Source organism: Zeus faber, assembly GCF_960531495.2.
Source record: "Zeus faber genome assembly, chromosome: 5".
Taxonomy (NCBI): domain Eukaryota; kingdom Metazoa; phylum Chordata; class Actinopteri; order Zeiformes; family Zeidae; genus Zeus; species Zeus faber.
The window spans coordinates 21,240,146-21,384,324 of record NC_137192.1 but is presented as its reverse complement, the minus strand read 5'-3'; the positions used below and the strand labels follow the sequence as shown (position 1 = coordinate 21,384,324).

The following is a 144,179-nucleotide window of genomic DNA, read 5'->3' as shown; positions in this document are numbered from 1 at the left end:
CTCTTCATCTCTCTCTCTCTCTCTCTCTCTCTCTCTCTCTCTCTCTCTCTCTCTCTCTCTCTCTCTCTCTCTCTCTCTCTCTCGACTTGCTAATGAACACACAAGACCATTTCTGTTTACCAGGATGGACACTGATATAAAATGTAATGACCCGGAGAATGAGAGTTGCTTCACAAAACCGTTGCAAAGCATATTAAAACCACTGTTTTGCACATATGCATAGAAAAATAGGAAATTACTTTTGCTAATAAATAAATATTGGAAAACTTAGCAAACAGCAAAAGGGCATATATTATCTTAAGGTAAACAGATCAAATCGTGAAAGTCTGTACGGTAGCAAAATAAATGAAAAAAATAAGGATATTGTTACTGGCTTGGAAGACCCTGAGCTTGATTAATATTATCTCCTAAATTGTTATGGCAAAAGTGATCTTCATTTAAGAAACATTATTCTCACTCAAATTATTCAGAAGGTACATGGAAAACCATGTAAACAATATTTCCTTGTCCGTACTTAAAATATGTTTTAAGTACGGACACTACTTACTCAACCATCAATTGCAATTTCAATGACATGCACGCACGCATGCACGCAGGCACACACGCACGCACACACAGTTAACAGTATACAGTAAAAAAAATTATTATTCAGACCCTAAAACATCCTTTTAAATCATGAAATAAAACAGCAGTGGCATTGACAAAATGATTGACTCCCTAGCGCGGCCTTCTGAGAAAATCAGTGCAATCAAGCGCTTCTTAAAGCGCTTCCTCCACCCCTCCACGGGCGGTTTGCCCCACTCCCAAACTGCTGTTTTCAGATCTCTCCACAGGTGTTCAATGGGATTTAGCTCTGGACTCAGCTGGCCACTTCAGGACAGTCTAGCATTTTGTTTTCAACCATTCATGGGTACTTTTCCAAGTGTGTTTCACACAGCTTTCTGACGCTGAGTTCAATGTCTTCATTCGGTTTTCTGTTAACCTAGATGATGTGATTTACCAATGGTGTGAGTTTAAAGTGTGCGTCTGAAGGTCAGCTTGAATCTGTTTTGCAGTCGTCTGAGATTCTTTCTCCATCGTTTGAATAGTTCCTCACTGTGAAATTTGACCAACTTCTGTCTTTTCGGCCACGTCCAGGGAGGTTGGCTTCAGTGCCAGGGGCCTTGAACTTCTTGAAAACGTGGTGCACAGTGGACACACGAACATCAAAGTCTCTTTGGACAGCTTTTCAGGAAGAAGTCCTTTTATGCTTTTAGATTTATCTCTGAACTCAAATTATTACTTTCACACAGCTTTTTTCTTTCTCTCCATGTGGCCCCTAATCCACTTCTATAAGAGAGGCGGCGGGAAAGAGACATGAAAAAATCCCAGTTCCATTTTCATGACTGAATTCCCCGGGGAATACAATCACTGTGAGAGCCAAGATGTCAGACGGATCCCACCGAAGCATTACATGTTATTTATCGTCTTGGTTACAGACGATTCGATGATTGGGCCCCAATGTTTACTTTTCCTCCATGTATATGTATTTTACATTATTAAGGACATTTAACTATTCAGACCTGTTCCTTTGTCTGCCAACAGCAGATAAACTGGCCCCATTCTGTACTTATTCATTTATGTCTGGAGCTGAAAGCAGCCAAAGAGAGTCTTTTTATTTTATCAGTCTGGGATGTTAAATGTGAATTATTAACTCTGGCAGAGGCTGAAATTTCAAGTGACAAAATACATTGTGGGTCTGGCTCAAAGCACAAGAGAGGAAGAGATTTGACTTAATATCCCCCTCAGAAAATCCCACCTGCCTTTTCGTTGCTCAAAATGGGACAGTGTGAGAGAAATGAGGGTCCGTTTCCCTCCAAAACTGACAACCCTTTTAATTCTCTCTGAGTAATGAGGCAAGGCTTTTTCTGTCTGTTCAGATGGCTCCCAGGCCTACGCTCGCAGATCAATAGAGGCAGAGAGATCGATTGCTCATCCATTGGCTGCGACCCCTACCAGTGCAGAATCATTAGACTTTGGCATTGCACTTTGTCCATCGCTGCAGCTCTCATGAGTCATGGTTAAGGCGAAGGTCATTAATAATACTAGTGAAGTGCAGTGCCAGTTCAAAACACACCCGTTCGGAGAAAAACACACCCAAGATGCGCTTTTGGAGAAGCCCACTGTTCGCTTGTTTATTCAGAGTTTATTAATATTACATGTGTCGCGCGTCCACACCAAACATGCCTGTTTGGAACATGGCGATAACTTTGACGTAAAAGCCCCGCCCCCTTGCTGGCTCGCTGTTTCTCATGGGAAATGGGAAGCCCCGCCCTCGCTGGCTCGCTGTTTCTCATGGGAAGCCCCGCCTCCCCGCTGGCTCGCTATTTCTCATGGGAAGCCCTGAACCCCACCAGTTCGCTGTTCACTGTTTATTGAAATTTTATTAATATTACACATGTCGCGCTACCAAATTTCTACCGAATTCGAACCTGCACGTCCTTGGGTCCCCAGCAATACACTCGCCAAGTGTGAAGTAGATTGGATGAACGGTTGTCGAGAAAAGTGAAGGACATACAGACATACAGACAGAGATTCCTTCCATTGTGAGTTTGATGAAAACACTTTATTTACCATGATAATAATTTGAAGCGGCAGACAAAAGGGGAATTTAAAGGGAGGGAAGTCTCTTCTAGATAAACAACAGTTGATAAACTACACCCAATTTATAGATATCAAAATAACTCATACAAATAAATGTATTCAAATGCGGATATGCATTTCATTGCACATACATCACAGAGGGAATTGTGCTCTTATGCAAGAGGATTGAAATAAAAATACTTTTTTTTTTTAGCTCTATGGTAAGTAGGCCTCCGCAGCATGTAAACAATGATACACACTGCCACCACAGTGACGGAGATTGGCTAGGGAATAAGTCCCAGCATCTCATCAACCTGTATATTGTGTTCACAATATGCACCACACACACACACACACACACACACACACACACACACACACACACACACACACACACACACACACACACACACACACACCAAATCAGATATGGAATTATGCATGTGCATCTTCTAACCCACGGTCGTGCAGTATATGCAGACCATCGCATACAGCATAACATTACACCATCCCTCCCGTTGTCTCTACACTGATCAGAATGGGAGCCGCATAAAACAAAAAAACAATCACGTAAAGTCACAGTAAAGGTGAACGTAGAACGCCTCTGCTCAACATTATTTGCCCTTTAGGTCGACACCTACTCTCCTAATAATCTTTTTTTTTTTTATAAGGGCATCCACGAACGGAAGCGAGACATAATCACCGTCCTGGGTGTATTAGTGATTTACAGCAGCAATCTCCCAAGGCTTGTGACGAGACGGGCAGCCAGCCTGAGGATATACAGCTCTCCAAATGCTCCGTGATGCATTACATGTTGGCTTGCTATTCAGAGGGACACCATGGCAGTTAAATGTGAAGGTCACAGGCAAGCAGAAGGCGTGCGCTGGGTTAAAAGATCCAGCCTCCCGGATTAGAGATCCCCTGGGAGAATGTGCTCTCGGGCGCCCCCCCCCCCCAGCCCCCCTTGGCTGCTGTCACAGTTATGGATCACCCGGGCTGGACATAAAGACTCCCCCGAGCATTGGGCCCACACTTTATGTTCGGCCATTAAGAAGTTTGTTTGCTGCTGCTTGGAGACCACAGGTATGATCTGGGATGATCATAAAGTCTCTTGAATTGATTGCAGCCCGGGAAGTTGATCATATACTGAATTTCATCTGCAGTGAGCGGTGCCGGACAGAGGACTGAGTAAAGTGAAGGGGTGCTTGGATTTTCCCCTTTCTCACTCCTGTAAACCACCCATGGGTATGTATGGGTGCTCTGTTTGGCATTGAGTATGTTGACATTCAAAAAACTACATTCAAACTTTATAACAAACAACCACTGACAAACATCCGAACACCTTTGTCAGTTTTCTCAATACAAACGGTAAAACACAGTTGATCAACCATGACACAACCAACCATGTGATGTTTTGGGGAGGTCTGAGAATTGTTGCCATTCTGGTGAACAGGTCACTGTCACACTTGCATATGCCGACCTATTGAAACACACTGACATTTTTAGATCACATAGTATCTCCTTTTACTAAACTGTCTAATATAAGTCATAGTATTCTATGTATTATCTGAAAACAAAACCTGCGTTCATGTGAAAGATGTCTGGGTTTGCCTTAAATGGATTATTATGATCAGATCATTAACGGCCGTGAAAACATGCGCAATGAGAGTCAGAAGCAGAATTACAATGATTATCAAAACATATAAATCATAAAGTACGGTTCAGTAAATGTACAGTAATTTGTCTTTGTGCAGGTACATGAACTGACATGGTTAAACAAAAACAGCAAGATCTTCCATGCCGTGCAAAGCAACAAACATACAGCAGATAGTACTAATGCATAAAAACCCCCTAGTCGGTAGAATTTATTCAGGGTCCCCACAAGTCAACTAGAAAACCTGTGGTGATTATAATCATACGTTCTACAAGTACACAAGCTCGCTGTACGGCAGAGGCCAATACGTGTAATGTCTTTGAAGTGTGAATCACAGTTTGTGAGCAGCAGATGGTCTGGCTAATGTAACACCTCACTGGAAGGAGCCTCGCTGCCAAGCGCTCCATGAGAGATTGTGGAACAGTTAGTTTGACAGCCTGGAAGGCTGTGACAGGCATGACCAAGAAGGGGAGTAACTCAATTCAAACAGGCATCACATAAAAAACACTGGGCTTGAGTTAGCCAAGCTTCATTCTTCTCAGCCTGTTGACGTGCTAGTCTCATTTATCGGACAATTTCAAGTTCAAGTTCTAACTCACTTCCACCTGCTTTCCATTTCGAAATACGAAATGCATCCAAAGAAACATTCAAGACATGAATCAACAATGTTATATGAGTGCACGCCCGGCGTCAGGATGAAGAGACTGAGAGGGGGGTGGGGCATGCTGTCAATCACAAATAAAATATATTCAATACAATTGATTTAATATAAACAGTTATATCTTAAATTGAATCTTGCAGCAGGAGTGATTGTGCTCTTTGCTCTAAATATTCTGTTTAAAATATAATTGTTTATAACATTTTAAAATTTGAGGGTGGACCAGCTGCCAGCGGGCAAGGAGTTGAAGTGGGCAGGCACAGCCTGGTCTGGCCCACCCCTAACGCTGGGCCTGTAGCAATGTCATATCAAATGTAATTTAGCCTGAAGGCAAACTAGACACCAGTCTTAGAGCGCTGATATTTCCCTTTCTTCATTCCCAGTAGACCAACAGTGCACATGAGCAAGGCACTGTATTCTGTACTCATGCATCATAAAATGACCATGAGATAAGGAACTCATTATACATATCTATTTAAATACCTAAATCAGCACTGATATTATCCTCTACTTTGCCATATAAGTGATCAAAATAATATTACAGAAGCAAACCTAAGGAAAGAATGAGGGAATTATACTACATGCAAATCTACATGGAATTTATACAGTATGTGGATGTGTGTGTTTTACTTTTTTTATAAATAAAAAAAAGAAAATGCAGGCCAAGTCAACCACATAACTGGCACGGTATGAAGAGTAAGGGAGAGGCAGTGCCTAGCAGTAATGTGCTCTGGGAATGCTACCTGTGAGTGTAACCATGGTAAAGAGGGAGGGGTAGGCTGAAATGGGGATGCCTTGAAATGGAGATGCAATAAGATTTTTCTTTTTTTTCATGCCCCAGTATTCTAGGGTGGGAAATGAGCACCTATGGATTAATTTTAGCTGCCTGCTGGCAACCAACACATTTGCTCTCCATGCTGAATGCAGGCATTGCCTACCACACATATAGATATGTGCAGATGCATGAACACAAATACACACCAAGGTGTAGCTTGCGATGCAAAACTACTAATTATATTCTCCGAACGTGCACAGTGAGATTATGCACACGTGTGTATGTTCACTCCCAGATATGCAAATTAGATTCACCCACTTATAGCGTGCAAGAAACCACAAGCCCACACACAAGGGAAGTTACACACATCTGCATGCATGTAGGGCAGCACCACCCCAAGCACATAAACACACCTTGCATAAATAACATCCGGACAACACAATCATTGGGCTCAGTTGACGATGTCTCACTCTTTAAAGTGGAATTGTTTTCCAACCAAATGCCGCTCTGCTGTTCCAAGGTAGAATAGGTTGTAATTATGTTCCTTCCACGTCTGATTCATCGGCTTGACATCAAACCACTGACAGTAAGATTATTAAAACAACAATTATGCCATGAACCAGCAGCTGCTCCCCCTGAGACCAACATGTCATTGAATACATGCATTATTGTATAATGTGTGAACTTTCAAGGGCAAAAGTGAACTGTTTTGTTGTGGCCATGTCAGTTTGCTGCAGTTGCAGTTTGTAGACGAGTGACCACTTTACGCTCTCCGAAAAATGGGTTTGACAACCATGCCCAAAATGATAGGTTGCTGACATTTTATGCAAGCTTTTAATAGACTTTTCAACACTGCAATCCATTCCACTAATGTCAAATGGGATGTACCACAGGCGGCTGACTGCGTTGACCTTTCCGAAAAGCCCAGACAGGCAAAACAAATGCCGTTGTATCCCCGTTACAATGACACCCACACGGGTAAACAAACAAGAAAAAAAAAAAGAGCCCCCGCACCACGCGAGTGTTGATAGTGAAAGGATCCTGAAATGACTCCAACAGCGCCACGTGCCCCTCCCACAGCATCGCTCTGCATTTAAATAATTACCAATAACACTGTGAGGGTCTGACTGAGGTAACGATCCAGGTCAGTGGAGATGATGAGAGCGTCTGCATGGGCGCGTCAGTGGGAAAAGACCTCCCTCCCCAACACCAAGAGAGCGCTGGAGGCAGCGCCAACTGGGAAGCCCGGGCGCTGGAAGCGTGAAGACAAACAGTGTTACGTAACGCAATGTATCACAGGTGTTGACAAAATGTAATTCACCTTAATTATTTGACTTTGGATGATATACTGAGCAGCTACAGCATACGTCATGTACAAAATGAGGCTACGCTGCATGAGCATATGACCGTACACCCCAAAACCCCACGCATGAAATCTATGGAAACTCATCCAATCCAGCAGGAAGGGATAATAACAATACTCACGTTTCCCCCCCATTTCCTTTTCATTTTTTTTTTTTTTTTTTTTTTTTACTGTCACTGGCTGAACACTATATCTGGTCACATCCAAACCACAGTAACAAAGCAGGGCAGAACACATGACGAGAACAGACTTCAAAGCACAACGCCTAATTAGCTGTCGTGGGTTTGAGCAGACACTGGCAGCCCTCGTTGCGAAATCACAGATGGATCACCTCAATAAGCCTCTCGCTCCCACTGTGGCTGCTAAAATTACACACACATTAGCCATAACGCATTGGTTTGGGCTTTGTCTGCGCAGTACTCGCGTGCTACGATTACGACCGCGGCGTCAGTTCTATGAGCTTCTTTAACCGATCGGTGTCATTAATCTTATCTAATGCAGCGCAGTGTTGCATCTATATAAATCTTGCAGAGCTCCTGTAAAATGGCTCCATTTTGACAGACTTTGGGTACGGCACTTGTAACAGCATTGACCACAGTGTAATTTGTCTGATGCGATATAAATTAGGGCAATTACATTACGCCACTGAAAGAAATGGGTCAATAAGTTAAATGGTGGAATGAGAACATTATTCATTGCCAACAGCTTCATTGCCGTTGTATACAGCGGGCTATTACAAAATCAGCCTAATAAGCTACAGACAGGCAACCCCGAAAAAACTAATACAATTCAACTGATATATTTCCAAATAAAATGTGATTTCAATTCTAAGAAAGCTAGATCTGTCTCACTGACATGTCAACGTTGGACTGTCATGAGATTGGAATGGAGTAGGTAGTAAGTGGTAACAAGTAAGTCAACAATTATTTAGAAATAAGAAATTAATTGGAAATTACTTCTTAATCACAAGTATTAACAAAAGTTGTATACTTATATGTATACTACTGTGGCGCGCTCACGCACACGCGCACACGCACACACACACACACAAACCTCCATGCCCTTGACACCATTTGGCCTTTGTTAAAAATATCTGTATTTGTGCCACTTTGACAGAACCTCAACTTGGCCATTAAGCTTGGCGTGTTTAATGCCAAGCAGATGAGAGTCGTTGGAGCCAGAGGGGAGAGAGGCGCGAAGAGAATGGCCTGTGCAATTGCCTTAGCTCATTGATTTAAGAAAAGGACAACGATTTGCAAATACGGGCGATGGGACACGGATATAAATATTTTGGGCTCCATGCTTCAGGTGATCTATGGCGAGGCACACAGACAATTAGAGCCGTGCAGGCGCCCGGTAATGGCTACCTATACAGTCCCATTGAGGGCTGAGAAAAATCATTAAATGAATCAAGGTGTTGGTGTTTTCTTTTGTGTGTGTGTGTGTGTGTGTGTGTGTGTGTGTGTATCTGTGTGTGTGTTTGTGGGGGGGTGTATATATATATTTTTTCTTTATTATTATAATTATTATTATTATTATTATTATTATCATTATTATTATTATAGTTAGTCATTTATTTAGTCATTTATTTATTTATTTATTTCATTATTGGCTAAATATATTTACCTCATATACTGTATATGTAATTATATGTAATATTATGATTGTTATGCTTTGGCAATGTATGTATGCTTTGCCATTTTCAAAGCAAATTGGAATTGAACTGAAAGAAAGAGAAGTGGGAACTTTGCCTGCGTTCATCCTGCATATGCGCATGTTTGTGTGTCGCCTTATCCGCAGGGGGTCGAGTGTGTTTGTGTGCGTCTCTGAGTTCATACGCACACGGGCAGCCAAAAGCGGCTATCACCGATGATGTGTACGTTGTGTTTTATTTTCCGACGGCACTGATAGATGTTCACGATGCCAAATGCAGATTCCGACCCCTGTCTCTCACACGCTCTTTTCTCTCCGCCGGCCCCGGCGTTTCAAAGCGCCCCACACCTGATCCAGCGGTGGAGGAGGCAGCTTGTCGAGCCACATTCTGCCAGCTTTGATGTAATGGCTCCCTGTAGGACTGAAGCAAACCTTTTGTGATGAACAAAAAGAAAAGCACACCATGCACGCAGAGAAGGCTTCACTGCTGCCGCTGCTTTAAAAAACATATATATATAACCATAAACATAGCTATTATTTCACGAAGGTTTGTGTCAAAATGAGGCACGTATCAGTTTTAAAACATGAACAATGCTTGCTTGAATGAAAATAAAACTGTCTGATGAAGTAGATATCCCAGTTAGGGTCATTTCCTATACTGGCCGGTTGTATCACACATCACTCTAAGAATCAGAATTAATCAAGAATCAAATTAACTTCCCATTAGCACACGCAAGAAATGATCACAATTGAGGTTTCAATGGGAATTTCGATGAAAAAAAAAGGAATCAATGGCCGAATTATACTCTACAGCCCCAGCCCCCCACTCAAGCCCTCCACAGGCTCTGAACAACACTAAATATACATATTTTTAACAATTATGTCACTTTGCACACATGGCTTATGGTGTCATGAATAAATCAGTTTATTCAAATGTAGTTATAAATTATGTTTTTATGCCTTTGTTTTTTTTCTATTAGCATGTCCCTGCGTTTGATCCCACCCGCTGCCATACCTCCCTCCTCTAAATCTAGCACAAACAAACAAACAAACAAACAAACCAAGCTGGAGTCTCAGCCGTGTCTTTGGACGTCATGCTGTGTGCCTAGTTATGCTTAAGTTAATGCCCCCACCCCCCTCCTACACTTGACACCGGGATGTTTCTCAGGTTACACCTTTCACAAAATAAACTAAATTAACCGATTATTTGGAGTGTACGGGCAGCTGGTATGTACATCTGCTGTTGTTGGCATCGCATAGCGCAGAGGATCCTATGAGGATTAATTTGCACTTTCTCCTAATGAGCTGTCAGACAGGCATACCTGCCCCATACATTTTCCTTTGAGGATATAGGCATCAAAACAGGGCGTCTGCTATATGTTTGCTGGCAGGGAAATATGGAAGAATCAGCGGGAAAACAACTGCTGTGCGGTTTCACATCAAATGCTGCTTTGTTAATGACATGTTAATTCATCTGAAGGTCTTCTGTCGGCCACAAGAAGCTGTAGCGTCGTGAAAGGCGGGAACAACATACTGAATTGTGTTCTTTATTTTTCACCACATGTTGAGAGCTTTGGTTAACTTGTGAATGTCATCGGGGGAGAGAAAACGGCAGTCCTGACTTGTGTAATGATAATCAGAAACGGAGTATCTAAAGTTCAGTAACTCAAGTCAATGATTCACTTTTGGCCACTGAGGCTACTGTTGCTAGGTAATTTGTAATTTGTGTTCCATAAACAATTTCACTCTGCAGCCACATGAGGGCAGGAAGCAGATTGGAACCAGATAAGCCTCCCATTTCTCGGTGGAAAATTTGGAAACGTCCTTTGAGGCATCTTGTTTCAATTCTGAAGACATCCAACAGCAGCCCTGCTGGACTGAATCAGAGGGACATGCGTTATATTGGGAATAACAAGCAAAGCTTGATTGTCATTCAACAAAATTTGTTTTAACAATGTCACACAAGTAACTGGCCCAAACAGCTTAGCTCGCGATTAGATATTTGAACTGCAAACCGCAAGTAAAATCCCCACTACAACCGCAGAGTTAGGTCGTCGGAGGTTGTATCAAAGGCACAACCGTGGCAACGCTGAATCTGAGGGTGACAAAAATGCCTCTTGGTCTGTTAAGGTCCGAGATGGAACTGCTCACAGAATTTCAGTGTGTTCAGCTAACTGTGTGTGTGTGTGTGTGTGTGTGTGTGTGTGTGTGTGTGTTTATAATGTATATGTATAACGTATAATGAGACCTATGTGTATGTGACAAATAAACTCTTGAATTTCAACTTGAACCATAAGAATGTAAAGGTAGATCTTACAATATATACTCTACAATGAAAAAGACCCATTATGTATAAACTGGGTTGGGGGGAAAAGAACAACTCAGTGATTCAGGCTGTGTTCAAATGCCAGTTTTGCAGGATTACTCCAAAGGTATACATTGGAGACATCTGGTGTCCAGACTGAGGAACACTAGGACTGGAACCCGGGATGTCCTCGCATGCAACAGCCCAGATCAGGCGTATTCGCAAGGTGGCTCACGTGGTAGTGGATTGATTAGAAGATACACACACACACACACACACACACACACACACACACACACACACACACACACACACACACACACACACACACACACACACACAGTTTGATATTGTAAGGTTCCATATCGCACTAAATTGTGTAGAGTTATGGCGGATAGGGACTAGTCGTCTAAAATCAGTTTTGTTTAATTTGGATGAAAATAACTGAAGGATCTTTCATCCGTGGGGCATTCTATGCACATCCTGTATAATTCAATACACCTGACCCTCGACATATGCAATTTATCACTCAGAACCTGATAAGGAGTGCTGGAATGTAACCGAGGAGAGGGACCAGCCCCAGCCCAACTGTTCCACCGGGGGAGATCAGCGAGACGCGCCGCGGGAAATGTCATCACGTCTGAGCGAAGGAAATACAGAGGGAATATGGCACAAGCAAGCGGAGAGCGAGAGGAGCAGAAATCTGAAAAAATTAAAAAAAATTAAAAAAAAATAAAAATGAGATAGCAGAGAGAACGAGAGAAAAATGCCTCATGCTTTGGCTCCCAGATGCAGCGCGCGGCCCACGGCTTGGAACACAGAGCCGTAACCTTTGGCAGGACGTTTCTGGAGGAAAACAGGGCTAATTACCCAGGAATTCTCCCCTCCCACCTCCCAATGGCCGCAGCAGAACAATGAACAGAAAGGGGGGAAAGGTAGTGGGGGGTCCCGAACGAGAGACGGGGCGGGCCAGTGAAAGATAGGACGCGGGACGCGAGGGATAACCTGAGTCCCTCCGCTTCCCACGTGCCGCCGAAGCAAACACCTCTGCCTCGCCTCGGAATCTCTAGGAAAAGAAGAAGCTTGTAAAGAGCGAGTTAATCTAAAGTGAGGAGGAGAAAAAGCAGCACGGTTTGGTGCTTTGATGGAGCCAACTCTATTTTGCCGGCTGGTTCAGGGTCTGAATAACAACATATTTTTTTTTGTTCTTCTTTTTCGGGAATTTTTCTCTCCAACTGAGTGTTTTTCAAAGTCTGGGTCGCAGGAGGTTTTGAAGAGGTTGCCAAAACAAATTTGCAGAATTTCTTCCTCTGTCTTTTAAAATGATTATATTATTATTATATTGCTACCCACAATCCAAAGCTACTTTATCTACCAATGCGATGTTCAGTGTTGGAAAATACACCAATTTGCTGAAAAGAATTACAACATGCATTTAAAAAGAGGTTTCCCAGAATTAAAAAAAAACCCCACTGTTTTAACACAGACAAACATTCATTCTCATGCTGGCACAAAACAAATCTCACATGGGCCAAATCTCTAAACACACAGCTGTAAACACAAGGCAAGTGACTTTATTGCCCCAAGACAATTTACACTTATTTCCCAAACAGTGTTCTCGGCCTTGGACTGTGAGTAGCTTTAGCAGCATGGGAGTGAGGAAAAGGAAAAAAAAGAGTCATCTTTTGATTCTCAGTCAGCTACCTGTGTTTCGCTCTGGGGAACTACGGCCACGCAGGTTTCCGGATGTTTGACCGCATCCACAATTTCAAAGGGTTGAAGGGACACCCGATCCTCTTGCTGGAGGTCCGGCAGAGGTGGCTCGGGTCTGTGCGCTCCTCTCGGTCCTTGGGGAGCCCGTACAATAGCTCCCTGCCGCTGGGGGTAACCTCCTCGTCCCTCTGGAAGCAAGTGTCCCGCCGCCCCCCCCCCCCCGCTGCCATATTTAATTTCAAGGGCCAATCTATGAATTGATGGTTGCTGGACAATGTAGTTGGGAACGCAGCGCTTGAGTTCACCCGTTGGAGAGTAACCTTTGTGTTTTCTTTCTCCACAGCTTGATGATCAGAATTTGGTAAATTCTGAATAGATTTTCCCTAATATACAAAATATGTAATGCGGTAGATGAGACACTCTTTTTGTTTAACTGACAGTGTGTACACCAGTAGGGGTTCCCAAACTGGGGTATTCGGCCCCATAGGGGTCCTCAATGGAATTGCAGGGGGTCCACATCAAAATTATGTTTTTATTTCTATTTGTGGTAAACCCCCTTACAGTGTAGAACAGGCAGAGAAAGTGTGTACTCCTTTTTACCCAGCCAGAGTATGTTCAGCCAGAGTATGTTCTGCCCCCCTTGGCAGAACATACTCTGCTTTGCTGTGAAAAAGTTTAGGAACCCCTGCCAGCAACATATTCAAAAGCGAGCCCAACGGAGAGCAAACCGGCGTGAAGCAGCATTCCAACTACAGCTTGAATGCCATCTTCTAAAAAGCTGCCAGGGAACACCAGCAGAAACTGTCGTCCACTATATATATATATAAGACCTGTATATCGTATTGTGAAGACTAGATGAACCTGTTAAAGTTACCAGTGACTATGAGCTATGGAAGCAATAACACACAAATGTTGCAGTGCTGCTATACCATCAGCACAGGTTGGAGGCACAAGGCTGCAAGGTGCATGCCGAACACACCTTATTGCTTTTATGAAACAATTCATCAAATAATGGTAATTTCGAACAACATACTGTGATTCTTTTCTTCATACTGTCCAATGGGGCTTGTTTTCAGTGCTGCCAACAAAAAGAGTATAAGAGTGTAAAATAGCACATGTCACACATAAAAGGTTAGCGACAGTACTTATGGAAGCAAATACGTGCCATAATGTTTTTGAATATTTAAAGCCATTGAATTTAAATCATTGAAATTTAAACTACTTTTTGAATTTATAACATTTAATATTTTCAGTTTTATAAAAAAAAAAAAAATCGATTTCAAATATATATATATTTTACAATGTTTAAAAATTCAGATCCAAAAATTCAAGTTGGATATATTTGTAAAACTAAATTCAGGTTGCTCGAATTCAAGCGATCAAATTCGCAATCAGAAAAATTTGGTTCGGAAAAATTTGAGTGCAGCATCTGTAATATCCGATTTAGAATTCAAAATCAGAAAACCAATAACGGGCTGTTTGTCGTCGTTTTGATTTCGTTCCGAAGTTAAAAACAGAATATAGGATATTTGTTATTTTCAATGCTGTAAAGCAGCACGATGCATATATATATAAAAAAAAAAAAACCTTGCAGTTGATGTGTTGGTGTATTATACTCAACCAACACCTGTCGTTTAATCTAATCACTAGACCGCAACTAACTGTTGTATAAATAGTAATTGTAGCCTGGATGTGCTATGGCACAGTTTCAGACTGTGAGTTGATGTCAAAACAGACACAAAATACTTGACGGCTCATATTAGCCACCAACCATGACAACAGCGCGTTAGGAGACAGCAGCTGTCTGTCCCGACTTCACACAAAAACGCTCAACCTCCCACCAGCCGAGCGCAGACAGACAAGCACCCACTAGAGACAGTGGATCCCCTGGATCACCACACAGCTGTAAACACAGATGTTCCTGAGGAGCAACAGTAGCATTCAAGAAGAAAAGAGACAGGATTCTCTCAGGATTTACTGGTACAGTATGTTAAAGAAGAATTTCGATTTAAAATACAAATTACAAATTCCAACGCTATTATTTTATCATGAAAGAACATGATAAAACATCTGCACTGACTAGTGTGTTATTTAACATTATCGGAAGATGATGATGATGAAGGGCTATGGTGCACAATAATGATTTAATATAATTGGGCTAAATGAGCCATGGGTATCCTGGGCTGTGTTCATCGCATGCTTACATTAATCCGACTAAAAATCAAGTTGGATCAGCAAGTTGCCATGGTAACCAAAGAACCAAACAGGCTGATTTAATGTGGAATAGACCAGTGGACAGACTGTTTGAATTCTTCCACACCATCAGAGATTTAGGCTAGTGTAGAAATGGTCCCTTCTGTCGGCGACGACTTAAGATCTTTGTCTTCAAGAGCCGGGCAGCCTTACCTGAAAGGTTACCTGCCCGCGAGCCCCAGGCTAATAGGGTCTGAGTGAGTGTGTGTGAGGGGGAGAGGGGTGGGGGGGTCAGAGGGCAAATGCTCGGCCTGGATTTAGCCGGTGGTCTAAGAACAAATCCTTCAGATCATCACTTTGGTCGGGCGCTTTTTTCAAGTCAACTTTTCCTGTTTGAGTAGGAACAGGTTGCGACTGGCTAAGAGCCGCCAATGTTTCGCGGGGCGGGTTGAACCCAGATTCAACCACATTTTCATGTTGAAAGCTGAGGTCAACGACATGTTTTTAAAGCGGAACTGTGCAAACTTTGGTCTCAAATGTAGGAAAATCAAATGGAATGGCTGAAAATGCATGGTTTAAATGACCCCACCCACACCTCTCCCCTGTAGTACCTCCCTGTCGCTCTGCCTCCATATTTCATCAAACTAGTGCGTGCCCGTTCAAAATGTAAGACTTCCTGAGAAATATTATTGTCACAGTTGAACAAAATGTCAAGGATTCAGTCCTGTGTTCCACAATGGAAGATGAAGCTCGCTTGCGTCTGTGACACGGGGGGTCACGCCCGTGCCCCGCACTCTGCCCTCATGTCAGCAACGCACGCGCGTCTCGTGTTTCACATTTGGATGATGATGTCACAAGTCGCCCCGCTTAGTGGAATTGGATGATGTCACAAGGCGGCCCAGCGGCACAGAGCGGCTTGCTGTTCGCTCTTTAGTGAAAGTTTATTAATATTACGCGTGTCGTGTGTCCCAAATTGCGCCAAATTCGACACTGCACGTCCTTGGGTCCCCAGCAATACATCCACTTTTGCCAACATTTCAAGATTCAAGATTCAAGATTCAAGATTTTTATTTGTCACATACATATACATACTTCCATACATATATGCAGTGAAATGTAATGCAACGCACCCGGTGATAGCACACAATAAGTCCTAGGAAAAAGTACAAAAATAAAATAAAGTAAAAAGTAGAAAATTCCTTTCTAATAGACCGACTGACTGACTCCTAAAACGTAATACAGTAAGTGGAATACTTATAGAATAAGATAAAAAATATATAGAATAAAATACAATAAAAAATAAATTGAAATAAAATGGAATAGGTTGAAGGAATATGGCTATGTATATACAGATATGTGCATTTAAAGTGGCATGTGAATTAAAGTGGCATGTGAATGTGAATAGTGTGAGGTAGTGTTTGGGATAATACAGCACAGTATACAACAGTACGGCGCAGCAATACGGCATCACGAACAACCCTGAACAGTGATACAGTATGCGGTACAGTATGCTACATACAGTACAGTAGGTAGTGGAGCCTAGTGCATGGCTCAGTTAGGACCCCTGGTGAGGTCAGCGTTGACAGTTCTGATGGCTTGAGGGAAGAAACTCCGTCTCAGTCTCTCTGTTCTCGCTGTGTGACTGCGGAGGCGCTTGCCTGACCGCAGCAGCTGAAACAGTCCGTTGTTGGGGTGATGAGGATCCTTCATGATCCTACGGGCTCTGCTACTACACCTCCTGGTGTATAACTCCTGCAAGGGGGGGAGGGTAGTTCCAGTGGTACGTTCAGCTGAACGCACCACCCTCTGCAGGGCCCGCCTGTCCTGGGCAGTACAGTTCCCAAACCAGGCAGTGATGTTGCCTGTCAGGATGCTCTCCACTGCTCCAGAGTAGAAGGACTTGAGGATCCTCACCGAGACCCGGAATTTCCTCAGCTGCCTGAGGTGGTAGAGACGCTGCCTCGCCTTTCTCACCAGAGAAAGGTTTAACAAGGTTTAACAAGAAGGAAACTGTGTTGTTGCGGAGAGATGACTGTTGCCTCAAACAACTATGTTTGTGTTATTTTACATAAAAAATCATATAATGTAGATTTTAATGCTAAATGACAAAGTACCAAACAGTATGCATATTCAAGAGTCAGTCAGAGCATATATGTGTATTGTATACTACAGCATAGAAACCTTAGAGGCATACAGTGTAGATTTGATGTTTTGAAGTCTATGTGCCATCAGGATATGAAGGTGCATGTCTATTATTCTGCGTATTAGTCCGAACATTTCCTTTATACAGGGCACCTGGAAGGTGAAAATATGAATACTATGTGCATGTAAATGTACTCAGCTTTGACTAAACTGAACCCTCGACAGGAAGATCACTTTTTTGATCTTGCAGCGCTGTGTGTCTTGGAGTAATTTCATCTGAATGTTTACTAGATTCAAGATCAAGCCCTTTGTTCCTGCCTAGTTCCACCACGGCAGTTGTCTTTTCAACCCCTGGTTCCGATCCGATTAGGCTGATGAAGGCCAGATGTGGCGCAGCAGAGCACATTTTCTCTTGTTAGGAACATTAGGAGATGCCAAGTAGTTTTGCAGACTGGGTGAACTGTTTCATATCGAAGCTCATATTTTATTTAATTCCTCCTTTAAAGTTGCATTATGGAACTTTGCAAACGGCGCCTGTGGCTGTGAGTGGTCACTGATTTTTCAGTACATTGCTCTGAACCAGTGATAGAATCTGATGTATACAGGGTTTGTGGCTATTTATTTTCGGGTATAACATATAAAGAGTGCCTGACAACATTGTGACCATCGGTCATTCCTGACAAATCAGCCTCTAGTGGTGAAAGCCTCGAGGCCACTGAATGGTGGATGGATGGGTTTCTGTGTTTACTGTTAGTACTTATACTGGAAATAATTAAGAGAAAGCACATTAAGAGAAAATGTAATATCACAATGATATCTTTAAAAACGTGTAAATCTTTTCCTACCTTACCCAGTCATTTTCTTTTACCATTGAGCAGTTGGAGAAAATTGTTTGCGACTTTTAACCGCTATCTTTGTAAGTTCGTCTGGATACTGTCATCAGTAAAACAAACCAATATGTTTCCATTTAAAAACAAGATTAGTGGTTGCAAGCACGAGAGATAGAATCTTTTTCCACATAATATCCTCCATCACCCTCGGCCCCACCTCACCGCTCATCCCCCTCCGGAGCTACTGTATTTCTACTTTATAACCCTCTTCCTGTCCCACAGCATTTTCCACTTGGTGGAGGCTCAGCAGCCCCTCTCCCCAAAGAGACGGACCACGTTGCAGTTTATACAATGGAAGATCTGGAGGCTTGAGTTTCAATTCTTGTCAGATCAATAAAGGCGTGTACAATCTGTATTGCAAGTAGAATCTCCCTTTGTGAGTAGTAGTCTGATGGAACACAATAAACCGGTGACAGATCGTTTTCCACACGGAGGGCCTGGATCGACTTCGTAATCAGGCTGCCAGAAAAGACGTTTCAAAACAGCTTTCTCAACGCCTGTTTGGTACAATACTTGGCATTATAAGCTGCAGTCCGCCTGTGATCAAATGAATGCGAGGGCGACCGTGTGCTATACATTCACATCGGATCCCAGAGCACATTGATCAAATGAAGCCCGTCCCCGTGTACCAAGGATCATCCTCGTATGACTTATGTTTCCTGGCAGTTACTCCCGTTCCCAGCCGTGTCGGAGCGTTCTGAAGCTTTTTGATTAACAACAGGCTGAGTCGGACTGCCTTGGTTCCACCAAATGTGTTTCACAGGCGATCAGTAGGGGGTGCAGCCTTCAAATCCCCAGGAGCCCCCGAGTGCCAAGGCAGGAAGAATCCTCCGCGGTGCCTCGCCTCTCATGGAGGTCTGATGTGTGAGCGGCTCCAGACTTGGGGTTCTGAAAGGGATAACAACCACCACCACCACCACCACCACCACCACCAGACACCCCTCAGGTGCCCTAAAGAGAGGTCCAGTCATTATAGCTATAACGGAAGGTGCAGTTGACAAGTTGAGTCTCATCCATTATGTAGGAGACGGCAGCTGTGAGGGGGTTCCTGTCTGCTGAAGCGTCAGCAGGAAAGAAGAGGGATGAACCTTGAAATGTGTTGAATGCAGGAAGCGCGATGGAAAAAAAAAAAAAAAAAATCGCTGTGAACACCCGTCCCCGTATTACGGGGGTGTTTGTAACTGCAATCTAAGCATAGTGTGATCCTTGTGTAATATGGTAACCTCATTGTGCCTTCAGATGTTCTCACATGGATCCAGATGTTAGTCTGGTAGTAACATAAATGGAAACACACTGAGACCTTTATCAGAAAAAACATAATCCAATACTTTACTTGTAAGGCAAGGGTTAGATGTCTCCCAGTCTGCCCATTGACCCTGTGTTCAACTTACAGCAATGTGGCGGTTGACACACACACACACACACACACACACACACACACACACACACACACACACACACACACACACACACACACACACACACACACACACACACACACACACACACACACACACACACACACACACACACACACACACACACACAGGTTCTACAATATCTCCACCTGGAATAGTTTATGTTTGCAAACCTCCAAGCTTCAAATGACTCCTTGAAACATTAGCATATTCGCTTGCACACAATCACAGTGCCCTTCACAAAAATACACCCGGTCACTCTATCATGAGAGAACTCGGCGGAGACGCGAGGCGAGCTCGGGTCCATGAGAACTGGAATACTATTTGGGAAGAAAGCAAACACCTGGACTGGATTCTAGAAAAGAATGCAAAAGCTATTCAAATAATGGCTGAATAAATGAAGTGATTCTGTTATCCAGATGTTTTGGATTAATTTACAGTGGAGAAAAAGGAATCTCTACACATGTGACTGGCAAGTTCAGCAACTCACCTCTACCTTAAAGGTTTATTTTAAGGACACTTATCTTAGTAACAAATAAAACCCATTAGATCCCTGGAATAGCTCAATGACCTCACAAACAAGCTAGAGCACAATCCCAAATAGCTCCATTAACATCATTATGTTTTTATTTCTTTTTTTTATGACATCATAAACTCCTGGATAATAAGCTTTTCTTCTATAACAAGTTTTTGAGGGGTCGGGTCATTTTATTGCTACATAATTTATGGTGACAACACTACAACCCAAACTGCAAAACCAAGTACTGTACAAACATAATACTGTATTATGCAAATGGAATGTATCATCATTGTACATCGATATCCAACCTATCTCAATATTATTTTTCCAATACTCATGTTTTTACTCTTAAGCTAGATTTCCCTTTTTCTCTCATTACATTACATCATGTCATTTAGCAGATGCTTTTCCACTAAACAACTCTCAATGACTCAAATCCTGCCATTGACATTTTTTTTCCACAATAACAAACCTTAACCATTACTCTGCCGTGGTAAAATCTATTTCAGTAATGGATTTTTCACATAATAACAGGAATTAAGGCCTATTCACTGGGGCACTAGGACCTGCAGGATCCCCTGCTGGAAGGGGCCCCAGCTTCTAGGACTTCTCTCATCTACTTTCAGAAATATCAATTTCCTAACAAGTGGTCCAGACCCATGAAGGACTGCATGGGACACATGACAAGGAATTGGGTCTTGGTGACTCCCTCTCACTGGCAATTTTAGCCGAATTGGACCCACACTGGAATATCTTCTTAAGGTTTTTTTTTTAAGTAGACCTACTCCTGTAGAGACCAGAGGGAGCTGTTAAAGTGGTAGGAGACTACACCTTCACCCTCTCTGCTTGAACTATTTGGAAAGTCAGAGGCGTGCCTTGTCTCTGCACTAACTTAGCAAAACTATTGTATTCTCCATGATTAAATCATTATTAAGTTGTCAGATAACAGATTAAAAGTATATTGTTTCATAATCATGAATATTTTGATGTGAATGGTATTTGTGTTAAATCTATACAACAATGATGTTTAACATAAATTTTTAATGCATACATTATTTCAAGTGCATTCCAGTGCAAATATTTAACTCATCTTTGATTTAGTCATTTAATGCATGAGGTGGGTAATGAGTAAAGTTGGTTGAAGATCCGACTTTGTGGAAATTGATTATCTTCTCCATCCACTCAGAGACTGTTGAAGTTTAGTCTCAGGCTCATCAGGTTACAATGGACCCAACAGACCCACAGTAAAGCCTCCTCGGGCTATAGGTACTTTTCAAGGCATTCCTTGGATTAACTTATTAGCTAGTCCTCATGTATTTTTCAAGGTTTATTTTGGTTCTTGGCTCTTATTCCAAAAATCACTTTTAATTAAAAACAAAAAACAAAACAAAAAAAAACACACAAAATGTAATTGCACACATTTTGAAATAAACTGATTTTGATTATCTAAGTTTATCAGTTAATGTAAGACTTTGGACAATAAAGTTATGCTACCCTTTACACGCCCGCTAGATTATATTTTTAAAGAATTTGAGCAAAGCTTAACAATTACAGGGATTATTTTATTAGGATTTCAAACGGCCATCCAAATATTTAATTTGTATCGGCCACATTTGGCCTATATATGTTGATTGGTACAAGGAGAAATCAATTTATTGCTCATTTGTTAGTCAGTAATTCCTACGTTGCAAAACATATTATATATGTGAGTATGTTTGCTTACAATGCTTACTCGAGTAATCATCTACTTAGAGACCATTGAGACAAAATGAGTTGGTGCGTTGACTCCGCCTTCTGACTTACAGTAAGCGCTTCATTCAAAATAAAAACAGTAGGGCTCCATGGGGATTCACTGGTTGAATTAATGACTAGTTTCTTATTGGCCAATGGGAGTTTTTTCTAAAAAGTCAACCTCTATGAAGTTTCATTTCGACACAATCGGTGATCCATGTGTAGCCATATGCAATGTTAAAAAGAAAGACCCATAGAAAGGTATAAACTCAGATGTTATGGGGGTTTTAACACCAACTCATCGTGGCTCTGAACCCTTCAGGGTAAATAGCAGCCAAAACTGAATTTTAATTTACGGTAAAAGCCTTTTAAAGGGTTCCTCTGCTTGATCTCTCGATAACAGAACAAACCTTGGGTGGGGGCGTGTAGCTCAGGAGCAATCGATCAACAAAATAACAGGCGAAAAAAACGGTAAGTCTGTTACTGAACTAGTATGACGCTGCAGCAGACCTCTGAGCCACTTTATCCCAACCATCCAATGAGTTGATATCCTTGTTGGGAACTCTGGAGATGTGCATAGTAAGTAAAGTCAATTATTAATGTTTTATTTTTGCTCCTTTGTATTAAAATATATTTGAATGCAGCACTGCAATCTGTAATGACTACAAATTTCAGATGTAGTGGATTCGACTGAAACGATTTTGTTGATGCTCTGTTTACAGGGATTTTGTTCCGCTGTCGCTTTTGCTGAGCGAGCCCACTTGATGTATTCAATGTGCACCAGCACACTAGATTAACCAAGCCAAGTGAGTGGGGAATCAATCTATATTTGATTTGCTGAGTATTACAAATTTTAGGGAATTATGCTGCTTCGGTGAAGGTCAGCCCCGTAATGAGCGCTTTCTAGTGACTTCCAGAAAAAGGCTGTTTGTATTTCTGCTTGTTTGTAAACAAACTGTGCAAAAAAAAATGCATATATTTCAATCAAATAGTGTGAATTCAATTAAATTTGAAGCCCTTCATTTGTAAACATTGTTTTAAGTAGGTCTGTATGTATTTCCCCCAGCATTGGCTGCTGTATTAGTCGCAGCCACTTCATCCAATAACGCTACTACCAAAACAAACTGTACCTTTGAAATGTCTAAAGCCTGTGTTTAATCAATTTTATTTAACCCACCAAGAGGGAATCACTTGTACCATTACAAATGATCCATATGGACTTCATCGCGGTTTTATCATTTTCGATATATAGGGGGAACTAGAGGTAGTTCATCTCCATTGTCAGTGGAATAATGTCAATCTGAATATCTATAGGAATGAGCAGCCATTTGTAAAGACAAAACAGGTCCGTGCTTGTCACGGCTCTCCAGTACCACCCTTCATTGAAGTGGCCCTGCAGCTAAGACTCTTACAGCTCCCAAACTACTGCTGGGCCACACACACTTCCTATGTGTGAGCAGACCTATCATTCAACCTCTTCACCCGGGGAAGCTAACAGCAACCTCAACTTTCAATTATTCAGTTCTCAATTCAAGAAGACAATTGAACTTTGCCTTACGGTGCAAATGCTTTTCAATATTTGGAAATTACGCTGAAGGTAAAATATTGAAGGGAAAAAAAAACAAAAAAAAAACGTTCCAAATCTCCAATTTACCACTTTGTTGGACCTCTCTTGAACAGCAATTTAGATTTCAAAAGCAACAGAAAGTTAGATTATAATATATAGCTCAACATATTTTTTTACTGGACAGATTATTTTTGTGCTACCAAAAATCAGCCAAAGTCCAAAATACCACATAACATATCCTAAGACCCTAAGATTCAAGGCTTGAGTTTTAACTATATCCAAATTGAATATTACAATGTTTGGTAGCGTCATCATGTATGGTTATGAGGAACTCATTGTTGGCAAGTTTGGAAAAAAACCGACACAAATACAATGTCAACAAAAGTGCAGATTACTGGGAGTAATTACTGGGTAATATCTCCAGAACATCCCGCCCCTAGGACGATCATGTCCAAGGATGTGCATAAATGCGTTGCAGCATCAGGACTCTTACGGAACACATGAATTATGTTTTTAGTCACTGCAGTCAGAAACAAACAAACGTTAAGTGTTTCTTAAGATGCATTCCATGTGCAATATAAAGTTATGAACCATCTGTTTCAACTTTGTAAGTCCCTGTTTATGGATCTTATGGGCATTTCTGTGGCAAAAAGGGTTGTTCAATAGAGATGAAAAACAAAATGATTAATGACATGTTAACATATTGACACATAAGAAAACATCAAGACTACACAATATCTCACAAAATACCATATATCAATATATTTCACATATCGGCCAAATGAAAATCAAGGTAATCAAGCTGCTGTCCACATTCCGCATGTTGAAACATCTATCTGATCTGGCATCTTCCATTGAAATGCCGTCCAAATGCTGAATCATCTTCGTGAAAGGCCGATACCGTTATGAGTCCCTGAGGGTTGAGCAAAGGTCAAATACATCTTGACCAGAAATTGCTGATAAATAGAAACCTTAAGTCGGATTAACAGCTCATCTTGGACTGACGGGAAAGCCAAGGTTCAAACAAGCCGCTCAAGAGCTGCGTAAACCTCCACCAAATTGTTGAGTACGAGCCACTGGAGCCAACGGAAACAGAACAAAACACCATGCGCATCAGCCCTTGAGACAGCGTCCCAGTTTATTTAATGAATATGAAGTGCTGCAGCGAAATGTGTGTCTGTGTCAGTCGGATGTGCAAAGTGACTTTGTGTACACAGACCGAGAAGCTGCAGTTTGTCACCGGGGCGAGACCGAAAACAGCCCTCGGTGAATAATGAAACTGTCCTTGTTAAATGTGCTGTTTACCTTCCTCCCGCGCTGGAACTCGGATTTCTGTGCCACGGGCAGTGAGGTCTGTCTCCGGCTGCTGGATGCTAGATTGAGGGTGAGCCATCTTCAATCAAGGGCCTGGTTTGAAGACGTCAGATCAAATGGAATGACTTTGTATTCCACATCGGTGCAGCCCACCATCAATTGCGGGGGCAGCCATTGATTCCCTGTTGATATTTTGTCAGTAGGAAGTAGATCAATGTACTATCTGATGGATAAGATCAGAGTTTATTGATCCCGAGGGGGAAGTTCAGGGTCTGTAATTTAGGGCAGCTCTTAAGGGATTGATCATCTTAGCAATAAGGATCAAATACTGCGAGGACAAAATAACAATGGGATGAAATTGTAATTTATTTATTGACTGGCACTTTGTATCAGACGCCAGCAAATCCTGATGAACTCCATTATATTACAATTCACAGTCAAATCCAGCATGTCTTTACAACAACTACTTCAAATGCAGGTGTCTAGCTGCTGATTAATAGTTCTTCCTCGACCTTCTCTTTGGCTTGAGTCAGTTTGGCCCCAGTTTGGACCAGATTTCAACCACTGGTCTCACACATCTGTATTAAATCACGACAGTCTGCCAACAAAATCTGTTTCTTAACGAGAGATCACATAGTACTGCTTTTTAAAATGATTTCCTGCATAGCTGTCTGATAACAGCCACATAGAAAATTGCCTCAACGAGATGCAACAGGACAGCTGTCAGGTAAATGGAAAATTATATGCTTCAATTGGCACGCGATCATCCTGTTTAAAGGGCTCCTTTTGACTAGAGGCCAAAAAACGAAAAATCAGGACATTTCAATTTCTGGGACAAGCAAGGGCAAGCACACGTCTCAAACCTTGAACGTGCCGCCGCTGTGTCCTTGAACAGGGGAAAGTTAATAATCATATTATTTTCAATTTGAACCGCGGCTTGTGCTGCTCAGCCTCGATGCATACTGTACGTTAAATCTGACGGGGGTAATTTGTCTGGTGCTTTTTTTATTTTTTGTTACGTGCCAAGGTATGCTTATTTTTTATATTAGCCATGGTTTCCTCAAAACAAGTGCCATGAATTCTGTGTCTCGTTGCATCATATAATCACTGTTAACAACTTTAACTGCAAATGACTGTTGATGGCTGTAGATAATAACAAAGAAGGATCAGTTGTTTCTAGCCTTTGTACAGTAATAATTAAAATGATTATAACAATCAAAATGAAAGACTTATCCATCCAAGCAGCTAGGACTATGTGGTCGATCATATGGGTAGAGCATAAGAGATAAACATAAGTATATGCAATTTATTTGTGAAAATGTGTGCATGCAGACATTTTCACAATAGGATATAGATCGACACAGACAGATCTAGTATTCTCAGATTTCATTATTCAATTAAATTAAACCATCAGAGCCATTAGACAATGCTGTTGGTGCTGATGCGAGAGTGCTGTGGGGTAATTATTACGTTGGATGAATGCACACAATTTGTGTGTGTGTGTGTGCGTGTGTGGGTTTGTGTATATGACTGTAGGTGTGTCGTGTGCAACTTTTTGTGTCTGTGTGGTCTTTGTCAAAAGAGACGCCAACACAAACAAACTGAAACAGGACACAAAGCTCGTCATTCTGTGAAAGGACGTTGTCTTGCCAATGGTAGTATCAGTGAAAGGCCCCCTTCCTAAAAAGAAAAATGGGAATATTGTGCTCCTGATGTAATTCAACTCCCTGTATGACTTAGTGATAGAGCATGAATACAATACAATACAATACACGTGGGTACTTTTAGAGAAGATTTCATTCGCACCTAGACCTATTTTTTATTGTGTTATTGTGTTTGTTCTCATTGTTTGTTATTGTGTGTGTGAGATAAAAGAGCTTTTGCTCCTTGACGCCACTAACAATTTTCGCCTCGTCAAAATAAAACAAACTCAACTCCAAAAGCGACATGTGCGTACTCTTAGAGATTTACAATGTAGCCCTCCCACTCTACTCTGTCCCGCTTGCCGCAGGGTGAAATATATTGCTTGGCTGCTATGACGACCAAGCCATAATCTATAGGTCTTGAGGATAACGACTTCTGGGATAGGCATTGCCTGCCGGTGCATCTGGTTCACCCGCTCCCCGGTTATAGACCATCAAACTTGAACCTCGATTCCCCTCTTTTTTTTCCCTCCTTTCTGCATCCTGGAGGCCACGCGTATTAGTAATTACAAGTGGCTTAAGACAAGAATTCGGAGAAGCTGCAGCCACAGGGTTGAAATTCATCACCGATGCCAAATTCCCAAATGGTGTGCACTACTGACTTTACAGAGTGACACGCCGTTGACATCCATTTTTTTTTTCCCTTTACAGTAAATCCCTCGAGTAGTACATTGTTGTCATTCCTATAACCTAAACCTATAAGTACGCGGGGTGGGGGAGGGCTCAAATTCAGCACAAAGCTCTGTTTCATCCCGGTGAGCAGTTTCGCACGAACGCACAGAATAACGCAATGAGCAACATGTCATTCAAAGCCCGGCGGTGGCTCTAAGATGGAGTCACCCACGGCTCCCCTCGCCTTTCTCTGAGAACTGAGCAGAATGGATCAGGTTACGGTGGAGGACTGTGTGACTTTACCATATGAATGAAGCCAGCGTTTTGTTTTCTTTTAGTTGGGGGGGGGGGGGGGGGGGTTGATCCTGGCCTGCAGACGGATGGATTGTGTGTGCCTCTCTCTCGGCAGCTTGTCAGTCAACCCGGGAGGGCTTCATTAAACTGACTCCATCAGGGCTAATGACTTGTAGGTCAGTGGTTGTGTGTGTGCCCCCCGCTATTCGGGGCCAGCGGACCATGTAACCGACTGGCTTTTTGATTCACTTAACTCTGGCTCGCTGTAGGGACGGGAAAGGAACTAGAAATAGTGTGCCTGTGGTTATTTACCGTATCATGTTTGTGAGATATACCCTCAAAGCCTCACCCATAGGGTCTTGGCGATTTTGGGACATTTGTTTCACGCATTTTCGCGCTTGGCTTTTTATTTTTCTGAGATATTTTGAGACGCTCAAAGGTGAGAGTGCAGTCATACAGAAAGACACACACACACACACACACACACACATTTACATACGCACACATACGTAGCAAGAGAGAGAGAGAATGAGAGAGAATGCCAAACTAAAAGTTAACCAGTGTGTTGGTGAAGATGACGATGAATCAGACTGTGTGACAATAACAATCTGAGAGAGAGAGAGAGAGAGAGAGAGAGAGAGACAGACAACAGTTAAGCTGTATAACATGACAGTGAGAGCTGTCATATTGTATCAGTTGTAGGCACAGGACCAAAGATAATCACCCGCATGTTGTATCCAGTGGAACAGTATAAAAATATAGAGTATATACGTAGCAGCATATTGTTTACATCCAGTACAAGAGTATATAGTTGATATCCATTAAAGTAGTACAGCCTGGACTGTGAAACAGCTTTTATACAAGTTTGATAAACAGGGCTGTTCTTTCAAATGGGACATTCTTGAAGAATGGTCAACAGTTTTATGATCTTTACCGTCGATTTGGCACAGAGATGGAGAGTTAACAAAACCGTTACCGAGAAACATGTAAAAGGTCTCCTGTCTGGCGGCGGCTGGCAAGCCAGTAAAGTAGAGTGATACATGTAGTAAAATGTGCCGTTGTGCTGTATATCATCACTCGTAGCATGCCTCTTGTCCAAACAAATGAATTAACCGGAACTACCTGTTGTATAACTTTCTTGTGACAATATGTGTTATCTGGTTCCTGACGAGAAAGAAAACATCCTAAAAGGTATCTAAAGTTTATAAATCACTAGTTGTATTCCTGTCTTTTAAGGTGACAGAATAACCTTGAGATTTTTCCACATTCGTAAAGCTGTCACGCCCCATATACAGTATCCCAGCAAGACGCTGAAGGCAGAAGAACATTACCATGGTGATGTTCGATTGAAAGAATGTTCCCCCTCTTTCACAGTAACCTGCATTCCTGCTTTTTCAGTACGCTCAGAATGTGCCTGTTATATGTGCGCTGGAATAAACACCTTAACATTCTCGCCCATTACCAGCCGAGCCCGTAAAAATATTTACAATGTCTTTACAGGGTGGTTGAGCCGCTCGTTGTGCCTGTCTCTCAGCAGATCGTACGAGATATCAGGGGAGGACGGAGGGGGACCCAGTGGAGGCCGCAGCCGGGTCGAATGGCAGCACTCCGCATCACCGCCTCCTCTGAACACATGCTCTAGCCGCCCGCCCAAGGGTCAGAGTTCGAAGGTCAAAGTGGCACAGGTATGATACTAGTGGTGCATCTGGAATGCCGTACTACATACTATATGTTTGTAATATCGTGCAGCGTACTTCAGCCATACTACATCATCATATCTAGCTATCATATCATATATAGCTCCATTTCCTTTCAGCACATCGAGGGTTTATGACGACACTGCAGAGACACTTTTACCAGCGTCTTGCCCTCGCAATGCATTGTAGGATACGCTTGCCAGCAGCTCTGAATTAAATTTGATTACATTTATTTAAATGTATTTAATTACATTTTATTTAAGCTGTGCAGCAGTTGTGCAGGGTTTGCATGCTACAGCATCTCACCAGATGTAGTAGCATCCTGATACATTTTCACATTATATTTGAGCATGCTTTGGCTTTGGACGTTGGACTAAACACTCATTTTGGCATACAACTGTATATAGTGTGCTCGTACGCCATGTTGCACATAGCGTAGGACTGTGGTGACTGAATACATTTTACAGACATTTTCCAATCTATTTGCCTCGCATTTCTAGATCATTCTAGGTTTTCCAACCTAGAATGATCATATGGATTTCATTTTAAATAAATATAATTCAGACCACAATACAGCACAGAGGAGGCATATGAGAACATACAGATGAAGACCTGACAACCTCATACATTTTTTGCCGTATAATCTTAACCACCAATCTACTCTTAGTATTACAATGTATGAGAACATTTTGAAGCAAGACAAGGAGTATTGGGAAAGAAAAGCTTTTCCCAGCTTTCCTTCTGGGCTCTATGCCATACATTGTTCTTTTCTTAACCTGGTAAGATGCATTGCAATGAAACAGCCTTATGGGTAAAAGGCAGAGGATTTAATGATGACTAAAACACATTTTCCATATGTTTTGCTTTCACATTGGCATCGATTGTTATTATATACTTTATATAAATAGTCATGCAACATGCTCAGTGTCAGCCCAAGTGTAAAGTGTTCAATACTAAATTGGTTGTCGTTGTGCCTCAAGGTCAGTATACTGTAGATTGCCATTACAGTGCTTGCCATTGTGCATTTGATCATACGAAATCACAACAGTGTGACTCTGATCACGTCTAATCTCTATCCTGCTTCGAGTCCAAAAGCTCTATGACATGGCTCCAACCGGAAAATAAAATAAACAATTTTCAAGATATGCAGCAGTTGAGCAAATCAGCAGATCACCAAACAACATATGTTGTTTTTGAATTCAATACTTCATACATTAATAGTACAGATCAACTTCACGGCACTTTGAGGATACTGTGCACAGCTTAGATTCACAGCAATGAACGACTCTATATACAGTAGGTTGTCTCTGCTCTACTGTAATGTTTAACCAAAGTACGAACATCATAACCCTGGAGTCAAACAAAACTCTGTTTTTCTTAGACTTTTTTTTTTTTTTTAACAGGTTTTGTGCCCATGAGGTCGTCTATGCTGGTCTTATTCCTCTTCATCAGCGCCCAGGCGGTGGCTGCCATCGGAGGAGACCCCTGCGGCAGGACCCCCATCTCCGTCCCCATGGTGGACCCCAAGCTCTTCACCAAGCGCCGTCAGCGCTCCCCCCGGGTGCTGTTCAGCGCCCAGCCTCCCGACACAGAGCCCATGGGGCGTCCGGGCCCCGCCGGCAGGATGCGCGGGAGACGGTCGGGAGAGCCACAGCACCGTGGGGTGTACTCGGTGTGCGACAGTATCAGTGTGTGGGTGGGCAACAAGACCAAGGCCACGGACATTTCGGGCAACGAGGTGACGGTGCTCCCGGACGTGAATATTAATAACGTCAACAAGAAGCAGTACTTCTTCGAGACCATGTGCCATAGAGAGCACACGGACAGGGGTTGCCTGGGGATCGACAGTAGGCACTGGAACTCCTACTGTACCAACTCACACACTTTTGTCAGGGCACTGACCTCCTTCAAAAACCTGGTGGCATGGAGACTCATACGCATCAATGTGGCCTGTGTCTGTGTGCTTAGCCGCAAATCATGGAAACAGTGAGTGTGAAGGCCCATCACCACACACACACACACACACACACACACACACACACACACACACACACACACACACACACACACACACACACACCTTATTGTGGCAGTTTCGCCTACCACACGCCACCCCAGTGGCGTTTCCAGGACCCTCTGGCACGGATGATCTGATCGGGCTCTGCTCCTGTGTGTGTGTCTGGGGTTGGGGGGGGGTTTACCTGTTGCTTGTTAGACCAATCAACGAGCAACAGGTGTACAGCCACACTGATCCTGGGCCCCAATTACCTAGACCCAGGACAGGTGGCTGCTCAAACCACACAACATACCCCCAACACTAAACTGAGGCCAGGGAGAATCCTTGGCTGACGCCTTTGCCCAGGCAAAGAAAAAAAAATAGATTAAAAAAAAGGCCTGGACTCGGAAACAGGATTCCCATACCTAAAAGACAGGCCAACACGGGGTTACAATACTTAAAACTACAGACTCTGCCACAGGGTTCCAATACCTTCACATAAAACACTGAACTCTGAAACAGGGTTCCCATACCTCAAACCAACAAAAAGGTCAGACAAAAAAAGAACTAGTCCTCTAGGCCTAGTTGCCACATGCGGCACGCCACACGAGTGGCACTTTCAGGGACCTCCACCACAGACACAGACGATGGGGTTGAGAAGATACCAGTTTATTGTAGAGAGGGGGCAGGGTGGAACAAGCCCCGGAGCAGATGGACAGCATGTGACGACGAGGGCTCCTCTCCTGTGTGTGTGTGTGTGTGTGTGTGTGTGTGTGTGTGTGTGTGTGTGTGTGTGTGTGTGTGTGTGTGTGTGTGTGTGTGTGTGTGTGTGTGGGGATGGGGGTTTTACCTGTTGCTTGTAAGACCACTCAACGAGCAACAGGGATACAGCCACACTGATCCTGGGCCCTATTACCTAGACCCAGGACAGGTGTGGCTGCTCAAACCACACCATCCCCACACCACACTCACCATACAACAGCCTCTTAAAGCTAGTTCTCTGCACAAAGTAAATTATTGTTATATTTCACAGTATCAGGGCATGTATATAAACCAGACCTGGGTCAAATAGATTTTATACATTTGATTCGTCTTCTGTTTGATTTAGACTGTTTTCAGGGTAAATTGGCGCATGTCACCAGCACGGGGATCCCTTGCATTGTCCTCTAACATCTGAACCAAACAGACCTATCTGATATCATTGTTGATATCGTTATTTATTAAACACTGAAGTACATGCACTGTGTGTGGTTTGGAATTCATTCTCTCAAAGCCCGTGTTCACACATTGGGACTGAAAAAGACTTCCCCATGACAGAAATACAACAATGGCAGAAAAATGATGTTTTATCACTTTTTTTTCCCCCTTTAACTCTGCAAAACACCCCCATGCGATCATAGATATATTTATATATATATATATATATATATATAATTTGGTTTAATTTAAGATTTATATTGTAGCTTTTGCTACTTGATTTGAAATCAGTTTTTTTCAAATTGTAGAAGTACTTGTAAACAATACAAAACCATTACAAAAGTCAAGATTACCTAATACAAAAATGACCAAAAAAGCCGGCTAACTAACTTACAACAATGATAATAAAATGCAGTCAACTCAACCCCTCACTAGTGACCGCCTTTGTTCGTTTCTGTTGTTATTTCACATGTTTTTCCTGGCAGCGCTAAAGCGGATTTCCGACCGACAAATACACAAAAACAGACAAACGATGACAGAATCATGACATTTCGAGCTGTCACTGGGGGTCGTCTTTGTGGAAGTTAAAGGCACTTTCGGGGCCCAAAAAGCAACCCCTTCCACACCACAAACGTGATTAGAACTTACTCTCGACGTTTCCTCGAAACCCCCAAAAACACAAACAAACCTTTCAGACTTTCATTGCGCTTCACTGACACAGGAGCCAAACCAAAATTCAACACCGCCCCCTAGCGGTGTGGCACTGACTGACAGCGCTTTAGCGCAAAGAAAACCCCGGATCCTACTTTGTTGTTGGATGAAGTACGTTGCATCTTCGTGATCTGTGTTTAGGAATCGATAAAGATTAATTAATTCTGCGTAACATAGCAATTGATGCAAAAAATGTCAAAATATATTTCACTTGTCCTGACTACACTGACCAACAGCTGTAATGTATCTGTGTTCACATTGTATTAAAATGTATAATTACTTAAAAATATGTTATTATTTATTCTATACATATATATATATATATATATATATATTTATATATATATATATAAATATTAGTAAAATAGAGAGCAATACAGCCTGCACCCCTCATCAATTGCAATAAAATGCTTGGAGCATGCAAGCGTAAAAATATGAAAATGAGTGGATACAAGAATAAATAAGGAAATATCGATATAAAGGCTTATGGATAAGGAATTACACTAACAGGATACATAAATACAAACTATACGCATAAAATTGCTCAAAAGTGAAAAAATTAGAAAAAAAATCCAAAAAACAATTACTGTAAGTATGGATTATATTATTAAAAAAAATAATGCAAGTACGCAACAGAACAGGAGCAGGCCGTGCAAATATATTGAATCCAGGAATAAAGAAAAAATTATTCCAGCAAAGCAAATTTATTTTGAAACAATATTCTTCAGCAATGGAAGTGCCATGCAGAGAAAGAGAGAGAGATTGGTTATCGGTGTATGTGAAGTATGTGAAGGAGAGTGTGTAGGAGTGAAAACAGAGGGGTGATTGCTGTGAGTGCTGCACGTGCGTGTGCGTGGGTGATGGGAATGGAATGTGTGTGTGTGTGTGTCTTAAGTTGGAACTGGGGCAGATTTCAGGAGTTCAAGCACGCCTCATGGAGTATGGGAAGAAGGTCGTTGAACCTCTTGGCTCGGGAGCGAGTACTGTTGACTGAAGGGTCTGTTTCCGGGGTAGCAGCAGGGCCTTCCCCCTTCCACACCTCCTCTGAGTGAGGAGGGCCAGTATCACTCGCAGCTAAAGTATTAGTCCTGGTGATGTGCAGCACTATTAGGACCCCCCTTTGCTGGATGAGGGTCCCAGGTTCCAAGCCGAAACACTCCAGCATGTCCTTCATGATGGAGGATAAGACCTGTTGACTCTCCATCCTGATGACAATCCCTGTGCAATGGTAAAAACCAGGTCAGGTTCTGGTTGATGTGGTGGAAGAAGCACTCGGACCTTTTCACCTCGGTAAGAGTCTGAATACCCTGATGAAAATGACTACGGTGAAAGTGAAATCACCACTTTGACACTTCTACTAAGGTGAAATATGTAAATGCTTGCTTTTAAATTTACTTGGAGAACTTGTCGTATTCAGTGCAATGATACACCGATCAGGCACAACATTAAAACCAGCCCTAACAACCACTTATGTTGTGCTCCCATTCGTGCTGCCAAAACAGCACTGACCCGTGGAGGCATGGACTCCACAAGACCTCTGAAGGTGTCCTGTGGTATCTGGCACCAAGACGTTAGCAGCAGATCCTTTAAGTTTGAGGTGGGCCCCCCATGGATCGGGCTTGCTATTCCAGCACATGCTCGATTGGACCCTAACCCCGGCCATCCACATGATGTACATTACATTACATTTACATTTAGTCATTTAGCAGACGCTTTTATCCAAAGCGACTTACAAGGGAGAATAACATTCAGCTACATTGCGACAGAGATTAGTGTAACAACAGTATTGTAGAAGACAACGTGATTCCTCAGACCAGGCCACCTTCTTCCACTGCTCCATGGTCCAGTTCTGACACTCACGTGTCCATTGTAGGGGCTTTCGGCGCCGGACAGGGGTCAGCATGGACACTCTGACTCACATTCTCTATAGTTAATCAAAATGCAAAACACACAAACAGGTTCAGAGTAGCAGCAGGGATATACAACAACAACAACAACAACAACAACAACAACAACAACAACAACAACAACAACAACAACAACAACCCTCTTGCTTCCCACACTGCTTTCCCACCTGACTAATCTAGCCCAGGTCCCCACCAACACCATTAGTGGTGCACCTAGACTTCTTCAAACCACATGTTACAAACACATTTCCAACATTTACATCTACACAATTCCATTGACTATTACACCAATACAGGTCAAACAATTACACACAATAAAATCAAGAAATTCCAAACAAAAGCCAAATCCAACAAAAACCCCTCCACCAACCGCCCTCTTTTTCTTTCCAACTTGGTCCAGCCTAGAGAGAGAGAGTGATTAGTAGAGGTTCCAAAATAAAAGCACAACATAACAAAATAAACTGCCTGTATATGTTAATTATAGTCAATATTGGGCCCCCGGTAGTTCACCAGGTAGCGCGCACCATGTACTGTACAAGGCCTTACCACAGAGGTCCACGGCACGTGGCCATTTGCTGTATTGTCGTCCCCTTCCCACACTATCACTGTCAAATAAAGCATGAAAAATGCCCAAAAATTATAATCAGTATTGTGTATTGTCACCTTAGTGAGGGGTGGGACCTCCAACTCCCTCTAACTGATATGTGCTGGGTCCAGGCTGCAAGGCTAATGGCACTCATGGCTCTTCCCAGAACAAGCCACGGCCCTGTGTGAACACGGCTTCCTCTGCTCCTGTCCTGATAAGTAATAGAAAAATAATGACGAATCTGCTAAGATACAGGAAGCACCCGACCCATTCACAAATTATAAAACATTTTTGCATCCATTCCTTACCAGCCACAGCCTGTCCCAAAAAAACGGGAAGTTAATGCTTCTAACACACTCAATCTAGCTTCATTAAACATTTGGTCTTTGGTAGGGAAAACATTTTTAATTAATGATTTTATTATCAAGCACAACCTTGACTTTATGTTTTTACCTGAAACGTGATGAGACCTAGATAACAGTGCAGCTGATCTTATCAATTCAACCCCTCCCAACCTCGGCTTTATGAGTGAAGCTGGAGTGCATAAGAGAGGAGGTGGAGTTGCCATTCTCTTTAATGATTCCCTCAAAGGAATGCAGATATCTTATGGACACTTTGCTTCTTCTGAATGTGCGGCTCTTCAGTTGAATTTGGTTTTTTTTGATGACCTTGCTGAACCGCTGTCTATAATCTGTATTGACTTTGACCGCGTAGTTATCGTTGGTCATCCATGTCGACAGCCCCCAGGACAAAGGGTCCAAAGAACTGTGTTGTGTTCTTGATAACTATGGAGTAACTCAGCTTGTGCCGGAGCCCGCACACAACAAGGGCCACACTCTCGCCTTAATCACCTGAAAAGGGTCTGAACATTTCAATGGTCGTGGTGTCTGATGTTGCTCTCTCTGATCATTCCCTGTGTTTTCTTTGAGAGTATTACCTCGATTCTACGATTACAAATGTTATTGATGCCATTGCACCCACTGAGGTGAAGGTGGTCTCTGGTGGGAAAAGAGCTCTCACGGAGAAGCGCCACGCTGGCAAGAATAGAAAAAAAAAAAGGGTGTCAAAAAGCTTAACGCAGTTGACAATAAAACAAAACTTCACGTTCATTATGACGTCTATAAAGAGAGACTTTTATCTCAGAGAGCATTTATAATTTGAAATTGAGAAATTCAAGGCGCTCCTTCTCCTCAAACATACCCGCCAAAAACCGTAATAATGCACGTGCCTTGTTGATTTTTCGAAATACTACCGTCGGTTTATAAAGTAAAGAATGTTTTTCGTCCAAAATACATTTCTGATCTTCTGCTACATTAGGAACCATCCACTCCTCTCAGGTCGTCCGGGACAGGTCTGCTTTCTGTCCCCAGAGTCAAAACTCAACATGGAGAAGCAGCGTTTGGTTCTTATGCACCACATATTTGGAACAAGCTCAGCAGAAAACTGCAGGTCGGCTGCACCTCTCACCCCATTTGAATCAAAGGCAGAAGACTTTTATGTTTGCCGCTGCATTTGACTAAACTAATATATCTTCATTTGATTTACTTGATTTTATGCATTCCATTTCTTAATTCTACAATGTGTTGTTCCTTTAATAATGTGTTTCTTTGCACTTTGTCTCAATGCTATTAATATTTTATGTAAAGCACTTTGAATTGCCTTGTTGTTGAAATGTGCGATACAAGTAAACTTGCTTTGCCCTACAGTGCGACAAAGACTTCACTCCCCACGCGCATCAGTGAGCCTTGGGAGCCCATGGCCCTGTCGCCGGTGCACCGGTTGTCCTTCCTTGGACCACTTTTGGTCGGTACTAACCACTGCGTACCAGGAACACCCCACAAGACCTGTTGTTTTGGAGATGCTCTGACCCAGTTGTCTGGTCGTCACAATTTTGTCCTTGTCAAAGTCGCTCAGATCCTTACGCTTGTCCATTTTTCCTGCTTCCAACACATCAACTTCAAGAACTGACTGTTCACTTGCTGCCTAATATATCCCAACCCTTGACATTTTCCACTGGAACCAGATGATCAATGTTATTCACTTCACCTGCCAGTGGTTTTAATGTTGTGGCTGATTGGTGTATAACAGAGTCTATAATACAGCATAGAGTGACTACTGTATATCTTTTTTCCATGTGATATAAAAATTTAAAAAATTGTGTAAGTCGTATTATTGTCATTTACGTAACTATTAATAATAATGTAACTGTTTTAGGAGTAAAAACTTGATATTTGTCTTGAAATTAAATGGCGTAAAAGTGGAAAGTCTCTGAAACTAATTGAACTTAAATTAGTAGAGATAGTTGAGAAATGTACTTAAGTCCATTCACAAGTAAAGTACTTGTACTTTATTACTTCCCACCCAAATGCCCGCTCTTGTTGATGTGTTTGGGGCCCCGCCCACTGCAGCTTAATTGACCTGAAATAGAGTTATCATATTAATATTACCACATACAGTACATGCACACATCTCCACCGATGCATTTAGATTCGATAAGGGTTATTCACAGTTGTATCATATGTAAATTAGACCTCGATATTGCACCAAATTTACATATCAAACCCAAAGAGACACGGGCGGGCCCTTGTGGAAGGATAATTGGATTTTTCTTTAACTAAATTATATCCTGTGGATATCAGTTAAATTCAGATGTTAAGCCATTTTGATAGACATAGCTTTAAAACATAATCAGTGAATAAATAAAATTGATAACATTGTATGATGTATGAAGTTAAATGGAAAAATGCAAAAGGTTGTCCCTACATTATTGGCTGTATTTGTATTGAAAGAATTGAAAGAAGGGAAGAAGGGAGGATAGAACAGAAACTGACTTAGGATGATGGTTAGAAAAATTGTATGCTTAGACAAGAGACAACATCCTCGTTCTTCAATATTGTGTACTTTCATTGAGGTCAACGGAATGACTGACACATTTGTTTTCAAGTTTGATTAAAAAAAAAAAGACCCAATCATGCTTGGTTTTGAAATAAAACAATAAACTTAACAGAGCTCCTATCTAGGAGAGAGTGTCAAGAAACAAACACTGAAGTGATGAAATACGGCAGTACCCTTACAATCACGCATAATCTCCATGAAATCATTGGTTTTCAGTTAGATGTGAAACAATTGGTCCAAAAAGTAATGTGTTAGAGTTTTCGTAAATTGTATTCTTTTCTATTCTATAATTGTTCTTTCAAATTGTTGCCCTGCTGCTTGTTCCATTACGGGTTTTAACCTAATAAAGACAAGAAGCGGGGTGCAGTTCTCATGATCTCCATAAGAGGTCGTCGTTTCCCCAGTGCAGTAACAAAGGGACACCATGAGATACTCAAACTCTATTTTGACCTTTACAGCCCGAGGAGATGACACTGTGAGCCCAATGTGTCTCTGAGAAGATCTTCATTCACAGGATTAAAACCCCCTTTATTGTCTTCTCTCAATGGTATTATATGGCATTTTAAAGATATTATTTTCCTAAGATTTCTATATTGGCAAAGATATGAGAAATATGTTCGATAATAGGGCTATTATGAACTCATTTACCCCGGTGAATATTCATTATGTCTTAATGTGCTTCCATCTATGTGACACTTGGTTATATTTTATTTACTGACATGAGAATATGGCACAAGGCAAGCGGTTCCCAGCACAGTGTACAACCCTTCCAAATAAATGCTCGGGCTTTGTTTTAGGTACCTACATGAGATATTTTCACAACAAACAGAGATTCAACCTTTTGATAAATATGACACGCATGAAGGAAAAAGAAGAAGAAGAAATTGTTCTGCTTAGCACTGGTGTGATATGATTGAGTTGTGAAAATCTGAAATCAAGAAAATAATTCTGGACAGTGGTCACACCCGATTAAAATGCTCAAGAAAAAACACGGGAAAATATACTCACCAAGTATTTTCAATTGTAACCTATCCGACCGAGACAAAAAAAAAGGAACTAAATACTACTACTACTATTACTGCTACTACTGATAATACTACTACTACTACTACTACTTCTACTACTACTACTACTACTAATAATAATAATAATGACAATAATAATAATAATAATAATAATAATAAAAATAATGATGATGATGATGATGATGATGGTGATGATGATGATAATGATTTTGAGAATATTATTATTATTATTATTATTATTATTATTATTATTAATAATAATAATAATAATAATAATAATAATAATAATAATCCTTGTCTCAAAGAGCAACCACAATGGGGTTTACACAGCGCAACCCTACTATTTTTAAAACAACCGTCCATGTTTGCCTGTAAACCAGAACTTCCCATTGTTACAACTCACCGGGTTGTCTGCGGAAATAGAGCATGGCCTCTCAGTGGCGGTTGGCCGTTTGGTGCCGTGTCGGGCATGTCGTTTATTTGTTGAGTTTGAGTTGAGTTTGTTGAGTTTTTACTTGGATCGCATTTTTCAGTAAGTTACGTTTCCACGAAAGATGAAAACGTTGTGGTATTTCTGTGGGTAATTACCATTGCACGCCTTGCTGGGACTTGAACGCATCACTCAGCCGCATATTTGAGTGTTGTCGAGGGATGCTTTGACGACATTTTAAGGATTCGTTTTTATCATTTCTTTAATCAATCCGGCAAAGTAATGTGGACCACCCATTTCAAATATCAATATCGAATAACAGATCGACTGACATCAACCAGGTGCGATATAAATATACAAGTGTATAGATAGTTTGGTGACGTCTAAAGACTACAGAGTGTCACAGTCCACGGTCTAACCGGCCGTTCTCATCGGAATCTGTACATTTATAGTAAATAATATGATGGCGTCATAAAGCGTCTTACTATAAATCTCATCTCGTTCATTTTAGAATGAGACGTGTGACGTGTTAACCCGAGACCAACCTTTTTGTTTATAGCTGTTAGGTTTTTCATGTCTGCTCCGTATGTGGACATACAGTCGAGGTTTAAACGACACCTCAACAGTGTTCGTAGCTAATGCCGAAGTATCGTGCCAGATCGTTTTAGCCGGGTTGGACATATTTCAGCATCGGATGTACAGGCTAGTCCGTGTAATATCTGCTCTGTATGTGGATTGATTTGGACTGAACTTCAACCACGAGGTCTTTGTGACAGGCCGGTTCAAAAAAAAAGTGTGTTCGTGTGTAACGCCGAAGTTGGTTTTCCAGATCGTTTTTGGCTTCAAAATGCAGGTACTTTTTTTTTTCCTGAACAACAACAATACGGGGCTGCCCAACAATAACAATAACAAATAACAAATAACAGATAACAGATAACAGATAACAGATAACAGATAACAGGTAACAGAATACATATAAGGGCAGGGCCGGTGCCAAAACAACAATAACAATTGATAATTCTGATGACAATGATAATAATAATAATATTGATGATAGTAATGCTGATAACAATGACAATAATGATGGTGGCAACAATAATAATAATAATAATAATAATAATAATAATAATAATAATAATAATAATAATGAATCAAACAATGAATAAGAGGGGGGGGGGTGTACAAACACTAAGTCCCACGGGAAAACACGCACTACGTCCTACACGTTACACACTGGCACTGAAATGGGCGGCGCTTGAGGGGCGCACCCGCAGCGCCAGTGTTTCGGTCCTGCGTGGCGGTGCCGCTCGTTCATAGTCCTCCGCCTGAAGCCTCCAGGACTTGGCTGCACCCTCCTCGAGTTTCCTCAAGGATTGTACCTCGTGTTCGGCGCCATGGGCACGGTGCGGGGTGGGATGAAATGCGTGAAGTATCTGCTTTTCGTTTTCAACTTCATATTCTGGGTGAGTCGCCCTGCGGGGAAGGGGCTTGCAGTGGCGCTCGGCACAGGGACGCTGTCGCACGGAGAAGCTCAGGACGCTCCATTGTGCCTCAGTGCTCACCTTTGTGTTGCAGGGGCAACCCTGTTGAATCCCGCCCCGCCGGGATGTTTGGGCTGGTTGTTATTTGCTGTTATTATTTGCTGTTTTTATCTCCCCCCCCCGCCCCGCGACTCCTCCGTGCGGTCGTTCTGTAACGTCTGTCGTTTTGCATTTTTGAATAATGTTTGTTATTGTTGTGAGGCGGCGCGGTGAATACGATACTAACAATAATGATAACTGGCCATTGTACCGAGATGGAATGATGCTTGGAAAACATCTATCGACCTGCACCCCTCTCCCACTCCCTTTTCCCCCCTCCACTATCTATCTATCTATCTATCTATCTATCTATCTGTTTCTGTCTATCCATCTATCCATCTATCTATCTGTCTCTATCTGTCTCTATCTATCTATCTGTCTCTATCTATCTATCTATCTATCTATCTATCTATCTATCTATCTATCTATCGGTTTCTGTCTATCCATCTATCCATCTATCTATCTGTCTCTATCTGTCTCTATCTATCTATCTGTCTCTATCTATCTATCTGTCTCTATCTATCTATCTGTCTCTACCTATCTATCTATCTATCTATCTATCTATCTATCTATCTATCTATCTATCTATTTATCTGTCTCTATCTATCTATCTATCTAACACACGACTGTTATTCAAACCCTCTTGTACAGTTATCCTCATTATTTAATTTCCTTATTCAATTATCAGCTTACATCATTTGTTCTCTAAGCTGTGTTCGGTTTCCTTTTGTCTTCCTCTTTTGATTCATGGTGCATCTACATCCTGGCGAGCCCACTGCTGGTACTCAATACGACTTTGCTCGACATGGCCTCACGCTGCAGTGCAGGCGTTAAAATCAGCTGCGGCCCCCGTTCTCCATTTCCATTTCCATTTCCATTTCGCCACCAGAACGACAGCCCTGCTGGAAACGTGTGGCGCTCCAACGCGCGACCTCGTTCTGTCTTGACCACGTCACGCACACTTTCTTTTCGTTTTTACCGTACGAGGCGGAGACAGCGAGGCCGTTACCTGTGGCTCTGGCTTGGCAGGCCATTATAAAACGACTTTAAATCGTTTAAATTAAGCGCAAATAACTTCTCGTGGTCCACTTCAAGGAAACGCTCGGTGTCAACCTGTCTGTTGTCGGGTCACAATGTGAGAAAACTAGCTGTGAGTACATTTGGAAACGCGGTTTCCCCTCAGTCTTTGTGTTGGGCTATTTGGAATGCATTTAAAAAAAAATGTAGTTTTTCACTTTTTTTTTTTTTCTTTACACGGTACACGGTTCTGTCAAGGGAGGAGCTCATGCTGTGTCACCAGAAGATAAATTTAAAAAAGAAAATCCAGTTCCAGTCATATGTGGGGTGAAATAATATGAAATGAAAGGCCAAACAAAGATGTACAGTCGGCCTGACAGTGTACGTTGACGTCATCAACTCAGACCGGCTTCAGTGGATTCGTTTACGACCAATTGATGGAGTATCGTCTCGATCCGTCTGCATCTGATGATATCTTCCCTGCTATAAAACGGCCATTTGTCTTTCAGAGTGGTGTCACCCAAACAGACAGTTGCCTTTTTGTTTTCGTTTTTTTTTTTTTTGTTGTTTTTTTTTGTTTTCCGGGGAGTGGGTCGGGGACTATAAACAATGAGTTGCGAGCTCGGCCAAAAGGGGCGTACAGTTCACAGCCGTTCTGGGAGCTCTGTGCCAACGGGAGTACGTTGCCAGCGTGACTTACATCACCCGGACCCAGTGAGACGGCGGCTCCAATGCACACAGGACCCTGCCGCGAGCGAGTGACGCTGTGGAAATCCATACTGTCACGATTGTTTGTTATAGAAGTCCCCCGCCCCATTTATTCACTATTTATCTAAATGTATTGGTAATCAATATTCCTCTCAGAGTGGATCCCTAGAGGCTCGGTGTAGGACGAGTGGGACTTTTGTGGCTGCACCTGATGAACCAGCGAGCTTCCCTGATCCCGAGCAACGCGGGCGGCTGGAGGCGTTTTTCCGTTCGGCGAACAACTTGCTCGCGCTATTGTCAGTTAAGCGCAGAGCGAAATTGATCGGTTTGCTCTGAGACGCGAGAGGACCTGCCGTCGTTCTGCTCACCCCGTTTATGCAGCGCCGTCGAATTATTATTCCCCCGGATTGTAGGGCTTTTCCAAACAGAACTTGCATCTTCGGTGGCCGCCGGAAGGACACGGGCGTTGCGTTTCTCCCGCCGACGCCGCGTCCCCCTACCGGATTTCAATCGATGGGTTTATTTCTGGGAGCGGTGCGTCAGAGCCGCCAGGAGCATCGCACCTGACAATCTGCTCCTCGCTTCCTGCCCGCGCGCCGCGCCTTCGCCCACCAGATCAAAACTCACCGTGACTCATCAGCAAAACCCTGTTTCTTTTCTGCCCACAGATGTATTTCTATTTAAAGCCACTCAGTCCTTCAGAGGTAATCGTGACGTGTGTGTTGGTTTCCTCCTCAGCTGTCGGGCTCGCTGGTGCTTGCCATCGGGCTGTGGCTGAGGTTTGACCCGGACACCGTGCAGCTCCTGGCGGGCGATGGAGCTCCCGACAGCTTCTTCATCGGTACGTCACCATCCGGCAGGAACTCTTCTTGGAGCTTTGCACTGAGATCAGTGAATGAGTTGAATCCTCTTTTTTTTTTTAAAGCTGTAATCAGCTTTAATATCAGCTGTAATAGACCTCATTCCATGAATTAAATTGTCTTAAAAACCACCTGCTCAACCTGGATTAACCTGGTGCTAAAATGCAGGCCCGTGCAGAGACCTTAAGAGGGGCAGGTGCTCAAAGTAAAAAGAAGGGCACATGGGACACAATTGGGGCGGGGGTTAAGAGAGTGACCGAGCCCCCTTCGGGATGGCAGCCTTGGCCTACCGGAAGCGCCGGCCCTGCCCATATATGTATTCTGTCCTTCAGTTTCTTCCCACACCAGTTCCACCAATAAAGACTCGTTTGGACTTGCGCTCAGAATGCATACCTCATGAATTCATATCTTGCCCCGAAATCAATCCGCTACCTGCTTGTCGTCTGGACTTCTTCTTTCTTTTTTTCCCTCCCGGCAAAATAAAGTCATTTATTCTGGAATATTCAACTCGTTAAATCACTTGTTGCCACGTTATTTTCCTTCCGTGATTATAAAAAAAATAAATAAAAAAAAATTTTTAAAAATCGGGAGAGGAGTTATTGCCTTCTTTTTCCCCACGAAAACCACACGGTGGCTTTAATTTGGGCTTATATTATTCTATTTTTTATCCAAAGATGACAATTAATATTTGAATTTTGCAAAAAAAAAAAAAAAAAAAATACATAAACTTGGCCATAAACTTACTCTAACCCTGATTTTCAGTCAGTTTTATTCCATGTTTTTTGTTTTAAATGGCTTCAGAAAATATTATTTTCTCATATCAGTTGATGGTGGCACCATCAGAGCAACAGAAATTAGACAACTGATCTGGGGTTGGTTTGATTGTCCATAAATAAGCAATTATTAATCCAGAAGCTGAAATGTTCAAACAGCTTCTGGCACAGCTGCAACAATAGCTTGCACTGTATTTCATAACGCTGTCATAATGTTCTCCAACAATGTACGCAGTCGACCATAGACAGTCTCCCACGCAGGTTGTTGTGAACCGTTCCAGATTTCTGTTCCCGGTGACTGCTTGGCGTTCGGTGCAGCGTGCAGCGTTCCGCACAATAGGCCTTGTCTCTCCCTGCTCGTAGGCCGAGGAGACTGAGAATGAAGCCTCTTCTTGTTCCTCCCGCTTGGAGCGTGACCTAAAACGGTGACTTCACTCTATCAGCTCACTGTCTGGTCGCTCGCGCGTCCTCGGGGTGGAGGCGCTCGCTTGGGGCGTGGCAGGTGACCGGCGATTAACGTCGGCCGGCGTGCTGAAAGGATGAAAGCAGCAGTTATGATATCGGGCGTCGCAGCCAAATATGCGCGACTGCTCACACATTAACCAGCCGGTAATTCAAATTAAGCCATGGGATTCATTTGAATTCCATCATCCGATTTAAAGTCTGATAATGACAATTTCACTATATATTGATAGTGTGTGCTTATTTTGGTAAAATTTCACATGCAAAATTTAATTTCATCTCATATCTCTAAACTTCCCGGCTTCGGCTCTCAATAAGGTGGCATCTGCCCTGCAGCCACCCTCGTGTTCCGGCTGCAATCGACTGTAGAAGTTGACTCGGCCCGAACAATTAATTTCTATTTTTTTCCCCCCGCCGTTTTCTCCGAGATCGGTGCTGAGGGTTGATCGCAGCGCCGCGCGCGCGTGTGTCCCTCCAGAGCGGCCTTGGCAACAAAAATAAACATTAAGAACCTCGGGCCGCGCAAAACGGTGGCGTGGGACTGACGATATGAAACGTCTCGCAGGGAGACGTTTACGGGACGCCAGACAGAAGAGCGATACCATAAGAGGACAAGATGGCAGCATTCTCTCCGGGTGATTCACTTTCCATGCTGTCACCTCCGCGCTTGTATACAATCCTTAAACCGAACTGTGTGTGTGTGTGTGTTTGTGTGTGTGTGCGTGTGCGTGTGTGCGTCACACTAATGGATTTGGATTTCAACTGATACCTTCCCCTCAGCTTCAACAAAAAAAATAAAAAACAAGAACAACAAAAAACAAAAAAAGTCACATTCATCATCGACCGAAACCAAATGTGAACGCACCCCCTCGTGCATACAACCACCACACAGATTACGGTGTTCTTTCCATCTTGCGTCCGGACGACTCTTATTCGAAGCAGCGCGTCTCATTCTCGCGGCGTACTCACAGCGGACATGGTCTTGGCGGCGTCTCTGCTCCGTTCAGCCGAGGCAGGAAAACAACAGCTTGCCTTCGCCCCCCCCCCCGTGTGGGTTAATTAAACTGCGGCGTCGGTTACCGCGGCCCCGTGTTCGGGGCCCGGGGTCCTGAACGCGGGCCTCGGGGACGGCCCCGGTGTAGGGTTACGCTCTGAGCAGCTCGGTTGCCAGGGCCGGGAGCGAGGGAGCAGCAGATGAGGTAATGCCATCCCCGTGTTTGGGGAGGTGGAGAAAACCCAGCGGCTGGTAGCGGGGCACCGAACCCCTGACCCTCCACTGAGAAGACCAATGAGGTGCCGGATGCGAGGCTTGCACTGTTGCAGTGACGGTGAGGTTTAGAGATGTATTTTTGTTACATATAAAAGGTGAACTTATTTCTGCGATAGATCCATAAATGATGACACTTGTGAATGGCCCTTGTTCAGCGACTCTACATTACATAAATACGGCCAAACTCTTCATACTTCTCCCGGACAGTCAGACATGGGCGGGGTTCAGAGGAGGGCAGGGCTGTGGGATCAGCCACACGAGGCCCTAATCATGTAGTCTGATGTCCCTCGGCACCAGTGGTTCTCAACACGTGGTGCCTGACCCCATCAGATGTATGTCATCAGAGACGGTTGTGAGGGGTCGTGAAGCCTCCTAATAGTCAAATATCGGTTCAAAAAGCCCACGTGAGTATTTGCACAAGCACTAAACTAAAGTTACCGCCCACCGCGAGGAAATATTTTGAAGAAATGTACATATATTATCAGCTCTTGAAGAGTGGGTTCTCAGGTTCAATCGGGTTTGATTTCGGGGGGGGGGGTATCTGCAGGGGGGAAAAAAGGTTGGGAGGCTGGGTGGCGATTACAGGGGTTTCTCGTGTGATTGTACAGCATGGTCCGTTGACTTCTCGTCTCTTGAACCAGTAAACCACAAAGATGCACTAAAAGAGGTTGATTCCTTCACGGATTTAACCCAGATCCTTCTCAAAGTTTAAAATAAAAATGAAATAAAATAAAAACTAACGCCTCATCAAAGGAGACAAGCTGGTACAGAGCGATTTGAAATGGAATACATATGAGGGAATATATACAATGCGATTGTAAAAAAAAAAGACTTGGTGCACGGGGCGTAAGAGGGATTTGAATACCTTTTGATCACATCGGATACGATCTTTAATACCTTGATTTCCGCCTTCCCAGTGGTCTGCAAACCACCTGCATTCTGCTGCCACCGTGAGCTTCGGCTCCGAATTGCAGTCACCCGACGGGGCATCACGGTCCTCTATTAGGAGCGGAGCGGTTTCCCGTGAAGCGGTGTTTGACGATCTTAACGCGGGTTCGTTTAACATGCTGTTACCGGCCAATCGGGCGCTGATCCCCTCTCGCCCCTTTCCTCTCCTCTCCCCAGCCGTCTACATCCTGGTCGGCGGAGGCGGGCTCATGATGCTGGTGGGCTTCTTCGGTTGTTTCGGTGCCGTGCGCGAATCCCAGTGTCTCCTCGCATCGGTGGGTGGAAGCGTTTTAAGATTCTACGGTCTGAAGTGTTGTCCTCCAGTGTGTACGTGTTAAGACTCCTGGACGTGCTGTTTTTTGTTGTTGTTGTTGTTGTTGTTGTTGTTGTTTTTATAATGTTATCAGAAAAGACAGGTGTTTTTGTACACTGCACCGCCAGATGTTACATTGGAAAAGTGCAAATCCCAGGTTCACCTAAAGGTTCACCCGTTGTTGTTGGTTTTCAAGTCACTGGACTCCCCACGAAAACGGTTTCCCGACATAATCACCCTCACAGCTTGCGAGGCTGCTGCACACAAACCTCACGCCGTTCAAGCTCTCTTCTGTTCCACAGTTCTTCGTTTCCCTCATGATCATCTTTGGCGCGGAGGTTGCGGCGGGGGTATTTGGATTCCTGAACAAGGATCAGGTACGGCGTTACTCATAGCCTGCCATGTGTGAAATGTTCAACAGCTACAAATTTTCTGCAACACAAACCACAGCACGAGTACTTTTCTGTTTTTTTATTCCCAATATCAGATCGTGGAGGAAGTGCAGAAGTTTTACAGCAGCTCTATTGCTGACAACTCCAATACCAATGGCACGGCGATAGCAACCATGTACCACACTGTGGTAAGTAGAATATTGTTCGACTTTATTTGACTTTTTGATTATTATTTGTCAGTGAGTGTATAGCGTAGTGTGCTGAAAGGGTCATAATATTCTCTTTTCACTGTCACTGTACTTTACTTTTTTTTTTCTTTCATCGTAGCTGAACTGCTGCGGGGGATCCACGCCAAGCCCGGCTCTGTGCCCTGAGGAAGAGGAGGAGGTGAAGGTGCGCTGCAGTACCACGGTCTGACCACACGGTGGCAGTATGGCACAGGTTTTAAACAACGGAACTGCGCTGTATCTTGCTGTGTTCAAGATTCCAGAGGCATACTTTATTCCTATATGCACAGCCATTAATCACACTAATTCAAAGGAAGATAGATAGATAGATGGAGATCCCAAGAAGGGCAATACATTTGCAGTTCACCCAGTCCAAACACATAACTCCAAAACTCACAGGCAGAGTAGTTATACGGCAACAGGTCAATAAACGAGCAGCAGTAAGAAAAACAAAAAAAAACAACATTTGTCATCGTTCATATAACAACTGAGTTAAAAGAATGTAGCGTCATCATTTCAAATGGCTCCTGCCGACATTTAGTCTCCTGGTAGCAGAAGGTATGAAGGATTCCGAGTAGCGGTTTGTTGTCCTAGGGGGCCCATTGTGACGCCGGCTTGACAGCATTACAGTGAATTGACTGGACGGATCATGGTCAGATTGGCTCTTCTTACTTTCTGGGCTCCTTCTGCCCGTTTCCCCCTGAGGGAGCAACAAGTCTCTTTGCTGGGCTCCAGTTATCTTGGAGCAGACGTTTCGCAATACTGTTGAGGCTATTTTTGTCCTTCATGGACAACCCATTAAACCAACAAATATATGAGAAAGTACGAAGACTTAATGCCGACAAGGTCGTGTGTGAGTGAGTGAGTGATTTTTTTTTCACTCACAAATATAGTTGATGAAACAGAACATTTATCTTTAATATTGTATTATAATGATCTTGTGCTTATTTCACAGGACTGTCTGACGGCAATAACTGACTTCTTCAACGAAAAGCTCTATATTATCGGATATGTTGGGATTGGCCTTTCAGGAGTCATGGTGAGCATCACAACAGATGTGAAAACGTCCATGTTGATAAACAGGAAGTAACAGTAAATGTTCTGCTTGTGACTTCTGAATTGAAATGGTTTAAAGTGTGTGCCTTTTCCCTTTGTTTAGATCATAGGAATGATCTTCAGTATGGTTCTCTGTTGTGCGGTGAGGAACAGCAGAGAGGTTATATAACCCACCAGATGCATCCACCCTCCTCCACAGACTCGATGATCCCCTAATTATTAACCCATGTGCAGAAGTTGAAGCCCACAAAGTTGTTTTGTGTAATTGATGTAATTCCAGGACAATTTGGTTGAGAGGTTGAAGGAATATTCCAATGAGAGCAACACTACAGTACCCGAGCTGGAGCTCCCAATCAACATCCTTCCCAGCATCCAGCAATGAACTCAGTGGTATATGATGGGACACTTTTTTTTTAAAAGCAATCTCCTCAAATCCACCAGCACTAAAACCTAATTCAAATAATAATTTATTTTCTCTTTTAAATATGAGCATTTGGCTCGAGCGTCACGTTTTTAGCAACCTGTAGTGGGTATGGCTTTCCTACTTATTTGCGGGAGTTATAACACGGTGCATTATCTCGAAAACCTTTTGACACAGGGATGCTATGACTGAGGAGTATTTCTGTAATGGGGGAACAACAATCTGTAAATTAACATTATTTATTTGATGTCATGACTTTTAAGTAACAAATGATCTAATGCCGGTAATTACCTGTGTGCTTGAATGTTTTGAGGACTGGCCTAATTCTGTGCCTGTAGTTCCCCCAGAGAAGCTGACAGAACTTAAGCATTTCATTTTGGACTTATTTGCTGCATTTTAGAAGTGTCTTAGAAAAAGCATAATAAAGTGCAAACTTGTGATCAACCCAAAGAATTAGTAAAGGGTCTGATGAGAAACTCAACTGTACATATCTAATTGCTGTAACAAGGAACTTGACATCCCTTTTTAAAACAATACTATGTATAACTGAGCTTCTTTGCATTTGGTGTGTATCATTGATGTAAATTTTGTTGGTGCCAATGAGATGTGAATTTGATATAATGCAGTTACTGTGAGCTCATAACAGACTGTAAGCCAAAATAAAAGATATAATTGGTGCTTTTGCTCACAACATTTTCAGGTAAGTGACAAGCTGAAAATTTGATATACAAGTACGCAGGGACAAGTCATTAATGTAGGCAGGCATGTATTCATAAGTTTATGTACAAAAACACTGACAAACACAAATATATTGTAACAGTATTTTCCCTATGTAGTCACACCAGTCTAGTTGTGCCGAGACCATTTACTGCTCTATTAAGGCATATAAAGCAAAAGTGATTACATCTTGAGTACATATCAGTCTACAATGCATTGTCAAGCATTTCCAATTCCATCATTTTAGATGAATGTATGTGAGTAACCACATAGTGTGCATAAATGCATCTCAAGTATTGGCAGAATATTAACATACAAAGACTGCACGTAGTTTAGACTGCTGTAGCGCTTATAAACAGGACACAATATTCATGGTTTGGTAAACGAGATGGTCCAATACCAGCAGGAAATTGTTGTAAAAACAGTCAAACTAAACATTGTACTTTGTCTGCAAAAGCATATAAAATAATTCTAAAAAAAAAAAAAAAATCTGCATGTGTAAAGTGGACCAAAAAGTACAGCCCTTGTGAGTTATAACGGAGGCTTTTTCATTAGGTTACAAGTACATGGAAACATGCAGTACTGCAATTCAACAACTTCAAATATAAATCTGACAACGGGCAAATCAAGTGTGGATAAGGAAGTTTTGCCCCTTTGTTCAAGTCACCTCATTTCCCCTCACAGAGGGAAACCTAGAACTGCCACAGCAAGTTCTCAGTCGTAGCCCCAAAAGGCTGATAGCTGCAAGTGCATTGGGCACAGCCCACCAAATACACATCTAGTGGGGGAAAAAAAAACAAAGTGCAACACAGCTTTGAAACCATGTGAAAGTTGAAAAACAGAAGTTTTGACAACTTCATTTTTTCTTTTGGTACACCCATAGTGTAGAGCTGCCTGACATTGCAGATGTACTTCATCCTGTGTAGGAGTCTGTGCAGAGCCAGCCAGTGGGGAGATGAGCTGCTGAGCTGTAGCTCACGGAGATAGCAGGCGGAGGGGAGAGTTGTCCAGGATGTATTCTCCCGCTCCCACAAAGTACATGACCTGTGCGATACCAAACAGAGGGGCGATGACCAGCGCTCGGCAGCCGGCACCTTTTAGGAAAGCAGACGGCCCCTCCTTCCGCATGATCTTACTGTAGATGGAGGGGAAAAAAATAATAATTAACTCCAAAATAAGTCTTTTATAGGAGATGAGAATTATATTCTTAAGGAAGTCCGTTGTCTCACCTCACGCAATCCACAACACCGTTGTAGGCCTCCTCATTTGAGCCCTTGTTCAAGGACTGGAGTCTGGTCTTCACCACTAAGAAAATGATAAATAAATAAACGATAAGCCACAAGCTAAAAACTGCATGGCACCACGGTCACGAGTTTCATGGTCTTTAACTTGTAATGTCCACGTACTGCAAAAGAGCCATTTACCGGCATTAGAACATAACAATTTGGGAAGACTGTTTATTTGCTTCAACCCAACGAACGGAAATTCAACCAATTCACATTCAGCTTTGTCACATTTCTATCGTCGATTTAAAATAATTTCAATTTCAATCTGCTCAAACACTTGCAAATCAGACAGTGTAATAACAGACAGCTCCGAGGTCTGCGCCGCACAACAGAAACACAGCTGCTGACGTGCACGCTCACCGTCACATGGATTCACCGCCACCGCAGCTGTAGATCCAGCCAAGCAGCCTGAGAGGAAAGCCCAGTAGAAGGGAGCAGACTCCTCCGGGGCGGGTTTTCCAAGGCGGTTAAGGTTGGCAAACAGAGGAAAGTAGATGACGGAGAACGGAACATCCCTGATGGAGAGAAAAAAGGTTCCGGTTAGAAAGCTGAAGACGAATGGATGTCGTGACTCACCTATTTAAAACAAGGAGACTTTACCTCATGAGCGTGGCCCCCAGACCCTTGTAGAGACCCTGGATGCCCTGGGTGTGGAGCAGCTCCCTCGCTATCTGAGTGGCTGACACCGGCCGGGGCCCCGCGGCCGCCGGTCCCACGTTGTACGAGCGGCTGAGCATGGTGTTGGTGGCCACCAGCTTGGATGGAGACATGACGCTGGGCTTCCTCTGCTGGGCGGCTTGGGAACAAACGAGGACTTTTAATTCAGTGACATCCTACACGACGTGACAGAGATATCCCTCGTATTTTTTGATCAACCTCGTCTCACCTAGTCTACCGGCATCCTGGAGCTGAATCTTGAGCATTTCCATGGGGGTGGTGATTACAACTTGGCACATGCCGGCACCACAGCCCGCTAGCATTTCCTTGAATACCGTCAGCCCCTTTCTGTGGAACGTAAACACATTACAGGACTTTCAACATGTTTTTAAAGCATTTTGAGATCAATAAAGTGCCGTCTTATCTAGGGCCGCCCCCTGAAAGGCGACGAGTCGAATCATCAGTGGGAAACCCGTCAGTCAGTTTATTTTCAAGTCATTGTGCATTACAGTAACAGGATAAAACAGAAAGCAGCTTACAAAATGCACAGGGATAACATTTCAATGAGGAATTCTTTTTTTCTTCTTTGTGTATTATATTGGCTCTCTGTGCGCCCCGATCGCCGTGCCCAATTACTCCAAATAAGACAACTAAAGACAGTGTGTGCATTACGCATGAAGAATTATCCTCATTATGCACAGGGTTTCGTTCCACATGCACTTGTTTCATTTCATCTAAAATGACAACACACCGTTTTTTTTATTTTCACATCGTCGGTGCCGTCGAAGAGGGATAGCTGCATGAAGTCGCCCCATCGCCCGCCCCCTCTCGGGACAGCGCCCAAGGCGGTAACCTATCTCGCCTATAGCCCCCATTCCCAAATAGTCAAATATTGCATTGAGCAGCCGAATACGATTCTACTGACAAAATCCCAAGTCAGGCAGGGCCCTAATGTTATCTTTGACTAAAAACCACATTCCACGTACCCGTCTCTGGCAAAGTGATGGCGGAACAAGTCATTGGCCGCGAGTTTGATGGCCTTCTCGGGCGTGACCAAAGTCAGATTCACAGCGGCACCTGGAGACAAAACAGTTTAAAATTAGCAATAAACTCAGAATCAAGCTTCTACAGTGCATGTCACAACATTCTCAAAACATTCTCTGTCACTATCATTAGAATGCAATTATTCCATTGACTGTTTAATCTAGCTCAGGATATAAAAAAAATAAAATAAAAAACATGAAAGACAAGACAAATGCTTAAATGGTAGTTTCACACATGGTGATGGGGGAGGGGGAGGCATTTCAAGAAAAATGCAACTACATGAGTTTGAGAGGGAAAGAGAGAGACAAAAACAGCAGAGCAAAGAAAAATAAACGGTAAATGGAAAAAAAACAGAAGGGGATGCAAAGAGAAAAGTTGTGAAAGTCACCTTCAAGTTAAACAAAAGGTTTCACTTTCAGATGTTACACTTAGTAACAATTGCAAAAGTATGATTATTAAAAAATAATAATATATATATTTTTTAAACCTATGAGCTCAATAATTTGAGGACAGACAGAATGTTAAATGAAGGGACTCAAAAGGTTAATGAAAGATGAGATGAATCCCTGGTTATTGACTCTGGTCATGGAGACTTGGGTTAGACTCGAATAGTTCCATGAAAATGTGATACAACACATCCATGGCAAAATACATTTAATCAAGTCACCAGAGATGTCATAGCAGAAATGAACCCAAGCGGCACAGGCCATTGTCAATAAATTGAGATTCAAACAGCAAAAAAAAAAAAAAAAGGACAGTTAAGAGGACAGCCAAACAGAGTTAGGAAGTTTGCATAACTGCTAATATGTAGACAAGGAAACAAGATACAGGACAAAAAATAAAATAAAAAAAAGACATCGAAAGAAAAAACATGTGCCTAGTTTTAAAAAGAGCAGTATTGTAAGAACCATTAAATGATTTGCCTCCAGCGTGGCTGCGCCTTATCGGCTAGCCTTCAATATCCCAGGGGGACCCAAGTCTGCAATATGAAAAACACAGATGCAAACAAACAGCATTCCTCACACAAGTGGAGGCCCAGGCTAATGGCCTCCATACTGCTTCTAACACTAAGTCTGCCACACAATGGCCTTTTAACATTGACAACAGGACTTAAAAAAAACCAAAACATTTTTCCTGATTATTTAGGCCACAGTAAGAGTTATGATACGACAGCACAGCTACGTTGTCCATTTTCATTGGTCAATATGTGGAAAAAATATTTAAAAACTATGCAAACAAATCACATATTCAGCAACACTTAACAAAACACAACATTAATCCTGAATTTGGGTGTTCTCTGGAAATGTAATTAGGCTAAATCATAATTATGTTATGGCTCCTGTTATGGGTTTCTTTACTCTCATCTTCTGCAATATGACCGTTTGAAAGCAAACTCTACAAGCAGATGTATTTGCCTACACGTTCTGAACTCAAACGAGAACGGGCCTTACCTCTGTACATTCCAAAGCATCCCTCAGATTTAACAGTCTTGACAAGGCAGTCCATCCTGTAAGGGAGGAATGTGGGAAAAGGTCACACGACGGTTCATTCCATACGAGGGCTGGTTGTGTAACTGGACGGTCAAAGCCCAACATTTATGGGAAAATAATCAGACGGACAAAAGGATCTATAGCAGCTGCAGAGCGGAAAATCTCCCCTCATACCAGAGGGATTATGTAGCTTCATGGTTCGTGGAAGTGAACAAAGATCACTTCAATCTACAGCTTCACGGCGATGACATGGAACTTACATGCTTTTGTAGACCTGCTGACCTGGTCGCTGGTTTTGCAACCTGGTCTTTGCCAAGTCAATGGGAAACACACAAGTGACCCCCACAATGCCAGCGATGCCGCCATTGATCAGCTTGGCGGGGAGGCTGGACGGAGGAGAGAAAGGCGTCATTAGAGCAAGTTCAGAAAGACGATCAACCCATCGCATGGTGCTCAGAACGACAAGATGTGTTTATTAGGGGGCGCGACTACCACGCAACTTTAGCAGATGAGTGACTGAAATTGACTTGTTCTATTTATGTTGTGACTACAGTAATATTCTATAATCGTTAATCGCCAAATACACACCCAGCTTAAGAGTGTTTAAAAAAAAAAAAGTTTTAACACACACACACAAGCTACTGTCACTACTATGCAAATTGAGATGTAAGAGGCCGTGACATCACGTTACCGTTAAAGATGAATATCTATGGATTGCATGTCAACAATACATTTACCTGATTTGCTGCTGAGACATATCGACGTGTAGTTCGAGTAGCTTGACGATAAAGGTATAAACGGGTTCGTAGCTCTTAAGTCTTCTTGAGCCGACAACAGATTAGTCCTGAAAAGGAATCAGGTAATCACAGTTTAGTAACACACTCCACCCCCGCACACGCGGAGCTGCGGCTGATCCGGCTGCGTAGTATAAGGATAACGGGGCCGTGACGTAGGAACCTTTTATTCATTGTCGTTATGTGACACTTCTTTCTCTTCGACTAACAAAGAGGCCCCTCAAAACACGTCATATCGGCTTGTTTCGTGAGATTTGTTGTCCGGTGCCCCGCTCCGATCACGCATCTAACAAATCTCGAGCGCGTAATCACAGGCTGGTCCCTTCCGAGGTCCCGGGTATGTGTACTTAATGTCGTTTTTTAGCCCACAACCGGCATTCGCGGCGCGAAGCTCATAATTCCCGATCCCTCCGACGACCCGAACGCGGCAGGGCGACCGCCGGGCGGCGCCACGTCACAGCTTCCGCCGTGCCGTAAACGGGCATTCGTCGCGGCTCGCAGGAATTCACCCGAATCGCTTCGAACGGAATGGCGCAGGCGCAGGCGCAGGCGCGGGCCGCGGCTCCGGGTGAACGGACGAGTCGCCTCGAAACTGCGTCTCCGCCCATTCGAAGCAAATTGCTAATTAAGACGGAGGAGAACGTCAAACGCACGATGTCTTCAGTATAAACACGCCGGGCGCCATCGCGGACTCGGCATTTGCGAAACGCTTTGATACGTTTCTCTCGAATCCGCCACCCATCGTAGAAATGGTCGCGCCGCCGGCGGGGGGGGGGGGGGGGGGGGGATAAGCCGTCCGTTATTCCCACCGTTTCAGCTTCCCCGGGAACGCTCCCGTGCCGGCACCTTAGTCTCGTCTTGTAAGCCTTGTCATGTTTCTTGGTGTCATTTCAATGTTGAAAGTGTTCGCCCCGCAGGCTCAGCGCGTCTCTTACCTCGTAGGGTCTTCGGCAGGAAACGCGTGTGAGCCGCCTGAGCGAGCGGCTTGGAGATATATAGACAGCGGCCGTCGGTGGAAATTTCCATTCACTTTTACCCAGGGGAGGGGGGCGGGGCCGGCAGCCGGTGGGCGGGACTGAAACCGCACAATGGGCCTCCAATCACATTGTCGCTTCTTTATGTACTCGCCGCTGATTGGCTCGTGTCCACGTCCCGGATTGAAAAATTCCACCGACTGACGAATTTCAATCGACCAGATCAACACATCAATACGACGGAAATAATAATAATAATAATAATACTCGCCTTATTTCCCACTTTTACCTGAGAATAGAATGCAGTTATGTCATCTGCCCAAGACACATCGATTTAATCTGCAGGGCGCCACGTCGGGTTTTCTTCCCCAAGTGAACGCGAGGATCAGGTGCCCACGTAAGTGTGCAGCCATGGCAACGGACCTACAGGGGGCGTGGGTTCGTTGCCAGTGAAACCAGAATCGGTGGTCGTTGGTGGAGTCGATTTTGCCTGTTCAAACGGCCGCCGTTCTTGGGAACGCTGTCAAGACATGGAATGTGCACACACACAAAAAAAAAAGCGTCTTCTCTGCGCCTCCAACTTAAAAAAAAAGACCCCAAATTTAAAAAAAAACCCAAAACAAAACGAAAAAAAAAACATGCGGAACGTTTTCCTGTCCTGGCCCCGACCACGACATGGATCCACGCCCTGGAATGGGCCCCCGGGACGCCGAGGTAGCGAGGGCCACCCACCCCACTGCCCCTTGCTGCCCCTGGAAGAAGGACGGCTAGAATGGGAGGAATGCAGAGGCCAAAATTCTCCATTCACGGTTCTGTGTGTGTGTGTGTGTTCGGGTCACCGCTCCCTGCCTGCGTGTGCGTGTGTGTGTGTGGTAAGTGCATTAGCACCCGTGAGACCAATACAATTATTATTCTATTCTATTCTGAAAAGAAAGAAAAAGTAGAAACAGTCTTTATTCGTCACGCAACACACCACACTACACACATTCTGTTTGATTCTATTGGATTATATTATATTCCGTATATGTTCCAATCTTCGGCCTTATCGCTTCTACAGCGTTAAGGCCGATTTACGATTAAAGAATATCAACAAAGTATGACCCAGACTACACTAATACCTAACATATGTTGCGTCCACCCTCTTTTATGGTCTACTGGACTGACGACCCGCTCAGAATGTATTTGTTATCGTCGACGTGTCATCCCATGCGGACGCTGGTCCCACGCTTGTGTTTGAGTTGCTATGGCAAATTGGCTTCCTGACACTCAAATTAATGAAATAAAGCGGGGATCTTTTATGTGACGCTATACTCTTGTGGCAACTCTGGTTGAATAGCTCGAGCCTCCGAGCCTTTTGTGGATGAGTGACACGACATAAACAAACCCGTAGCGGTGTGTCTTAATTCAATAGCAATAGGAATGTGTCCCACATAGTTTGTTCTGTTGGACTGCTGAGCGAGGCAAATTGTATTTCATCCATTGGGGTATTATGGCTGTGGTTTTAGAAATCCCAGTACAAAGGGAATTTCAACCCGGCAATACAAGCTGTTTTGTTGAGACAAGTTTGGTTTTTCGATTGTTGGGGGGGGAAAAAAAAAAAAAAAAGAATCAATGAGGGCCACACCCTTTTTCCATCAAACTGAATATAAAGCATCACTTTTTAATTTCTCTTCTTGGCAAATGAATGATGCTGTAATCCTTCAAAGACTCTTTTCAATAGAATATTTAATTTTCCTTTTCCATTGAGTGTCCAAGCTCTGACCAGATAGAAACACCGGATAAGCGAGGAGTCCGGTAAATAAGTCAACGAACAAAAAACATTGCCAAAGTTTCCTCGCCAGTTTCTGAATTGAAAGACGTTGACGGCCCATGTGATGGCTCCATGTCATTGTCATGCTGGCCTCCCCACGCTGAGATGCTGCTTTATAAATAAACTGCAGCTGTCTTTCCCAAATCCCACTTCAGCCGGCACATGACACATGACACACATATGGCTGGCTTGATGAGTCAGGCAGTGTTTCCCAAACAGATGATTTAGCCTCCATTCTGTGGACAGCAGTTTAACACTTTCCCGTCCCTGGGTTTAATCAGTTTCTGAAGGGATTGTACAGCTCATGAATATATGAGGAAAACAGCGTTAAGAGTGCGATGACCAATTTATCGGCGGGAGGTTATTAGTGGAACTCAGCTCGGTATCTGCTAAGTAGTAAACTTTGGTGTGTGTTGCGGTGTGACAGCGTGCCGCCCTCGCGCCCAGGATGTGATTATGTCAAGTACAGATTAGTCGGAGCTCTATTTACAGACTTAAGCTTTAATCGAGCTGCTTTCACGGTGCTGACTTTCAGAGAGTACGACAAACTGTGTGAGTCACAGGAGCAGGGGGGGCAAATCACATCATGAGGTCTGACATAGAGTACTGTGATAAAGTGATAGTATTGTAGGATAGTCAGCGGAGGTGGAAGTAAAGACCAGTATTCGCTACAGGGCAGTAACTGGCATAAAGGAAAACATTGACAGCAGAATAAATGACGACAGCCGCGGCGGCGGCGGCGGCGGGAGAATTAAAAAGGCAGCAGGAAGTCGCTCTCGTAGAGGTGTCTGAGGGGTTTGGCGCACCGAGCTCTGTCGCCGCTGCTCCTCTGGGCACACTCGTCGCTGTCGGTTTTGCAGGAGCCACAGTGGCAGCTGAGGGCCACAGGATAGGTGAACAGGGGGTTGGCGTCCGCGAGGCAGCCGGGCAGCACGGCGGTGCGGTACTCCACCTGGTCGTAGGTGCAGCCTCTCTGGATGAGGAAGCGAGGGCCGACCAGATCTCTCATGTTGCTGTCCTGGTTGACACAACACGGGCGAAAAAACAACAGGTTTTCAAACGTTTCCGAGCGGAAATGTAGCAGCGGTCCCAACAATTTGGACACAACTTTTCTGCACGTACCCTGGAGTAGCAGAATCCCATGCAACTCGTGGTGTTGATCGCCACGCAGAAGTCGCACCCCGGCTTCTCCACGTACAGGGTGTAGTCAGTGGGGATGCACGTTGGGACAGCAGGTTTGAACAACAGGAAGAGGAACCCGCAAACCAACACGGATGGATCCATCAGCCTCCACAATACCAGACCTGCTCGGAAGGGAAAGTTTTAGAATATTGACGAATGGACGATAGGTTTCAACCCGACGGTATGAGTCCTCGATCCCCCTCGTCTCCCCTGCAGTTCTGCCTGTACTGTTATCTCACATGAGCGAGTGCGGGTTCAAGTCCGACGCCGTGTCCGACATCCCCGATGTGCGGTATTTATTTGAACATCCTAATCCCCATTTATCCCACATCCTCGTTATCTGTCATCATTGACGAAGGGCGAGTATCGAACCCCGTGTCCATTAGGGGAATGACATGCATTAATGAACTCCTTCGTGCATGCAGGTCATCAAATTACAGCCACGAGACGGACAAACACCGCGTGCGCGCTGGTGTGTGCAATCCATATTATACAGTTCTACAGCTAGATGGCACCAGGCTTAGACAATCCCATTGAAGTCCATTTGATGCTGCTTAAATGTGTAGTCCTTATTTTGTGAGACATTTTCAAAGACTTTTATTCTGCCATTATTCTCAACTGAGTTAAAAAACAAAAAACAAAAAAAAAAACCCGAATAATAATAATAATAACGGTGCTTTCATGAGTGAAGCATTTCAGGCTACTTTCCCGCAGTGCTGAAAGTAAATATGGATGTCCAAGCCACGCGGGTTGTTATGAAGCCCAAAGAGTGAGTCACAGACGGTCGCACACAAAGAGCAGCAATGTGCACCAATCAGCACATCGATGATCACAGCTCAAACATGACAGAGCGACAGGCTCAGGATGTTTTTTCATGATACAATAAAACAGATAGTTCACAAACACAGACAGAGTGTCTGTGCAGACACACAGAGAACGCGTCAAAAAACAAATGCAAATGATTTTGATTCGGTTTCCACTCACCAGATGAACCTGTTCATTGATATAAAGACGTGTAGAATCACCACGTTGGTGTTAATATTGCTGTTTATAGATTTTTTTCCCCCATGCTGGTTGGAGGCCTTTTCCAACCCAATTTGAATTTCTTTGTGAGTAAACTCCAGCCCATAATCACGACAACCACAGACTGCGTACTGTGACCGAACGATGGTCATCCCTCTGTGTTTTTCACATTTTTTTGCAAACTCAGTGATTGTCAAGGACGATTCATGTCTTTAAATCACGTGGTCTTTGGATCCATATTGTTTCCTAATTACGAAACCCTGGTATTGCATTGGCAGATACACACTGTGATATAATCCATACATTATAACAACAAAATCCAACAGTGAGACTGTTGTGTTATGTCAATAAAGCACAAATAAGAAAGGAAAACAATAGAACAAAGATATGATATATCCCCCCCACCCTATTTGTTTTAGAGGATCTAACACTAAGCACCGCAGTGGTTATCTTAAAATAATAATGCTGTGCACTTTGAACCATCTTTGTCATCTTTATCATTTCTTGGAGCTGGTTTATCGGGAGCTGTATAGACAGAACTACCGGATTCTGCAACGCGCTGCACGAGTTGATTCAGCACCGCAGCATTAAAAAAAAATATATATATAAACTTCAAACACTCCTTAAATTATGTTGCCAGACGTTCTGCGCGGCACCGGCTCCGCTGCAACGCGCCGTCTATGGGATCGAGCCATTTTACGATGAGGAAAATAAAACTTGAGTGTCTTCTGTCCTTGATGGATTATTAACCAAGCTACAGCTAGTCGTCTACTTTCACCATCACTCTTTTCCCGGCTCTTCCATTTGAGGAGGTGTATCAAACGGGCGTGTGGATCAACCTCAAAGCGCTGATAAAACTATGAAGGACAATGTAGTGAAAAGGAATATTTTCTTCTAGTTAAATATTGTTTCAAGAGGACAATGGAAGCTCAAGTTTCTGCTGGATATTAGGATATACATTGGTCCCACTACTCATAAAAGTGAGCAGAGCTCTTCAAAGCATCTGACCCGCTTTTTACTTTACTCAACTGATCCCACAATTCAAATTCGGGGTTTCCCCACGAACCGTGAAAATTAAACATTAGCTAGATTACATCACACGAGGAAACCTGTGGAATCTAGGTAAACTCAGTCTATCTAGTGACAGGTTTGGGTGTGGGGAGGAGATCTCCTCTGGACAGGTGCAACATGGTTGGTACCGGAGGTCCTGTGGCAACTTTCTCCGTCTGGGACTATGTGGTGTTCGCTGGGACGGTGGTGGGGGCGGCCGGAGTCGGCCTCTACCAGGCCGTCAAAGGTCGCAAAGAGACCAGCAGCGCTGAGTTCCTGCTGGGCGGGCGACAGATGACCGCCGTGCCGGTCGCCATGTCGCTGACCGCCAGCTTCATGTCTGGCATCACGGTGATCGGCACGCCCGCCGAGGCCTACCGGTTTGGCACGGCGTTCTGGCTCTTCGTCTTCGCCTACGCCATCATGTCCGCCGTCACCGCCGAGGTGTTTGTCCCTCTGTTCTACCGGCTGGGGATCACCAGCACCTACGAGGTAAGGAGGGATCACGGGGAAAGGTCAGTTTGGAAGTAGATGTAATAGTGCAGAACCGCAGCACAAATATGGATTGCACAAATGCACAAATATAAGAGAAATATATGTTACAGTTTCTTGGTTTCTGTGAAATGCATCACAAGTTACAAACATCAAATATCATGGAGTTTCTGCCATAGTACTTTTCTTTTTACATTTAGTCATTTAGCAGACGCTTTTATCCAAAGCGACTTACAATTGTCAAAGACCGACGGACGCAGCCATCAGGAGCAATTAGGGGTTAAGTGTCTTGCTCAAGGACACTACAGCATGCTAGCAGGAGGAGCCTGGGATCGAACCAGCAACCTTTGGATCACTAGACCACCAGCTCTACCTCCTGAGCTACCACCCCCCTTTTTTTGACATTGTGACTGATATTGTGGGCTGAATTTTTGGACAATGGCTTCTTTATTCTCTTAGAAATTCGGCTATTTTTCGGCATCTGGAACAATAACAAAAACAAATTTTGGAATTACTTTTCATAGCAATAATAATAAATACATCTTATTTTATAAATATAACAAGTAAATGTTCATTGTAATTAGTACTTCATTGTACCCTTTCTGTTATTAATCTACAATTGGAAAATGCAGCTTAATAGATTACTTGTTAATATTGTAATGCAGACGACATTTACGGAACCATAACATTAAATTGTCATCAGAATTATTATGGAGGAGCTCGTCAATACTTATCACTTTTTCTCTTTTCATCTAAATCTGCTAAGTTAAGCTGTAGGAAATTGTTTATACATGACGTTTCTTTAAAGCAGACGTTTATTTTTTATTAGCAGTAGAACTACCAGTAGTTTTGTATGCAATAGTTTCAGTTACGAGCGTAATTAGCGTAATAATTGCGCATATAACAAAACAGACTGCATAGGCTGGGCGGAACAAATCACCTCAGACGGGTCAAAAGAAGCCAGCCTGTCGTATACTATACAGTAGCTGAAGTTAAATGAAATGTTTACTCTGTCAATGATTCATCTTGAGTAGCCGGCAATTGCACTGTTTCCAAGGCGTCAGCGTGGGCTTTGAGCCTTTTAAGAGTTTCACAACATCCAAATACCACAGGTGTCTTTGTTGAGGCCACCGCCACCCAACGGCCAGCCCATAACTCGTAATTCAGCTTTGGAATTTGGAAAGGTTCAAGACAACGCTTTTATTGCAATTTGATGCTGGGGGGGGGGGGGGGGGGGGTGAAAAAGCAGATACACTGTGAACTGGGTTTGTATGTGCGTCTCACCAGCTAATCCATCTGATCTATTTACGTTCTAGTATCTGGAGATGCGCTTCAATAGCACCATCCGCATCATTGGGACGAGCATGTACATCATACAGACGGTAACGTTAATGTAATTGTATTTTGAACGCAAAATAAAATTGGTATCCGCCAATCTTTGTTTTTTTTTTTTTCTTGTCCTACAATTTATAAACAAACCGCTGTTTTCAATAACCCAACTTCTGAAAATGGCCCATTATTCATATTGAACAGCGCTTCCACCTTCTTTTCTCCTGTTGAGCATCAGTACATTTGAATTGGTCTTCGTGCAACTCATCCATGTGAAGAGCAGGTTTGTTTGCCTCCGCTCCTCTAATGGTGCACTCGCTCTAGGTCCTGTACACCGGGTTGGTCATCTACGCTCCCGCCCTTGCACTGAACCAAAGTAAGTCCCGACCGACCCAGTTTGGTTAATATTCCGATTCTCCGTTTATCCCCGTAAACCGCGGCCACGGAGAAGCTCCTGCATAATGATTTGAATACATTCGAACTCGGTCAAGACTAAACAAGAGTGGGAGCACCTTTTACCGTGATTAAATTGTCCGTGTTATTGCAATGTTTGTGGAGTATTTTAAATTCTTTAATTAGAAAAAAAAAAAATGTGCTCCACCCCTCTTTTCATCACATAAACATGATGTTTTTACTTTGTGCTTCCTCAATAAAGAGGCTGGGAAGCCTGAAGAAAGAAAATAGGAGACATGTGCAGTGCATGCCCTGCATCTTATCGCCAAGATATTAAGGATTAAATCACTCATCAATACTTAGGAAAACACGCGTCGTGAGCCGGGTCTTCTTGGTTGTGTTAATAACAAAACCCTTCCTCGTTTCTCAGTCACTGGACTAGACCTTTGGGGAGTGTTGGTGGCCACAGGAGTGGTGTGCATCATGTACTGCACTTTGGTTTGTAGGATTCATTGTAAATGGTAATAAAATCACTGTGGACCGTGTACCTCTTTCAAAGTTAACAGTTTCAACAATTCAATAATGATTTGCTAACAATAATAATTCAAGGTCGGTAATTCAATAAATCATTTAATTTGAATCCGTTCATTTCATTTTGGTTCAATTTAAGCTGAATTATTTCAAAGTTCACCTTGGCTTCTCCAAATTGAGACCTGCACGCAGTTCAAATTGCATCATATATCACTTTGTTTACGTTGTATCTAGTTGTACGTGTGAGTAGAACATAAGCGCGAGCCTGTTCAAGCGCCGGGGGCAAAATCACCGCCCGCGCTGACGTCTGATCTCCACTCACCGTCGCGCGTCAGGGCGGCTTGAAGGCGGTGATCTGGACCGACGTGATGCAGATGGTGGTAATGCTGGCGGGTTTCGTCGCCGTCATCGCCAGAGGAGCCGTGCTGCAGGGAGGCCTGGGGAAGATCTGGGAAGACGCCGGCGACGGAGGCCGCCTCCACGCATTTGAGTGAGCCAACACACACGCCTGCGGTGTCTTGACATGCTCCCATTTGTTGTGCCTGATGTGTGACGTTTGCCTGTTTTCGGGGTATTGTAGACATTGTAAATTAGATGGCAGGTTGTGAATCGAATACCAATCTGTATCAAAATGAATTGTGATCCTGGATTGTCTTTCGTTTCTGTGATAAAATGTAGTCGTAAAAACAATACCAAGATAACAAGTATTGTTATTGCTATCATTCCCAGACCATACATACCGTGTTAGATATCCTGTCCATATCCGGTTAAAATCCAGTTCACCTTTTGATTCCAGCTTCGACCCGGACCCTTTGAAGCGCCACACGTTCTGGACCATCGTGGTGGGCGGAAGCATGATGTGGGTTTCAATTTACTCCATCAATCAGTCCCAGGTGCAGCGCTATGTTTCCTGCAGGACCATAAAACACGCCAAAATGTAAGAACCTCTAACCTGTAACACAGCAACCATCATTTCAAGAAGTTAATATGGAGGCACACGACAGTAAATGTTGCATGCGGTGTGGCTGCTGTCCATAGGCTCGAATAAAGTAGAAACCATGTTGACCTTGTGGTGTAGATCTACCGTATGAACACCGTTGCCAGCATTTACTTGTGATTATTATTTTTTTTTATATTTACACAAACCTGAGAGAATAACCACTGTGCAGACTAGATTGCCCTACTTATCTCCTTCCTTAAATCTCTCAGGTCCTTGTACTTGAACATGGTCGGCCTTTGGATAACTGTGAGTCTGGCCATGTTTTCCGGCCTCACCATGTACTCCATTTACAAGAACTGTGACCCTCTCGCCAACAACGACGTGGGAGCGGCAGACCAGGTGAGCGGAATGCAACGGCCTCACACACGATCCAAATCAGAAGAAAATTATAACGGAGCGATAGTAGAGTGTGTCACATAACCACACCCATCGAGGCTGACAGTGAAACGCATGTTTTTGTGAACCAGTTGCTTCCCTACCTCGTGATGGATATTCTGTCAGGCTACCCTGGAGTACCCGGTTTATTCGTAGCTGCTGCCTACAGTGGCACCCTCAGGTGAGGCCTAAACGTCTCATTTCCCCACAACGGCTGATGGAAATAGGCAGGTCAAGCCGCAGTGTCCTTACTGATAAAAGATGTGCAGGAGAGTGTGAGAAACCGAAGCCCCCGGTGACGACGTCCCGTATCTGGGACGGCCTCTGATAAGTGACGGGATCTATTCGTCTTCAAAGACAGGGGTTTAAATATCACAGCCCACGCTTCACTGTGGGGAACGTACTGAATGGCTGTAAATGCTGCGTCTGTTCCAGCACGGTGTCCTCCAGCATTAACGCCCTCGTCGCTGTCACGGTGGAAGACTTTGTCCGCGCGCTGTGGAAAAACCTGTCGGAGAAGCAGATTCACTGGATCAACATGGGACTTAGTGAGTTGTGCTCTGCCAGGGATTCATTGATGTTGTATGTAAATGTAATCCGATCCAAACTGAGCACCAGTGTTGAGTGCATATTGTCCGGCACCTTAGTTAGTCCATTTCATTCAGTTTTTGTAAATAACACCAAACTGACTTTTAAAAATGGCTCTGAATTATATATGTAATACGTTTGTACATATAATTGCCTGGCTGCAGTATGGCGTCTACCTGCTTAACATCCAAATTGTTTGCAGGTGTATTTTTCGGTTTCCTTTGCATTGGCATGGCAGGAGTCGCTTCTGTGATGGGAAGCGTTCTGCAGGTAAGCGGGATTAATCGAATGACCTGATGATCTCATGGTTAGAAGGCATTACCGTTCATTTTGTGAATGAGTTTATCGTGCCACGGCCCCACCTGCTGGTGACAGCCATCTCCTTAAATTCTGTCTTCTCTAGGCCGCGCTGTCCATATTTGGGATGATCAGTGGGCCTCTTCTTGGGCTTTACCTATTGGGAATGTTTTTCCGCACAGCAAACTCGACAGTGAGTATTTACAGGACGCTGATTATCGTCATCAATTCTACAGCCATGCTATCGTACTCTTTTTTTTTTTTTTTTACTGCCGCAGCATTATTGATTATTGCGACATGAAACCTAAAATATCACAATGCATTGCCTCACGTGGCCGGATGCCATCTCATTTTAATAATCTTTCCTTTGCAGGGAGGTCTTGTGGGACTGCTTGGAGGTCTTATCTTAACCCTGTGGGTGGGCATTGGGTCTCAGATATACCCAGCCACAGGAGATAAAATAAACCTCCTCCCAGTCAGCACCACAGGGTGCAACGCAACAATGGGCCAGAACTTCACCACGGCATCGCCATGGACCAGTGCACCGCCTCTGAGCGCACAGCCCGCAGTGTGAGTGGTGTTTAGCAGTGGTGAAAAGCAACAAAGTACAAGTACTTCAGTACTGTCCTTAAGTACACTTTTACTTTACTATTTGCATGTACTTAAGTATATCCAGAGGCTTCAGACTTTTACTCCACTACTTTTTAAGTCAAATATCAATAGCTTTTACTATACTGCAGTGCATACTGTATGCCATGGTTACTACTTAAGTTTAAAAATAATAATTTGGATTTATACATATAAAAATAAGGGACTGGGTGTATAAAACTGCTCATCAGTGATTCATATCCTTATAAATTACTGAGACCACATTTACTAAAAAGTTGAAATTGTATTGAGCATTCCCTTGCAGAAAATAGGTACAGTCGCATTTACTTGCTACAGCATTATAAACTTTGTTATGAGGGTTCTGGAGATGTCAAGTACTTTTACTTAAGTAGAAAAGTAAATTTGGTACTTTCACTAGAGTAATGCTGTCAGGGTATTTGTACCTTAGGTGAAGCAAAGGGTCTCAGTACCTCATCTCACCACTGATGTCAAGTAATGGATGTGTAGTTGTTATAAGCGGTGTGTTTATAAGAGCAGAGGAGCAAACTTGTCATCGTCTTGTTATAGCGAACGTGATGCATGCATTGAATTGGATATTTCTCTCTCAGAGACAGACCCGCCCTTGCAGACAGCTGGTACTCCCTGTCGTATCTGTACTTCTGTCTGCTTGGCACCCTGGCCACCATGGTGATTGGGCTGCTGGTGAGCGCGGCCACAGGTGAGCCAGGCACTTCGGGTTTAGCACTAAATAATCGATAATGTCATGGAAGGCATGGCTAGAAAAGGAGCCAATTGGTAATTTGTGTTTCTCACCGACTTGTGCCTCCTAGGTGGCTGCAAGCAGGAAAGGTGTAACTCGGATCTGTTTGTGAAGAAGAGCAACTTTGATTATTTCAGCTGCTGTAGCAACTCTGAGGTAAAAATGGAAATGAGGAGGGGGATTTCTCTCGCAGATTGTAGAGTCTCTAGTGGGTGATGGGAGATGATAGTCTCTGTGCCCGAGGATCACGGCACGTTGCATCACTGCGTGTTTTCCCTTCCCAATAGGCATCAGCGTTGTTGCAAAAGACCGGCTCTGAGCTGAAGATCGGAGCAGACGTCTCAAAATCCGCGGATCATCGGTTTGATATCATGGACGTTGAAAAAGCAACTAAATTGTAATATGAACGAAACAATAAAATGCGTTTTCTCTCGCAATCCTTTGTTGGCCACAGTGATCACTGAGTAAACACTGCGTTATTACCAGGAAATGATTCTGCTCAGCCAGTTTCAGAGCAAAATTTTACTGGCCAGATCTGTGTATCTATGTTGATGCAAAGTTAGTATTGTACAATTAATTTGTTCCTCAACGTCTCAAAGTATTTTATTTTGTTTGTCAACAGTTTCTTTATAAAATACATATTAAATGAACGCTTGTTATGTTCGTTTCCTTGAAAATCACGTACGAAAATAAAAACCTTTTTAAAATAAAGCTTTTTAATCAGCATTCCACTAAATGTGTTTGCATTGTGTATGGGAGTGAGTGACCAGACAGAGAGGGACACGGAGAGCAAAGAGGCTCAAGAGAGATTTGCTCGGCCCATGCTAACCATGCCCCTTGTCCCCGTGGCAACATACAATAAAGGACGTTGACAAGGAAATGACCCTGCCCACTTTTACCTGCCACTCTGCCATGAAGACAATCATTTAGCTGTTTGTGCTGAAGGGAGTGGAGAGCTCACAGTCACACTGAAGGGAGGGTGAATGATTGCCAGGGAAGTTCTCAGTTTCTGGTCTCATTTTACCAGCAGGGCACGGTAAGCCAAACTTCTTATTTGTTGTTGTTTTTTTTAACATAATGTGCTTGGTCGTGGCGATTATATAATAAAGATTCAAGACACATACAAGATGTGAATTATCAACCTCGAGATAATCTCTTTTTGAACTGTCAATCAAATTTCTACTTCATACTGTAGGAGCTTTTAACATATATAACAAACCGATAAGGACTACTAATAGGATGATTAGGATTTTTTTTTGTCATCACAATTATTCAATATTTTATTTAATTGGTTAGGTGAACCTGCATTCCCTTTGTTCCTTACTTCAGAACTCACAATGATCCCGGAAACACATTTTGTCTTGCTGGCATGTAGCCTTTTTGCTCCTTCCTTCTCTACCATTTTAACACCATCAGTGAAAACAAACTTGAAGACGTTTAGCAGTTTGACTAGCACGAGCATTACCCCTCGTCCGAACCCAACACTCGCCTATCCCATGGTAACTTCAAACACTGACGACACGGCGGTGTCCACAACCGATACTTCAACGCTTCCCGAAGGCACAACTGAACTCTCCAGCACTATCCAGGAATCCACAAAACCTAACCCCACAGCTACAACACCCAGGCGGCCGTCCGAAACAGATGAAGCATCCCTCTCAGGCACCAGCCCCACAAGTGACTCTCCGATCTTGACAGTGCAAACAAGCCAAGCGACTCCAACGACTCTGGATATTACATACAGCACTGCAGCTAATACGACTGAAAGTGTCTTTCTCACTGTCCACATAACCTCTGTATCACGGCATGACGTCACAGAAGGTCAGCTTCAAGCTTCTCATTCGAAGTTTCATTCTCCTTAAAATTATTGATGATCCTATAATTATCTATTATATAGCCAAGAATTATCAATGCATTCACTCATTTAAACATTTGCAAATTTTCCTTTTCGTCATCATTTCTATCTTGCCAGGTTTTGGATGTGACGATTCAAAGAAGGATATGATTATTCTATTCAGCGTGCTACTTGTTTTTTTTACTTTGGGAGCAGTCTTGTATATTTTCCATCGACACAAACATAAAATACAATACTCGCATCGACCTCTTTACAACACTGACGACGCAGGTAAGAATTTTATATATTCGCCACCTCTCATACACATACTGTAATACACACCCTTTTTGTTCTAAGTGTCCACAGACCTTTTCCAATTTCAACAGATCAGTTTGCAACAGATGATGACACGCTTGTTATTTCTGGAGGACTTTATGATGGCTGGAAAATCTATGACAATCAACCCACAGACACGACAGAACCATCTCTCCACCTTCACTTCCTTCCTGGGGAAAGTACTCCCACATTTAACACAAAAGCATCGACGGGCAACTTGACTTGAATGCAGTTTAATTTATTTTCTCTGTAAAATGTTCCTGCTGTATGTAGCTGTTGAATAGGAAGTTAACAGCAATAAAAACACAAGATAATGTATGGGATATAATAAAGAAAAGCACTAAGCAATGAAAAGATCCCCTTAACAAAGTACAATTAATAACAGAATATATTTTAAATGCTTGGCTTTCATGGAACAAATCAAGATGTTTATAGTTAACAAAGCCTGCATACACCGCTGGAACTTTTATAATTCTTAAACAATGTAAACAACGGAACAATGTCAAACATAACGCGAAAAGAAATCAAATGTCCTAAAAACCTAAATATATTGGGTGAATACATTTTTTCCCACCTAAACCTATATGAACTTGGATAGAAAGAATTCAACTCTTTATGAACACCAACTCAACAACAACTGTTATTCTGACGACTTATACGTTTGTGAAACACACAAGCACTATCTACGCAAATATTTTTTCAGCATTCTTCTTCTTCTTCTTGCTAGAGCCAGTGACAGTAGTCCAACCGGCGTCTCTCATCCGTTTAATCGCAGTATGCTTCAGCAAATTCCCTGGTGATTTGTGACTGGCAGGGCACTGAATCTAAAACGAGGACGCATGCATGTTTCTTAATTGATGAAGCCTCAGAAATAAATATATATGGCACAGACTTAGCAATGATAAGTCAAAAAAATCTTGTTACCGTCTCAAAGTTTTTCGTTTTGTGTTGTGGGGAACGGACACTCGGCTCAGGGTCAACAGCGTAGGTCTAATAGGGAGAGGAACATCCAGCCATTTCTGCTTCTAACTCATACCCGATGAAGCTAAGCCTCACAATGAACGTCAATCCTCTGTGAAAAGAAACACTATTTACCAGGAGATCATTATGCTCAGAGCTGTCCGACTTGGGTTCTAGCACCAAGGTGCTCTTTCTCCACGGCGCTGCTTTCTCAACAGACGGGGGTGTTCGAACTCTGTAAGACTGTGAAATTATCCAAACATTAACTGTTAACAACAGCAACAGAATTATTTCTGATTTCTGGAGAGCATTTTGAGTAGCTGTATGAAGTGATTCGGACTTCACCTTGATCTTGGGTGTCGCTTTGATTGAGGAGCTCTGAGACGGCGTCTTGAAGTGTTTTTCCTGCGATAAATACAATACTGAGATTCTTATTCTTGAATTGTGAGTTGAATTGTGTCATAGGATGGCCTCTATAAAGTCCAACATTCAATTCTTAAACTGGTTCATGCCTCATTTCTTAGTGTGTTGCTCTTCAAGCTCCAAGAGGGAGTTTCGATCGTTTCCATGTAAGTTTCCTATAAAAACAATCATTCGCTGTAACAACTGTGAGGTGACAGCAGGACACAGGTTCCCTTATTAACCCTTTTCCAACCATTCCCACTGTAATGTGAATCATTGGTAATTCAATTTCAATTCAAGAGTAAATTTACCTTTGATAATGCTTCAGCCCTTATGGTGCTGTTCCCAACGGGGGTTTTGAGGAATTCCATTTCTAATTCCTTCCAAATAAATACATACACATAAATACATTGCCAGACATATTTAATATAATGAATAATAATGATCTTCTACTGATTCATTTTTACTGATCATTTCAGCAAAATAATAATAAAATCGCAATTTAAATCATCTTAATTCTTGAAAACCAAGCTCCTTGAACTCGTTAATTTTATTTAGAACTCTGAGATCTATTAAAGTAGTAAGATTGAGAAGGCAGGGTTAGATTTTATCGATAATACTGATAATATTTTTGTTTAGAGTGTCTCAAAAAACATTAATTTAATTGTTAGGCTTTTTCTACTCACTGATTAAATACTGCTTTTGCTGTAATTATATTATGAGATTATAATAGGTAAAATACATTTTATCCACAAAATAGCTTAACCAAATCTGTTTATCACTTCTCAGGGTCAAATGTATTGGTTCTCAATGTGCTTGATGCAATCTGACTTTAAGGGAATTAAAAAAAAGGAATAGATTAAAGAATTTCTGAACAATACAAAGAAGAAAATAGAAAATACAAAGAAATTGCAGTTAAGAACATTCTGAGGATCATCTTTGAATTTATCTCAAGATCTGGTTTTCTTGCTCTAAGTCAAATGATAATATACAATAATACATATTATCTCTCTTTAGGTATACCTCCTCATTTTTGGTCTGTGTTTGTTTAGTGGGTCTTGTTGATCTGTCTTTCTTCAACTTTTTTAACTCCTTCCGTAGGTGTTCCTAATGGCAAAGGCAGAAACGTCTCTCAACTGTGTGACGGCAGAAAACAAATCACCATTTAGTTTGTAGACCAGAAGAAAAAACGTACCATCTCTGTCTCTCCTTGCTTTAGCTGCTTCTTCAGGCGATCATTTTCAATCTCACTCTGTGCACGCTCCAACTCCTAAAAGGAACACTTCACCGTTAACTGTCTTTAGGGTTAACATGCAGCAGCATTCATAAAATACCTTTTCGTACCAGTGAGCCTCTTTGGGCAATTTCCTGCATCTCTTTCCTCTTGTTCTCATCAATCTCTGCATCCTTTTCTTCAATCATTCGGTCGTACTGGTTCTGATAATGACAAAGCCCAATTTCTTTCACATGCTGCCGAGGTTTGGTAGATTAATAGCAATAGCCACCACAGCATTAAGTGAAATACTGAAAGAAGTTATTTTGCCTTATGTTTTTCCATCAGTGTAACCATGTCGGCTATCTTGTGTTGACACTTTAGTTCTGCATCTTCCCTGCTCTGGGCTGCTTCTGAAGCCGTGAGTATGAGCATTTGCACCTAAACATAGAATTAATATTTGTATAGCATCATTGTAACTAGAATTTCAACATTCATGGTAATTCAGATGTAATTATGACAATAACCTCATTTTCAAGCTGTGCTGCAGTAGATGATTTGGCACAAAGATCTTCAAGCAGTTTTTGACGTTCTTCCTGGTTCTGCCTTTTGACATCGTTGTACTCAACATCAAGAGAATTGACCTGAGGTAAAAATGTATGTAATAAATTACCATTACATCATTACAGATGAGATGGATTTGAGACAGTGGTGTTAGAACTGGAGGGTAATCACCCTGTTTTCCAGCTGAAGGCACTTTTCAATCTCTTTTGCCATTTGTTTCTTCAGTGTTTTATTCTGAAATGATGTGACATGCCTATTAGTTCTGATAATAACCACTATGTGTAAATATACTGTTATTTAGAACCGCTATACCTCTTTGTGACATTCCTCCAGGGCCTTTGACTTAGTTTCAAATTTAGTCTTGAGATTACATAGCTAAGAGACAAATACTCCTATTAGTTCAGGATAGTTATAATAACCAGTAATAACAAGTTGTCTAATTTAGTATAACTGAATCAGATGTCACCTTTGCTTCCACTGCTTTGATCTGCTTTTCTTTTTTGACCATTTTGTCCTTCAAATCCTCACACTACAAATAAGAAAGACACAACATACTTAACTTTAGACAACATAATGGTAACTTAATAGCTGTTTTTGGGTTTGTTTGTTTTTTTACATTGCTTACACTTTCATCTGTGTTCTTTTGCAAGTCCTCCATTTTTTCACATTGTTGCTGGATTATGGTTTTCAGGGAGATAACTTCCTCTCTATTTAATGACAATGTGACACATCTACTGTAAAACAAATGTAGTATGCAAGAATTATAACCTGTAGGTCCAGCCAACTTACTTCAACTTTTGGTTGTTCTCTTCACATCTTTGAATGTCCCTTGTGATCTGAACCTCTCTTTCCGCACTCACCTGATCGGTTAGAGCATTTCGATGTTAGTAATACAATAGTGTAGAGAGCACACTCGAGCCAAAAGCTTTGTATGTATATCTTGATGATCCATAAACACATTATTCTTTGCATAGACCTTGAGTTTTTCTCCAAGAGTTTTTGCTTCAAAGGATCCACTCTCAATCTGCTCTAGGATTGTCTTTTTCTCAGCCTGCACTTCATTAAAGCTTGACATGAGCGCTTCATACCGTACTCTTAAGCATGAGACAAAGTAAACAAGTTATTTCGGATACACTGTTAACTGAAAACTTTGAATATCCATATTCTTTATCCTTTATATACTATATACACATTCTACTGAGTATTACATTATTGCATAGTAACTCACTCATGCTGCATGATGTCCTTTTTCAGTTGCTCCATATGAAATGTGGATGCTTCATTTTTCTGGATCTGGACCAATAACTGGCCCTCAATCTCCTGAACCTTAATCTGGGGGCAGTACATACACCTCATATCTTTCTATTGATAGTGTTATTTTTTCAATAATATTGTAATTAACAATGTTGGTCACTGAAATCAAGGAAAAACATGATTTTAAAATAAACCTCAGTCACAAAGGCCCTCTCCTTCAAATGAGCGTGCGCATTTTTTGCTTCCAGACAAGCCTTCTCCACTAGATCCTTCTCTGCAGACACATTATCAGCTTTGCCCTATGTGACAATTTAATGTTAAATTGTTTATTCAAAACATTTTCATCTCTGGAATTAAGGATAACTATTCACATGACATTTTGAGATGGATGTTTATATAACCTTATAATGACCGACTTCTTCATTTTTCCTTGAAAGCTCCGCTGTGAGTTCTTGAACTCTGACTTGAACAACCTTGTTCTTTAAGGTCAGAGAATCAATGGATTTGCATTCCATGTCCTATGCAACAATTATAAAAGTGTATTTAACGCAACTCTTCAGCTCAAGTTATTGTCTCATTGGTAGGAAATGCACACATGCACTAAAAAAAATAGTGCTTACCAGTTTGTCCTCCAGGATTTGGATTTGTTCATCTTTTTCTGCACTCTGCTCTATGGTCTCTCCTAAACAAATTCCATATTAATAATTGGTTACTTTTAAACATTTATAATGGTAAAACACATTTCATATATTTTAGTGACGTTTACCTAACACTGTGGTTGTCCTCTCAAGCTCCGTTGTGATGTTCGTAAGCTTTAGTTCAAGATCCTTTGCTCTTGAAAATAAGTTATAATGAGAATATGTTAAGAGTAACGTAATGCATTCTCTAAATTATACCAAATTTTCAGAAACAAAATATACCTTTCTTTCTCAGATGTCAGTAAATTTTCACACTTATTTAAAGTGGCCTGAATCTCCATCAGCTCATTTGCTTGTTTAGCTTTATCTTTGTTGAACTGCTCTAATGTTGAATCCTTCTCGAGCATTATCTGTGCATATTCTTCTTTGTTCCTCTCCTGTGCTACAGTGATAGCCTCAATTTTTTTCTTCGAGGAAAGTACAACACTTCATTAATAGTACACAGCATACAAGTCTACTATAATTATACTATGGAGACTGCAAACCTCAGTTTCTTTGTAGAGCTTTTCTCCAATTTGCACCTTTTCTAGAAGGGATTGTTGTTCATTTTTTGAGCTTTCGACAAGTTCATGGTATTGATCTGTAAAGTAGTTACGAAATAATACTTGGTGGTTTAGCAGTTTTCTCTGTAATTATCAACAGCAATTTAAACTTTAAACATAATCTTCAAATTGGTTCATTGGAATTCTCCTACAATGCCATCATCCTCATATTAGTCACTGTGTACACTCCACAATACAACTAATGAATAGTTAATGTCAGCGCTTCCTAGTAGTCACCATCAATTTCTATAAAAGTATCACTTACAAGGAATAACATAGGTTACGAGTGCACATAAAATAATAGTACCATTGGCTTTTTGAAGTTGTTTGCAACTCTCCTTGGTTTCCAGGAGATTGAGCAGGATTTTTTGGAGTTCATTCTCCTTATTCTCCAATTTAGTCTTAAGAATTAAAACCTGCAAATTCATTAGGCATTCTTTAATTAAACAAAGACTAGATTACTTTGAATTAAAACCAAACCAGTTAAGCACTCATTAATTTGAGTTCATTTTTACTAACCTCCTCATGTTTCATGTTGTATTCCTGCTCAAATTTCTCTTTTAGATCTTCAAATTCCAGGAGGCCCTGTTGGACTGAAAGAACAACATTCAACTATACAACGCGCAACAGGTTCCTATTTGCTAATTATTAATGATAAAGATTTTTTGAAAATGTTATTGATTTCAGTATTCAGAATTAGAAAAAACATTTTTTCCAAAGCTTATTTATTTTCTTCCTAACATCAACAGTAAAACCTCATTCATTTTACACTGAATACACACCCTGTATCATCTTCTGTCGATCAGCTTCTGCTTGAGTTCGAAGCTCCTCAAAAGCAGTAATTATTTTCTTTGGAACACATTTTTAAACCAACAATCAACCATTGTGCACTCTTGTTTAGGGCAATATTTTCATGAATTCAATATTTAAAAATCATATTTACCTCAATATGTTCAGTATTTTCCATAATGAGACATTGTGTCTTCTCTCTCTCGGATTCAACTATGAGAAAGCAATACGTGCATCAGTATGTATTCAATCTGAGAATTATTTGGCTGTTTAGGATTTTATTTGGCAATTTTAAATGTAACTTACATGAATGCATTTTTTCAGCAGTACGTTGAAAGGTATCTTTCAATATATTGCACAAGTTCCTTGTTGCATTGTTCCTGTGGTAATTATTACAACAGTATATTAACAAAATATGAACATCCAAAATTACTACTGTTGAGTATTTAGGCTCTACTGAGCCAGTGTATTTAGCCAGTCAAAAAAAAGAACAAATCACAAACAAAGCCCCTACTTGTTCCTCAAATCTTCATTTTCACTTATCTGTTCCTCCAGCTTTATGCTAAGACTTTCATTTCCAAACTGTGAAAAGGAGATAGCACATAAGAGTCATACATATTATAATTAGCGGCAAGAATCTCTGTGAATTAACAGTTTATCAACTATTTATACAAAGAATCGGAGAGAATTGTAATTATGCTGATGCACACACCTGTAATTCTTGAATAGCTTTACGCTGAGCATTTATTGTTCTTTTATTTTCTTGAAGTCTCCGTTCCTTTTGCAGAGTCTCTGAGTCAATTTTGACTTTCCAACACTTTATTTTATCAACTTCGTCAAAAAGCTTGGAATAGAGCTGTTGACCGTTGCAGTGATTCTGGAGAATATTCAGCTATGTGCAAATAAAACAACACATTACATCAGTTAGCAGATGCTTTTTGTCCAAAGTGACGTACAACTTATTCCTACACCGATGGAGGCAGCCATGCAGCTAGAAACCTTCCAATTACCAGACGACCAATCTACCTCCTCAGCCACTGCCACCCATTATTATGAACTGTTGCGAAGACTATTGGCAGACATTTCTACGCAGTGTATGACGTACCTCGTCTTTTTCTATTGACGGTAGAACTGTCGTCTTTGGCACATCTTTAAAGAAGACATGATATTGGGTAGCGCTTTTATAAATTATTTGCCACATTCTCATTTAGAAATGTAGATAAATTATGTTAAATACCATGTCTTGTAGGTTTAGTTGGCACAACCATGCTTGTTTTGGGGGAAGTATCTTTTTCAAAACATTTATAGTTACTCTGTGGGTAAAAAAAAACAACAAATGTAATAACTTTTTGTAGATTTCACTGTCAACAACCTAGATGCATAGATAATGTAGAGATGGATAGATAGATAGAAAAATAGATAAATAGATAGATAGATAGACAAATGATAGATAGATAGATAGATAGATAGAAAGATAGATAAATAGATAGAAAGATAGATAGACAAATGATAGATAGATAGATAGACAGATAGATTGAGACAGACAGACAGACAGATAGATAGATAGAAAGACAGAGATAGATTGATAGACAGAGGATAAGATAGATGGATAGATGGATGGATGGATGGATAGATAGATAGATAGATAGATAGATAGATAGATAGATAGATAGATAGATAGATAGATAGATAGATAGATAGATAGATAGATAGATAGATAGATAGATAGATAGATAGATAGATAGTGGTGTCACAGCGGCACAAATCAGAACTACAGGCAATTTAAAAAAACCCATATATATATATAATTTATTTTTGTATTAATTAAGGATAACCATCCAGGTGGAGTGAGCTGGCTACCTGCTGAAGTGTCTGCATGAAACCAACCGGGTCCTCGGCTGCTTCTCGGGGTCTGACAGAGACGCTCTGTGCTGGGCTCGCCCTGGGAGGCTTCCACAGCTTGAAGATGAACCGTGTGTCTCTCTCCATCCTGGAAGAAATGACCACAACACCAGTAATATCATCATCAGAAGCCAAGTGCCTGTTGGTTCATGTCACCTATATATGTTATAGATAGATAAATAGAGAGAGAGCGAGACAGAGACAGACAGACAGACAGACAGATAGATAGATACAGAGACAGACAGATAGACAGACAGACATAGACAGACAGACAGATAGATAAATAGACAGACAGATAGATAGATAGATAGATAGATAGAGATAGACAGATAGATAGATAGGTAGACAGATAGATAGATAGACAGATAGACAGATAGGTAGACAGATAGATAGACAGATAGACAGATAGGTAGACAGATCAATAGACAGATAGGTAGATAGAGATAGACAGATAGATAGATAGATAGATAGATAGATAGATAGATAGATAGATAGACAGATAGGTAGACAGATAGATAGATAGACAGACAGACAGATAGATAGACAGATAGCCAGATACAGATAGACAGACAGATAGATAGATAGACAGACGGACAGAGACAGACAGACAGACAGACAGAGAGACAGATAGATAGATAGATAAATTGCTAAAATCGCTTGTTTACAGCATATCAGGTGTACTACGCTCATCTAGCTAGCTACCGCTAACCGTTGCACTGGCACTGCTTATCCCGACAGATTTGATCAAATAAATAAGCTAAATGACGACTACTCTCATGAGAGTTGTAAACCAAAGCACTAGATCGTGAAATTGCAAAAGCAAAAAAAAAACAAAAGCAATAAAAAACAAAACAAAAAAGTCGTCGTGGAGAAAGTTTCGCTGAAAACTAAAAGAGGAACAAAACGAAAAGCTGCGGCTCAACCGTCTCCACCCCGCGACGTGCCGCGCACGTGCCGCGCTGCCAGTCAGCAAGCTGTCATGTTGCATTCCAGCGAACTCGGACCTCGGAAAAATCAGATCTCCTCCCGGTAACGTACCCGGAGACGTTTAGCGCCAAAGATGACAAAGGGGCAGACCGCTCTGGTCCGAGTTCGCCGAGATAAATACGCAAACGTCAGAGCAGAGAGTGAATAAAGTTCACTTTGCGTGGAACCCCCCCCCCCACACGCTTGCCAAACGAACATTAATTCACTGCGGACTTCCTTCCCACCTGATCATCATCTCCGGAGTAGTGGGACATTGTCCACATGGAGGCACCGATTTCCGAGTTCCAGTTGAATGCAGCAGTAGGCCGCAACAAGCCGCTCGGTCGCCGCGCGCCTTTTCGTCACGCCATTGATTAGAATTGTCAATTAACGGACAAAATGTCTCGTTGTCACAGACCATCATCCCATGTTTATGTTCCCAAAGGTGGTTTGAAAAGGACATGTTGTTGAATAAAGTTTGTTAAATGGCAGAAGCTTTATCTGTCCCCCTCTCCGCATGCCCTGTGGGGAACCTTGATCAGCACAGGCGGGAGTGGCGTCCGGAATTCGACGGGTCACACATTATGACGCAACACACAGGCGCCATTATTTGTATTGTATTGAATTTGGGCAAGTTTCCCATAATATGCACCAACTCGTTTTCTTACTTGCAGGGGTTGGAGACGGAGAGAGGCACTGTGGCCATGCGTTAAAACGTTATTTCCCTCATTTAATCCTTAAAGTTGATTGAAAACAAAAAATAATCACGAACGATTGGAAATGATTATGGATAAATTGTTGTCACCCTGCGAAGTGGGAATCACTTTTATTTAAATGTTTATTATTTTTATAATTAATATTAATATGATGATGCTGATGATTATTATTATTATTATTACATTTACATTACATTTAGTCATTTGGCAGACGCTTTTATCCAAAGCGACTTACAAGGGAGAATAACATTCAGCTACATTGCGACAGATTATTATTATTATTATTATTATTATTATTATTATTATTGTTATTATTATTATTATTATTATTATTATTATTATTATTATTATTATTAATAATAATAAAAAACATAATATTAATAAATGATATGATTAAAATTATAAATGATAATAATAAATGCTGCAATACACCCTGTCCACCCTGTGGTCCCTGTGTATTGCAGGCAGCAATACACAGGGTCCAGATCACTCCTTTTAGGTGCATGTTACAGTTTTTGGGTTCTTGTGAAATGCATCACAAATTACAAAGATAACAAACATTGTGGACGTATGTCTGCACCAATCAACATTGACCTACAGTACATCTATCTGTATGTTTCCCTTCAGGCGTTTAGTTTAAATATTACTGAAGCACAGTGTTTTAATAATTATGACAATATATATGTATATATATCATCGAATAACAAAAATTACATATTGAATAAGTAAAGCCGATATTCTCTTAAAACTGGTGTGTCTGTTGTGACCTCTGACATTGCATTTTATTGAGTCGTGGTTGAACTGTCGAATTGGTACCCATACCCCATTTAAAGCCAGTCGTCAGCAAATGATGTCCACTTTATTACAGTACATTTAATTGTACTATTGACTATAGACAAACAACGCATTGTCAGACAGTAAAGAAGTTATAGGAACGGTATAATACATTTCCATAAAACGTCCGAAAGATAAGTATAGTTTATATAACATGAATAATGACAAAAATAATTAAAAATAATAGTGGATATATTGTTATTCATTTTTTTTCATTTATGAATGTTGTAACTGACAACGACAAGGTGAAAAGAGAAGAGCGCCGATCATTACGGAACAAGGACATTAGACCGTTTCTTCTGTGACCTCGTTGGCGCCGTTGTCCTTAATTGACACGTCCACTCTGCCTTCCACCGGATTCCGCTTCTCCTCCTCTCTCTTTTCTTGGGCCAGAAGCCGATAGTTGATTCCCATTCCTCCAAACAGGAACACGCTTGCAATGATGAGGACGATCCCACAGCCCTGGTAGGTGTACCTGTAGTCATTGTAGATGTCTTTGAACTTTCCTGTGGACATTTAAGAGTGCATTTTTGTCAAGTCGCTGAAAATACTTGCCAACAACTTGTTTATTTAGTCTGCGTCTGTAGATGAATAGTAAATCTAGACAAAACTTGTAGAAATGATATGAATGAGGATTGTATTGTCATTGCATATTGTACTCACCAAGTAAAGGGGGCCCTAACAGCACAGGACCACACTCCACAATGGTGACCAGTCCAACAGCACTGGAGAAGCGCTGTGCTCCCACCAGGTCCATCAACGTCTCGAAAAGCACTGAGCTTAGCCAGCCAAAGGCAAAGCCAAAGAAGACCGCGTAAATCACAAAACCTGTGTAGTCCACAGATATGGGTGCCAGAACATGGCACACACCGTTGTACAACACAGCGGCAGCAAAGAAGTATTGCACTCGGGGTCGGACCCACTTTGTGTTGGCCACTATACCCATGGAAGGCCGGGCGAACATATCAACAAAAGCGAGCACGGAAAGGAGGAAAGCTGCCTTCTCTTTAGAAATGTCTTTACTTTTGGCATAATTGCTGAGGAAAACCAAGGGAGCAAACAGCCCAAAGAACATGATCACGTTCCCCATGATATAAAGCAAAAAGCCACGGTGCTTGAAAAGCGTGAGGTCAATGAAGCTGTTAACGGTCTGCAAAACAGTCTTGCTCTCTGCGCTGCCGGTCGTCCGTTGGGGCACGGGTCCTATGGGGCGCATGAGGGAACCTGCAACACAGCAATTGAGGAGAAGACCCCCCAGGATCAGGAAGCTTCCCCTCCAGCCAAAGCGATCAAAGAACCAGCTGTTCAGAGGAGCTAACGTGGAGAGGAAGACAGGACTGCCAGCCATAGCAATCCCATTAGCAATGGGACGTTTTTTGAAGAAATACTTCCCGATCATGGTGAGGGCAGGGTTAAGATTGAAAGCCAATCCCAAGCCTGTAAAAATAAAAATGAAATAAACAGTTTGCTTTGATTTCGCACTGAATTGTCATGAATGGCTTTTTATCCACATTTAAACATCACGTAACAGATTTCTTTTGAATCATTTTGACGTTCAGTATTTATCCTAAATTGCCACTCGATGGCGCCAGAGCTGCGTAAAATGTTTCTGATTGATAACCAAGACAAAAGGATGGAAATCAAGATTTACACACCTCCCACAACCCCGATGCAGAAGTACAGAGCCTCAACAGAATTGCAGAAGGAAGCAGCAATGAGGCCTGATCCAGACAAGCATCCTCCCATGATCATAACAGGGCGGCTTCCATACTTGTTCACCAGGATACTGCTGATTGGACCTGGGAAGTATTGATTTTGTATTGTATTGAGATTTTGCATTGACTATTGATATTGACAACAGAGGGTAATTGTTCGCTGTGATATCCAAGAAAAGCCAACTTTTATCGACAACCCTATGTGCAGCCACCAGAGAGCACCAATCCCCCAGCTGTGGCAGCCAGAGAAGCCATACAACTTCTGGAATCATTTTTTTGTCAATGCTGCACTGCAGTAGATGTGCTCTCATACCATTAATAATGGGATCTATTATTAATGGTATGAGATAAAGATATGAAAGCTGGTTTAATTTGAAACATTTACACACAGCATGCTTGGCTCGTGTTTATTTTCTTTTTAAGGGTTTCAGGGCATTAAAAAAACATTTCTCATATGGTGTGTGTGTGTGTGTGTGTGTGTGTGTGTGTGTGTGTGTGTGTGTGCGTGTGAGCGAGGGAAATAGAGGAGGGAGTGAGAGAGAGAGAAAGAGTTTGTATGTGTGTATGTGTACGCATACACACACACACACACACACACACACACACACACACACACACACACACACACACACACACACACACACACACACACACACACACACACACACACACATTCCATTAAACGTGTGTGTGTGTTTGTCTGGCGTGAGGGAGAGAGAGAGAGTGGAAAGGGGAGGGGGGATGTTCACAAATCTGTCTCAACGTTCTTTTATATGAGGTATTTCATAATGTTTATTTCTTATAGAGATCTTCCTTTACCTTTTGGTATTTTCTATTTTATTTTGAATATGGAGCTCGTATCCAAATGGTGGAATGGTTGGATGTATGCAGCGACAGCACAGCAACTTGAATGCATGCACTTTATATTCAGCATTAACTCTACAACATCGCTGTTATTTGTAAACACAAACCTAAATGGGAGGCCTGGTTCAGGTGGCCAAATGCCATGTCTGTCTATGGCTTATAATAACAGGCCAAAATGAGAATGAGTATCCACATGGAAGATGCTTCCGCCACCCTGCCAAATCCCCGCGCTGCCCAACAAAGCTAAATCGAATCTGACAGTTTTTGTTTAGAGGTTGTCCAGACTGGTTTGCCAGCACAGAGCAAGACAAAGGGTTTAGACTGTAACGCAGGCAGGCTTCACACTAACAATGAGTTCCTTCCTTCTACTTGGGAGGACGAGGTGCTCGGGATGAAGCAGGTTGCAGGGAGAACCGATGGAGGATGTTATGTATATAATTCATCAAAGATTGAACAAGTGCAAAGGGCATTACAGCAGGCGGTTGGTAAACTTCTGCTGAAGATTGAAGAAACTTGCATGGTCTGTAGTGTGGCTGAAATACGGTGGTCCTGAGAGCTCAACGCACTGCAACTTAAGACAACACATGCAAATAGGTGAAACACAAGCAAATCACAAAAAACACAGCCGCATTAACAGAAAACACAACCGCATTAACAGAAAAAAACAACCACATTAACAGAAAACACAACTGCAAAACCACATTACAGAAGGCAATAAAATATATTAAACAAAAATTATTTTGTGTCTGTATTTATATAATAATTTATGAGTACGTAACAACCTCGAGCCGCAACTATCACAGATCAGTCGCGCCACGCGAGACCACCATGTCCAAATCCTCCATCTGTTTCCTCCAATTAATAAATAGAAGAACAAGTTTTATATCAATCCACAGTTTTTATTTAAGCCATTTAAGTGCAATGTTCCAGAGAAAATAAATTCTACCGACTCCATGAGTGTGGTGAAGTTTGCGAACGATTCGGTTTGTGAACTAACTGAACTGAATCACCTCCTGAAACGATCCATTCATCAATCAGTTCAGTTGAGCTCTCAGTCAGTTGTGAGTGAAGATGATTCAGAATCACGTTCACAGAGAGTGGAATCAATGATTCATTCACACTTAAATGGCTTAAATAAAAACTGTGTATTGTATAAATGTTGTTTTTTGGATTTATTAAATTGCATGGAAGAAGCAGATGGAGGATTTGGACACGGTGGTCTGTGACAGTTGTGGCTCACTTAAATCGTGTGGCTCACTTCCGTCATGTGGTTTTGCGGTTGTGTTTTCTGTTAATGCGGTTGTGTTTACTGTTTATGCGGTTGTGTTTTCTGTTAATGCTGTTGTGCTTTCTGTTAATGCTGTTGTGTTTTCTGTTAATGTGATTGTGTTTTCTGTTTATGCGGTGGTGTTTTCTGTTAATGCAGTTATGTTTTCTGTTAATGCGGTTGTGTTTTCTGTTAATGCAGTTGTGCTTTCTATTAACGTGGTTGAGTTTTCTGTTAATGTGGTTGTTCTTTCTATTCATTTGGTTGTGCTTTGTCTTAATGTGGTTGTGTTCTCTGTTAATGCGGTTGTGCTTTTTGCAATCTGCTTGTGTTTTGTCTATTTGCATATGTTTTTTTTCAGTTGCAGTACATTGAGCTCTCAGGGCCACCGATCTAAAATGTTTATTTTACATGATAAAGTAAAATTCAGTTAGCAATTAATGCATACTTAGTGTTAAAAGGATGCCCTATTTGATGATGCATGCAAAGGACCAGTCAGTCAAAATGATTTATTGGCATTAAAAACTTGTGGTCTCATGCAATGTACCTGTTGCATCCTCATCTATACTAACAAATTACATTGCATTGTGACCCATTATTCTTCTTACCTACGCTGCTACATATTGTCGTTTTGAATTGGCTTAAGTGCTATTTGAGGGACCAAAATGGTCCTAACGTTGTTGGATAATGAGGGTTTAACTTGTTTTCTGAGAGATACATGATGTTTTGTTTGACATGAAATACATCCTGTTCATTGTATAAACATAACTGAGAGATCTTGGCAAGTGCCTTTGTTATAATTAAGATTTTGAGTTATGAGTTTTAACGGTGGCATAAAATGCATAATCAGCTTAAATGCATTTACTGATGTTCAAACCAATCTTAATGCTTATATACTTTGCAAATCCATGGTTATGATAAGATTCTTCGATCTTGTTGCTGTAGAACATTATATGGGTAATATTACCAACTCTGCTGTATGAAATGTACACTTTTTTTCTTGTGATGTGATTAGATCATGCCTAATTAAATTGTAATCTAAGACTTTTTCTGAAATAAATATATATTAAATATTAACAAAATCTATGAAAAAAATTATTAGCAACAGCATGTACGTCTTTATATATATATCAGAATAAAAGTGGAAAGCATGAGCTAGAAGTAATATAAAACTTTAAATCACTGCCATGGAAATTGCCATGGAAATTGAAAGGCCTTTAGTTGATGGAATTTATTTTTCACTCAAACTCACCTCCTGCATACATAACAGCTAACATGATGGAGGAGATCCAGGAAACTTGGCTACTGGTCACGTTGAAGATGACCTCGATTTCCTTGAAGAAGACAGTGATAGACTTTGGGAAGGCGTAGGAGAAGCCGATGGAGATGAAGGCACCAACCACCACCATCCATCCCCATCCACCCTCGGGTGGGGTGTAGCCTTGGGGGCCACCGATGGCAGGTGGCATTTTCACTTAATAAAATCCTCTTCTACCCACACAGTGTGTGGAAGGTTGTCGCCTGTGAGAGAGGGAACACAGCATATACAGGACATCTTCTTCATACTGATTACTTTACAACATGTACAGTCCTCACATGTAATAAAATAACTTATAAATGTCCATAGGACTGAAATGTCCTTTTCTAAAAGGACTCCCAGGATTCTTCTTAAATCCTTTCTTTAAGTTTCTTTAACCATAATATACTATATATATATACTATGATTTTATATATATATAAACAGAACACAATTACAATATTAGAAATATTAAATATGAAAAATAAATAAATCTGAGCTCTCATCAGGAAAATGGTCAGGGGGTAACATAAAATCTCACACTTTATTGGTCCTTTAAAATAAATCTTTTAAAATATTTGTCAAAGAGAAAAAGGCGCCATCTTTGGAAATATTAGTTTTGCAGTACCCTCTGAATCTATTCAATGAGCTCCTTCCCCAAACCCCCACTGTCTCACTTTGGTGGTGATGAATAAGAATCTGTCTGCAGAGTGCAAAGTCAAACAGCTTACTGTACTGTTTACACAGGGGAGGCTGTCCACAGAGCGCATCGATCAGGCGCGCACACAACTTGAATTCACATTGCACGCTGGCTCTCAGTTGTGCTGCATTGTGGCTGATGGCAAAGTGCTTTTTGCATTTTTTTTTTCGGGCCGAGGAGGACATGATTTGGCTGATGAATTAGTTTGGTGCTGTGAAAAGTTATTGGATCATGGGCCAATTGTGTGAAATGAATGGTGAATATTTAATGCACTGAAGACCTTTTGTTATTGAGCTGGGATTTGAGCGGCTACTATGCAGCCATAAAAGTGCCCCCACTCCCCGTATCTTATGGAAGCAGAAGCGTACATAAGAGAGGTGGAGGAAAAACGAGCTTCCTGTTTAACATAATGAGACCATTAGGTTTAAACATATTTAAAGTTAAATTTGTCACTGCCTCAGTACTCGCAATCCCAGTCCGTTTGTCACTCATCAACATGTAAATGAATGAGTTTGGTGAAATCCTTAATGAAACACTTTTCCTGGCCGCTACTGATTAAATATGATCTGCTGCATAGTAGTAGAGTTGATTGGGTTCTTTAATTTGTGAGAAATTTTCGGGTGGCAAAGGAGGTAAACGAAAACTGTCAAAGTCAAATATTTTTATATATTTTATATTTTTGTATATAATATTATATGTTATTATATTTTATGTTATCAGGGGATTCTTTTTATTTACACCCATTTACAAATACTCTACAAATCGTTAGTATTCAACGCTGTACAAGATACATTTTTAAAATCGAAGAATCAAGATTGCCATGCTCAAATGTCTTAATGTCCTGAAAGGAGGAAGTCGGGGTTGGGTGCCAGCAATATCTGAAAGATGTGGTTGTTGTCATCTGATTTGAAATATCAGCGACAGGACTGAGGTCACCTTGGTTAAATGGTAGAGGCGAACGTACCCGGTGTCCTCTTACAGATGTCACCTTTTCCTCTCTGGAAACCGGGGACTGCACAGTCGCGATTGAGGTCAGTTCGGAGATATTCCTCGTCTGAAAATAGTCACGCACATTCAACAGGCGGCCGCCGGCGGAGGGAAGTACGCGGGGGAAACAGGAGCGCCCACCGCGTGAGCTGGATGAGAGAGACCGAATGTTTTAGAGAATAAAAAATATATATAAGTGAATAATACACGGGGATCAGAAGAAATAAATCAGAAGTGACAGGGCTGCTGTCAACACATGACAGGCCCACTGAACCCAAAAAAAGATTAAAAGATAATAGTCATTACACCAAATCAAGAACAGATCACTAGGCTTTTGAATCGAGAGGCAAACCTTTCACAATCTTTTACGACCACAATGTCCTGACCTATCTCTGTAAGGCGATAGGTGTCGGAATAAAAAGTAAATCGGCATCTTGACACAGTATCAACATTGCTATGGCCATTGTCAATGTCTAAAAAAAGCAGCCGACACGGGTGGGCTCCACGGAGGGGACACGCGGCCACGAGGCATGATGGACGGAGTCACGGCGGGGTCTTTGTGTCTCCGCTTTTTGGGGTGCGATGTTTAATTTTCAGCCACATTGGTCTGTCGGTGTTTGGCTGTCTAACTAAGTATCACGCGGCTGTCGGACCATTAAAGGCTAAAACACTGCGTGTTTTGAGTGATGACAGAGATAAACAGTAACATAGAGCCACCCTTTCTGCACCCACATGAAAGCTTTGTGTGCACCGCTCTCCACGAGGTTGACATGTGAATGTGGTTTTCACTAGTTTGCTGAAATGAGTGGCAAATAAATGCATCGATAAATAATAACATTTTTAGTAGATTTCTGGGCACCATCTGGTTGTGTTAAGTTTTTTTTCCAAATAGTTGTAAAAAAATATATACTGTATATATATATTATTTATTTATTGTTGTATAACTTTTTATTTAATTCTAATACAATAATATTGTATGTTATATTGTATAAGTACTTTTTAAATATATGCATGCAATCAATTAGCTAATACATTAATATAACAAATGAACTTATAAAGATATATTTTATTATTTTTAGACACTGACAAGGCACACCTCTGCAAAATAACAAATAAAAAAGAAGTAATAATATTTTATGTGTGGCCACATGTTGGTGTCTACGCGTCCAGCTTCTTACCTTGGCAGGAGCTGTCCTCACCACTAGACGAGCTCTGCAGACGAGCACTTCTCTCCCCGGCCCTTTAACGGGGGCCAGATGTCAGTGTATGGGTCCCAGCAGGAAACACACGGGAAGCAGATAGCCCTTCATGTGTTTGTGCATTCCGTCTGCCGGTGATTCTCCGTCTGCCGACAGTCGCCACGCTCGCTGCTTGGTTCTTCAGCCTCGGCCGACGTCCGACTTTCTCGGTTTTACAGAAAAAGTTGAAGGGGTTGGAGTTCATTCATGGGCACGGGGCACCGGCATGACGTTCTCAGCACAATGGTGGTACGGTTAGGCCAGTCCAGCTCTTATTGGCTCTGCCAGGCTCAGTGCCGTGCCCCTAGAATGCATTCCCCACCTCTGTCATGTGCTGGGCTCACACTTACACAGAGAGCGCTGCGCAGAGTGGCTTTTTTTTTTTTCTTTTTCTTCGCGAAACAAGAAAGGATATAAACTGAGGGCTGCAAGCCAAGAGATAAGATGCTTTTTGGAACACCAATTTCCCGAAAACGTTGGCATATCAACACTCTTTCATTGGGGTGCAGGGAGCCATGGCTATAAGAAATCCGGTTTACTTAAACAACTGACATTGTTTTCTTCACTCACCTGGGAGAACAATTTTTGATCACTTTGGAGGTCAGCTCCAGTTGAGGCTTTCTCCTGACCCCCACCCCCCCACACCCCCCCCAACCCCCATCCCCCGGGGAGCCATTGCAATCTCTATGTCAAAGCTTGGGAAAGGAAAATGCCGGATAGCGGGAGGTTACCAAAACACTGGGTTCTCGCAGAGCGCTTTGGAACACCCCTTCGGCATTCTCTCTCTCTTTGTTTCATATTGTTGCCCATTTTACTTTGAATCCAATGAGAACTTTTATTGCCTTGCACACAGAGGAGGCAGCGCCGCACCGGTTGCGATTCAAATGTGTTGCGCCATGTATTTGCAAGTGCATAGGGTGAATAATGAAAGACGGATTTGGGAACACACACACACACACATGCAGGCCGCTCATGGAAACGCTTAAACTTGTGCGTGCAATGCACGCTCCCTAAATACATAATCCACATAAAGGCACACGCGTGCATGGCAAACAATGCACACATGCATCCCTCCGTTATTCGCTTTATGAATGCATAGTCAGGGTGAGCTGTCGTCGCCCCCTCACTCTCACTCTGAATAGGAATCCACTTCTTATGTCCGATAAAGCCACATCACCGCGCCGCCGTTTTCTCTCATTCTGTCTTTAATTTGGGGTCCCTTCAGGTCACGCCCTTCCCTCTCAACCCCTATCACTCCCCTTCTCCTGCCAAGAGATTTCTGACAGGCGGCAGGTTGGCTCGAAGTACAGAATCTGCTTGCTTATCGGCACAATCCCGCTCAGAGCCAAAGCCAAATCTCCACTCCAAGGCTCGGAGACGGTGACATCAGTCCCTGATTTCCAGGATGCAGCTGTGTCTGAGACCTATGTGTCGAAACTGTCGCAGCGCTGACAGGTGAGCCAAGTCAGAAGTCAGGGCCCGGGTAACCTAACACTTTGAACGGTTTGTGGTTATCCCTGGTAATTAAACGTGGGTTTTGTTCATGTTATCCGAATCGGCGGAAAAAAAAATAGAATAAACTGTCAATTCCACCAGAGAATATATATTCACATCTATTATTATGTAAATCAGAGCAAATCCAATCAAAACATATTCCGTCATGCACTTTCTCAAGGGCGGACCGGTGTTTACCGAAATGAAGAACATCAGAATAGAAAGTGTTGTTTTATATTTCAAGTTTATTTAAACTCTCGTGAAAAAAATCATGTGAGACAAGAGATCAGAACCATAATGTTAATAAATGGAAGTTACCACACAGTTGTTTGCAGATGGTTAATATCCGACGAGGGTACGCACGCCGAAACCTTCCTATAGAGCGCCGATCGCTATCCCTATAGCCACAGTGCGGTTATCATGCATTAGCACTGTTCCCGCACTTGACTGAAGTTGCATTTTCAAATTTCTCTCATGAAGCGCCTCAAAAACTTACTGTTGGTATTCAAAGGAAAATGTGAGGTACCGTCTCTTCAACAAGTGCCGGCGTTGCATCCTTCTCACGGTAGTGCCCCGTCTACCCCTCCTTCCCCTTGGCGCTGGAGCCGCACAATCTGATGGACGGGGGAGGAAGGGCGACACGGAGGGAACGGGGAGCTTCAACGCTGTGTCAATGGAAACACATGGTTCCTGTGGACATTCATTATAGGTCGGTGATATACCTCTAAACTAATCATCAATAATGTGGTATTTGCTGAAGTATTTTTTTCAAATAACTTTATATCAGTAGAAAAAAATGAAAAATCACATCAGAATGACTGATCATTGATCCAGGCATTACCTCCCGATGTCAAACAAATTCAAAAACGACCCTGCTTCTAACCGCGGCGGGCGTCGAAATTGAATTATGAATTCAAAGTCACGCTAATCAAGCTCTGCCGAACTTGTTGTCGATCTCTGATGATGATTCCCAGTGAGGTGACGCCACGAGGGTGATTACATGGCGAGCACTGGAGTTGAAGTATCGCTTTAATCCGGCGTCTTTCTTCGTGAGAGATTACGAGCTACGCCGCTTCGGTTCGAACGTTCCAGGGGCCACGTTCTCAAACCGCACGGTCGCTGCACTCGACACACACACACACACACACACACACACACACACACTCCAATCAGCGAGGGAGCATAACTTCCACCGCAGACGCCGGATACGAGAAATCACATCGGCATAACATAGCGATGTAGAATGATTCCAAGTACCCGAATATGAACTATTTTTTTTTGGCAAGGAAACGGCCAGGCTGGGAATGAACCTTGTTTTTTTCTTTTTTTGTTCACTACATGGCTTCCGGGCGTACAGAGCGCACACTGCGATCCAACGTCGGATAACTCAACTCCGATTGATAAACGGGGAACGGAGGTTTTGGAACTGCCGTGATTTAAAAGATCATCGCTGTAAGCAATGTTCTATAGCGCTCGGCGGACTCGACGTAATACGCCGAAGTGTTGTGGCAGCGCTTCCCTCATATACAGTAATACACTCTCACAGGTCGAATGTAAGAGGCAATTATTTATCATCCAGTCCGCATGGGCAACAACTTGTGTAACATCAATACAATGTTCAACAATGTTCGACCACACACACACACACACACACACACACACACACACACACACACACACATGCAGACACACATACACACACACACACAAATATACATACAGTATGCATGCACACAGACATACCCACATAGAATCAACATGGTATATACTCATGTCTTTCTCCTCTTCCTTTTTGTTTTTCATACAAATAGCTGCTCCAACCCTTCCCTCCCTCTCTCACTCCCCCCACCACCCTCTCTCTCCCACTCTCTCTCTCTCAATCTCTCTCTCTCTCTCTCTGATTCTTCCCTCTCAACTCTCAGGATAGAAAGGCATTCGCTGGCAGACGTTCGTCTCCGTGGTGCACGGCCACGTGAGCCGCCAAATGTCTGTCCAATCCTGGCACCGGGGGTAAAGAAAAAACAAAAAAACACTCGTACTCTATTCAGCAGCACGCTCAATGAGAGCTGTGTGCAAACGGAATTAAAGGAAAACATTGCGCCGAACGCTTCGTATCGAATCTTATAATCAATGTACGGGGTGCTCGTCACGTCCAAGTGCTGCTTCATCCTTACTGAAATTTTTGTGGGTTTTTACGGCGGGTCAGCTTCCTGTTTGGTTGCATTGCCGCCCTTCCTCTTCTTCCTGCGTTATTTATCCTCCAACGTCACATCCTGTGGTACAGTTCTGTCCTCTTAAGTCTTAATTCAGCATCATATGCCTACAGATGAGAGCAATGTTCTATTTATAACCACATTTCATGGTACCATCCTGTCCTGTTAAAAAAAACCTCATGAGGAATCCACATTCAACCCCAGATCCAAATCAAAGTCCCTGTGTGTTTCCCATCTGAAATCCTCTTCCCTTTCCCTCCAGTATATTCCACACCTCACTCTAACGTGTGGCACTGACTCTTCATCCTGCGGTTCTCACCGCTTCTCTCTTTATTCTGTATCTCTTTTTATAATTCTCATAATTATAATCATAATTTATACCCACACCTAACCTAATTTCTATTCAATTTTTATTATTCTTTTGTCATTATTATTAATTTTTTTCTCTGACTGTTTAGCTGATTTTCGGCAATGCTTGTCGTCTGTAGACATGCAGCAATAATCACCGTGTGACAAATTCCGAGTGCATGTAATGAACCTGGCGAAATAAAGCCATTCTGATTCTGATTTTGTAAATTCCTCCGATGAGATTAATTACTCTAATACGTTGACATGTGTTTTCATGACCCCATTATCTCTTCTAGGAAACCTCCCGGGCAACATCCTGCTATTAGCGCAAACATCTAATCTCATCAGGGCCTTTTACGACAAAGACAATAGATGATTTAAATGCTACAAGAGTATGTTATTTTCGAGATAATAAGGACCGCACCAACATACAATTACACTGTGTGCCATGTGGCGAAATACAATGGTGGCCCTGTATCCTAGTTAAGGCAATATGAGTCAATTTTGTTGCGGGCTGTCTTCCACTATCAACAGATCATTATACTGAGATACTTTACAGCGGTGCTCGCAGGTGGGGGCTATTTAAGTTGCCGTTTAAGTTGGAATTTCAGAGCTGATCGCTCGCCCCCGAGTTTCCCAAGATAACAGACCTGATGTCACGGCAACGTGGCAATGCTGAGCCGGAGCTCGCAGCTTGTGCGTTCTGATAATTCAAAGAAAAAGTGCACTCCATGTCCACTTGATCCCTCCATTTGAGAGGGCAGAACAGACACTGGCAGCTGGTGAGAAGTGCCGCTGTGCAAGAAAAAGTCCTGGTACGCCAATGAGTAAAATGTAGAAGGTACCCGCCCACTTGGAGCACTGCTTTACAGTCATTAAGAATGCAGTTGGCAAGTTCACAGGGTTGCGGGGTCTCCTTCTCCATTCTCTCTCTACAACTCTCAGTCTTGAACATAATAACTGTGTGTGTGCGGTGATATTTGGTTTTGCAGACTGCAAATGCAGCAAAAATAAAGCGTCGAAAGAGCATCATGTTGGCCATTTGCTTTTGCTAGTCTCCTTTTTTCCATTCCACAAACATGCACACGTATGCATGTGCATGCATACATAAATAACCCCCTCCCACACACACACACACACACACACACACACACACACACACACACACACACACACACACACACACACACAGACACAGACACACACACACACACACACACACACACACACACACACACACACACACACGCACACTAGTATTCTCCAATAACATCATCAAGGCCTGTTTCCAAAGGATAGTTTTCAGTCTTTCATCTCCTTGAGACATGAAAACATTGAGTGGAACATTGGAAAGTGGTCTCCTAAGAGTGGTCTCCTAAAAAGGTATGATTTTGACATGGCACACACACACACACACACACACACGCACGCACGCACGCACGCACGCACGCACGCACGCACGCACGCACGCACGCACGCACGCACGCACACACACACGCACGCACACACATACACACACAACTTCAGCACATAAAACTTTAATTAATTCCTGGATAAAGACAAAGGCAATTTCAACATGAGTCACTCCAGTTTGCTTGTTTGGGGACCTCCTTGTAGGGGAGTGGGCCGAGCTGCCAGACATCAAACTTGTACAGCAGAGTAGCTTTCTGTGTATATGGACAATGCCGGCTAAGTCAACACCTACACATATGAAGGCTGGAGGGGCCTGTTTCTTAATCAGGAGGGCCCTGTTGTCACATAAAGAATGCTTGAGTTTTCTACAAACTTGTGTGAGGGAACGTAGATTGGTGCACACGAGGTCTCGTCCCATTCTACAACTTTTTATGACAATCATGAAACGAAAACATTTGAAAGCGGTTTCTGAAATTGTAGACCAAGAATCAGGATCCAAAACAGTTTATTCTGCCAAACACATTTACATTGGAATCTGAGGAGGGTTGGTGCCTTACACTGCAGACTATTAGCATTAAAAGCAAAAGCCTAAAAATTTAGAATACAATACAATTATACTATAAAATAGAATAAAATAGTAAAAAATAACAATAACAAAATAAAAATGTCAGATAGATACAAATAGCCAACAAATACCAAAGAAATACAAAACATATATATTCAATGTGATACTAAATGATACTATGCACCAAAATATAAATAGAGTTACGTTTGCGTAAAGAAAAAATAAAATATTTCACAAAGCAAAATCTGGAATTTAATTCCAGCATCGTATGCATACCAACGAGAGCTATATTCTGTTCATAACCATATTTTATGGTACAATCCTGTCCTGTTTAAAAACCTCATGAGGAATCCACATCCAACCCCAGATCCAAATCCAAGTCCCTGTGTGTTTCCCGTCTGAAATCCTCTTCCACTCGTTCCCTTTCCCTCCAGTATCTTCCACACCCCACTCTAACGTGTTGCACTGACTCTTCATCCTACAGTTCTCACCCCTTCCCTCTTTATCCTGTGTATAGGATCACATTGTATATTCTGTATATCATTTTGACTCTTCTGTTTTGGCTTTATTCGGCTATTTGTGTATATTTTTGACAATTCCATTTGATTTTATACTATACTTTTTATTCTATTTTATTGTTCTTTTTATTTTTTTTTTCTCAGACGTTAAGCGTGTTGTAATGCTAATCGTGTATAGATGCGCAGAAATAATCACCATGATGAATTCCTAGTGCGTGTAAATGAACCTGGCAATTTATAAACTTATTTATAAACCCCATATCTCTTCAACTTGGAGCACTTCTGTCTTGTCCACGCATTCTTTCCCCCTAACCTAACCTTGTTTCCCGTGGCGGCGAGGCGGCTGGAGTCATTACCATGTCAAAAACGTGACCGGGGAACGCGGCGCGTAGGGCCGGCGCGCTGATGGTTGGAGACCTGGATCTGAAGCAGCCAGGCAGACAGGCGGTAACACTTCTGCTCCTTTGTCCAACAGCACGGAGAGCTGACCTTGAGGGGAATGGAGAAAATTGACGAGGGGTGTGGTGGTGTTGGTGGGGGCGGAGGGTGTGTGTGTGTGTGTGTGTGTGTGTGTGTGTGTGTGTGTGTGTGTGCGAAGGGGGTAGTGGTAACAAGGGCGGGCCATATATCAGGGAGGCAATTTGGAGGGGTTTATCCGATGGGGGTCAATTCCTGCTGCAGTACCATAGATTACCAGAGTTTTCGAGCTCGAGCACACATTCATGGGGACTTGGAATGACTGAGATACGGCTCAAACCCCGGCAAATCCCTTGCACAAAACACAGAAGTACACGGTCATCATTGGAATTTGTGATGCAAGGAACGGGGCATCAGGAGATGAATATCCTGCTATTTCCGGTCTCGTTGTAGTGCTCGCTCCATGCCATGTCCAAATTATACCTTTTTAGGAGACCACTCTTAGGAGACCACTTTCCAATGTTCCACTCAATGTGTTCATGTCTCAAGGAGATGAAAGAGGTTAATATTCTTTGGAAACAGGCCTTGATGATGTTATTGGAGAATACTAGTGTGTGTGTGTGTGTGTGTGTATGTGTGTGTATGTGTGTGTGTGTGTGTGTGTCTGTGTGTGTGTGTGTGTGTGTGTGTGTGTGTGTGTGTGTGTGTGTGTGTGTGTGTGTGTGTGCGTGTGTAGTGCTACGCACACACACACTGCTTTGTGTTGCTGTTGTACAGCAACACAAAGCAATTTTACAGATGCCTTTCCGCCGTGTCTGACCTTTTCTAATGCTGCTTCTATTTCGGATCCCTCTGTCTCTCTGAACCTCTGAGACTGGCCAGATGGCTGCTCTATTGAGTGACAGAATCTGAGCGACAACACCACGGTGACACTGTGGCAGTATTTGGCTGAGGCCCAGGCCTCGGTCGACGCTGAAACGTGTACGTAGCTCCAGCACAGCATTTTGATGATCCTACATTGTCCTCCCCTGCGATGAGAAGCCACCTGAGGCAGCGGGGCTCAGATGCTCTGTAATATTTGTTAGGGCCACTAACTAGAACAGAAATAGAATGGAACACATTGATGTATAAAACACCCAACAGTATATTTTTATGTATTTTATTAATAATTATTAAAGGGCCAAAAAAACATTGAAATCTGTGTTCTAAACCATGGAAATACGAAACATACTCTCAGCCATTCCACCATTTTGACAATATTACTCTAGCATAGAATAGGGACACCTTGTGGATAATGTTTTTACTGCACCATTTTGCTATTCTATCCAGAGATCAGCAAAAAATACAATCACTTTTGTAATACAGGAGTAAATAAAGATCGCTCAGGCTGCTGTATATTTCTTAAACCAATTCTTCTCTCATTACAGCATCTGCGGTCACGTCGATGCTTTATTGAAAAGGTCAAGGACCCAGTCATTCTTGCCACATTCTTTTATCGTCCGTCTCAAGCAAATCTCAGAGAATCCATTTATCCACAAATTCGCGACAACAAAGACTTGTCAGCTTGTGGACTGGAGTGAAGATTTGCGCTAATATCCAATAAAAACAAGACAAAGCGCAATATCTGCCAGGCATAGGTTGGACGAGCAGGGTACATCAGTGTGGTGATCATGGGAGAATTGGTTATGGGCTGTGATTTAAGTTGGTGGCCATTTCTCTGCTGATAGTTTACAGGATTTCCACTGTGTGTCATCATAAAGCTGATATACTACGCAGTCCACAATGCATTTTTGCATTTTATCTGCACTCTGCTCATTTTCCGCTTGAGGAAGTCTGGAAAATTGGCTTAGAATTGCTCCATGCAAAATAGTTCTACTTTGCATTTACATGGATAGACGCGGCATCAGCGTGCGGGGCAGGTGTGCATAGTTTTCAACAAGTCACTACACAGGAGAATAAGAGCTTAGCTTCTATTGCAACACAAAATATCAGCACTCAGACTCTTATTAACTATAGCACTATATAGAGAATTCACGTACAAATGCTGTGCATTGTACATGGTCAATGCAATCGTGTGGCTTCTGATTGAAGCAGAGAGAGAAGATGGGTCAGGGAATCTATCGTTACTATCATTGTAGTCCATGCGTGCGTCGGGGTGGTGTGGTTTAAGCAGCCGCACCAGTCTTTGGTCTAGGTCAGGGGTGCCCACACTTTTTTTGGCTTGCAAGCTACTTTTAAGATGACCAGGTCAAAATGATCTACCTGCATTAAAAAATGATAAATACATCAATTTATTTTTATTTACTACAGCCAAAAGAAGAAGATGAAGAAGATACTGAGTATACTCTATATATTCAATTTATGTTGGCGTACCTTGCATCACTGCTTGAACCTTTATGGCACAATACAATAAAATACATTTATGGTCACTACCTTACTCTGATGACTTGCACTGAACGGAGTCGGCAGGGTTGCACAGTACGGACAGTAGCTGCTGGTAGCCAGCCTCAGGCAGGGCTTCCAAATGATCTTCAGTCAAGGTGGAACGGTATTTGGACTTTATACTTTATACTTGGACTTCATGTGGGAAAAGGCTGACTCGAATAAATAAGTAGAGCTGAATAATGCAGTCAAGGAGGGAGCACATTTCCTCATGTTTGGGTACTTTTCCTCCGAGAGTAAGTTCCAAAACTGTCCATGAGCCCTGGACTTAAGCTGAATGTTAGCCTGTAGGGTCAACATCTCATCCTCCACTGCAGACCAGTTCAGGTGAAAGAGTGAATCTACCTCAACATCTTCCCTGAATGGGCAGCACATAAAGGTAGAGACTGGCTCGAGTAAAGCAAAGTCTTGAAACCATTTGTCAAAGTCTGACAGACAGTTTTCAATCTGCTCTGTGTACCGCACACTGTCAAGTTGCGCACACGCCTTCCCTTGGGTCTCCAGCTCTGATGCCAAGTTTTGAAAGTTCCCCCAAATCATGGCGCTGCAGCTTTGAGGACAGAAGTTGCATTTTTCGTTTAAAAGCATTAGCTGAACTGATCATATTGACCACGGTTTTGTCTTTTCCTTGCAGCTGTAAATTAAGCTCATTCAACATGTTGGTCAGATCAGTTAAAAATGCCAAGTCTAGCAGCCACTGATCGTCATTAAGTTGCTTGTATTCTACATTTTTACTGACAAGGAGAAACTCCTTTATCTCCGGACAGAGCTCTCGAAATCTCTGCAGGAATTTCCCCCTACTAAGCCATCTCACGTCAGTGTGTACCAAGAAGTCAGAGTAGCCTCCAGATGTGCACGGAACAGCCGTCTTTGAAGAGATCTCGCTCGAACGGAACAGGCGATTTTCGTTGCCACATCCATTCTCTTTCATGTTTAGCATTTTTGCACATAATACTTGTTGGTATATTATACAGTGGTAGTTAAGGAAGTCGGGGAAAGCATTTCCCTCCCTGCAATTGGTAATAAATCCATTCAAGCGGCCCACCATTACCGGCGCACCGTCCATGGTGGTTGACATCAATTTACACACTGGGAGCTGGGTTTTGTAAATAAAGTTTTTGACTGACTGAAAAATGTCCTCTCCCCGTGTGTGTTCTTTCACGGGCAGTATTGTTAACAGCTCCTCTTTTGCAGTCATATCTGTAAACAACATCCGAATAAAAATGCACAATCGTGCTGCATCACTAACAGCATGTCCGTAGACTCGTCTACTTGCAATGAGAGACACTCACAGTCCACGACGTCCTTCCAAAGCTGCTGTGTCAAATCATCGCCCATTACTTCACAGCGCCGTGTAACTGTACTCCTTGATAGCTGAAGAGCTCTGATTGAAGGTAATATTTCCGGTTTATTTTCAAAGTCCCGAAACCACTAGTCAGCTGCCCTCAGCGAAGGCCTCATTTACCATCTCTCCATCTTGGAAGGACTTCTCACGCTTAATGATGGCGTGACTCACCCGGAACGATGCTTCCGTGGCTGTCTTTGCGTTTGGATTCAGCCGTGTGAAAAAAATGACCGCTGTCTGATTAACTGCGATTTCAGTTCAGTCACCTTTCTCTTTCTCAGCTCGCTCTTCGGAGGGAAATCGGTGTCGTATTTTTTATGAACAGTTCGAAAGTGCCTTTCCACATTTCCCTTTTTCGGAATAGCAACGGTAGATTGACAGATCAGACACTTTGAGTATGACATGATGAAAAAAAGTCCTCCTCCCATTCCGCATGGCAGTGGTAAGCTTTTGGTTTCTTACTTGGTCTGGCTCCCGCATTCATTTTTTATATCCCTTCTTTAGTAGATATGAACCAGAAGGCTAACTAGCTCACTTAGCACGCTAAAAGTAGTTGTGATTGTAACCCAATGAACAAAGTTTTAAGCAACATTAGACTGGCCGCCCTGTACATCGATCAAGTGGCAAATGCCAAATGGAGGATAGATGATAGGCGAACGTCTAAACAAAATTATTTGATTGGCACGCGATCTACTCGCACTGCCGTCGTGATCGACAGGTCAATCGCAATCGACCTATTGGGCACCCCTGGTCTAGGTAATAGGGCCACCTGGGACCAGGGTGGCTGTACGCCGGTTGCTTGCTAGCCCAATCAATGGATGTATTCAAATTTAAAATGCATGGGTTTAAAATTTCATTCGGACTAGCACAAAACAAAAGCGGGATACTGGTTTCGCTTTTTCTCTGAACCTGTCAATTAAATCAATGTTCGGCGAGAATAGGGATATAGGATCATGCTAGCAGTGTGAATATCATTCATATATGCAATTAAACTGTATAGAAATATCAGCATTTGCGCGGTTGTTTTCCTATCACCCAGCGCAGTAAACATATCCATGGTAACAGCGAGCTCCACCAATCAGAGACGTCGCTGTTACACTTAAGCTTATAGGTAGGGTAGTTTCATGACATTGTGAATGAAACAGGTTTTTCTAAAAACAAGGTTGATATCATAGGGAGCAAAAATAAATTATTATACACCTTGCGTAATATTTACGCAATTATTTATAAAATTCAAACACTAACGCTAAACCCTAATCCTATAAAGTAGAAAAACAACAATTAAGCACCATTTTGTTATGCAGTGTGATGCAATTACCTCATGGACAAAGTAGTTGTATTATTAAAAACCTGAAAATAAAACAAATTTATGGGTGGAAAAACAACATACATGTGTTACTAGGGGTTAATTTGGTCAGGAATAGGCTCAAAAGAAACTTCAGAAGGAGAGGAGACAGCTGCTGCGCAGTCCCATTTGCATTTCTTACATCTGTTTCAATGACAATTACATGAGATGCATTTTTTTTTACCCAAGAAATGTTCCTCGAATGGTAATTTAGCGTGGCCATCAGTGGTTTTGTCAGAGCAAGTATTTGTGTGGCTCTGTGCTGTCGGCAAACCTCTTAATGAATAATTAATTGATGCCAGCGTAATTTACTTCAGCGTTTCACACCGATTTTATTTAGCATTGGGGGTGACTGACCAGTCAAGTTAGAGCCCATGCAATATTCATAACAGGAAGATGTATGGGGACTAAGCACATAGCCTCAGGATTTATATGGAAGAAAAAAACAAAAAAAAAACAACAACCACAACATCGACAAATCCCCACCCACCTGTAAACCCCCCCCCCCCAAAAAAAAAAAAAAAAAAAAAAACCTGGCATGCTTCACAGGTTTTCCAGCCAGTGTAAGGCGGATTTGAGCTAACCTTTCTCCAGCAGGCCAAATGCCTTGTGAGGAGCCACTGTCGGGCCTCATAATGCCACCGTGGCCTCCAGGGAGGGAGCGGATAGGTTGGTAGGTCAGAGGAACAGTCTATGCAGCATGACGCCTTGACAACGCCCAGACCTTCTGCTGTGCCGCCGCCTCTCATGATGTCTCTGTCCGTGTAGGTCCCCCGTGAGGTCTCACAGCTTTGTAACGGGCTAGAGGTGAACATTATGATGATAAATGATCACATTTAAAAAACCAAGCTTGTTCATGTATTAATTGCCTTATATTTATGAGCGGCGAACTACAGTCTTGGTAAAATCGCATAACAAGTGGAATTAGGAACATTTCTCAGGATATATTGCGGATGAAATGATAAGAGTCCCTGTTTGGGACTCTTTAAAAAGCAGGAAACAATATATAAGGTCAACGGAGCCAAACTCTCAGTCCTAGAGTAATAGCGAGGAATTAATAGTTCCAGCCTGACGCAATGAGCAATTTCTGCATTCCAGGGCATTGCATCCCAACTTTAATATAAGTAGTAGTACAGTGGTACCTCGACTTACGGCTGTAATTCGTTCTATAAGAACAGTCGTATGTTAAAACAGTCGTATGTTGAAGCAATTTTTCCCATATACACCACGCTCATATTTTCCTTCTTAGTTTCAATGTGAGCCATTGCCTTTTTCCTTTTTCCCATCATCCTTCTCCTTAGGACTCATCATGAAGGGTGAAAATAAACAAAATACACAGCACAAACACAGTAAATATGAAAAAAATATCGATAAGCCACGAACTACGTGCACACATGATGTAGGTCGCCCGCTGACTGACTGCTGACTGGCTGCTGACTGACTGCTGACTGGCTGCTGACTGACTGCTGACTGGCTGCTGACTGGCTGCTGACTGACTGCTGACTGGCTGCTGACTGACTGCTGACTGGCTGCTGACTGACTGCTGACTGGCTGCTGACTGGCTGCTGACCGACTGCTGACCGACTGCTGCCTGACTGCTGACTGGCTGCTGACTGGCTGCTGACTGACTGCTGACTGACTGCTGCCTGACTGCTGACTGGCCGCCGGCGCAGTCGGTCGCAAGTCGATACAAATTTTCGCGACTATCGCTACTGGATCTTGGATTAGTCGTAAGTAGATGCAGTCGTAAGTCGAGGTACCACTGTATTAGCTGAAATCATCGGGGGCACAAACAATACGAATGGCAGAGCAAAGGAACCAAAGAACAAAACTGAGTTCTTGTCCCCAAGTCCTTCGGAGACCAGGCCGATTGTACCCAAACCCCCATGAAGTTACTTGATCATTATTGTCATTATTATGTTCGTGGCAGAGGGCGCAAAGAGGCCCGGGCCGATAAAACAAATACCTGTGTGCGGATGAAATGAATTTGAAACAGAGGATTTCGCTAAAACACAGGCTCACGCAGCCAACAATTCAATCTTGCATACAGGACAGTAGCAGGGGGTTGCACGGTGTTTCAATGCAGCCAGCATCTGTATGCAGGCGGCAAAACGTTCAGCAGGCATAGGGGATGAAATATTCATTTCAATTGCTGTCTTTTGACAATGAAGCTACATGACAATGGTTTCACTTTCAAACGTCTGAGGGGCCTAAAGCCAAGAGGGAACTTACCTGACATCATTTCTGCCTGTTTCATTCAGCGCCGGAGCGACAAAGTGAAGCCAGCATCCGCAACTCAGCGCCACAATTAAACGAGAGGTTAGTGAATCATCACCATAAAATAAAAAACGTTGCCCTTGAAAAAGACTCACCTGAGAGGAAGGGGAAACAGTGTATGAAAATATGGAGAATGCATCTCATGAATATTTAATTTGCTGGCGGTGCACCACAGAAGATAAAAATAATGCATCCTTCAAGTGAGGACCTCCTCATGAAGTAAGGGTAAAAGCTATTCTGTGTTATCAGATTTTCATACCAAGCCCTGCATATATTCTGAATTGCACCATCTTTTATTTAAATGTCAGAATCTGGCGCGCCGGTGTGAGTGTTGGATGATTTTTTTTTTTTACGGCCGGAGCGGCTCCGTCACAGAAGAGTTGGGCTGGATTTGACTCGATTTGCTGGAACTAAGAACTAAAGGTCATGAGACAGAGTGGTCGGTCGTCGAGGAAATACCACAGATCTACAATCCTTCTCATTCCATCCCCACCGAATGCAATAAGCTTCACAACAAAGACCACGTAAACTTGATAGCAAGGTTTTATTTCTAGGGCTAATTTGTTTTTATTTTTGTAAAAAAACAAACTATTATTTAATTTGAATGTTGGAATTCGATAATTCTACTGAATAGAATTACAGTCTTGACTCAAATATTTAACATAGACTACTTTATTTTGAACACGGCTCATACAACACAACAATCAATACAAGTACTATGCGTACTATGTGTACTATTTTAAAAGTAACTAATGCTCTTGTTTTTTGCATATTGCTTTTAACTCATACTTAAATACTTAATGTTGTCAATAATGTGTTTTTAATTAGTCACGATATTTGTCAACTAATGGCACATTTATTTATTTTAATGGCGCTTTCTGTTATAAAAACCCTCAATGACTCCCACGAGCCCCGCATTTTTAGTCTTTAACTTCATTTGGTACCTCGCATTTTAATGAAACAGATATTTTCATTTTTATTTAAAAGAGAAAACAAAGGTAAGAATAACAGAAAGAGATATGCGTAAAAATGAAAATGGCGGTAAGAAATAACCGCCATTCAATAAGAAGGCACCATTACAGGGGTCAGCTCCCTCACACATGACATAATTACACTAAGAACGACTTTAGAAGGTTAACGGTGTTTACAGAGCAGGATTTCATTCAGAAGATCGGCGGACGTTGCGAGCATGAGAATCCGAAGATATATACTACAAGACAAAATATGTTGTGGATGTCTGTTACTTTGATGATAATTTACCGCAACAGATCTCCTAATAAAAAGCAATTGTTGCCATAGCTTATTTGAATGTCAGACATACGCCTGAAATAAAATTTGCAGCGATTAATTTACAGTGTGTTTATATTCAGAAGGGAGAGAGCCAAAGCACTTTCAAAAAATGGTGTGCTATCGAGGTGGTGGCAGCTAATCTTTATCCTCTATGCCGGGGCATGAAATCTGTGAGGTTTGATCAGACCATGGCTGGGATAAATTGGCAGGGAGAATAACATGCGCTGCAGCGCCGGATAAAATAAGTACAAAATAGGCAGAGCAAGTCAGGAGGCAAATACATATTTTGGGACGTCTACGGTATAGGATGTAATGTGGTTACTTCTTCATGCAATTGCACATGTGTAAACATATAGACCATCATTTTTCCCTCCGGTGCAGGAAAAAAAAAAAGAGTAGCAAGGGAATAATTATTCAATTCAAGGGAATATTCATGCAACATTTCTTTGTGAATCCACTGTACAGCAGCCTTAGGGATGAGAGAAGATGATCTGATCCTGGCACACGCTCCTGAATGAGAAATGAAAAAATATATCCCTAAAATTGGAGAATACATCCTGAAAACAAACCAAAAAAAAAAAAAAAAAGAATTTTGTCTTCTATTGCAGTTTTGCTTCATAAACGGTACACTTTGAGTAGAACTAAAAAGTTACTTTTACATACTGAGAATACATGCATTCATACATACTGACTCATACTGATGCTTTGCTTGTTGGCAGTTGTTTTCTGTACACTTGTTCATTTTCCGGTAAAAGGCAGCACTTCCGACAGACAGACAGTGAAAATCTGTCTAAATCAATCCATTAATCTGTTGAGTGAAAATGTCCCATAACTTAAAGAAATCACTCATTCAATTCACTCATATGTCACTGATAGAAATCGCTTCTAACTGCCGGGAACTGCTGAGGACATACATTGAATTTATGTCCTCTTTTAATCTCCCCAAATACCTATAGTTGGACAGTTTCATTCATGGTTTATCAAATGCTGTATGACATTTACACTTACCCAGAACATTAAATTGTAAGTGTTGTTGACTTTAAATACAGAAATATAATTTTTATAATGAATAAGGAGTATATAAAGAATTTTAAACTTTTGCTGATTGTCCGTCCATTGATAAGCGCATCTGCACTGAAACAACTTTTACAGAATCAGCTGTTACAGAAACCCAAATGTGGAGTCAATACCACGTTGTAAGCTGTGAGAGAAGCTTGATAACGCACATGATGCTTCCGGCATGAATGAGCGTGGGAGAAAAACTGTGATTGTTCGCAGTCTCTGGCGGAGCCGGAGGAGTTCGTGTCACAGGTTGGAGGATGTAAGGCGTTAGTAGTTTACGGCGGGCGACAGCGCTCTTATAATCCAACATTCGAGGGGTTCATTCAAAACTTAACATGGGTTTAACAATCCTCTCGCGGGTTTAGCGGCTGGTTTCAGAGCTAAAAAGCGTTGGGATTTGCAACAAGACGAAAACATTAGCGGTCCCAAAATTCCGATGGATACTTACCTTTTTTTTTTTTTTTTTAGGATAGAAGGCCGGTCGGAAGCTACTTCTTTTTCCTTCCTTTTTTTTTTTTTTATAAATTCTAGGCAAATCCAAAGGCAACAAAGGAACTCTCTAAAATGTTCACTGTAAACTCAATAAGATGTACAGTAAAATATACATTATGTACATTGAGTGCAACGTACAGGCAGCTTTTTGAAATTAGGTAAAGTGACTGTGCATGAAAATAACAATGACGAATAAATGGGAATTAGAGTTATGGTTCGATGTGGGTGGGGGAAAGTGAAGATGATGATGTTGGAAGTGGGTCTATCCTACACAATATCTTGCCATTTGGCAGAGGCGCCACAGACAGCGGTGAGCGAGGTGTGACAGATTTTTGGGACGCTGATGCAGCGTGGACTGCCAGCGCAGACAGAATTGGATATTGATCCTCCGAGGGTATCAGTGTAAATCAGGTAGTCGCTGCCGTGCGGTGGCTTATCTCGACCAGAATGAGTGTGAGCGAGTCGTTCAAGGGCGTGAGATTGTACCCACTTCTCACCCAAATTGTGAAATGACGCCGCGGGACATTGTGCTCTTATTGATTCCCAGCAAACTGAAAATCCCCGAAAAAAAAGTCGTCAGGCTAAAGAAAAAAAAAATTTTGCAATGTTTTCAGTTGGAACAAGTAAATGCAGAAAGGCAAAACCAAAGTTGGAACTTTGATTCATGCCAGATTCGGTGCTGCAGAGACTCTCTGAAGCGCGGGGATTTTTGTTTAATAGGCCAGTTGTATGACAGCTTGTGAGATGATGAGGACCCAGAACTCGCACTTTGGGATGAGGCTCTTTGGAAAAAAGCTTTTCATTCAGCTTCTCTGATCAGTGGAATCAAATATTATATAAAAGAGGCGACTGCAATCCCAACTTACTGCGGCGCACATTACTGCATCATATTTAACTAGGCTATCATTGGTATCATTAGATATTACGATCTGATTATTGGATTATATGATACAATACTTTACTATTTTTACTATATTTGTTTCATGAGACTATATCATACATCATGTTAGCTCTACATAATGGTATTTCGTGTCTGAAATTATATAATGTATGTTTTTCGGCTTCCTAAAACAGTTTTTAACGAATGAGATTGTATTATCATAAAATTTGATGAAAATATAGAATAAAGGGGAGTATTTATATTGATGAACTCTGTGTCTAAAAGACCATTTTACTGTACCCAGCGTTAGCCTGATTTCATTTACAATGTAAATCTAGATATTGCACATGTATGATGCTTTTGCCAAGACCAGGCATTAAATAAAAAAATGGAGGTGTACCAGGCATGGCCAACTGGGAAGGGACCCCGGGAAGGATGGAAGGATTACCTCCCCCAGCTGGCATGGGGATGCCTCAAACCCCCCAGGAAGCGCTGGAGGACGTTGCTCGGAAAAAGGACGTCTGGGCCGCGCTGTTAAGCCTGCTGCCTCCACCGCCCGGACCCCGATGAGCGGCATGACAATGGATGGATGGATGGATGGATGGCATCAAAGTGTTTTTTTTCAAAACAGTTTCAGTTTACCTTCCTTACAAATACATGTAACCAAATACTACATTTCAATAGTGAACTAAAAAACACTCCTCTCAAGGAATAATAAACAAAAAATTGGAAGTGTGAAACAAGTTTAGAAAGTTGGGTAAATCTCCGTCAGGGCGTAGTGAAGCCTTTCGTGGCCCGTCACCCATACGAGACTTTTTAAAGATGACCTGTGTGGGTGAGAAGAAGAAAAAAGCTGTGACTGAGATCCCCACCGATCCAGTGTACTGCAGCCCCCGCTCTGGTCAGCTTATAGGACGTCTTGCCAACAGATAGAGATTGATGATAGCATCTAATGCAATTTACTCCATGTCCAGGTTTGCAACTCTGTGGTTAATAGTAAAAATACAGGTTGTCTGAAATCTTCTCAGAATCTGTCGGCTGGAATAGGGCTCCAGGCATAAACAGCAACTCCTCTAGATGGGGATTTTTTTATCTGCACATGCAGATGGAAAAAATTCATAGGGATTTTTTTTTTTTTATGGGAGTGCGGTGTGCACATGGCGGTCCGCGCTACAAGGTTCAGAGCGGTAAAAATAATGGAAATAATTTTTGAAGGTCTTCAAATGGGGAGATGCCGGCACGCTCTCTTTTATTATTTTAGTTTTATTGTTTTAATACATTTTTGTATTTATTTTACACTGTATTGAAAACCAAATTCAGAAATCAATTTTGAAAAGAGCAGTTAAAAAAATTATAATTCCACGGTAGATATCGTCCTGGTGCAGATCTGTCCATGGGCAGCACTGGTGAAGAGAATCATTAAAACCTGAAATATTACCATGGCAGGGCCTCATATTACATATTCTCCTGGTAGAGCATCTGAACTGTGAGACGGATTGTGTGTTGTCCTTTTCCATGAAATCCATTCTTAATTGGTCATTGTAATTATGTCTCTCTAGGACAAGATGTATTTGCAATTGCTCTGACTCCTCCAGGATATTTAGCTGAATACGTTTGAAGATTCCCAATAGTCTTCCGTGCGCACACTGTACGTGCTACATTGCTTTATCCTTGTATCTGCTAAATTTAGATTCATCATCCCCTCAAAGTACGTTTTTTCACGACTTCACCCCAATTAATTAGTTATTACCCCAATGTCGCTGAGTGACGACGACTGGGACGTGTTTCGCTCCACCCCAGATGACTCCAACGAATTAGTGTGGTGACGTTCTTTGTTGCTAAGCGAGTGAATGATGTGGCTCCCATGGTTATGACCAGAACCAGAAACCATGGGTGGACAGATCCATACACGAAGCGCTGAACGTGCACACCGCTGCTTACAATGCCGGTCTCGTGTCGAGAAACATGGACGATGACAAAGTGGCGCCTCTGAGGCGAGCTGGGAGAGAGGCAAAGCGACGGTACAGGGACGGAGTGGAGTCTTAGTTCTAGCTGTCTTACACCGGACGCATGCGGCAGGGATTACGGACTATTGCCGACCACAGAGGCAGAGCTACCACCACGGCGAGTGCAGAACCAATTTCCGCCGCCGGAGGTGAGCGCACACTCAGCATCTCAGGGCACGAGTCTCAGGGGGGCCCTGAGACCGGGTGAACACCAGGAAAGCAGCCGGTCCGGACGGCATCCCCGGACATGTACTGAAGTCCTGTGCCGACCTGCTCGCCTCAGTGTTCAACACCATATTCAACCTCTCCCTGGCCCAGGACGTAGTGCCCACCTGCTTTAAGAGGCAAATTAAGGATTACAACTGCTCCTTTCTCCCAAGCACTCTGGCTCCACCCTGGGGGGTATGTGAGACTGCTGTTCATTGACTACAGTTCAGCTTTCAATACCATAGTGCTCCCCAGACTGGTCACCAAGCTCAGGGAACTTGGACTGTCACCTTCCTTTGAAACCGGGTCCTTGACTTCCTGACCGGCAGACCCCACCCTCACCAGGTGAGGGTGGGGTCAATCCCCTCACCTTCAACACAGGAGTCCCCCAAGGCTGAGTCCTGAGTCATCTGCTGTACTCTCTGCATTATGGAGGCAGTAGCTCAGGAGGAAGAGCGGGTTGTGCTGGTTCAATCCCAGGCTCCTCCTGGTAGCGTGCTGATGTGTCCTTGAGCAAGACACTTAACCCCCTAACTGCTCCCCGGATGCCTCTACATGGCAGCCCACTGCTCCTAGATACTGGGATGGGTAAATGCAGAGAAATTGCAAATTTCACCGTTGTGGGACTGATAAGGGTTTATAAATTAAAAAAAAAAAAATGAACATGATTGTGTGGGCAAAAGTAGCTCAAACAGCATCCTGAAGTTTGCTGACGACACACTTGTGGTGGGCCTGATCTCCAATAATAATGAGAAGGCCTACCTGAGAGAAATGGAGGACCTGAAACTGTGGTGCCAGACCAACAGCATCCAGCCTCCCCCATCTGATGTCGTGGACTTCAGAAGAACGCAGCGGAGTATCTACACCCCCCCCTCGCAACTCTGTGTCAACTGAGAACCTGACATGGACATTGGACCAAGGACATGACATGGACGATGGCAAGGGAGCACCTTTACCACCTCATATACTGAGGAAGTTCAGTCTCTCTCTACAGATCCAGAAAACCTTTTACTCTGGTGCCGTCGAGAGCACCCTGTCAGGTTGCATCACCGACTGGTAGGGGAACTGTTCCTCTCAAGTCCAAATAGCCCTGAAGAGAGTGATGCGTTCAGCTGAGCGTACCACCGGGACGACACTCACTACAGGACTTAAACACCAGACGGTGCAGGACCAGGGCTAAGAGGATTATTAAGGATCCCCACCATCCCAACCATGGACTGTTCCAGTGTCCAGACAGTCCATAGCCCCAAGACCAGAACAGAGAGACTCAGAAAGAGCTTCTCCACTTTTCCCCCAAGCCATAAGAACACTGAAATCTGTCACAACCGAGGACCCACCTCAAAAACTGTGTTCACTTCATTGTTGGAAAACATTGTATTCATTTTATATTTAATTGCACATCTGTACAGTATTCATTGATATTTATTATTCTCATTGCACAGCAAAAAATGCACTCTATATATATATATATATATATATATATATATATAGTTTCTATTGATTATTGGCATATTTTAAATGCTGTATATATACTTTTTTTTTAATTCATATTTTTATTTTTCTATTTATAATACTCTGCCCAGCACAGTCTCTTGAGTATGCCTAAAAACATTTCACGACATGCTGTACACTGTGAAATACAGTGTATGTATGTGACAAATAAATCTTTTGAATCTTTGATTTGTTTTATGTTACATTCTAGGGCAATCCTGTTTGTGTGATTGTTCACATCACACGTACGCCATGACACCAATCATTGCAAGTACATTCTCACATCCTTGTGGAGACTGGACTTTTTAAGATGAGAAGTCCAACATTAACAAGGACACCAGCCCTGCACCCTGGGAATAGCACGTATTGTATTGCATTGAGTGTTTTGAAAAAAAACAAACTGCTTTGGTGGTTCAAATCTGAATTGACTTCAGACTACACTGAGATATCACTGTTTATTCACAATTTATGCGCTTGCTATTTACCATAAGAGGTGTGTTAATAATATCAATAACATACTATTCTTATATTTATCTTTTTTTTTTAATAATAAATAAATCAATAAATGATGAATATTTAATCATATAAACATCTCTGACTGCCTTAGTTTAATAGTTAAAAAAATGAAATGCAATGAAATTAATTTATTCCCCTCATCCAATTTATAACCATTTATAACCACCACCTATTTTTTTCCCTCCTTAATTTCCTTCCTGAATTCCCTTAAGGATCAATAAAGTACATTCAAGATTTCAAGATTCAAGATACTGTATGTATTTGTCACATACATATACATACCAGCATACATATAAGTAGTGAAATGACATGCAAGGCACCCGGAGATTATGCACAATACATATTATCTGGCACAATAGCTAACTAATTAACTAATAAACTAACTAACTAACTAACTTACTAACTAAACTAACGAAACTAACTGATTCCCAAAATGTAATTCAGTTAGTAAATAGAATAAAATAAGAGTAAAAAAGGTAATATACTAAGTAGAATACAGAATAGAAAAAAAAAAAAAAAGAAATGCAATGAAATTGCATAGACTAATATGTATATACAGATATGACAGATATCTTACCCTACCTTATCTTATCTTATCTTATCTTATCTTATCTTATCTTATCTTATCTTATCCTATCTTACCTTATCTTATCTTATCTTAACTTACCTTATCTTATCTTATCTTGTCTTATCTGGAATCCACAGGAATCCTTTGTCCTGTACTGTACGTATTCCCTCAAACGAGTCTCGCATAAACCCCAAGAATGGAGAAGAAGGGATCATATTCACTCTGGACTTGTTGAATGTGGTTCCCGGAGGTTTGAGCGTGCCTGGATGGCCGAGGGTTGTCGCTCAACAATGGGGAGATGTGTTGAACGACAAGGAAACAGATTTAACGTCGGGCGAGCCCTCCCTCACGACGTGTTAGCATCTGAGTGAGATAGGGATGAGGAGACGAGAGCTGTTAGGAAATACGATTTGAAAGAGCAGAGAACCACCAGGATCTATGGGAAGATTGAGATACAGATGTTTGTGTGTGTGTGTGTGTGTGTGTGCGTGTGTGTGTGTGTGTATGTGTGTGTGTGTGTGTGTGTGTGTGTGTGTGTATGCATGTGTATAAAGGAGAAAGATAGTGTGAGATAGAAAGATATGAGAAAGAGAAAGCGTTGCCTGTGTGTGTGTGTGTGTGTGTGTGCGCGTGTGTGTGTGTCTGTCTATGCATGTGTATAAAGGAGAAAGATAGTGTGAGAAAGATATGAGAAAGAGAAAGCTTTGCCTTTGTGTGTGTGTGTGTGTGTGTGTGTGTGCGTGCGTGCATGCGTGTGTGTGTGTGTGTGTGTATGCATGTGTATAAAGGAGAAAGATAGTGTTAGAAAGATATGAGAAAGAGAAAGCTTTGCCTTTGTGTGTGTGTGTGTGTGTGTGTGTGTGTGTGTGTGTGTGTGTGTGTGTGTGTGTGTGTGGAAGACTCAGACAAAATGCCATTTATTTTTGGGTGCATTCATTTAATATCAGCCAGAGTTACAGGTTCACGACTGACTGTTGGTGCAATTGCTCATTTGCGTAGCTCACTGGATATGAAGTGTAACAGGTGGATCGTTTTGGAACTTGAGGATTGGAACCGTGGGGAACCCCCTCTCAAGTCCAAATCTAATCAGCTAAGATTTACTTTGGCTTTATATTACATGCAGTGTCTCTCCCTTTTTTTTCTCTGTATAACTTCATTTAGGGCGAATATAAAAAGTGACTTTAGGACGGAAACAGAACATGGCCGCACAGAGCGGAGGATTCAATTCATATCCCTGAACATTAGACGGTTTGTTTGTCTTTTAACCTGCAAATCCATTTCTCCTGATATTTGTCAGGTGCCATTGTCCCCCCGGAGCCATCAAACACTCCAGAGACAATGTCATAATGGGAGAGACAAATAACTCTCTTGGCCCTTGACCCCGCGATCTCACGGATGAGCCGCCAGCCAAACCGCCGCACGCACCCCGTCGGCGAGCGGCCTGTCACTCCTTCAAGGGGTTGAGCTATAGGTGAGAACCTTTGTTTACTTAAATCAAAATCCAATACCCTCTCCTGGCACTCTCTCTAACATTTTTTTTTTTTTTTTTTTGTGCTTTGCAAGGATTTGCAACAGTGCCACATTCAGACAGACGCCCTTGACATGCCACATGGACATTAGATCCCTGAGGGGCGTTGGGGCTGTATTTGTGCCACATGACTCAGGTGACGAACAAAAGAGAGAGAGAGAGAGAGAGAGAGAGAGAGAGAGAGAGAGAGAGAGAGAGAAGGGGATTGGGAGAGATGTGAGAGACAGCAGATGCGGGCAAATGAGGATAAAGCTAAACTAGATATTTAAAAAAAAAAATCTCTCGGTTTTGGAGGGTGCCAGCGTCCTACAGTAAGTGATCCACTTCATTGCTTGCTGAGGGATGAAAACGGTAAAAAGAATGTAATGGACGAATGTTCGAATAGTGTGTCTCGGTGCACATCGGTGGACGTCAGTGTGTTTTCAATGCTCGAGCTGAGCAAGTACGAAAAAGTACTGAACACGTCTTCAAAGTACCACGCACTGGCATGACTTCAATGCAAAAAGGCTCCAGTTTAGGTTTGAAGCGATCCAAGGGCTTTTTATAGCAGTACAGATGACATGGCTATATGACACCCCCAAATTGTGTCCTAGATTGAGTATGTGGCAAGATATTGTTTGGCAAAAACGTATTTACTTCCAGTGAGATGTCTACAAGTGCGGCGCTGGTTAAATGTGTGTAATCTGCGGTATGACTGAGTTGTAGCCTGCGGTGCAGCTTTCCTTCCGCGAGGGAAAAACCTATTCTCACTAGAACCAAAGTCATTACCAAAAGACTGCATAACAAATCGACCATGTGACGACAAACTGTGGGGAAAACCCGGCAGTGATCTATAAATCCATAACAAAGAACGTTTGGAAATCATTTAACCTTCATGCCCAATATTACGTGTGACACCAAAAAAAAAAAAAAAAAAAAAAAAAAAAAAGAGGAACATCGGCTCCTTCCCTTTGACTCGGCACCTGTATTACGTGCACACCCACTCCTGCAGCGCTTCGGGGAGCAACAAAGGAGAGTTCCACATTAAATAAAAAATGAGCAAAGTGTGGGAAGCTTCATTATTCATCTCACACTGGCATGCCCAGCTCTCCAGCTTCCCGAAGGGAACGCTATGAAATTTCAATTGGCATCATTCTATGTGTGGAGTTTTAATGTCAATATCGCAGACGGTCTTCAACTGCCTCACAGCCTCCCCTCTGACTCCAACAAGGAACTTCAAAGGAGCACTTCTCCGAATCCCTCAGTCTTGCATTAAAAATGTTAACCTTGGAGACATGCTAACTAGCAGGCCGTGAATGTTGCGGAATCATAATGAAGGTACTGATCATTCAGGACAAGGAGAAAAGAGGAGTCAACCGTGCCCTCCGTCCCTCCCTCCGTCCGTCCTCCCGTCCGCCTTCCTGTTTTTGTTTTGCTCCTTTTCTGTCCGGCTCCAAACTCAATGCGACATTTTATTTATTTTATTTTTTTTCGCTCAATTGCCGCTCATTTCCTTCTTTGAGACGTGACCGCGTCAGCTGATCGACATGAAAAGACTGAAGGTCGTGCAGTGACGTCTGTAAGTGAGTGAACACATGCTGTTGCAGCAGTTGGCGGTGAAGTACGACACATGTTTTGTGTTCAGTGGTAGAATAAAGTGATACCCAAGTACATTTTCCAAGCATCTGTACTTATTGATGTATATTCAATTTCGGAGATGCTTCTGTACTTTCGCTCCGCTGCATTTCAAAGCAAATATTTATGTTTTATGTTATGTTTATGTTTTTTTACTTATTTCTAACACAGTTGTTTTTTTTAAACTAAGTAACAAAAAGGATTTATAGTCATATTTGTTTGTATTTTAAACGACTATTACGCCACCTATACCATTTTTTTGTAAATTATAATCAGGATCTCCAGGTCTCTGAGCTCCCCAAAACCTGTTTTGGAAGTTTTTTTGCTGAAATTACCGCTCAGATTATGCCTTCTAGCCATTCTAACATGCCTCTAAATCCATTGCGTTGCTTTCGCTCTGTCTAAGTGGGAGGAGCCACCCTCCCGAGCCCCCGAGGTCTGTGAGCCAATGGGGTTTGAGCTCAAGTTCTGGGTTCTGTGAGCCAATGGGCTTTGAGCTTTACTTCCAGGTTCCGTTGTATATAGTCTGGAAATTTTCACGAATTTCACCTCATCAGTCCACCAAAATCTGTTTGTGAAAAAATTTGAGGTTCGAAATAAGCAATCCAGTTGTTGAATCTTCACTCATAATAGATCTACAAGGCCTCATTTATTGGTTCGCTCCTACTTTCGTTGCCGTGCTCCAGGCTTGTTGGGGGGACACCGCACCACGACGCACAGGGGACACCGCGCGCAGGGATTTTTTGCTTCATGTAAAGGTCGGAAAATAAAATAAATCCATCTGCAATGAAAACGCAGCAGAATTATTCCATATTTCCATCGTCTGCAGTTTCTTCACGGCCAGTTTGTGTTAATTTGTCTTTTCTTTTAAAAGATTTATGCTGGTCTTCCAAGCGGCGCTTTGTGTCATTCCTCCAGCTGTGAGTTACTCTCAGGTGGAGGAAGGTGCTAATTATACTGAAGCAATACTTGACGCAGGGCTGCAGGGACAGCTCATAAAAAAAACTTGCTTGTTTGTCTTATTTCACAGTTTGTGTGTTAGTAGGCCCATCAGAGACCAAAATGGATGTGCACAAGCAGTGAAAAAGTGAGTTTTTCATAATAGGTCCCCTTTACTTCAGTATAAATGTCAGTATGGTATCACTTTTACCGAGTACTGAGTACTTCTTCCACCACTCGTGTTAATGGAGCGCGAAGACAAAACCGTTGTCCCCCTTTACCAGCAAGAATAACAATAAAAAAGGACAACCTAGCGGAGCCGAGTTGTTTGGCTTTTTTTGTGACGGTTGCTCATTCCTCCTCAGGTTGCAGCCGCCGGCGGTGCCAATATGCTGACGCTGTCTCCAACCGCAGAGGAAGAGGAGCGAGGAAGCTCTGGCAGGTTCCGTCTGCACAGCAGGCGCTTACACCTTCTCACGCGAGGCGCCGTGCGTGAGAGGAAGGCTGCGCACGGGGAAAAAATACTTTAAGAAAATCTATGCCACAATCACACATAATGATGTTGGATCGGTCATTTAGATTAATCAATGCAAGACGCGTTAAAGGTGGGATAGAATAAATATGGTGACAGGAATGGGGGGTAGTCATTATTAAGCAACTTCTAGACGATTTATCTTGGGTTTCTACCATGTTTTTTGCATTACAAGCCTTAAGCATCAACATACTGTCACATGCTTTCCTTTTACCTGCTTTTCACCTGCCATTATTACACATTAATATACACACCACATCAACCTGATGTCCAGGCAATGTTTGTCGTTTCATAAAATATGTGTATAGTATATAATGAGCACGGTCCATTTCATTTTATAAATTAAAAAAAAAAAAAATATATATATATATATATATATAAATTTTCCTCTAAAATTTGTGCCGGGTTTCCAATCGCGTTTCGAATTGGAGTGTCCTGTGTCTGTAGGGACCCCGACACAGAACTGGCAGACTTTACCCCATCTGCCTCAGTTGACGCTCGGCCCAGTAGCTGTCACTAAAAGTCTCCCCGGCTTATCATTCCTTTTAAGTAAAATAAAAAAAGGAAATTATTCTCACTTCCTCCTCTGACACTTAGCCTCACTTACCGTGTGGAGAGTGTTCAACTCATTCCTATGAAGTTAATCTCAGCTGGGAATATCTGGTGAAATTCATTTATATATGATGTTAGCTGTCAATCTGATAGACCTGTAAGGGATAGGCGGTCATCATTGTCCCAGCACATTGGAAACGCCCACATAGTTCCTCAATCGGCCCATTTAGACCGGCAATGAATGTGGAGGAAAATGTCATTAGCGAGATAGGTAATTGGTTGCTGGAGTTGAATCAAAGATCATAATTGGATTTCCTTCAAGGAAGCTCAGAGCTTTGCAAAAACCCGGCCTACTGCCACATTAATGAACGCAGGCTGAGGGAGGTTGAGAGGGAGCTTGGTGTTAAATAGCCTCCTCTACAGCCACCTGACTGCAGCCTTTAAAATATAAATCATGCAATACACGCCACATTGCGACTAGTGGTATCTCACGACGGAGCGTGATGTCTAATAGCTTCAATGACTTAGCAGGATAGAGGTTGTGTCATATTAAAGTGGTAATCTGTAAGATTATTTTGTAAAAAAAAAAAAAAAAAAAAAAAAAAAATCTGACATTTGATGCTTTTCTAGCTGGCATTTCTTTTTAAAGAAACAGCCATCCAATGTATTTGTGTGATGTATACACTTCTCTATATGTTTTTTGTATTGTTGGTGGCGGGGTCGCCTTTCCTCTGCAAAATATCGGGCAATGAATGTCAAAAAACCAGAACAGCACGCTCTGATTGAAAAATACCCCCAAGAAAACCAAAGTAAATTTGTCGATCAGAAGAAGGCATAATTCTGAGCCAAATCCTCTGTTGTGTTATAGAGCACAGAGTATGGTAAACCTGCATGTGGGAAAAAAAACTAACAGTAATGGAATTCTGCACCGGTGTAGCATTCCCTTCTTCTTTTTGGGTGGATTACACAACAAAGCTCTTGGGGATTGGATGTTTGTTTCTTTTTTATTTTTGACCACATAGAAAAATTGGACCAAAAAACAGGAAAAGCGGAGTAAAATTCTTCATAACCACTGAAAAACATTTTCCCTCATTTGGGCGATACAGTATGGTCTCAAGAGAAAACACATCCCGAGGCATAAAGTTAATTTGGAAGATTTAAGAAACGATACCGCACATAATGAATTTGCGAGACACAATTAAAGCAACACTATGTAACTTTTTTACCTTAAGATAACAACTTCAAATCATTTTGTTGGCACCCTGACTTGTAATATGGAGAAAGACATTTCTTTAATTCCCACACATCGCCCCCCGGGACGCCTATTCTTATATTATGTATGTATACTATGTGTGTGTTACGCATTACAGCACAACGTCACTTTCTTGATTCTGGCTCCGGTAATTACCTTTTTATTTACCTGGTAAATTTTATTTGAAAAAGAAAACGACAAAAAAACATAATTTATAAACTCGCCGGTCCAAATGTCCGGTGCTCTTAAAAAACAAAGCCGCTCCACCTTCCCCGACGACGTGCCCCTCAGCCGCCGCACGACGGCCGTCACCTTCATTCTGTCACGGGGCTTGTTTCACCCTCTGACCCGTGCGTGCGAACCGATCTGCCGGGCCGAGCACATATGGTAGCATCACCGGGAGCGCGCTGGATGATCCCCACGTCCTCTCCCCCTCCGGAGGAGCCTTGGAATGAGTGCTTGCCGAAGCTGTGAGGTCCGTGCAAGTAATGTCAAGTGCAGTGCTGTAACCTAGGTGTACATTATATATTGCGTTTGTAACATAGGCTGTTATTGAAACGTGACGGAAGAGGTTCAAATTTGTCCAGTACTGCGACAGCGGCGTAAAAGTGCAATAGCACTCAGAAACTATAGGGGGCAGCAAATCCCAAATACCAAAACTTAGTGCTGCTTTAAGTAACGTCTGCCTGTGAACATATACATGCCATCAAATATGAAGACCCTCACCCTGCGGTAGCCCCCCTTAAGTGGCAGCTGAAATGCAGCGCATAGAACGCTGACACTTACAAATCCCTCCTTCTTAGAAAGCTGCCACTAATGAGCTCCACTTTACCTCTCAAAGGCTTTGAAAAGCTCACAGTTTGAGCTGCTCAGTGGAAACATTCCATTCTTTTTTAAGATTAGTAAAGCTTAGAGGCGCTCTTACGGACTGACAGGTGTTTTAATTACTGTAGGAAGGTAGACGGCATTAAAATATGTGAGCGACGAACAAAAGTAATCAATTTTGTTGAGGGGATAAAGTCGGGGTGTGCATCTCTCCATCCGATACGTATCTAGATACATGGGCTACGATTCGATTCAGGGACGATACATTTTAATACGGAATGATTCGGTGCGATTCGATTTGATGCAGTCTGATACAGTTCTTAACCTTTGTTTAATGCAGACATTAATTTTGCATTATCAATAAAAATAAGCCAGTTCTATATAAGTAACTTAAATAACTTAAATATCTGATGGTTTCTGTTTTGTACACACACACACACACACATATTATGTATATTATATCTTTATAATTATTCTTTATTTTTAGCCCTTGTTTAATTTTATTATTATTTTTATTCTCCTTTTTTTTCTCAGACAGTTAAGCTCTTTATTTTTAATGTTTATGGTCTGTACTGAAGGGCACCAAACCACCTTGTAAGAAATTCCTAGTTCATGTAAATGTACCTTGAGAAAATAAAGTTCTGATTCTGATTCTAAAAGTGGCATTGCTTACCTTCAATTAGATACATTTCAAAAAAGACCAGGGAATCCCAAGTATTTTTTGTTACTTCATGGCATTTAAATATAATATCTGATATATTGTGATTCTCATATAGTAATATATAATATAACATTGTAATGATTGGTTAATGCCAGCAGTTCACAGGTCTCGTGAGAGGGAATGTGCACAGAATCTGGTGCGGGGTGTGTGAGTGTGTGTGCGTGCGTGTGCGTGTGCGTGTGCGTGTGTTTGTGTGTGTGTGTGTGTGTGTGTGTGTGTGTGTGTGTGTGTGTGTGTGTGTGTCCGTGTGCGTGTGTTTGTGTGTGTGTGTGTGTGTGTGTGTGTGTGTGTGTGTGTGTGTGTGTGTGTGTGTGTGTGTGTGTGTGTGTGTGTGTGTGTGAAGAGAGATTGAGTTGGAGAGAGAGAGAGAGAAAGAGAGAGAGGGGGAAAGAGAAGTGTTCGGTTGTCAGCTCAGTGGTGTGAAAGTAACATGACCTGTTAGACATTAGATCAGTGAGTCTTCTGCAGCAGCTTAGTTTATACTAAAGGTGAATTTGCAGCAAAGCTTCAGACCGATTGGTAAATTTAGAATTGGGCCATCGACCGGTTCGTGGTACATTTAGATCAATCCAGGGGTCTGGGTATCGATGTAGTCTGTCTTTAACATTAAAACTGGTTTCCGATTCGTTTTGGAGGTTACATCTTTAGGATACAGTATTATTATATATATATTTTTTTTTATTATTTCTTTTATTATTTTTATCATTAATTAGTATTTATTAATTTATTTTTAATTAATTATTTAAAATAATTAAAACATATTTAGTTTTATCATTTATTTTTATTTATTTATTTTCAACTTAAAAAATATTAGTTAATTGGTTAATCTGTTAATTTTGTTGCAATTAATTGATTAATTGTTTTGCTTTAATTATTTATTTCTTTATTTATTTCTTTGTTTCATAAATTTATTAGATCTTTTAATTTTTATTTATTAATTAATTGAACCTGGTCTGTCAGCATTCTGAACATACAACACAGGGTATTTGTCTGCTATTGCATCTAGGACATAGTTAATCTGCAAGTGGAGTTCAACTATATTATGATGTTTTTGTTTTTATCTATTATTTTTTTTCTTTGGTCGGCAATACTTGTTTGTATCATCGTAGGGCTATCGTTCATCCATTTTCATAATTGCAGTGATTAGAAAGCAATATGTGTACGTCTACGAGTGTTGTCTTGTTGATTTAGGCCAATGACATCTCCAAGAGGCTCACCGGTAAATTGTGACGTTCAATGACCCAATTTTTCCTCGGTGCGCTCTGAGTGAACGAAATCCTGCAGTAATACTTTATACTTCGATATTGCTGCATGCTGCCGAATAAATCCCTTTTTGTCTCATTAAATTGTTTAAAGTCAACTGTACATCCAGATTGTCAGTTACAACAAAGGTCAGGTGATCTTTGTTGGTCCCATGGCGCCTTCTTTTTTTTTTTATGCTCACGCTCTTGCCTGAATTTATCTATTCAAAGTTAGCAGACAGATGATGAAAATGATGATAGAAAATGAAAATAATATGCAATCACTTCTCCTCTTGTTGCATTAAAGGTTTTGGGGTTTTTTTGTTTAAAAAAAGCTTCTTACGTGCATGATTCCAGTGAAATAGGCACAGGCAACACCACTTGAGAGTTACTGAATATTACTGAAATATTTAATACATATTTTGTTTACAAAAACAATTTTGTTTTTATTAATGAATAAAAAAAAACTCCCAAGGAAACTCAACATTTTGGTTAACTTACCACCAACAATAACAAATACAACCAACAATTATAAAACTATTAGTTAATGAACAGTCAAGTAGAGTCCATTGAACCCACTGAGGCTTTCGAACATAAACCCACATCCTCTGTGCTGATGTTTGTCTAAAATGCAGTTTTAAGGGAAATTTAGGGATGCCAATTTTCTATAAGCTATTTGAAAGTGTGTTCTTTAAACTCATTTAACAGATCAAGGTGCTGATCATCCTATACGGTTTGCTGGCAAAATCCCAAAGTCCAAAAGTAGTTGCAGTGGTAAAATATTGAACATCAATTGGATGTATACCTCCGGATACCCTGTATTATGTGTGTGTAGTCAATGGTTAATAATTAGATAATTATTATAATAATAATTCCCATTGCGGGCTTGTGTGTTAAAATAACAAGAATCAGTGGGAAGAAATCTTCTCCTTCTCTAATCGCTGCTCTTTACACGTGATTACCTGCCTCACTTTTGCTTCCGGCTCCGCGCAGCGTACGGTGGCTGTAATACATCTTGTACCTGGGCTTGCAACAGCTGGCCTAAAGTGGCCACAGGGAGCAACAGGCCGACTGCAATACCTCGGAGGGGCCCTCCCTGTCAGGCTGCATCTGTGTCGCATCATCTCCCCTCTTTTCTCCGTGGTGATAGGCTTCCACCTGAGAGGACCTCGCTTGACTCCCCCATGCCTCAATAGAAAGGAGGCTATTAACTATTTTTTAAGGCCAATGAATACTTAAGGGACTTTAAAGACAAGCCGGAACATTCCGCCCTGACAAGTGTGCGACGGAGGGACCGTTTCGGGGGGGGGGGGGGGGGGGGGGGGATGCAGAGGCGCATAGGCTGTCTCAAAGCTACTGTAGACACTGTCTGACCTTTAAGGGGAGATGGTGTTAATCCCATTGTACGTTTTACCTTTGCGGCGCTACGTCCTAAATCAGATGAGAAAATAACAAAAGTGTGTATAGAAAATGGCAAAGGTGAACAAAGGTTCAGCGCAATAGTGACTCCTGGAGGTTTTGAAATGTCTTTAGCCAGCATTTCAATGCAGCCATATACAGTACAATACCCAGAGCTTTTAGTCACTATTTTAGTTTTTAGTTTACTATTTATTTATTTATTTAACACGTAAAATGGGAATCTGTAAAAAATCCTATATTTCATACTTTATTTAGCTAGTCCTTTTTTAAGAAACAGCCAATCAATGTATTTGCATTATGCATGTGCTCGTCTAGATTCAAGATACAAGAGGTTTATTTGTCACATACTACATATACATACGTTCATACATGATATGTATTTGCAGTGAAATGTCATTGCAATGCACCCGGAGATTATGCACAATAAGTTCTAAACTGAACATAATAGCTAACCTTATTACTACCTAACTAACTAACTGAAGTAATCGATAATAAAATAAAATAAAATAAGATTGAAAAAGGTAATACTGAGTGGGGGTACAAAAGAGAAATAAAGGAAATAGACTTATGTATATGGGATAGGCTATTTGTATATACAGATATGTGCAGTAAAGTGGCATGTGAATAAAGTGAGGTAGTGTAGGTGGAGATATACCGTACAGTATACAACAGTACAACAAAGCAATACAGTAACACAGAACAGAACAGCAAAACAGAGCAGTATGCACTAACCCAGAACAGTGATACACTATGCAGTACAGCATACAGTAAGACAGTGCTGTGACATGGTATGCGGTACAGTATGCAGTAATCAAGTGCAGTGACACAATATGCAGTACAGTATGCAGTAACCAAGTGCAGTGATACAGTATGCAGTACATTATGCAGTAACCCAGTGCAGTGATACAGTATGCAGTGCAGTATGCAGTAACCCAGTGCAGTGACACATTATGCAGTACAGTATGCAGTAACCCAGTGCAGAGACACAGTATACAGTACAGTATGCAACATACAGTGCAGTGGGGCCTATGTGTCTGACTCAGTGAGGGCCCCTGGTGAGTTCAGCATTGACAGTCCTCATGGCTGAAACTCCGTCTCAGTCTCTCTTTTCTCGCTGTGAGACTGCGGAGGCGATTGCCCGACCGCAGCAGCTGGAACAGTCTGTTGTTGGGGTGGTGAGGATCCTTCATGATCCTGCGGGCTCTGCTACTACTGTACAGCTCCTGGTGTATGAGTCCTGCAGGGAGGGGAGGGGAGGGTGTGATACGTTGGGCTGAACGCACCACGCTCTGCAGGGCCCGCCTGTCCTGAGCAGTACAGTTCCCAAACCAGCCAACGATGTTGCCTGTCGGGATGCTCTCCACTGCTCCAGACTAGAAGGACTTGAGGATCCTCACTGAGACCCTGTATACTGTTTTCATTGTTGGTAGCCACCTTTCCCAACAAGAATGCACTAATCGGGCGAGAAGCCAAAAGGAGCCGCAGTGAATTTAATAAACCAGCGTGGCTAGTTGTGGTCGGTAAACTGTCGATATGTATGAACATTCACAAAAAAACCCCAAAAAAAACAAAGAAACAATCGAACAGAAGAAGGCAAATTTTGGAGAAAATAATTTGATCTTCTTAGAAGCCAAGACAAACAAACCCCGGATGTTGAGATCAAAAAAGATCAAATAAAAAAATATTATTTTTGAATCATTATTTTTGAAGTGGAATTCTTAAACTCGCGGCGTCATCCACTAACACATAAAAACTTCATGGATTTCCACTTTAATGTCAATAGTGTGTAGCGAGAAAACACAGTTAATTAGGGGATAATTTATACAGATTGCATCATCTGGGAGGTTTTACTTGGTGCCAAACTGCTGTAAAAATAGTTTTCTATCCTGAGAGAATTTTTTGAAGAGCAACACTGACTTAATCCCTTCATCATGTCTGGATAGAATCACCTGTAGTGTCCGATTTACAGGAGCCATTTATATTCACAGCCGAATACTGGGAGGGTGTCATTTGCATTATCGGAGACTCAGCACTGAGACTCCAGGTTTTAAGGCCTTAATTGGATTGCTTCACTACAGTCCCTTATTGATATTTGCATGTCACAGTTTATCATGATAAGTAATGAGAAGATTATTCACTGGAGATATCCAACTGTGGCCTCCATCTGCGAGGAAAAGGAAGCCCTGTCCACTCCACGGCCACCTTCCCCCGTGGGGAACGGGAAGGGAGAGTGCCTTCCTCTCACACGCAGAACATAACAGTTTGTTCCATCCCGAGCCTGAAGTATGATCCACTTTTAGCTCTGGCATTTTCTCGTGTTTACTGTTTACGATTTGTCAAATTGGGGCAGTTGTTGCTTACTTGTACAAAGAACACTATTATCGTCTCAACGGGACATAAATTACGACCACGCAAAACCAAAATGAGGCAAAGACCCCGCAGAGAGCAAGGTAAGGGGATTAAAAAGGATATAGCCACCTTGGAGGAACGTAATCTGAAGGGAAGCGCTTGCACAATAAAATAACTGGGATTGGTAAAAAGGGGAATTTCTATACAGGTAATCTCGTTCTCTCGATAATAAGGTAAAAAAGCTCCGTTACTTCGCTTTAGAGCATAAAACACTTAGAAGGCCGTGATTCAGGGACCTGTCTCACTCCCACGGAAACCCTCTCGGAATGATGCGGTTTCATATATTTCCCGCTCCCAAATGAAAGCAACAATGAAAGTAAACCCGGCAATAAAAGTGTATGGCCAAACCTTTGAATCATTAAGGAAAGATAATAAAACAAAAACTGCTCATCGGGAACACATTTATCTAAAATGAAAATGGAAAATTATTTATTGAATGCCGCACAGATGGTACTTCTCCTGTGGGCATTGGAGCATGGGAGCACTCTGGCTGGGATTGAGGGAAATATGCTGCCTCTTTATGGTCGTAATGTCCATTATCTTAGAAATGGCTGCACATCCGTATATACAGATGTTGTCGTTTCAATATTTTATGTGTATTTGCATTTGCAACATACGCTGCTACTTAAAAGGCCTCTGAAACTTAACGATTCAGTGACCTTTTTTCTATCTATTTATTTAGTTATTTTTTAACTTTTTACTTTTACCGCCCAGGACTGAGTAAAATTTTTTTGCAAAAAAGCGAGTTATTGCATCAAGGGAAAAGTTGCGCTATCCTTCATCATTCTCTGCTCTTTCTAAGCGGCTTTGCCTCGGGGAAAACTTTACCCATTCGTTTGAATCGGCAACTCTTGAAATGTATGAGCTTTTATTCTTTTGCATGCATCCGAGTCTTGATCTCGAGTCGTGTACTGTATGTGTACAGCGCTGCGGTTTAGTATTTTATCCTTTTTCTAAAGCCACATATCCAGCGAAGCTTGACAAGCTTGATACCTAACTTCAAGGACTTCAACCTGAAGCCATCTGATAAGGAATGTGTTTTTCTTGACTGGTGCTGCTCCAACTCTGTTATTATTAATCCTCGGGGAGCATCTGGCTGCACTGAAGACACCTCCGAGGTCCACGGCTGGCGGCTCGCTGCGGAGCCCATCCCGCCTGAAAAACACCCCAGATCTGTCTGACGTTCAGCTTTAACACGTTCAGAAAAAAACAACAAGTGAGACGTTTACTTAAAATTTACGCTCTTAATTCACATTCTTTAGTTGGAAGCGCTCAAAATATATAGGTTTGATTGAAGCATTGTATTTATATTGTTTTGCAGAGATGATCAGAGCTGCTGCTTAAATGGATTCATATTATTGAATCCAGTGAAATTACAGATATGGACTTTATGATAAATAACTATTTAGGTAGATAGATAGATAGATAGATAGATAGATAGATAGATAGATAGATAGATAGATAGATAGATAGATAGATAGATAGATAGATAGATAGATAGATAGATAGATAGATAGATAGATAGATAGATAGATAGATAGATGGATAGATAGATGAATAGATAGATGAATACTGTAGATAGATAGACAGACAGACAGATAGATAGGTAGACAGATAGATGGACAGATACATAGATATTTTTTCTGAACGCACTTCATTTAAATTGGAGACCCCTGGCGATCGGGCTCCTTCAGACAGACGGTGGAACGGTTTCCCGCGCAGTGTTTGCGGTCTTCTCTTCTGACTGTCATGTCAGACATGAAATGGCTACATCTGCAACTGTCAGAGCTCCGGTCTCCTCTCCTGAACCGGTGGGTGGGAATACAGCGTACGCCCCAGAGCGCTATTCGACACCTCAGTGAGCCTCATTACCATAACACAGGGCAGTGAAAAACACTGTACTTACGCGCCGTGAAATACTGTATATGACATGTGTGTCCCTTAGCCGGCTGCGCTGTTATGTGCTTTGGTCAGGCATGACAAGCACCATATAAGTGTTGGAGCGCGGGGGTTGGGGGTTGGATGTCATCAATGTGAGAGTATATTAATATTAGCAATGTTTATATGCACCCACACAGTTCCTCACAGTGGGTTCGCCCTTTTTCAAAAGTGTTGTGAGTGAGTCGCCGTGCCCTGCCTGATAATGGGGCCTGCATGGTCTCAGAGTGGTCAGTGTAGTGTAAACTTGGCTCTGGTTCCCAGCGCTTGGCCTCTCCTGCTTTATCTAATCACTCAAACATGGCCAGGCCCGAGGCGCGCCGCCCTGACTCTACACTAGCTCTGGGCAAGGTTGAGGCAGAGGGTACACTGGCTAAAAGCACATCCACAATCATATCCCCCAGATTATCTACAATAGCCCTCGGATGCCCTCTCCTCCTCCTATCTCCTTCCTCACTCTGCTCTTCTCCGCCTCTTTATTTTTTGAATTAAATTGTTAGGCTTCTTTTCTATGCAAATAACATTTTTCATCGCCAAGCCCTGATGTTAACAAATTATATCTGCACCATGAGACAGTCAACCAAATGGATGTAATGCACGAATTATGTGGCGATGCTCAAATGTTAGGATAATAACCTCGCTCGTAACCTTGTTCACACAATGCAATTATAAGCGCTAACAAACTGGCCTTTTTTTTTTATTATTTTGGGTGAGATTTCACCGGGCTCTTCAGTTCGTTTTCTTCTTTTTATGTCGACCACACATGACATAACCTCTGAAAACCACCACTTTCAACCCGACGGCAGCCTCTGATAAACTAGAGTCACAATTCTGCACACATTTTTGTGATTTTGTTCATGGTGGCAGCCTTGTTGTTACAACTCACATGTTAAGTTTCTTCCAAAAGGACTTGGATTGGCAGGGTTTAAATGCAATGCCAGGTCAAATTAAGTGCAATTTTGTGCACAATTGGAGCATAGGCTGTGGAGCTATAGCTCTGGCAGATCACATAAATACATAATAGAATAAATCTCGTTTTTTCAGAGTCATTCTCAGAGTTGTCTTGTCAGAAAAACCAATGTAGGACATACGTAACAAAGAAGAGGTCAAAGATGTATTTCATTTATTTTTTTGCTGGGCAAATTTCCTGGTCAGACCACCAAAAAAAAAAAAAAGAACAGGACGGTACGATGTTAATGCACACTGGAGGTGGTACGTGAAAGTTTTGCCTTACTCTCAAGGCGTCGAGTCTGACTTTCCCCCCTCTGCCTCGGAGCACCATCATCCAACGATGAGCTCTTGATATGTTGCATCAGTAATCTCTCCACCTCTCTTTGTGTCTTATTGGCCCGAGGTATATTGAGGCATCAAAGCAGCGAGGGATCTCCGAGAAGGGAGGCCTCGCCGCGCTTCCCTCTGATGGTCTGGCAGACGCAGCACTTTCAAAGCAACGCGAGGTGAGCATAGATGAACGGCGGTTGAAGGCTTCCAAAAGAGTGCTGGCTGCCAACCTCCACTTCAATATCCACACTACCTCTCCCACTCTCCCCCGGCGCAAAAGTTTTCATCAATCCTGAAATCAACACTGGGTCACGCTGATGACGCCGATCATTTTTTGCCATCAGGGCAGCAGTATTATATGTGTGGTTAAACATCCGGGACAATGTTTCCAAAAACAGAAGACTGGGAAGTATTATCAAGGTTTATTATTATCAATGCAATTTCATATTACTATGTCAATGGGTCTACATGAGGACGCTTATAATGCGGAGCAGAGCATCCCAACTGAACTTGAATTGTTCACGAATCTCATCATTACAACACATTACAAATACAGAAAACAGCAATGCGATGGAAAACTCAACTGGATTGATCTAATTTCATCTCTTGCAATTAAAGATCACACCCTATGGACTTAAACATATGTACTAATTATTAAAGCCAGTTTATTTTTTACATAAACCTTATTTTTCAACCATTGGGAGTCTGAAACTATTCTTTCAAAACTGGAATTATTTACCAGATCCTGATGCCAATAACTGAAAACAAACGCTTGTTTATAGTTAGTTATAAAAAAATACCATTAGTAGTTACCATAGTTTTTAAAATTTGTTCTATAGTCCCTATGGTATATTATCTGTAATTGAATCAATCCCATATTGATTTTTATATTCATATTAACCCACTGGAGCAGCGCATATCACACATCTAAAATGTACTTATTGGAAAAAAAAAATATTATCTCTATCTCTAAAATATTGTCTCTATTTTATTTTTTCCTCCTTCTTTTCAGTATGTAGTGTCAAGACGTCTGTGCTCCCTGAGCTGGGGATGGAACCCAGGTCTCCGTCCTCGGCACAGTGATGGTGTAGATATAAAACGCATTACGTCCAGGACGACGGGACATAACTCAGAGGATTTCAATTGATTTCACACTGAAAAATCGTACTTTTATAACTCTTGGACCTCTTAGAGCGATTCGGGCGGATAGTTGCATGCCGGCTACAATATGCGGGGGTCAGTCTCTCAGGTATGTTTAGCCAGGCTGCCTGATCCCCTGCTCAATCGTACCCTTTGTTTCCCTTCATAAAAACAAATGAAATTGTGCTGTCATCTGCAGGGGCGAGCGGCGCTCCCCTGACTGAGGAGGCCTCGGGGCTTCCTCAGACTTTTCTCCTGCACGCTGTCACAGTAGTCGAGAGGGAGCGAGGGCGAACACTGCAGCACGGCACTGCAGCGGAATGACAATGGGAAGGATCCGGGGCGGAGGGGGTCAGGGCAGCTCCAGTCGGACAGCGATCGCGCGGACGCTGCGCTAATACGTCTGTAGGGACGCACAAGCACAAATCCTGCAGCCGCACTTCTCCAGACGGACGAAGACGGGGGGGGGGGGGGGGGGGTCGGGAATCGAAGCATAACATTGCAACCTCTGGGCGTTTCCCATCCAAATACCAGCCTTGACTGGTTTGTGCAGCCAGGGGGAAAAAGTGAAATCTGTGGAAGCTGTGGAATCACAATACCACTGATCTGTAAGACTAATTATTTTCACTAAGAAGAGACCTTAAGCCCCTCACTATACTACTCTAAATTAACTGCAATTGGTTCTTCAATTAACCATGTCCTATTATTCCCTCTGTGAATTGTACGTTATATATTGTGCGTGATAGTGATAAAACCCGGCTGATTGGAGAGCGGCAGCACAAGAACATAATGACATCTAATTATCAAAGCGGCCGAAAATGGGCGGGCGTCGGGTTGAATTTGAGCAGTTAAATCAGAAAGTTTTAACGGAGTTTGTGGGTGTCTTTCAGTTCAACCTTCTTATATGGCTTTATTCGCTCAAAGGCCACGAGTTTAGGGGGATGAAGAGCCATGAGGGAGAGAGAGAGAGTGAGAGAGAGAGAGAGAGAGACAGAAAGCGAGAGAGCGGTGAGGTCTTAATGAGTTACGTAACTTCCCCAGCAAGGCACTTCCTCTGATGTAGCAGCAGCCGAGCTTTGGGAGGACTTCTAATCTAATCCACGGATGGATGTGAGATTTGCAGGTAGACAGGCTGGAATTCTTATGTGATGGCTTTTTCATGCAACCTGATGAGAGTTCCGGGTCGACTCTTGCACACAATGCCAGTAATAGAATATTGAGACTGCAACATATTGCTTTGCATTCGCTTTGACCCCGGCAAGGTGCAGATACACAGGGGACGGGCACGCACATGGCAACATGCTGACGCATCTTTCCTGAGCTGCATTCCAGGTTAATGGGGACATTTTTTTTGAAGGGTCTGTGAAAAGGTGTTGATTCAAATTCGGCCTATGTTGCGTGCAAGCAAAAGTGGAATCCCATTGCACATGGATTCCAATGTTTGCTTGTTTATCGCAGAGACCCACGCTTTTTTCAGAACCATTACTTTGATATGTGAAAAGAAAAAAAAGTCAATTGAACCACCTAAAAGCCATTGCCAATTGAAGTTAATCCAAAAAAATAGAAGCAATTAGTGCAATGATGTGATATGAAGGGGGTTTCGTCATCCTCGTTTCTATTCATGCATTGCATCTATTGTTTGTACGTCACACTTTGGGACTGGTGTAATGATTTTGGACGATCCCCTTAATGTGTGACCGAATGGGAAATAATCAGTTTTGAGGTAATTACTGATTAATTGTGAAATGAGTCAGATTACTCCATCCCCAGTGGGTACTGATAAATCTGTGTCTGGGTATCCTCAAAATAGCCTTCTTACAGCCCAGCTGTTCCAGTCTGAGAGGGTTGGCCCAAGGTGCAGGAACTACCCCAATACGGTATTGGGGTAGTTCAGGTCAAATTGTTATTATTTTAAAGACCCCACCAGCATCCATAAAAGAACATCCATGTGATATGATGACACCTTACCCAGAAAATATATTTTTAATGTCTATCCTTATTTTATACATACCTGTGATGTAAGTATAAAATAATAATCTAATTAAAATGACGTTTAAATTAAAAAATAACATTTTCACTTTTTTAATTCTTTGTCTGTAAATGCATTCCATGCGGTTCTGGAAACTCGGTGTAAGTGAAACATAATCCACAGTGAATCACACAACATAATCAACTGACCAAAATAAATCCAAGATTTCTTTGTTTGCTCGGATTGCAACGATTTGTGTAAAGATTTCTGGAGAAAATGCAATAACCGGTTTTGAATTTGACAACAGACGTAACTTATTGAACAAAGCTTACACGATTGAACCAGAATATCTGAACGTGGAAACCTCGACAAATGTGACGGGCGCAGGAAAAAAATATGACCTCTGACGAACCTTGAGCAGACGGACAGAACCGGCAGAGTTTTAATGGTGTTAATTCTGCCCAACCCTCAAAACAATGACCACCCTGGCATTCGGGTGGACTGTAGATTATTAATACACTGCTTTTAGCATCAAATTAATTTGACCCTGATCCACTTCCCTTGAAACTGGCTCTGCTGAATCTCTCTCATACTGGTGGTGATGACGGCGGCTCGGGGTAAGTGTAAAAAAAAAAAATCTATTACTGAAATGAAATACCACTTTAAGGATGCCAACGCTGTCCTTTCAAAAAGTGTTTATTTTTTATTTTTCATTTTCTAAGGTGTTGCAGCGTCTCCATCGTCGGTTTTAATAAATCATTCCCCGCCGAGGGATTATTCATGACTGCACCCGTCCCATCTCCGTGGTGTTAATGGAGGAGATGGGATGCCCCGTGTCTGAGGGCCTGTGGGGGGCGGGGCGGGGTGGGGGGGGCGGCGAACGTCCCCAGCCATAGGGCATGCACTGCACGTCGGGCCTGCCAGAGAAAATAAAGTTCACCGGATCACGGTTCGCCCGGGCCCTGTATGTAATCAGTCCGTGCAAGGGGCCTGTCTGTCTGTCAGCCCCTGACAGCTGCCTGTGCTGTTAAATGTGCAGAGATCAGTGGTCGTCAGAGCGCTCCGTGTGACAGCCTCTAAACGAGGACTTTAAATTAGTTCCATGGGTGGCAAAGCATTTCACTTGAACCCCAATCCCCCCACACACACAAACACACACGCACGCACACACGCACACACACACACACACCGACACCGACACCCACACACACACACTAACACACACACACACACACACACACACACACACACACACACACACACACACACTGCGGTTACACACCCATCCTCTTCGCTCTTCTCCAGCTACCTTGCTCTGACTGTCGTTGAAAACCAGACGGTGATTACATATCATTAGTGTCTCTCTTCGCCTGACGCTCCAGTCTGTCTGTCACGGCGCGTCTCCTGTCGGGGCTCCGGACAGGAGACGGGCGGTTTATTGGAGATCCCGGATTACGCTGAATATCAAAAGCACAACTGAAGTCTTTCCATGTGACATCCAAAAACCATTCCAGCAAATTAACCCAAAAAACAAGGATGGGATTGTTTATTTTTTTTTGGTCAATACTCCCACCCCTCAAGCGTGCTAAAATGACAGCGACAATAATGTAGAAAAATAATATATTTTCCCATAACAAACCAGAAAGGCAATCTAAATAATGGACGCCTCTTTCTCATTAATCCTTTGGAAATGTCTTCAAAATCTAACTCCAAGTGGTCTCCATAATCTAGGATTACATCGGGTATAAAAGGAGAAAGAGGCAATCAATCTTCTGTAAAGGTTTTAATCCTTTATGAAATAGACTGGATTATTTCCCTGGGTTAGGCTTTATGACCACCACTTAATTTCTTTGGCTTTTTTCGGTGCCAGCTTTCACGCGTTTCTTCCTCAGCTCCCTCTCAACCTCTGCTCACGGGAGCTTGATTTATAGATATAATTTGACCTGTTAAGGCAACAGTGTGCCAAAAGTCCAAGATTAAGTGCCAATGTCTGGGCTGACAGGGGTTCCTGCTGCTAATTTTACATGATCTATGGGATGAATAGCTCATCCTCAGATCCACCTTTCTACTTTTATGGAGTGGAGCAGCGGGGAAAAAAAAAAAAAAAAAAAAGGCCCCATACATCTGACAACTGAGCAATTCTTCGAGGGACGTTTGGCACGGGGGGGAATAAAAATCTAGCACCATCTCACTTTCGGTTGCGCGTGTCCTCCAAGGCAGCGGCTTAGCAGAACGGTACCGCAGGGTTGCCTCTTTTAGGCCCCCGTTCGATGAAAAAAAAAAAACGCGGTTACGCAAGTGAGCAACCTCCTCAAAGAGAGCGGATCACGAAAAAGAGCACAGGATTATGGTTGCTTGACAACGACACACGAGGAGCGCCAACTCAGGGGAGAGGACGGAGCATTTTGGAGACATTCGGGGGTGCTTGCGTGTTTACGGCAGCTCCAGCTGGCCCCGTTCCCCGTTAGAGACAATCCCTAATCGGGATTTCTGCCTTATGAGCGAAGGTGGGCATGTGCCGAGTCATCGCGTATTTGAAAACATATCGATAGGGCAACTTTTTCCCAACTTAGCCGAGTGTAGATAGTTTTTTGAAATATTTCCGGCACTCCGTATATGCAAATTGAACATTTGCACAGGATCAGGCGGATGGAACCCCCGCTGGTGAACCATTTAGACGAAGACAGGTAAGCTGTGATGATAGACACGTTGCCTCGTGGCACCTAAGGAAGGCATTATCATGCGCGGCTCGTCGCGGCCGGTGCCTCCTTTCACCAAACCCATCTGTTATTCTCTGCTCTCCCTAACAGACCCATGATAACCTTAATCGCAGCGCTACAATAACGTCTCTCCGCTCTGAATCACCTCTTGCCATTTACTTATGAATAGGCTCTCAAGGATGAAACATGCAGAATTTAAATCAATCCTCCGTCTCTCTCCGTACGACGCCGCCTTCCGCTTCCCTAACCAAACTAAAATAGGTAAAGAGGGAAAAAAAAACTGAGAAAAGTACGAAGAGAAAACCCGATCCGGGCCGACTGCAGGGTCTTGTACGCCGAAGCCCAGAGACATTGTTCTTGTCACAAACAAGTGATTTGTCTGTAGAGCTGAGAATTTTTTTTTTTTTTTTTTTTCCTCGGATAATTTCAACCTGTAGAACGTCAAAAGCAAGGTTAATGGAAGCACTTTGAAGATATGTGGGGATTTTCTCTCCTCCTCCTGACTTCTAAGCGAGACATCCAGTATCCTCTCGAATTACGCATGCATGTAAGTATTCTTTTGAACCTCTGTATTAAACATATGGTATTTCAAGGCTATTTGGAAACGTATTGGCCGGGCTTAAGATTTATGAGTTATTCATCCCATATTCCAAATCCCGAAGGCATTTGGGGATGACATCCAGGTAAGAAAAAAAAAAAAAGAAGGGAAAGATTGTTGCGTCTTTTATATTCCAATTTTACTGAACAACTTCCTCTGTTGCCGCGCGCTGCCTCCTAAAAGGCCATGTGTGACAAGGCTGGGGGGGGGGAACACCCTCAACCCTCTACATTCCATATCTCCGCAACGCGGTGACACCGTCAAATGCCCTCCCGTGGCAATGCCTGGATTAAAAGGGCAACTCTGTTGTCTCCAAAATGTTGATTACAAATGTGAGATTTAAGCTTTGCAGTATCCTCACAGCGTGGTACGGTGGAGATTTGTGCTATAGATTACAGCTTTTTATCAGATTTGTGTAGAAAGATTAGAAATCAGTTAATTACCCTTTCGGCGGCTTCCTGTCGCTCTGCAGCCTTCACCGCGATATGATGTGTGCATGGACCTCGTGGTATAAAGGCAGTGAGGACTAATTGAACACGCCGACCTATGAATAAAGTGTGCAAAGCCGTTACAAGTTACAAGTCATTACATTCCTCGTAGGCAGGTTGAAGCCAGTTTTGGAACTAACTGGCTGTCCACACGGCATTTTACTGCCGTATAACTGAATTGAGGAAATGTCCTCTACTACATAATTGCGTGCTGTACTTGAAGCTGCTTTCCTTCTCTGTGTTTGGAACCAGTGGTGCTTGAAAGTGGCAATCGTATTATTAGCCAGTCAGACTCCATTTTGTTGATAGAACATCGTACGTTGGAGTACGTCCCATACTTTGTTAATCTTATACTTCCCGCCTATAGCCCATAATTGAGGTAAATGTTACTGTAGCTTATCGTGGGTCAAAAGCAGAGTGCAAATTTCGCTGTATCCTACTTGCACAACGACAACAAAGAGATATTTCCTATTCTATTGTAATTAATTTTCAAGGGGGGGCGCTGCAAAATATTTAGTGGTAGCGTGAGTTACTGCAAGCTGAAATTAAAGCCCGAAACATGCCTACTGATTCAGTGTTTGTGTGTGGGCCCCACCTCAGCGCCACCGGATATCTTCCCTGCTCCACCAATCAATGTGCATTTAACGCACCGGTCTGCAGGAGTAAAACATGGAGCTGACACAAAGTGGATTTAACAAAAGTTCAGTTCACATGGGCGCCCGCTTGGTAACAGTGGGTTTGGAGCTAATAAGACAAGGCAAATCCATAATTTCTGTTCTTACAACAGCGTTGTCCCGGGGGATGTTTTGTACAGAAAGGACAAAAAAATAGAACAAGACACATAAACATGTAAAACACCATCCGAGCTGAATACAGTCATTTCACTGCATCCAATTTCAAGTGCCCAGTGACTGGAACAGTTTACTGTTGAGTCAAGTTATTCAGATTGTTTATGGCCGCTGGAACAGAAGAGACGCTGGCACGCCTGTTTTTTTGGGGGGGTTTTTTGGGGGGGGGGGGGTCTTGGGCTACAACGAAGGCCTCAAGGAGGGAGCACAAACTTCTTGAGCGGTGGATGACTGAATCGTCCAGGATTGAACGGACCTGACTTTGCTGTGCTTTGTACGCCCCTGTTTTTACCTCACACTCCAAAACTGGTCGTCAGACTCAACAAAACTGTGGTGAAATACGGATGTTACTCTAGTACAAACTGTTGTTTGCATTTGGAGCAGGATCACATCAATTTCTCTCCAATATGAATACAGCTGTGTTTTGAGTGGCCAGCTGATGCCAGGTCTTACGCTGTTGGTGATGCCATCCTTAATATTTCAGCATTTCTTTGTCCCTCCACTGCATCTGCGCAAAGTTTATGTTTCAGCCGTCAGGTAATTGAATATCACACTGTGAATGTAACCTCCCATCTGTTGTGTATCATATACACTTTACACTACAGTATATTTGTTGTTCATTTCTCCAAATATTCTCTATTTTGCATGACGTTTGCGGTTTCCTGATGGTGGCTGCAGACCCTGAGATGAGCAGTTCTGACTCCTAATGTTAATCATTTGCTGTAATCCATTAAGATCTGCACCGGACATTTGTGGTGTCTTTCAGGCTTTTATGAAAAAGGGCCAGCGCTGAGGGGAATACTGAAGAAAAACTCATGGAGTTGGACTAACAGGGAGCAGCTGCAGAGTGTTTAAGCAGCTCTGTATTATGCTGCCGTATCCGATTTGTAAAGATGGCTCTAGAGCAGCAGATCCATCTCTGCCACCACAATTCCCATCAGTCCCAACAAACACGCGCGTGCCCACACACACACACACACGCACATGCATGCACACACACGCACACACACACACGCACACACACGCACGCACACGCACGCACACGCACGCACACGCACGCACACGCACGCACACGCACGCACACGCACGCACACACACGCACACACACGCACACACACACACACATTTATGCACATGCACACCAACGGGTTGTCACGTTACGGATGAACACGTCATGGACTCAGCTTTTAAAGACACTGTGACGAAGCTGCGGCTTTTGTACTTTATATAGAAACAGGAGGGACCTGAATAGAAAAGCATGCCATGTCATATCAAGTCACGCACATGCATCCTGCTCGAAGAACTCGGACACTCTGGACTGTTGGTGGGAGTAACGTACTCTCCTCGACATAAGGTCTCTGTCACAGCAGAGCGGCTCCTGAAATGATGATTTTTCAGTTCAAGTTGTCACCGCTGAAGTTGCAGCTGAAAGTAACTCAAGGGCAAATTCAACACACACGTGAAATACCCCATTATACGTAGGCTTCCAAAAGAATCAATCCTTTAACGATGTGTAGGGATACTCAAGAGCTGCCAATTGTGTCGGAAGCAAAAACGAAAGAATACAAAGATTTCTCTTGGTTGATGAGTGAACAAAAAGATTAAAAGCCAAAATTAGCAGTTGGTGCGAAACGATTGCTATCCAGAAAGTCCAAACATTGAAACAAGCTTTAATGCCCTCACCCAGAGGGGGCGCTGTAGTGCAGCCAGGACTGGGTGATATCAATTCACAAAAGGATTGTGTGGATTTTGCGGCCACTGAACCAGTGCAAATAAGTTAAAAAGCATGGGTCTAATTCACAAAGCACCCGCAAACTGAAACGGTGAATGCACATCTAACTGCACTGCCACGTAAATTGCATCTTGGTGTGCTGGTGCTATTTGCACATATTTGGAGGTATTATTCATATACAGTATTTGGTGCAAAATTGGCCCCTTTCTATGCTAATGAGCCTTGTTGCAAAAACCTTCCAATTCACAAACAGCGGCGCAAATAGTAATAAACGTTCCAGTGATTTCATCTGTAAATAATAATTCCACATTATAATGATAATAATAATAATAATAATCATAATAATAATTATTAATCACTGTCACGGCATCCTCAGGAAGCTATTCTTTGAACAGGGCAATCCGTTTTCAAAACACACTCCAGAAGCAGCTCGTTTGAATGAATTGTATAAAAAAGGCGCTACAAACGTTGACAAAAACAGTTTCATATTTCCTATTAAACTCAAAAGATATTGGAAAAAAAACCAATTTCAATTTATATGGAATAGCGATGAAGTTGACAAAATTGGCATTGAACCACAGATGGCATCGAAACCACATAGTGTAGGACCAGGGACAGCCCCACGGCCACGGAGCGATTCCTGTTATTGGGATTTGAAAATAATGGAATTTGGCACCCCGGGTTTTATATTTACTTTCGACTGATAATTCAGAAATAAGGTGTAAGAGCAGTGGCTACAATGCGTAATGATTCTCCAGTAGAAGACTCCCCCATGCACAGATTATTCACTTTGCCACAAGGATAATTGCGATCAGATACAAAACAAGGGCAAATTGCAGTCAGCTGCAAAACTTTATGGGCATTTTTACACTGGCATATCATTAGCGCAATATCTTTGGTGAATCGGACGCTAAGACCGCGCAGATAGCGCCGCAAATTGATGCGCAATTCATCGTGCTATTAGCGGTCGCTAATCCATTTCTTTGGGAATTTGGGAAATTTGGGAAAGTGTTACACAACAGAGCTGCTGTCCTGAGCAAACCCCTTCAGAGACCGGTGAGAAATAGATGCTCCTACTCTCTCTGCGCCAGCAGCAGTGATCTGGGATAAGCTGTTTAATACCAACCTCTTCAAACACGGTGCCAGTACGAGTCAAAGGTTAATGAAAGGGCACCTGGTTGGGAGGATGAAGACATGGCAGCAGCCAGAACTGGGGGGATTAGCCCTGTTCTCATATCAAAGGGATCCCCGGCAAGCGAGGCTCAATCTGAGGCTTTGTGTGGAAATCTGTCTCCATCATAGAGCTACAAGGTCCAAGAAAGGCTGGGCCCATTCCCTCCGCTGACGTCCTGCGTATTTTGACATCTAGTCTGGTGCACCACTCATCAGGAAGAAGGAAATATTGAATGCAAAGCAGTATTGACTTGATAACTTTAAATAGCTGTCACTCACAAAGATGAAGTTTAAAACATTGGGTTTTTAATAGCGCAGGGGATTGTAGAGTTTCTGTCGCCTAGACAAAAATGTACCATCTAGTCAAAAACATAGTGTCAGATATGACACCGGCCAAGCAGCGCAACCCAATTAACCTCAATGTTTTTACTTTTCCCATCCCAGGAGTAAGTGGGACTTTCTTAAAACTCAAGAAGTCACCCGGTAATCTTCAAGAGCTCTTACCACAGCAGATATGTACAGTACAATCAGCTTTTTCATTCAGAGAGGAACAGGGTGGACATTGGCCACTGGTCCCTGAAATTACCATTTTGTTGTTCAATTATCCACGATGCAACCGAACGATGCGTCATGGCTAGAAGCTGACATGTTCAATGGCCTCTCGCGGGAACTGCCTTCCATCCACTCGCCGCCTCTTAAGACTTCTGTAATTAAAGTGCTTCCTGAGTGGCCATGTTACCACTGTGTCTGCAGTTATTCAACAAACCAGAGAGGGGCCGTGGCTTCACTTCCTGTGGACGTTAACAGGGGTGGTAAAGTGATTTGTCATACAAGGTATAGTCAGCCCTGTTATACTACTAAGGAAAAAAAAGAATTAGAAACCAGCTGTGCATGAAATTATGTCCATTATGCTAATAACATAATCTGTTCTGTTATACACTATCGCCATTTAAAAGTCAAGCACGTGAGAGATGAGCAATATTCTGAGTGGAACTTGGAAAACCCTGCAGCGATGTTCTCCCTATATCGCTGTGGTCAACAGTAGCATCGAGAATCCATTCTGATTTATGTGCATACACGAGGACAAAGGTATGAATATAAATATACTACCTGTATGTACCATATATATGAAAATATAAACACCCGCACTTTCTGCTCTGTGATCTTCTGACTCATGCACATTCTATCAATGCTCATGTAATAACAGATGAATGTATTTTTGTGTGTGTACTTTAGTTTTTTTTTTCCAATGGGGAATTTATCTATAATCTTGCAATTGGTCAGTGTCATTGCCAATTGTCCTTGTTGGAGAAACATAAAATTACGTGTTCTTTATTTTATAGGTAAGTTTTTCATTTAAAAAAATAGCCCAATCATGAGCAATGGTCCAGGTGTCCATTTTCCAAGGATCAGCGCCATTGAGAGTGTATCTACCCTCCTATTGGCTGTTGCCCTGCACTCTGAGGTGGTCATTTGCATAAAGTTGAAACCTGCTCAATTTTGCTTCTCGCCATGAAGCCGTGAGCTCATCGCCGGTCGTCGCGCCGCCCCCTGCAGCTGGATGAAGCCGAGCTCCATTTGAAATGCATTGCAACCTGTCGCTGCGCAGCCGGCGGTGTGAGCGTACCATTACTTTGCGTTGTGTTATGTGTACCAAATGGCAGTCCAGAGGCAAGTTATGTTTTACTGACTGTAATTAAACATATAGACGACATAACAGCAGTGACAACCTAATCATCGAATAAAATAGTGCCGTTACACACTAGGGTGGTATAGCCAAGGTAGATCTCATGCTCAGGTTAATACAGTAGGTTGATAAATATGATTTTAAAGAATGCTTAAGCTATGTGAACATTTTATGATGTGACCAAATTTCAGACTACATAGTTGATGATCAATACTTAGTTCTGCATTGCATTCATTTACCAAAACTCCAAATCTGTGCTGTCTTTAGTAGTGGACACAGGCCCGCCCACAATAAATGGCTGGGCCCCTGAAGAGGTCCTGTGAATAGATTGGCTGGATTTTGTGGGTGAATGTGAATGCGGGTGAATGAGAAGAAAGTGACAGAGAAAGTCTCCCCATTATGCACAGGCTTTTTTTGTTTCATTCAATTAGGAAATGGAGGAAAATAAATATATCTACAATAAAAACACACTGTTTTTATTTGTTTTGTTTGTAGAAACGGGCAACGGGGGACCAAGGGTGTACGTTTTGTTTGTTTTGTGGGATGTCTCCGGACCCTCCCCCAGAAAAAAAATTGTGATTTGAATTCCATTTCCTGCATTTCTAGACATACATGCATTTGGTGATGGAGCTGCCCCATACCAATATGGCGGCCGCCAGTTGTTGTCAACCACCTCATCCAAAACTGCATGACACAAATACGATAAAATGTGGAACATGCAAACCATACAGTAGGCACTCCTCAAATTGATCTGAAAGATCTACATTCCCATAAAAACTAACAAACAAACAAATGAAGATTCCTCTTCATTCACCTCTTTTATTTGCATATATGTATACACACCCTCACACACACACACACACACACACACACACACACATACACCGCGTTCCAAATTATTATGCAAATGATATTTTTCTCTGATTTTCCTAAATAGTTGATGCAAATGACAGTCAGTATAATTTTCAAGTCATCAGCCGTTAGGGTGTAATTCGAATGTTATCCAACAAACCTCCCAATGATAACAGTATTTCTTTCAAAACTAAAAAAGTCAAAATGCACTGTTCCAAATTGTTATGCACAAGAGAGTTTCAAAACATTTTATAGGTTGTAAAGAACTGGAAATGGTCATTTGTTGAATTTGCAGCATTACGAGATCATATTTACTGAAATCAAAAGCTATTTTAATCAAAAACATCCTAACAGGCCAAGTTACATGTTAACATAGGACTCCTTCTTTGATATCACCTTCACAATTCTTGCATCCATTGAACTTGTGAGTTTTTGGAGAGTTTCTGCTTGAATTTCTTTGCGGGATGTCAGAACAGCCTCCCAGAGCTGCTGTTTTGATGCAAACTGCCTCCCACCCTCATAGATCTTTTGCTTGAGGATGCTCCAAAGGTTCTCAATAGGGTTGAGGTCAGGGGAGGATGGGGGCCACACCATGAGTTTCTCTCCTTTTATGCACAGCAGCCAATGACACAGAGGTATTCTTTGCAGCATGAGATGGTGCATTGTCATGCATGAAGATGATTTTGCTACAGAAGGCAGGGTTCTTCTTTTTGTACCATGGAAGAAAGTGGTCAGTCAGAAACTCTATATACTTTGCAGAGGTCATTTTCACACCTTCCCCCTAAAGGGGCCTACCAGCTCTCTCCACATGATTCCGGCCCAAAAACATGACTCCGCCACCTCTTTGCTGACGTCGCAGCCTTGTTGGGACATGGTGCCCATCCACCAACCATCCACTACTCCATCCATCTGGACCATCCAGGGTTGCACGGCACTCATCAGTAAACAAGACTGTTTTAAAATGAGTCTTCATGTATTTCTGTGCCCACTGCAACCGTTTCTGCTTGTGAGCATTGGTTAGGGGTGGCTCAATAGTAGGTTTATGCACAACTGCAAGCCTCTGGAGGATCCTACACCTTGAGGTTCGCGGGACTCCAGAGGCACCAGCAGCTTCAAATACCTGTTTGCTGCTTTGTAATGGCTTTTTAGCAGCTGCTCTCTTAATCCCATGAGTTTGTCTGGCAGAAACCTTCCTCATTATGCCTTTATCTGCACCAACCCGTCTGTGCTCTGAATCAGCCACAAATCTCTTCACAGTACGATAATCTTGCTTAAGTTTTTGTGAAATATCTAATGTTTTCATACCTTGTCCGAGACATTGCATACTTTGACGCTTTTCGGCAGCAGAGAGATCCTTTTTCTTTGCCATATTGCTTGAAACCTGTGGCCTGCTTAATAATGTGGAACGTCCCTCTTTAGTAGTTTTCCTTTAATTGGGCTCACCTGGCAAACAAATTATCACAGGTGTCTGAGATTGATTTCAGTGATCCAAAGAGCCCCGAGACACCATCCATGAGTTTAATTTAAAAACAAAACTTAAAACTTAATGACACTTAAATCGAGTTTGCATAATAATTTGGAAAGTGGTTTATATATATACAGTATCTGTGTGTGTGTGTGTGTGTGTGTGTGTGTGTGTGTGTGTGTGTGTGTGTGTGTGTGTTTGTCTGTGTGTGTGTGTGTGTGTGTGTGTTGTGCGTGCATGTGTGAATTTTATGTATGAGAATTTTTCTTTGATTACTATGAGCAAACAAACACAAACAAACACTAAGGAGCAGAAATTAACGTAACCTTTTATTCAACACTCCTTTTCCATGTTTTCCCGTCCACCTAACACAATACAGTTTTTTGTGCACGCATCAGGGTTTTCTGGTGGCTCTTGTCTTTCCCTGGAAACCACCATCTCCTCCCAGACAGCGACAGCTTCTTCTCCTGTCTTCCACATTGAGGGGTGACAACCGTTAACAGTAAAAAAACATTTCTCATTAGAAATGAGTTACGTTATTGGTTTGCGTTTGAAGCGGGAAGATTTGCATCCAATCACAGTAATGATGTTCACAAATACATCGGACAATGCACAGGCAATTTTGTGATGTCCCCACAGTTGCGGTCTTGATGGGTTTTGAAATAAAATCCAGAGTCCTCTTTGTTTGAGACCGTGACAAGGCAGAGTAAAAATGCGGTCGATTCCGAGACGAGACCGAGATCTTCAAAAAGTGGTCTCCAGACCAAGACCGATCTCTAGTACTACAACACTGGCGGCCGTGTTGTCGTGCAAGTTTCAACCGCGAGATAATGGGTCGAACAAAATGCAGTCTGGTTACAATTGTAAATGTGTTTTATTCTACTGAGTGGTGGTAGTAAAGAAACATGTCTGACACATCGTTTGTTTAAACCTTTGCAAAGTAGCTACTTACTGGAGGTCAGCTACCACTGGCAGAGATTGCTCCATAGACACTCGTACCGAGGGTGTGTAGTGGGTTTTGGGGATGGCAGCATATGAGGGGTGAATGCAATCTTTTGGATGCATATTATTATAATTAAAAAGGTATATATATAGTTATTTTTACAATGATATATTGAGAGGACAATTCTCTGTTTTTCCCAGGAAGGGGGGGTCCGGACCCACCTGTCCTCCCCTGGCTGTTTTGCCCCCAGAAGGCTTTCCCCGTTTTTCTCCCTCTCATGGGCGACTCTGAGTGCACCCAATGTGGATCTCTACACCATTTAATCCAAGGCCGAGTAAATCTGCAAG

The 144,179-nt window shown here is 42.3% G+C and overlaps 7 protein-coding genes across 9 annotated transcripts; 3 read left to right on the top strand and 4 right to left on the bottom strand.

Moving 5' to 3' along the window:
• The first annotated feature begins 28,685 nt into the window (after positions 1 to 28,685).
• Positions 28,686 to 30,963, top strand: ngfb (nerve growth factor b (beta polypeptide)). Its single transcript, XM_080000141.1, has 2 exons — positions 28,686 to 28,812; positions 30,228 to 30,963. Exon 2 carries the CDS (start codon positions 30,239 to 30,241, stop codon positions 30,812 to 30,814), a length of 576 nt encoding a protein of 191 aa, XP_079856267.1. The 5' UTR covers positions 28,686 to 28,812; positions 30,228 to 30,238; the 3' UTR covers positions 30,815 to 30,963.
• A 9,938-nt stretch (positions 30,964 to 40,901) lies between these two features.
• Positions 40,902 to 50,275, top strand: tspan2a (tetraspanin 2a). 2 transcript variants are annotated; one of them, XM_080000140.1, is made up of 8 exons: positions 40,902 to 41,034; positions 43,615 to 43,717; positions 47,367 to 47,464; positions 47,805 to 47,879; positions 47,990 to 48,082; positions 48,222 to 48,287; positions 49,077 to 49,160; positions 49,281 to 50,275. In XM_080000140.1, the coding sequence occupies exons 1-8, from the start codon at positions 40,966 to 40,968 to the stop codon at positions 49,344 to 49,346; spliced, it is 654 nt and encodes a 217-aa protein (XP_079856266.1). In that variant the 5' UTR covers positions 40,902 to 40,965; the 3' UTR covers positions 49,347 to 50,275. The 2 variants fall into 2 exon arrangements, with proteins under 2 accessions (XP_079856266.1, XP_079856265.1); XM_080000139.1 differs by having other exon boundaries at positions 48,222 to 48,305.
• Positions 50,276 to 50,358: 83 nt separating this feature from the next.
• Positions 50,359 to 56,627, bottom strand: slc25a55a (solute carrier family 25 member 55a). 2 transcript variants are annotated; one of them, XM_080000137.1, is made up of 10 exons: positions 56,522 to 56,627; positions 55,530 to 55,636; positions 55,053 to 55,178; positions 54,754 to 54,809; positions 53,245 to 53,335; positions 52,488 to 52,606; positions 52,202 to 52,397; positions 51,962 to 52,116; positions 51,545 to 51,620; positions 50,359 to 51,450 (listed from the first exon to the last, which is right to left on the bottom strand). In XM_080000137.1, exons 2-10 carry the CDS (start codon positions 55,547 to 55,549, stop codon positions 51,291 to 51,293), a joined length of 999 nt encoding a protein of 332 aa, XP_079856263.1. In that variant the 5' UTR covers positions 55,550 to 55,636; positions 56,522 to 56,627; the 3' UTR covers positions 50,359 to 51,290. The 2 variants fall into 2 exon arrangements, with proteins under 2 accessions (XP_079856263.1, XP_079856264.1); XM_080000138.1 differs by lacking the exon at positions 56,522 to 56,627 and adding an exon at positions 56,396 to 56,416.
• Positions 56,628 to 59,121: 2,494 nt separating this feature from the next.
• tshba (thyroid stimulating hormone subunit beta a) lies at positions 59,122 to 59,654 on the bottom strand (the record flags this gene model as incomplete). The annotated part of the gene is made up of 2 exons (XM_080000142.1): positions 59,122 to 59,388; positions 59,493 to 59,654. 2 exons carry the CDS (start codon positions 59,652 to 59,654, stop codon positions 59,122 to 59,124), a joined length of 429 nt encoding a protein of 142 aa, XP_079856268.1.
• Positions 59,655 to 61,763: 2,109 nt separating this feature from the next.
• On the top strand, positions 61,764 to 68,400 carry slc5a8l (solute carrier family 5 member 8, like; the record flags this gene model as incomplete). Its single annotated transcript, XM_080001036.1, has 15 exons — positions 61,764 to 62,117; positions 63,434 to 63,499; positions 63,771 to 63,822; positions 64,270 to 64,337; positions 64,706 to 64,860; positions 65,167 to 65,307; positions 65,580 to 65,709; positions 65,838 to 65,926; positions 66,181 to 66,293; positions 66,536 to 66,603; positions 66,737 to 66,823; positions 67,004 to 67,200; positions 67,848 to 67,957; positions 68,070 to 68,155; positions 68,287 to 68,400. 15 exons carry the CDS (start codon positions 61,764 to 61,766, stop codon positions 68,398 to 68,400), a joined length of 1,830 nt encoding a protein of 609 aa, XP_079857162.1.
• A 2,093-nt stretch (positions 68,401 to 70,493) lies between these two features.
• sycp1 (synaptonemal complex protein 1) lies at positions 70,494 to 78,520 on the bottom strand. The gene is made up of 24 exons (XM_080001035.1): positions 78,452 to 78,520; positions 77,829 to 77,904; positions 77,697 to 77,740; positions 77,304 to 77,483; positions 77,106 to 77,173; positions 76,898 to 76,971; positions 76,746 to 76,804; positions 76,585 to 76,651; positions 76,322 to 76,395; positions 76,110 to 76,218; positions 75,183 to 75,244; positions 73,775 to 73,837; positions 73,621 to 73,683; positions 73,480 to 73,542; positions 73,272 to 73,388; positions 73,075 to 73,185; positions 72,876 to 72,968; positions 72,727 to 72,801; positions 72,555 to 72,638; positions 71,843 to 71,911; positions 71,475 to 71,534; positions 71,265 to 71,372; positions 71,094 to 71,159; positions 70,494 to 70,993 (listed from the first exon to the last, which is right to left on the bottom strand). The coding sequence occupies exons 1-24, from the start codon at positions 78,467 to 78,469 to the stop codon at positions 70,853 to 70,855; spliced, it is 1,944 nt and encodes a 647-aa protein (XP_079857161.1). The 5' UTR covers positions 78,470 to 78,520; the 3' UTR covers positions 70,494 to 70,852.
• A 2,495-nt stretch (positions 78,521 to 81,015) lies between these two features.
• LOC307229986 (monocarboxylate transporter 1-like) lies at positions 81,016 to 89,324 on the bottom strand. The gene is made up of 6 exons (XM_080000136.1): positions 89,018 to 89,324; positions 87,817 to 87,988; positions 86,108 to 86,376; positions 82,665 to 82,808; positions 81,673 to 82,446; positions 81,016 to 81,515 (listed from the first exon to the last, which is right to left on the bottom strand). Exons 3-6 carry the CDS (start codon positions 86,322 to 86,324, stop codon positions 81,295 to 81,297), a joined length of 1,356 nt encoding a protein of 451 aa, XP_079856262.1. The 5' UTR covers positions 86,325 to 86,376; positions 87,817 to 87,988; positions 89,018 to 89,324; the 3' UTR covers positions 81,016 to 81,294.
• Positions 89,325 to 144,179: the final 54,855 nt, after the last annotated feature.

Coding starts and splice junctions, on each gene's coding strand:
- slc25a55a (XM_080000137.1), bottom strand. CDS start 55,549: ATGTCTCAGCAGCAAATCAG. Junction 54,810..55,052: donor CAGCAGGTCTACAAAAGCAT/GTAAGTTCCATG, acceptor CCTCCCTTACAG/GATGGACTGCCTTGTCAAGA. Junction 51,451..51,544: donor GGTGTTGTGGATTGCGTGAG/GTGAGACAACGG, acceptor CTCCATCTACAG/TAAGATCATGCGGAAGGAGG.
- sycp1 (XM_080001035.1), bottom strand. Junction 73,543..73,620: donor TGGAGGAATGTCACAAAGAG/GTATAGCGGTTC, acceptor ACATCATTTCAG/AATAAAACACTGAAGAAACA. Junction 72,639..72,726: donor AGCAAGGAGAGACAGAGATG/GTACGTTTTTTC, acceptor CTTTGCCATTAG/GAACACCTACGGAAGGAGTT.
- LOC307229986 (XM_080000136.1), bottom strand. CDS start 86,324: ATGCCACCTGCCATCGGTGGCCCCCAAGGCTACACCCCACCCGAGGGT. Junction 82,809..86,107: donor AGCTGTTATGTATGCAGGAG/GTGAGTTTGAGT, acceptor AATACTTCCCAG/GTCCAATCAGCAGTATCCTG. Junction 82,447..82,664: donor CTGCATCGGGGTTGTGGGAG/GTGTGTAAATCT, acceptor TTATTTTTACAG/GCTTGGGATTGGCTTTCAAT.
- tspan2a (XM_080000139.1), top strand. CDS start 40,966: ATGGGCACGGTGCGGGGTGGGATGAAATGCGTGAAGTATCTGCTTTTC. Junction 47,465..47,804: donor CCCAGTGTCTCCTCGCATCG/GTGGGTGGAAGC, acceptor TCTGTTCCACAG/TTCTTCGTTTCCCTCATGAT. Junction 47,880..47,989: donor GATTCCTGAACAAGGATCAG/GTACGGCGTTAC, acceptor TCCCAATATCAG/ATCGTGGAGGAAGTGCAGAA.
- ngfb (XM_080000141.1), top strand. CDS start 30,239: ATGAGGTCGTCTATGCTGGTCTTATTCCTCTTCATCAGCGCCCAGGCG.